The 144,179-nt window shown below is 30.4% G+C and overlaps 4 protein-coding genes across 15 annotated transcripts; 1 reads left to right on the forward strand and 3 right to left on the reverse strand.

Moving 5' to 3' along the window:
- Positions 1 to 1,884: 1,884 nt before the first annotated feature.
- LOC129957434 (uncharacterized) lies at positions 1,885 to 22,141 on the reverse strand. 5 transcript variants are annotated; one of them, XM_056069751.1, is made up of 6 exons: positions 22,004 to 22,141; positions 17,608 to 17,659; positions 15,526 to 15,642; positions 11,508 to 11,567; positions 4,293 to 4,320; positions 1,885 to 2,193 (listed from the first exon to the last, which is right to left on the reverse strand). In XM_056069751.1, the coding sequence occupies exons 1-6, from the start codon at positions 22,043 to 22,045 to the stop codon at positions 1,971 to 1,973; spliced, it is 522 nt and encodes a 173-aa protein (XP_055925726.1). In that variant the 5' UTR covers positions 22,046 to 22,141; the 3' UTR covers positions 1,885 to 1,970. The 5 variants fall into 5 exon arrangements, with proteins under 5 accessions (XP_055925726.1, XP_055925722.1, XP_055925723.1 ...); XM_056069747.1 differs by having other exon boundaries at positions 4,126 to 4,320; XM_056069748.1 differs by lacking the exon at positions 22,004 to 22,141 and adding an exon at positions 21,795 to 21,895 and having other exon boundaries at positions 4,126 to 4,320.
- A 7,390-nt stretch (positions 22,142 to 29,531) lies between these two features.
- LOC129957448 (uncharacterized) lies at positions 29,532 to 40,518 on the reverse strand. Its single transcript, XM_056069765.1, has 6 exons — positions 40,384 to 40,518; positions 37,962 to 38,013; positions 36,180 to 36,296; positions 34,300 to 34,356; positions 32,265 to 32,447; positions 29,532 to 29,770 (listed from the first exon to the last, which is right to left on the reverse strand). The coding sequence occupies exons 1-6, from the start codon at positions 40,414 to 40,416 to the stop codon at positions 29,640 to 29,642; spliced, it is 573 nt and encodes a 190-aa protein (XP_055925740.1). The 5' UTR covers positions 40,417 to 40,518; the 3' UTR covers positions 29,532 to 29,639.
- Positions 40,519 to 59,405: 18,887 nt separating this feature from the next.
- On the forward strand, positions 59,406 to 75,914 carry LOC129957295 (uncharacterized). Of its 3 annotated transcripts, none has more exons than XM_056069561.1 (6): positions 59,406 to 59,576; positions 63,095 to 63,255; positions 66,134 to 66,268; positions 68,608 to 68,742; positions 71,636 to 71,794; positions 73,358 to 75,914. In XM_056069561.1, exons 2-6 carry the CDS (start codon positions 63,108 to 63,110, stop codon positions 73,375 to 73,377), a joined length of 597 nt encoding a protein of 198 aa, XP_055925536.1. In that variant the 5' UTR covers positions 59,406 to 59,576; positions 63,095 to 63,107; the 3' UTR covers positions 73,378 to 75,914. The 3 variants fall into 3 exon arrangements, with proteins under 3 accessions (XP_055925536.1, XP_055925535.1, XP_055925534.1); XM_056069560.1 differs by having other exon boundaries at positions 63,098 to 63,255; positions 71,636 to 71,809; XM_056069559.1 differs by having other exon boundaries at positions 59,408 to 59,576; positions 71,636 to 71,809.
- A 5,296-nt stretch (positions 75,915 to 81,210) lies between these two features.
- LOC129957005 (transcriptional enhancer factor TEF-1-like) lies at positions 81,211 to 113,807 on the reverse strand. 6 transcript variants are annotated; one of them, XM_056069109.1, is made up of 11 exons: positions 113,674 to 113,807; positions 93,477 to 93,604; positions 90,737 to 90,865; positions 90,578 to 90,618; positions 89,794 to 89,983; positions 88,433 to 88,495; positions 87,621 to 87,728; positions 87,150 to 87,208; positions 86,668 to 86,749; positions 85,181 to 85,333; positions 81,211 to 83,577 (listed from the first exon to the last, which is right to left on the reverse strand). In XM_056069109.1, exons 1-11 carry the CDS (start codon positions 113,678 to 113,680, stop codon positions 83,464 to 83,466), a joined length of 1,074 nt encoding a protein of 357 aa, XP_055925084.1. In that variant the 5' UTR covers positions 113,681 to 113,807; the 3' UTR covers positions 81,211 to 83,463. The 6 variants fall into 6 exon arrangements, with proteins under 6 accessions (XP_055925084.1, XP_055925083.1, XP_055925085.1 ...); XM_056069108.1 differs by having other exon boundaries at positions 93,471 to 93,604; XM_056069110.1 differs by having other exon boundaries at positions 81,212 to 83,577; positions 89,800 to 89,983.
- Between the last annotated feature and the right edge of the window lie 30,372 nt (positions 113,808 to 144,179).

The raw sequence follows: 144,179 nt of genomic DNA on the forward strand, positions 1-144,179 counted from the left end.
AGTATTAGAATTATTTGAAAAAAATCCATCACTTTCAAGAGGAGTATATTTGAATGAAGCGAGCAAACTATTTTTCTAGAATGTCATTGTGATAGTGCTGCATGTTTCTCTTTCTCTTAAGCATTCCACCCGTGAGACCTCTAGGATGTAGTTTATTATGTATACTGTAATTTCATTCTACTAGAAGGCGCTTTGCTTTCTTTCGATAATAGCTACGTAGTTGCGAGAGTTAATTCAGACTGGATTAAATTAATTAAAGGTTAGACTGGAGCTCGAAACGCAATAATCCTCTGAAAAAAACCGCAAGTAGTATTCTTGCGTTAAAGAATTCCTCTTCAAATGTCCACAATGGTAACACGCGTAGGTGGAAAAGATCATTTTGAATAACATCGCATGTCTTTCATTGAATTTTCTCTTGCAAAAATCATCACAGTCATTTTTGTTAATCAAGAAATAAAATGATTAAATTATCCAAATGAACTGATGCTTTAAAATCCCTCACACCCACGTGTATAATACTCAAAATGCTGTGTGATCTTCAATTATTGCTCTATTTATGTAATCGGTGTGCTATCTAAAAGAACCATAATGAAAGCTTTTTTTCAAACCAGTAGTACTGATTTAGTCATATCGACCAACTTTAATGAAATACCATTTATGACACTATAAAACTTTATTTAAAATGTCACTTGCGCCGTAATCAGTATTTCCAATAATCAGCTACATTTGCGAAGCGGAAAATTGGCTGATGAATAAAACTGACGAAATATTGAGAGGAGTTGAAGTCAGGGCTAGCTAAATATTTTATTAGTTATTTCTCAACTGGGGAAAGGTGTGCATTAAAGATATATATAAAAGCCATAAGATTTCTTATAAAAAACAAATTGCATAGGTTCAGTGGTTAGAACTGATAGACTGGTTCTTTGTTTTTGCTATTTTTAATATATCGATTTAAAGAAATCGCAGATTTGATCAATTTCTCATATTTTCTATAATTCAAAATACCGTTAATTGAAGATCTTATCATTTCGAAAACTAAATTTTAGCAGAAAAAAAAGGATCAAAACTTCAGGAATTAAAACAAATATTTATTTACGTCAATTAAAAACAATAAAAAGTTCCGCTTTTAAAAATTATTGCTAATAATGTCATTGTTATTGTTTCATTTCATAAATCTTCGCATTTAGAAGACTAAATTTTAACAGAAAATGAAAGAAGTCAAAAGTTTAGGGGGAAAAAAATTTATTTACGTCACTTAAAAATAATAAAAAGGTCCACTTTTAAAAATTATTAATAATATCTTTGTTATTGTTTCGTTTCATTCTATTATTATTTCGTTCCATTCCATTCCATTATTATTTCGTTCCATTCCATTCCATTATTATTTCGTTCCATTCCATTCCATTATTATTTCGTTCCATTCCATTCCATTATTATTTCGTTCCATTCCATTCCATTATTATTTCGTTCCATTCCATTCCATTATTATTTCGTTCCATTCCATTCCATTATTATTTCGTTCCATTCCATTCCATTATTATTTCGTTCCATTCCATTCCATTATTATTTCGTTCCATTCCATTCCATTATTATTTCGTTCCATTCCATTCCATTATTGTTTCGTTCCATTCCATTCCATTATTGTTTCGTTCCATTCCATTATTGTTTCGTTCCATTCCATTCCATTATTATTTCGTTCCCTTATTACTGTTTCATTTCCTTCCATTATTGTTTCGTTTCATTATCACCGTTTCATTTCATTCCATTATTGTTTCTTTCATTATCACCGTTACATTCTCGTTTCATTGTTGCTTCATTTCATTATTTCATATATCTTCCCATTTGGAAGACAGAATTTTAACAGGGAAAAAAGAAGTCAAATGCTCAGGAATAAAAACAAATATTTATTTACGTCATTTAAATACAATAAAAAGTTCCACTTTTACAAGTGAGTGTCATTAATATAATTGTTATTGTTCCGTAGCATGCCCACCCTTTGTTGAAACTCCAGAGTGTCTCTTGGGGTTGGTAGATAAACTGGTCTTTCGGGAATGAAGATCAATAAAAGAATTCCTGTAGCTGCTAAGAAGATTGTAAATGCATTCCAGAAAATACCATAGGCATAAAGTACCACATTGCAATATTCTGCCGATGCAGGATCGAATGAAACTGGTATGAAGTATTGAACCGTTTCTGAAAATATAAAAATAGAGTTATCTGTGCAGTTTTGATCAAAACTTTAAATATTTGAGTGCAAAATTTATATAATAGTTTTAAGTCGGGTTTAATTTATGAAAAAATCAATTTTGAGAATATAAAAATTTGGCTTAATTCGGGGAACGTTTATGTGAATACATTACAGAAATTATTCTACACGCAAAATTTGACTGCTTTGCTGTAGAGGGATGGTGACACTGTCAATCGATCTCAATAGCAAATAACGACGTTTATTCACTGCAACCCTTGCAACATTTTTTTTGGATCATCCCTATTTAAATTATGCAAAAAACATCGAGAACATTTATTACAACCTAATGATTACACACAGAAGCATTCATTTGTTTAGCGACATATGCAGACGAGTACCTTTCTCTCACATCTGTTTTATTCACAGGCGAGGAATTTCATTGGGGTAGATTGTTAAAGTACTCTATTACATTTTCGAAACCTTTTATACTATTATTGAGAATGGATGTTTCCTGAGGATTTTCAATGCTATTACATTAAATTGTTATATAATATCAATTAACTTTTGAATGTCTATAGATAACAGAAAGGCATACATGATGTAGTAAATCGTCCTCAACATGTGGTACAAAAAAAGATGATCTTGGGTCGATAAAAAATTCTGTTCCGATGTAAAATTCTCCACTTGCCACTCCATTAATTCATCAAGACTACCTCGCAACAAGCATGATTGACCTTTCATAAATTAACATTTTTTCATTACACGGCATGGCCATGATATCATCTGCAAAGGAGGAACACAACCTTCTCTGGCTAGATGATACTTGAAGCTCGATCTTTTCTTCTATCCTACATGTTTCTTGTAACATTAACTTATCACGTATCTTGTATAGAATTCGACTAGGTTCGAAATGAAAGAATTTCTTCTGTTGAATATATTAAATAATTCATGTTCAATTTTCAGATACTTAGTCAACTTTTGGTATAATAATAGTGGTCTGTATAAATTATCTCTCTGAATATCATAGCATCCGACGAACTGATGTTCTTGCGTAGTTGATCGATCGAAATTGAATCCATTTCAATCAAAGGTGTATATTCATTTAATGCTTATTAATAAAAGAAATTGGATCAATTTTCTCAATGCATTTTTATTACTACGTTCTTCAGCCAAATTTCGAAAACATGTTACAGAGTCGCATTTTAAATCCTTTTTATTTGCAAATGGCCACTGTTCCTTTTCTTCAATTTTTCCCTAAAATATGTTTTTGAACATTTCTCCCCATTTTCCCCAGCATTTCTCCTGTTTTTCCCTAAAATTTCCCTTATTTTTCCTTAAAATTTTCAGATTTTTCCATTTTTACACTAAAATTGCCACTATTTCTCTCTAATATTTCCTCTATGTTTCTGAACATTTATCCCCATTATATTACTTTTCTTGCTCATAACACACTAACCAGACTCCTTCACCCAAATCAAACAGTTTTAAATTCGATTCTGTTATCGGAATGTTCGAGCCCTGTTAACTTAAAAAGACTTTAAACTAAGAAAAGAAGGTTGATATAACTCGGTTGTAGACAAAATCAACCGTAAAATTCAGCATTAATTCAAAGAACGTTTTAATTTGAAATGCACCAGTAAATTCATCTGATAAGAAAATTGAGAAAAAAAATGAATAAATCAACCAGAAAAACACTTTGCAAAATGAATATTCAGATGTGACTTATATGCGAGAAATGCATTGTCCTTAATCCTATGCGATTTTAAATTTATATTTATGGTTTTAAAGCATTAATTTTGTTGGAGTTTCAAAAGTTTTAATTCAAATTTGATAAATTCTAATAGAATAATATTAGCGGAAGATTTAAAAAGTGTTTCGAGCAGCTGATTTCAGCTTATAATATTAAAGACAGAATAATTTATGAAAACGATACATGCCTGGTATCCAAAAAATCATGCAAGTGATACAAAATGCTTTAATGCGTTTTCGTGCCTTCCCTTTTAAACCATAAGAATTCTCTTCGCCAAAATTAAACAAAACGTAGATCATAAAAACTATACCAATAACTCCCATGATTATTAGGATTAATGGTAAAATCTGTAACCTGGGGCACTGGTTGTAATAATTTGAACCTAAAAATAAGAAATTTTATTAATAAGTAATCAGAAGATAAAAACAAATAGAATGCAAAATTTTAAACTAGGTATAATTAGGTAATTGATATAAAGCTAAGCATTAGGCAGTTGATATTGTTACGGATTACTTGAATTCCACTACTAAGTCCGTAAAGTCACCGGGTTCGTTTGTAGTGGGTATATAGTGTAAAAACAATCAGCAGGCCTTAGTAGAAAACAACGACGACGTTTATTAAACACGAAGACACTAACACAAAGACGACGAATACACAGACGACAAATATACACAGGCGAGACGAACACAGGAGACGCACAATACACAGTAGCCCACAAGTTGTAATCGGTAGCAATAACGATCAAAACACACAAAGCGGCCAGACAGAATTCAGCAGGAGAGGGAAGTAACTTCACTCTACGGTCTCTCTAAAACGTCTGCAACTCTCCACTGTCACCAGTTGCCTACACACGACATGATGCTGTTTCCACAGTAAACGCCAGGACTCGGCACACATCCCAGTTCAGCAATCGCTTGAGCTGCTCCACACATCGCTTGTTTTTCGTTATCCTCTCGACGATTCGATATTTGTCTACAACTCCAATACACGACAGCTTAAGACTGCCGGCATTTTATAGGCGGGAGGAGAAGGTTCGGGACCAATCAGGAGTATCTCGATTATTATTGGCTGAATAACTAAAATTTTCGAAGTTTCCAGTAATGTCTTGTCACCAAAGCCGCCAGTTGGTCTCCAAGCTCTGCGATCACTGACGTGGCACCAGATCAGTACCCAACAGAGCTGATCGTAAAACGATCTTTCCATTAATCGAACTAAGCGTGCTGAAAAGCAGCATTACAGATATGTAAAAATATTAAACAGCAAGCTTTCCCCGATACTGCTTGTAGATGCGATTTTTATGCTATTAAAACCACGTTTTAGGGACTTACGCTGACAATGGCATTCAATTCATATTTCGATGATTTGAAATTATGCTATGCCTACTGGCATTAAGTGAATTGAACCCCATTGGATTTTGTTAATTTAATCCTTAATCACAAACTATTCGAAGTCCTATTGAGCAGATAAAATCATCTCATTAATAAATCAGTATTTCATTGCTTTAAAACTACTCAAAAGCGCTTTCAAGAAGAAATAACTTATATTAGAGCCTTCATAACTTTTATAACAGCACGGAACACTATTGCAAAATATTTTCAGGAATTTCATTATTTCAAAATTTAAGATTGTGGTGGGGTGAATATCATCACGATCCGTGCAGCGGAAGCAAGAGGACGTATGTTTTCGGGAACATTTCCTTAATGATCACATTTCACACAAACACGAAAGCCAAGACAAGACAGTAACGCGCGCACCTCTTAAAGAACAGCATCTCATCTCTCATTATTTACAATTGCAATGCACTATGGGATGTGGACTTAAGCGTTGCCATCTATTATCCAAAAGAGAAAATAGAATGCAACTGCTACAAGATGCAAAATAAATCAAACATTTTACTTAACCCCCTTGACCCAAGACTTTTTATAACCTATTAATTAGATGGCATCTTATTTGGGACACTTACTGTTACACTTCAATCGCTATTGAACATGAAGGGTATTCGAGACATTGAAGCGCTTCCAAATGACAATTTTAAATTAATACCTTCGGTTACTTGCAGATTTAGATACTAAATATGCAGTTATTTGATGCACGTGTTTTTACATGCTATTTCAAGTGCAGGGTTAAACCATGATATTCAAATTTTTTCTTATAAAGGAAATAGATAATAAGATTAATGGCATTCTTCTTTCAGCTAACAAACAAGGGTTTTTTTTAGCAAGATTTTTTAAATGGAACACGTTGCGCTGAAAATTAAAACCATACACCAGAGCATCAAAAAACTAACAGAATGGTAATTCCAAGTTAACAAGCTGCAATATTAAAATGATATAATGAATTCTTTGTCAAAGGATTCGCAATCTGAATTAATCTTCTAACTGATGCGCCCTCTATATCAACAAGAAATATCGCGATTGTATTCTACTCTATTATAATATATTCTTATGCCGGGTTTACACTCGATCAGTTATAAAATGACCAGTAGGCAGCGCATGCGCAGAAAGGGACTGATTTATGTTTGCTATAATTTCATAAGGCATTCCATGCTTGGCTATAAATTACCGTTTTGGTCTCCCCGAATTTATATTTTTCCCTGCGTATCGTATTAAAATGGATATTTACACAAACAAACATGGCAAAATAAAAAGATAACATACCTAAATTTGGAAAACTATAGGAAAAAAATAACAAATGAAATGAAAAAACAACAACAACAACCTCGCATCAGAAAGAACAGAGAAAAAATGTCGAAATTTATGATAAGGGATCAATTTTTTTAATGCCAAAAAAACCCAAACTCTACAAATGCACACGCAGTAAGAAAATGCAATACAGAGGCATGTTGATGTCCCTTTAGGACTAGAACAGCATTTTCTAGTCCTTGTACGCATGCACTGCCTACTGGCCGTCTTATAACTGGCAGAGTATAAAGCAGGCATTAACATTAATTATTAAAATTAGGTTGTAAATAAGTAAAGTTTAAGACAGTTATTTGAAACAATATTTTTAAAGGAATGAAAACAACGCAATCAAACAAAATATCTGAATGGCGGGAAAATAAATGAATGTGCCAATATCCCAATTGAAATATTCGTATTTATAGTATTGCCGAGTTTACACTCGACAGTTATAAGACGACCAGTAGGCAGCACATGCGCAGAAAGGGATTGATTTGTGTTTGGCACGATTTCATAAAGTAGATTCAGGCATCCCATGCTAGGCTATAAATTGTTGTTTTGGCGTCTCCGAATTTCTTTTCCATTGCGTATTGTATTAAAATGATGGATATTTACGCAAACAAACATGACGAAAAAAAAAGGCCAACATATCTAAATTTGGAAAAGTATAGAAAAGAAATGGTAAAAAAGAGAAGAATAAAAAAACAACAATATCGCCTCAAAAAGAAGATAAAAAAATGTCGGAGTTAATCTATGATAAATTATCAATTTTTTTCACTCCAAATTCTACAAGCGCATGCGCAGTAAGAAAAAAAAATGTAAGACAGTGTCATGTTGTTATCCCTTAGGGACAATTACTTGCCATCGATAGAATAGCATTTTTCCGCATGCGCTACCTACTAGCCGTCTTATAACTGTCCGAGTGTAAAACCGGCATATGGTAATTTGGAAATAAGTAACTGAAATTTATAAATAAAAATCAGGAAATCAGTTTCATTTTTACTTCATTTACACCGTTGCTATCTCCACAAGGTATACTTAGATTGGTCTGAATAAATTTCTGATGAATCCGGCAACTAAACCTCTCAATTTTAGTGTGCTAGTAATTGACAGATTTGCGTCTTTTAAACATAATGACCAGTTCTCATTTTCTTTAGTACATTTAGTTTTAACTTGCTTTGCAAAGAGTACGAATGTGTACATTAAGCTTACTGCACCTAACAGCGTTTGCCAGTTGTTGGAAGAAAGTACCCACAAGTCTTTTTTTATTATTTTTCGAATGAATCATGTAATTGCTAGTTGTAATTGCATTGTCTTAGAAAAATAATTGTTTTGGAACCAACAAAATATACATAAAAACTTACATCTACAAGAGCACTCATTTCTGAAATACAAATATCTATTAACGCCTCAAATTTTAAACGTTGACTCATAGTTTGTTTAAAAAAAACTGCAAGAATAGTCAATATAATTTCTTAGCATTCTATGGTAAAAAGATCAAACGAAATTCTCTAGCGTATCTCACATAAAGCAAGTGAGTGCTAGTCACATTGCCTTAACTGGAATATTCTTGCCTTGACTCTCAAACTTAAAAGAGAGTCAAGACTCTCAAACTTAAAAGAGAGTCAAGACTCTCAAACTTAAAAGAGAGTCAAGACTCTCAAACTTAAAAGAGAGTCAAGACTCTCAAACTTAAAAGAGAGTCAAGACTCTCAAACTTAAAAGAGAGTCAAGACTCTCAAACTTAAAAGAGAGTCAAGACTCTCAAACTTAAAAGAGAGTCAAGACTCTCAAACTTAAAAGAGAGTCAAGACTCTCAAACTTAAAAGAGAGTCAAGACTCTCAAACTTAAAAGAGAGTCAAGACTCTCAAACTTAAAAGAGAGTCAAGACTCTCAAACTTAAAAGAGAGTCAAGACTCTCAAACTTAAAAGAGAGTCAAGACTCTCAAACTTAAAAGAGAGTCAAGACTCTCAAACTTAAAAGAGAGTCAAGACTCTCAAACTTAAAAGAGAGTCAAGACTCTCAAACTTAAAAGAGAGTCAAGACTCTCAAACTTAAAAGAGAGTCAAGACTCTCAAACTTAAAAGAGAGTCAAGACTCTCAAACTTAAAAGAGAGTCAAGACTCTCAAACTTAAAAGAGAGTCAAGACTCTCAAACTTAAAAGAGAGTCAAGACTCTCAAACTTAAAAGAGAGTCAAGACTCTCAAACTTAAAAGAGAGTCAAGACTCTCAAACTTAAAAGAGAGTCAAGACTCTCAAACTTAAAAGAGAGTCAAGACTCTCAAACTTAAAAGAGAGTCAAGACTCTCAAACTTAAAAGAGAGTCAAGACTCTCAAACTTAAAAGAGAGTCAAGACTCTCAAACTTAAAAGAGAGTCAAGACTCTCAAACTTAAAAGAGAGTCAAGACTCTCAAACTTAAAAGAGAGTCAAGACTCTCAAACTTAAAAGAGAGTCAAGACTCTCAAACTTAAAAGAGAGTCAAGACTCTCAAACTTAAAAGAGAGTCAAGACTCTCAAACTTAAAAGAGAGTCAAGACTCTCAAACTTAAAAGAGAGTCAAGACTCTCAAACTTAAAAGAGAGTCAAGACTCTCAAACTTAAAAGAGAGTCAAGACTCTCAAACTTAAAAGAGAGTCAAGACTCTCAAACTTAAAAGAGAGTCAAGACTCTCAAACTTAAAAGAGAGTCAAGACTCTCAAACTTAAAAGAGAGTCAAGACTCTCAAACTTAAAAGAGAGTCAAGACTCTCAAACTTAAAAGAGAGTCAAGACTCTCAAACTTAAAAGAGAGTCAAGACTCTCAAACTTAAAAGAGAGTCAAGACTCTCAAACTTAAAAGAGAGTCAAGACTCTCAAACTTAAAAGAGAGTCAAGACTCTCAAACTTAAAAGAGAGTCAAGACTCTCAAACTTAAAAGAGAGTCAAGACTCTCAAACTTAAAAGAGAGTCAAGACTCTCAAACTTAAAAGAGAGTCAAGACTCTCAAACTTAAAAGAGAGTCAAGACTCTCAAACTTAAAAGAGAGTCAAGACTCTCAAACTTAAAAGAGAGTCAAGACTCTCAAACTTAAAAGAGAGTCAAGACTCTCAAACTTAAAAGAGAGTCAAGACTCTCAAACTTAAAAGAGAGTCAAGACTCTCAAACTTAAAAGAGAGTCAAGACTCTCAAACTTAAAAGAGAGTCAAGACTCTCAAACTTAAAAGAGAGTCAAGACTCTCAAACTTAAAAGAGAGTCAAGACTCTCAAACTTAAAAGAGAGTCAAGACTCTCAAACTTAAAAGAGAGTCAAGACTCTCAAACTTAAAAGAGAGTCAAGACTCTCAAACTTAAAAGAGAGTCAAGACTCTCAAACTTAAAAGAGAGTCAAGACTCTCAAACTTAAAAGAGAGTCAAGACTCTCAAACTTAAAAGAGAGTTAAGACTCTCAAACTTAAAAGAGAGTTAAGACTCTCAAACTTAAAAGAGAGTTAAGACTCTCAAACTTAAAAGAGAGTTAAGACTCTCAAACTTAAAAGAGAGTTAAGACTCTCAAACTTAAAAGAGAGTTAAGACTCTCAAACTTAAAAGAGAGTTAAGACTCTCAAACTTAAAAGAGAGTTAAGACTCTCAAACTTAAAAGAGAGTTAAGACTCTCAAACTTAAAAGAGAGTTAAGACTCTCAAACTTAACATCTCGTTTCTTGCTTCGTAGTGCATTCAAGAAAACCTAATGTATATTTTGGACAACTTCTGACAAACCAGATGAAAAGAAATGCACTTGCTAAATTGTAACTAATTTGCTGCATTTGAGTTGATGCATTCACAAACGTGGGAATATACAGACAAATAAATGGCCTACTATTTAACAGATTTTGACTCATTTGGCAGATCTATAAATTGAAACATAAATCAAGCTAACTCAAGCTTTTATTTTGTTAGTCTGCAAGCTCATGGTGAGATATCCTATGATCCAACTTCCAAATTTAACCGAAATTGCAGATTTCTCTCAAAGTCCAGATAATATATGTTAATCATGCATGTGGTAGCATTTGAGATGCACTTTTACATAATAGTTGGAAGAAACACCGTTTTTACATTAGTATCCGCCACATTAGTATCCAAGAAATTTGTTTCTAGGCAAACAAATTTCTTGCAAATTCAATGCAAGATTTCCTATTAGGAAGACTATGCAACTGCCTACAGTCACCAGAAGTGCAAGTAACGCGGCTAAAGAAAAAATTGTTATTAATTTGTTTGCCTAGAAAATTTATGAGCTACTAGTAATACTTTGCTAATTGTAATTGGTCCACTTCCTCTTTTCCTCCTTTCGGTCACTTAGCTATTTCAATATTTATAAAATACCGAACATCTTATTAAATAATATTGGATACTAATGTGGACATAAGAAATCTTGAGGCATAATAAAATTTAAAAGTAGATTTAAATGTTTTTACAAAGTTTTACCGAAACAAAAGAAATATTCTTAAATAAGCATTTTAAATAAGAAAATTTGGAATTAAATTGATCAAACAAGAAGTGTCACATAATATGTACTGTCTAGGGAAACAAAATGTCTAAATCTGCATAAATCTTTACAAAAACTAAAAATTTGAAAACTAATAAACCAGGCAACGAGTATAATTCAACAACAACAAAAATCGTATAGCTCCAACCAAGGGAGCCAAATCCTGTCTCCTAGCAAATTCAATGCAAGAAATTTGTAAAAGTGTAAATCGCGTTTGCATTACTCATTATCGCCGTCTAACAACTACAGTGGTAGAACTCTTGACACAAAAATATGAAATTCTATCGTGCTGTATTTCAGCTGTATCAAGCCTATATAAATTTTCTCCATTCTTCAGAAGTGCATTTAGTACTGATAAAATATTTTAAAGACAAGATATATTACCCATCAACACAGAAGATGTTTGTATCATCATCACAGGAAGCCACACAGCCATTTCAACCACTGAAAAAAATTGGAAATAATTTATCAAAAGTAATGCTATACGTAGTTTAATTTTTACAGTAGAATTGATTTAAATTCATGTGAAACTACAACCATTACTACTATTACAAACGAACTGTAAAGGAAAATATCAAAATACGGTATAAATACAGTACACTCCCGAGTATCCTCCCCAATGTGGTGGAAAGGCAGATCAGATAGACTGCAGTTCTATGAACTCATTTCTTTGCTCACCAATACCAGAAGACAAAGTTTTTATACCAAAACTCACTGCTATAAAACTTATGTTCTCACTTCTCATTGAGTTCCAAGACCTCCATTTACCTCAAATCACTTAGAATGTGAACGCGAAAGTAAAGTGTCGAGTAAAAGTAAGTCTTTGTACTGGTAGTTTATATATGTTTATATACAGCACTGCATTTCAAGAAATTAAATTTTTTTTAATTATTACTCTTTCTCTCTTATTTTTGTGGCATGAACACACTTAAAGCTTTCTCAACCTCTTTACTTGCACTTGAAAAATAGTGTACTTATGCAACACATTACTTTTCAATTTCTATTCGATTCGATTCAATTCCTAACTCCGAAGCTGTATTTTTTTGCTGTTACACCCAAGTCGAATCGTTGTATAACGCGTAACTTCTCCATATTCACTACAGCTGTTTTTCGTTCAATCTTCACTGTGATATACTTTAAAAAAAAAAAAAAGAAAGAACCCAGGCACACTTTCTTAGTAGCCACAAAAGCAATTAACGAATAATATACGTACTGTGCAATTATAATCTGGAAGAGCGGCAACAATTGACATTTACGAAACAACGAAACACGAGCAAAATGCTGATATTTTCCTGTCACAACTTGTATTTTGTACACGATAGGAATACGGTAGCAAACGCCCACTTCCAATGCCTTGTCAATGCTGTCAATGCAACGTTTTGCTTCCCTCATTTAATTACGATAAAAGAAAACTAGGCCGGATAGTCACGAACCGGATAATCGAGAGTGTACAATAACTACAGTCCAGTACGTACAGTCTAAGCTGCGGAGTAAACTGTCCAAAACAGGTCTCTAAGCTTGCCTCCAATATGTCACCAGATAAAAAAAGGGGCAAGTGTGGACACACTGATTTTTTGCTTTCAAATAGCAATTTATTAATCTGAGGAAGAAAAGATATACATAAACTGAATATACTGATTTTCATGATAGCTCAATTAAATCGGAAATAAATTTAAAATGTGGAAATTTGATAAATTAGGCATAATTTTAGAAATTAAAATTAAGTATATGTTACATAAAAGGGAATAATTGACAAAAATGTCAGATCTATACCTGCATTAGTTTTTGAAAAATTCAAATTTATTGGAAAAAGTTCGTTGAAAAATCTGTTTCAAAGAAGAAAGAATCCTATTCTAAAAGTGCATCATACAGGTTATTGTATATAACTATTCAGAAGTGATCATTACTAAAATGGTTGTAGAGATTAAAAGTCTATGTAGAGCAAGTAAGGGGATAATTTGTGGAATCAATTGCATCAAACGTTTGAGAAGCCGATGAAATGAATTCAACTATTGTCTCTTGGATAAAGGTAATGAATGTGTAATGTTTCAATATGAAGTCAATTTCGAGGTTAACGACTACAACCCAAATTAGTATATATAAACTTGCTTCAAAGAAAAGGCATAGGAGTTGACTAAACTAAATCAAGATTCTGCTCAAAATGATATCCGAAAGAGACAAATGGTGAATTTCTATTCTAAAATTGAAATGCATTTGTATTTTGCTATTCTGTTTGAGGTGATCGATTCAGAAGGTATTTAATAAGAAATTGATTTAGCCACTGCAAAATATGTTCGAGAATCCAATTGCTATTATCTGTGCCGTAGACTTAATGAATTAGCAATGTAGTTTCTAAATGCAAGCCAAAAAAAATAGTTCATATTTATTAACAACCAAATTGAATGCATTATTTATGAAAACGAAATCTGTGATAAGTCCAGGTTACTATATTTTTAGTCATCACTTGGATTTCCCAATAAAATAGTATTTATATAACAAATTTAAGATTTCTGAAGACAAAAAAAAGGTGGAAATGCTAAATTTCTCAGCTATTTCCTTTCACTTAGAATGATAGATATGGAATCTTTGCTTTCTGATCAAATTACATTTTTTGATTTGTGTAAGAGGTCAAGCCTAATTGCCTTTGAGTTCAAGGTTTTTTTTTTTTTTTTTTTAATTCTTATATGGCCGCTTCTTTTTGGACGGATTCTTACAGAATTACTACCTATTGCAAAGATTCTCATGACAAGACTGCGGAAAAATTTCTTCAATTCTTCCGCTATCATGGTTTTCAGAACCAAAAGTCACCTTCCGTTCAAAAGTTTACATAATAAAACATATGCGTAGAACTCTTTGTCCACGTTATCTTGTAAAAAGAATAAGCAGAATAACTTTGTTTGGATTTTAATTGGTTTGGAATATGTTGTATAAAATTAAAAAACCTCGGATGAGTTCGTAGATGGGCCATCTAGCTCAAAAGAGGTGGAAATGATGTGGGGGGGGGAGTGAAATTTTCATTTCATTATAACTTTCTTAATATTGAAGATAGAAAAATAAATTCAATTCGCCACCTCATTAAAACCAAAAATTTTTGTATTTAAAGTTTTTTGATAACTGCAATATCTTAGAAGTTTGGGGCTGAAAAATAATTTTCAAGCCCTAACTTTCACCGTTTCTAACGACAATGATTTATGTTGCCAAATAGTAACTTGGATGTAAAGAAATCTACCTTTACCTTCCAGCTTGCTAAGAGGAATTTTTTCAGTTTCTTGTATGTAATTTACTTCCCGTTTTTGGCAATTATAGCCAACTTCCTGGATATATCTTATTAGCTTTAGGCCAACTAGTCAATCCAGCAGTTCATCAATAATGATTTTAATTTCTATAGAAAGTTTTCAAATGTAGTTTCTGTTGGAGATTTTCTATCTGAATTGATTTAATTTGCACATATATATTCATATGCCTCAAGATGGAAATTCAGACTACGACAACTTCATCCACCAAAGGTAGCCACAAGTTCGGAAATCACCAAGGCATTGACGCTCATCTTTTATGCCAGCCTGGATCTATATACTCAGGGTCATTCCCTAAATAATTACCATCTTTAAAGTCAAACTCAAGGAAGTAGTAGTATCACCATCCTTTACAAACCAGTCATTGTGATGGCTAACTATCAGAAATCATGCATCGGGCACCACAATGTAGTACCATTCTGTTGGGTCATGACGCATTGCCAATATAAGATGTTTTTAAGATGTCCATGAGAAACAATGAGCAAAGAGGTTGGCAACATCTCATGAAAAGCCCCCCCTATTACACAAAGGGCTTATGGTGAGAAATCAAAAATCAATCGTATAGGGCCAGCAATGAAGCTGGAGTAAGTTTTTGTTTTATAACTCAAAAGTCACTTTTGACTAAGCTGCGCCACACTCGTAGTATTAAAATATCTGTATCAATTTATAATAAAAGCGATACATTAGATGTCTGTAAAATATAAGCGTCTAAAAGTATGGAAGTGTATCAGTCATGAAAAACGTGCAATAATGACTTAAGGGAAGGGTTATTTATAATCACATATAAAGAAATTTTTTTTTAAAAGCTAAAAAGTTAACATGCGGAGTTTGATCAGTCAAAAGTGATTACATCTCTAGGATACTCGGGATCGTATATCTAAAGACGCGTTCCTTGACAGCAAAGTGGAATTGAAACTGTTCGAATTAACCGAATTCCATTGTTTTGAATCCCGTATTCAAACCCTGCAGAAGGCTCATTACATTTCATTCTTCTATACTTCATTAATAAATTTTTCTGAAAATAGAAAGTTGTTTATAGTACGTTATTTAAAATTAAAAAAAAAGTTTCAAAAGAAATTTTTGCGAATTTGGCCGAACGTTTCACTTACCGCATCTTACGGAGCACTTGGGGCGCACACGATGTTCTTCCGAACCAATACGGCCTTCCTCCATTCTTCGTTGGGCAGAATACCAATGAACAGCTCCTGTTCCATTATCTATATCCTCTAAAAAAGACAAAACTTTAAGCTTCAGTGGCTTAGCAGAGCATATATGAAGTATTTATATTGGGATCGTTTACAATTGATCAATTTCATTTTTTCCGGTCTGTATTAGAGTTATAGACCACTGTAATTCAAAGCAATATTAAAATTTGAAGTCTTTATTGAGTACCAAATCATTAATTTTATTCCAACTTAACTGAAAGCGAATTATTTTTAATGGTTCACTAAAATTGAGTTAAAAATATTTTGAATATAGCAAACAATGATTTTTGCATTATCAAGCCAAAAGCTGAATTGTATGCCAATATTAAAACAAGCAATTCAAAAGGCCGTCCAATAAAATCCTCACCAATGTCTAAATGTATTTGTTTTCATCTCCAATTTCTTTTCCTCAGATAAGAAGTCACTTGCTCAGATTGTCTGACCTTCAAAGTCGATTAAAGAGCATGCCTCCTCTAGAAATTCATCTGCGCATGGGCGCAAATGAATTTCTAGAGCGCAAAAAACCACAGTGCCCGGTTACTATTTATGGAAACTTGGAAATTCAAATTTACCAAAAAGCTATAATTTGAGTACTAAACTAATTCCTAGCTGATTTGCAACCCCTGCAGGTTATGGATGGTGTTTGTAGTGCATTTTTACGTAAGTATATCATGTGGTTGACGATACTCACCGTGTACAGATAACTATTCATTCGCGAATTAGAAAACCCTCCGTGCTTTTGCGCTTGCGTCAAGATGCTTTTATTTAGTCAAAGTAGGGATTAGACGAAAGATGAAAAAAAGAATACGTTTGCATTTACCTATAACGTGTACTCTGAGTATTCGTATATTTAGAAAGCGAAAAAATTGCGGATAATTTGTAATAAAAACTATTAATTCACAATAAATTATTTTAGAAAAACTTATTTACTGTAAGGAGCCTAAACAATAATTCCAGGGGAATATGTGTGCTTTGTTGTGACTTATGGCACTTTACAAGCCCGTTGACAGTTATCTGTCAGCGATTTAAGCCGAGTGAGCGTCACTTGTTTTTTTCCAGTAGCGCCAACTAGGGCCAAGAGTACGACTTAGCTACTTCATGCATTACATTCGCTAGCACAGTCCCTTTTTACAGGGGGGCACATTCACCCTCCCAGATAGAACACAGAAGTACAACCACCCCTGTACCGGGACTCGAACCCGGGAGCTCCAGATCACGGGGAAGGCGCACTACCCCTATGCCAGGACGCCGGCAGGGGGAGGGGAGATATAGCAAAGATATCTGTTCTTAAAATTTGATTATTCACTTTTTTTTACAAAATATTTTTTTATATTAAAACACTTTGTTATTGAATTTTTTGATAACTTTATGAAACTAACAACGGTAGTAAATCTCGGTCACATTTAATGATATTATATAAAATATTCTTAGCGCCACTCCGGAAAGCTTTCTTTTTGCTTCTTGAACTAGCCATACAAGTAATCTATATGTAATTTTGAGTGAAAACAATGCGGTCAGAAACGACACGACATTCATATATACGTGGAAAAAATTAATAAAAATGTGTCTAATGGGGCCGAAATCAAAGTCAAAGAATGACTAATAATTCCTCAAATGTGCTCATCTTTCTGCGTCTCGCCACTTACCACGGTAAAATTGTTGAAAAGTGGTAAGATACTGAAATGAACAGTATTTCGTTTACAGATTCAAATTAATGTGCATGTTTAGGATTACTAGTCTTAAGTTAGTCAAATAAATGCCCAAGAGAGGAAGAATAGGAGAATAAATTAGGTTCTAGTGTCTCATCAGAAAACTAAATCCAGTACCTTTACGACATGTGAAACGACAATTTTTTCAAACATCTAAGCCTAAAAACAATTGGGAAAAAAAAAAACATTTTTGGATGCAAATTGCATTACAGCCATGGAAAAATTTATAGTTTACATTAAATACATTTTTATGCATCTAATAAAAAGCACGACTTACGAAGAAGTGCTGCTGCAGCCATCTGGTCATTCTGATGTCGCTCTGGTGGTCTCTGAAAATACAGAAGAAATATTTGAATATTCTACGCAACAATGAACAAAATGATTTGAAATTGCACTATTAGATAACCTTGAAAAAAATCTTACAAAAATTGATTTTATTAATGCATTACTGTTTTCTTGCGATGTTTCGAACCTAATGCATACAGATTTCATAATAACCATAATGATTGTACTGATAATTCTTTAACCAGAATCCATATCCATTTACATCGATATTTCCGGTCTGTAAATCATTCATTTGAAACAAACTGCTTAAAAACTACCTAAACCAGTTGACCCAAAATTTTTAAACATCATTATCCACATTTTAGGGATTCTATAGCGACTTGCCTCGTTCTCCATAACCTTGAATCCTTACTGATATTAACACTCATTCTTTCCGCGATATTTTATGAACTAAAGAAAATTTTCAGAAGAAAAAAACATTAAATATAATTTCATAAAAAATATTCCTAATGTGTTGATAAATGAAGATTTTAAGTTCCCTTCATTTATATAAATTTTGGAAAGAACCGTACAATAAATATCTTGTCACGATCCACCAAAAATTGACTTGGTACTCATCTTGGTTATGATTCCCAGTATAGGAGTTTGTGTTTTGTGGCACAAAAGCCATCTTTGGCTAAGCTACGCCACACTTATGTTATTCAAATATTACTATCATTTTATATTAAAATCGGAACGTCTATGAAATCCAAATGTGTGAAAGTGCGAGTCATGAAAAAGCGCAATAATGATGCAAATTATGGTGCAGTACTAAAATGTACCATAATGCCTGGTGCATTTATACTGATATTAACCTTATGCCTTGATATAAGACTTGACCTTAAGCCTTATGCTTGATATTAATTACTGATATTAACCATTATGCCTGGTGCCATAATGCCTGGCTAATGCTTATACATGATTATAAAAACGAATATTTTTTTTAGAATGTTGAAAATGGAATTATACGAGAATGAATAAAGCACATATAGGACTGTTACAAATTGAACAAAATGGTGTTGGTTTCCCTATTCAATAAATGTCGATGGGTGAATCGAGTGTGACAAGTGACAAAATTTCAAACATATTAAAATGGGCTTAAGTTTTCTGCTGAGTAATGTGGGCCAGAAATCGATCGTATGCTTATTTGTATGGAGCTTACTACGAAACTGTGCGTCCCAATCACTTTACCATTGGGAAATCAAAATTCGACATATACATTTCTTGTTATTCATATGACAGATTTGTGCCGACAAGAAAGTAGTAGTCAGTTTAGCTGCTATGTCAGCCTTTTCATTTCCCGAAATCCAAACATATGCATGGATCCAACATAAAATAATTGGAAAACCCTTCCAGATACGTTTGTCATACAAATCTAAAATATTGAAAAGCACAAGAGGACTGTGAGCACGTATAGTCCTGAGTTTAGGGGTCTGTAGTGATCGTAGCGCCATCTTTCATTCATGACATTCTGAAGAGCTCTCTATTTACTTTCCCTAAAACAATCTATGTTTTATACTTCGCCCGGGGAAATCCCCGTTGTATGTATCCCCGCATGTGTTAAGTAATTATGTTCCAATGGTTGTTAGTGAAATAAAGAGTTCATTTTTTTAATAGCGATGAAATTCTTTATACAACACTCTACATGAGCCTCACTACAAGTCCTTGCAATTAACTCCGAGGAATCTTTTTAATAAAAAAATTCTTCAACTTTATTGAGGGTGGTCTTTTACCTTGTCCATTTACATATCCCAAGACATGCGAGAAGAGTAATTATGTTTAAGAGAGAAGGCAAGAATGGACAGTACTTCGTTCAGCCTAAACTGCCAATTGCTTTTTCCCAACTCAGTCGATCACAACAAATCTTGTCAAAACTGCTTTCTTTCAGTGGTGGCGGGGTGGTCGGTTGGACATAAGAAGCTCTTTTCTGATGACATGGGGAGAACCTGGAATGTGGTTCTACCTTCAGATAATCGTCAATTGCATAACTTTTAGAATGGCACTAAGAAAAATTTCAGTCTATTCTCTGCATATGAGGAAACGTATCGGAAAAATTTTATACAATGCATACCCAATTTATTTTAGAATTTTGTACGTATGCGTTTTTCTAAATTTTGCTAATTCTGAGAGTTAAAATTCAATATATCACTCCAATTCTAAAATTTCATTGCATTCCAAAATAAATAATTTACAAACTAATTTTTCTGTGTATTATTTAATACACAATGTATTTAATACAAATGTATTTCCATGATGGGTAGTAGGGAACAACAATTTTCAGGACGGAAAAAAAAGAATGTTACATATGCTAAACTAATGAAATCAAAATTGAGTAAAATGTTAAAGAGAGTACATTACTGAAAAATAATTCGAATTTCAAGTTTCTTTGAGAACATCATATAAAGATTTAGTAACATTTTTTCATCCCTTAACATCAATCAATTTATTTGCATACACACACTAGATAGGTAGTGAGAAACCGATATTGTCTGAAGAATAGGAGTTATGAAACATTGCATAATGTTATGAATGAAATTTGTAATTGCAGGAAACATTCTTGAAATAAGGTTATGTAGTCGCAAATTTAACGGTACATACAATCGCCAACTACTTACAGATGCAAATAAATAATGCGCTATCAAGATATTCAGACACGAAAACGTTTTGCACGAGTTTGACGAGGAGTTTAGGATTTGGAGGATCCAAGATCATGATAGGTTTTAATTAAATAGATCGATACATTATTTCAATTTGTTTTACAACGTAGAATAATCTTTTGCAGATAATTTCAGTTTTTTTTTCTTGACAAAGAGATATATAGAATACTTTGAGAAGCGTATAAATTTAGGCACATTAAACAAAACAATAAAAAGTACTATGATAAAATGCTGTTAAAATATTTTAGTAAATTCTTTGACATCAGAAACGCATGGTGCAAAAACAACTTATTAAACATTATTTTTACCTTTATAATATTTTAAGGCATAAATTTGTATGAAACGATTTTGAGGCAATAATATGTTATGAAATAAATGAAGAAACACGTTTATTTTAATTCATTTTTAATTAAAACACTTAAATTTAGATTTTCGAAAACTAAGTGAGCCAATCAGATTCAAGAAGCAAATATCAAATTTGATAGTTCCAGATCCACGGTCGCCTCTGAAGAGTTTCGAATAATTTTTCCGCCTTGCATTTTATATTTTATTAATAACGAAGAATTATAAAAAGTTTTATAAGCTATATAAGCATCAAATAGATGTTTATATGCTATATAAACATTATCGCGTACAATCGTATAGAACCCACAATATGTAGTAATACGCGGCTATATGATCCAATCAAACCTCTCAGACAAATAACTCAGATACAGAGCTGTGATGCAAATGGTTTAGCTAATATAAAACGGTTATAATTTTTGTTTGTTCGTATTTTATGTACTGCCGTACTTTTCATCCGATTGCGATAAAACTTTGCCAGCATTTTGTTTGAACTTTCTCGAAGATTATATAGACATAGTACAATTATTATATCTAATATATAAAAATGAATTTCTGTTTGGTCATATTTTATGCGCTGCCGTACCATTTATCCAATGGAGGTAAAACATTGCCAACTTATTGCCTTCAACCTAGAAAATCCATGTTCATCATACGGTCTGTGGTAGGTTGGATGCTCACGAGTCGGACAACCAAGAAATTTGTTTTTGCTGAAGGCGGAAAAACAAAAAATATTGTCTACCCTAAAGTATACTTGAATAATAAATTTTTAAAAAAATAGAATAAATATTATTTATACTTCTCCTTCATACATCATTCAATTTAAATGTATGTATTTATTATCGATAAGAAAATAAATATCATTATTTCTATCATTCCCAATTAAACAAGATAGCCATTTCAAACGATGTTTCTAAAATTATTTCTTCTGCGGCAGCAATGCGCTGGGTACTAGCTAGTAAACTATAATAATAGATATTGTCACCCAACATTTAAAGCTTGATGAAAGGTATCAAACTGCCTTCAAAAGATTTTTTCATTAAGAAGTTTAAAAAATTTTATTAACAAAATCATAGAAAAACACATTTGAACAAGCGTTGTTACGCGAGACAGTTTTAAAATAAATTACAGTGCGTTTTACCGATGAAATTCCTTCATGAAATAAATATGAGTGGGTCGGTTTCGCTTTAACATGAAGCTAAATAAAAAAGGAATGAAGATGTGTTCTCCGGCGTATACTCCAGAACCGTTGTTCTTAGCTTTTACCGGATTAACAATAATCAAAATTCACGAATTCCACAAAATATAGCTAAATAAACTTTAAAAGGATTGAATCATAATAATAAATACCCGAACAGCTGGAGTGTTTCGGTGGATAAATGCTTGCTCCATAACAAATAAAAAGAAAGCTCAAGTCTTCTTGCAGATTATATGATAAAAATTCATTAAAACACAAGTGTTACCCTAAACAAGAATTTTATTGCTTTTAGGGTGTATAAATGTTGAAGCTAATAATTTTTTTATTGATTGTTTGATTGATTAATCAAACAAATACTTACTTCTGAACTATATTGCAGTCATTTGGTAAGAGCAAAACGTTAGTTGCCTGGCTTCAAATTGAGAACATGTCATGACCATACATACTTAAGGATTATTGAACCTGACACCGTTAAACTCTCTGTGGATAAACGTTTTTTAAGGTAATTCCATACAAACTTTTGTTTCATGTAACAAAGAATTTAGTGAGGCAAAAAAAGTGAATCTTTTCCCGTATTTTTATCAGACTATTTTTCCTTTTCCTCAACTTAAATAATTGAAATTCAAAGAAGAGCTTAACTAATCATATCGCCACAAGTTTCAATCTTCTTAAAGATATAATTTCCTGTATATAATAAATTTTCATTAAAGCTGTGCCTTAAATTCACATGAAGCAATTGGAATTGAAAGAAAACCTAAACGTAATTATATGCGTTAGAATCCTTAAAATTGTTAGCTATGGTAGATCTCAGCGCCTTAAATCCATGATCTTAAAGCAGATGGCTCACTTGGCAACTGTGGCTCCCAACATTCATCTAAGATTAAATGTTTCTTAAGATCTGGTCTGAATATCTAAATCATCTTGCTATGTATCTTATAGAAATCGAATTACCGCTCCTGAAATTAAATGATTAAAGGCTTCTAGAATTCGATACAAAAATTCCACATAATCCACAAGTGTCTCAGGTATTCTAAAGAGTCTAGCCCCCAACAAAAATGTCCTCGAATCTTCAAAAGCGAGCAACTTATAGTGTATTATGAATTCAAGTGCAAGAGACGGAGCAAACAAGATTCAATCTGATAATCCCAAAAAAGAAAAAAATCATTCTGATAATATTTTATACCTTCATAGCGTTTGTATTTTTGTAGTACTTTTATTTCCACATATGGAGTTTGTACATTTTGCTGTTACATTTGAAATTAAATCTCCCATTCAATCAGTATTTAGCTATTTATTGTTCGTTTCATTATCCTGAAATGACCACATTTCAACGATTCTGACTCAACTAAGGGGTTAGATGCGGAAAGATGTGGTATTTCCAGAATTTATTGCTAAATATAAATATCTCCTCCTTTCAACTTTCCCCTCACTCCTATTTCGTCGAAGTAAACCTAACCTAACGTATACCCAAAAGGGCGGAGGGTTTTAGAATCTGTTGACGAACAATACATAGAATTTACTAAATTTTTGAATTGAAAACAAATTTTCATTTTGCTCAAGAAAAAAATTTAATGAAATCAACAATTACATTTTTAGGCATAAGTGAAAAATATAATATATATTCATAAAAACTTGAATTGTTTTTTATTTTTATTTATTTATTTGTAGTGTCAGTAAACCTGTTTACTAAATACAAAACAAGATTTCAAAGTCAAATATAACTGTAGGTCAAGAAATGCTTGCTCAATGAAGTAAATGATAAAATAAAATCTGATAAATTCATATGCGAAGAAATATGTTATTTGAAACTAATGCGTGAGTAAAAGAAAAAATTTTATTATGAAATAATGCAGAATATAAATTTTTGTTTGTGAAAGGACAACTTTTTTTGCGGTGTATTTTCATATGAAATTTTTGATATTATACTTCATACCATGTCAGTATTTATTTTTAAGCAGCTATATGCGTGACCGTAATTTTAAATAAGTAAGTATAACAAACAATACCTAGAAACATCCATGCTGTATTTTGAAAATATATAATTTGGTGTTTTCATTTCAATTACAAAGACGTTGTACTCCAACTTAAAAATCAAATAGCTTTTAAATTTTGGAACGCTATTCCAAAAAAAAATATTAAGTTTTTGCAATTTTTATAATACATTATTATATTTTTAAAACGTACCCGATCTTATACTTAAAAATGATTGAATCTGTTTTTATACGGTGTTTTTATATATTATTTCTTTTATGCGGTGCATGAATTCCAAACGGTGTTTGCATGATAAGACTTGTAATATTTTCTATCAGTGTACATATGTATATGGCATAATGATATGATTATATGGTACACAATATATCATACATTGTTTCAACAAATTCCTATGTTCCAAAATAAATAATATATTCCAAAAATAAATCAACTCTGATATCTTGATTTGACGAAAGCGATTTTAAGCCGGTTCATCACAAAAAAAAAAGTGTTTTGGTTGGTTGGGTTATATTAACGTCCCGTTTGAAGCAACACTAGGGCTATTTTGGGACGGACCTCGTCATTTTGAACCGCGGTCAGATGACGAGGACGATATCTGAGCTGGCACCCCCCCCCCCTCTCCACACCACACCACACAAGCGGGAGGACGTTTGGTCATGACGGATTTAACGTGTAACAGACCCCCTTACACGACGGCTCTTCGGTGGAATCGGGTCACGAACCCGAAACCCTCTGATTCCGAAGCCGAGACTTACCACCAGGCCACCGCGGCCCTAAAGTCTTTTGGATTATGACGAGTAGTATTGAATCATATGCATTTAAAAAATTGTCCATGTTTAAAATTAAAAAATTTTTATAAACGTTTCCATGTGTAATTTAATTATGTTGTTACTTGTGGCACTTGCCATAGACAAGATATAAGGCGAGTTTGTGCAGTAGCTTCTGAGGGTAAAGGTCCCTGAGCACCGAAGAGCAGAAGTCCTACTTCTAGCTCATATGAAGATGACATTCACACACTCTTTTATACAATCTCTTTTTGCAGGGTACTCTTTCACACATAGAACACAGGGTAAAGAACAAGCCTGCCAGAACCCGGGACGTCCAGATCACGAGGAAGAAGAGGTACCCCTAGGCCAGAACGCCGGCTTAACTTATTTAATAATTTTGTTTAGAAAGTACTCTCTGTCTATTGCGTAAATTTTTGACTTTTTTCTAGGTGAGACTTTTTTTATGTGGCCCATCTCCACCATATAATTTTTTTTAATATGTTGTAAAAATTATTTGTAATAGCTATTGGTAAGTTCCTGAATATTTCTTTTGTGCACTTTTTCTTATGCAGTCCCTTTCTACTACTCAAAAACAGGTTTGTCTGTAATTTTTTTTAAAATTTAAATAAATTTAATCATTTTTAAAATTTTATTTAAATTTACATGTTGAATTGTTTTATACGTAAGCTATAGCATGATTAAAAGTTTTGTTATTGCACTGTGCCAAAACTTTCTATGTAAAACTGCATAAATAGAGAAAATTAATTTAATTAATGGAAGTTAGGAAAGAGAAATGGCATCACCCATGTTTTGCATTGCCTCAACATTCTTAGAAAGTTTAATCCGGTCTTGGGCTGTGAGATGCTACATAAGACTTACTTTAGAAAAAATTATTCACTTAGTATTCTATTTTGTTGGATAGTTTTGGTTGATTTTCATCTTAAGGAAGGCATTTTACACTTCTTAGATGAATGGCTGAATTATATTTTGAAATTTTAAACTTATTTTCTTCTATAGAGGGACGAGATTCTTTATAACTTCATTATGAAATAACAGATGAGTTTCAGGAGCAGTTATTTAACTAATATTCTAAGTTCCACATTTGACAAGACAACACAAAACGGACACGAAAAACCACGACACTCGCTAGAATACTATCTAATAATGACCCCCAAGAGGATCATGGGAAATATACCTTGATGTTAATACAGTTGCGTCATCTGTAATATTAAAAGAGACAGTAGTCAAGTTATATGTGACCGCTACACTTTTTTTCCCATTAATACTTCCATGTAGTTTGAAAAAATATATAAAGCTATTACTGGAATACTTTTGATAGTCTTATGTTTGTGAGTTGAATAACCTATTTTTTTGTACATTTAAGATTGCTTTCATTCTTATCTGAAGTTAGTATTTTTTTAAATGTATGTAACTAAAATTTTCACTAAAAAATATCTTACTTTTTTTTTTTCTTGTTAAATTGATTCTTTCAAATTTCACACTAAAAGTCTGTGAAAAAGAAGATATTTGAAATTCAGTAAGTTAACAACAATATGAACTAACACAAATGAACATTGAAAATTTTATCATATAAAAGCGCATTTCAGATAAAGAAAACATTTGTAAAAATCTTTTATTATATAAATTAACTTTGAAATATTTTTTTCGCATATAAACCAAAAAGGGATTGCGAATTTGTATACTTTTGGAGAGTTTAATATCTGGAAAGATGTTATCCAGGTCAAAAATGACTGGTCAGCTTCCAAAGATAGAAATTTGAGACCTGATTCCACATTGCCCAGCCGTATATGCGAATCTTTTGTAAACTTAAACACATAGGAAGTTAGAAAATTTGGATAGGAGTGAATCGTCCTCGTCATCTCATCATGAATCGGATATAAGCTCTGAAACAGTTCTTGTGTTCGTGTTTTTAAAACGAGACATTCATCTAATTAAATTTATTATTAACGAATCCTTTTGAAACTACCATCAAAGAAATTGAGACTATGCGAGATGACCATTACATTTGTAAACTGAAGCGAATTAAAACAATCGAAAGGTATCTTGATGTGTGACATTTTTGATTTCTGTAAGAAACTTATAGCGAGAGAACGGTCATGTAATGTTAACAGATTTCAAAATTTTCTGAACAAGATTGTGTTCCTGCGCATGCTCATATTTAACCGGAGAAAACAAGTAATATTGATCTCGTCGCTTAGTAACATATCAGAAAATATGAACGGAAATTCTAGTTAAGGTTATTATCATAGGGGAAACAATTTTCATGTTAGGGAATTGTCGATAGAAGATATGGTAAATTTCTTAAAACTTTGCAATAGGATTCTAGGAATTTTACTAGTTTTTAAAGGAAAAAAAAAATAGATAATTAGCTTAAACAATTTGGACACACCAAATTCTGTTCTGAGCACGATAGTTCATATGAAATATTTGCGTTAAACGCGTTGCTCATCTTCACCTGATGATTTCATAATTCGAATTTATAAACACATTTTGAACGATTAGCACGTTTTTAAAAAGAAATCTAAGCATATTATAAGCGCAATGGAACTAATCACGTTTTATAATATTTCATAATCCCTTTACACTTTCCACTGACTCATCGCAAAATGATCACCAGAAAGTTCTCGATTAGAAGTGCCTGGTGAATACTTTTCACCGATTCTGTATAGAATAACAAATATGTCATCGATTAGAGCTGTCGGGTGATTATTTCCTTCTAAATATTCTTCTAATTCGCTATGATCGTTTTCTCGCTATCCGCTTCTAATTCTATAATCAGAAATAGATGCGATTTTTTGCATCAGACGATTGTATAAGTATAGTCTTGTGAAAAACAAATATATGTCGCAGATGATTAACGAAAGATTTGATTCATGTTTATTATCTTTCAAATCCTTCGCTATGTTTCAAGTGTAGTTCATAATAAAATAATCGTCTTCATTTTCTTAATCTGTTGTATTCGGATGTATTATGTATGCTTTGGAGTTGTCGACATGTGTAGAAGAGAAATATATGTCCTATTTGTAAATTAACTTTTTGTCTCTCGGTCAACATTCAATCATTTTGTCTTATTTATTTTTTGTTAAAAATACCTACAGAATGGTAAAAAGACAGGTCAATTTTTCGTTGAAATTCAACTTAAAAGCTATATTATATATATATAGGAACAATAATCAAGCTGTTGTATTAAGTTAATAATTATGCATCGAATTACTTTTCCGAGTGCCAAGGATTAAAATAATTGGTTTAAAAATCGTTTTTGAATTTCAGTTTGGCATACGGGTAACAACTTTTTCTGTCCTAATCATAAAATGAAACTGAAATCGAGAACTTCAAAATTGAAGGAAAGGCTTTTAGTCCATTTAAGTACTAAACCTTCACAAGAATGTGTAAAATCTTAAGAATCTGAACACAAAAAAAATACTCAAAATATTTGTTGCCATTATTATAATTATTACTGCGAAGAATTATATAAATTACTACGAAAACCTGATACGCTGCTAAGAATTCTCGAAATAAATTGGAATTTCATTCTACGTTGAAATATATTTCGATTTCTACTCAACATTAAAAAATATTTCCTGCTATTATTTATTATTGTGGCTGGCTACATCTTATCTTTATCAAAGTATCACAATTTTACGTTCGTGTCGCCTTCTCTAGAATTTTGATAAAGTTAGTAAAAATGAAATATTAAAATATCATTTTACCATCTTTCAGTTTTTAAGTCATTAAAGGATCAAGATCTACTTCAATTGTCGTAATTGAACGCACATAAACAAATGCATCAAGATTTCTCTAGCCAGTTTCAAATAAATGTGTTGTGCAACAGCGCCATCTACTGACTACATTAATTCACAACAGTCATTGAAAATGCTTGTTTTTGACTATCAATTAATTCATATCAAATTTTCGTTATATTTCATTATAATTAAACCTGTTATACATAAAGAAATCATGAATATCAATTTAACAAAGTATTTTTAAAGATTAAATTTTGGCAGAAACTATTACGTTTAATAGCTTTAAATCAGTTCTATTTAATGTATAAATAGCCTTTTATAATGATGTCATTTTTCGTTATTTCATATTTCTATAAGGATATGGTAATTTGTAACAGTAGATATAATGACAACATGGGCAATGATTTTCAAACTGCACTTATTCCTTCGTAGATTGGAAACATTTTACCGTTCATCCTGTAAACTTTACTGATAATCAAAAAGTTTCTCCCTTAGCTTTCAAGAAAGATGTCGCGATTGAATATTTGACGAAATAATAAATTCACTTTGAATGTCATTGCAAGGATCCATAGTTCAAAATTACGCACAAACATTAAAATTTTAAAATTCAAGAAAGCATTGCACGACAATTGAATTATGTTATCCAGTTTTGTATCTTTCTCCAGTTCCAAATAAATGTCTGGTGCAACAGCGCCACCTGTCGATTACATTCACTCACAAGAGTTATTATTGAAGAGTGATTAATATTGGATTGAGAGAAAATCTTTAAAATCTCTTAATTTTTCATTAATTATTATTTTTTTAAAATTGACATGAACATTTTTGCCATCCAAATTATATAGGAACCGAATTTGAGATTTTCCCGTTCGAAATTCTGTCCCTTAGAGCGCCAATATACATTATTAATAATTCAGATAAAGGAATATAGAATCATTTTTCTTCTCAATTTCATTATTAGATTACACCATTCTTGCAAAAAAATTTGACAGTTAAGTTTGGAAAGTAGTATAGAATGCATTACTTCAGAATAGCAGAAATTTAACAAAATTCCATCATTCGCTTCTACACGAGAATGTGGATAATATTTTATAATTGATATTTCACTCAAAGATTTATAAAGTCAATTTAAATTGAAAAGTGAAAAAAACACAGACAAGGTTATTAAAAATTAATTTCTTTAATCATGTCTTAAAAACAAATAAAATTTCAATATTAAAAATTATCCTTAACAATTCGTGACTTAAAATACTGCAATATATTAGCAATTATAATGTAAATAATTTCAGTAGCATAAATACATTGAAAAAGACAACATAGAAATAAAATATGCTGTTGCAATAATTTTCAGACGTCGAGTCATTTGTTGAAAAGAAAGCTGAAAAACAGCACATGATTTCTGAAAAAAGAAAAAAAAAAATGAATTTTTAATGATAAAATTGCTCTCTGGAATCAATGAATTATTCATTCTTAGCGATTTCTATGACTATTAAAGTTAGTTATCAGCTAGATTAACTAATGAAACCCTTCGTAATATGAAATTATGGAAAATAGAGAGGAAATTTAAATTTGTTATCAACTAGCGAGCATAAAAATCAAGTAGTAACTAAATAGTGAATATTCTTCCTTTTACTCTCTCGTATACGTTTACAATGCGAGATTTTTTTATAAATTACTAAGCTTCTTGGAATAATTAGGGGAAGTATGTTTTATAACTTGTCTGGTGGAAATGTAATACAACTGTGCGTGTAAAATTTGACATTGATAAATTGTGTATCTGCCACGAGGACTTACTACCAAATATCTTCATTTAAAGCTATCGTTATGGTCGTAGGTTATTGTACAAAGATTCATTTTCGTACAGGTAATCAATAAAGTTTCTTATATCGGCACGATTAGCGCCAAATTGGCTACATGCGGTATTATTCCATTCCGTTTTTGAAAACAAATTATTTTGAACACTCGAAATCTTAGAATATCGGGTATTTTTACCCTGCGTACAGGAAATGTAACTCAAATCAAATACAAAAACGAAATAGTTAATTGCATGCCTCACCGATTGCACAATAAAACGAAAGAAATAGTGTAAAATTAGGATGAATTCATACCAAAAAATTACTAATTGTACTCAACTCAAAAAATCCATTTAGTGAAAAAACATCAAAATATCTGAAATATGCGTAGATTAACAAATACAGTTGAGCATAAAAATAGTGTATATTTAATCTAAAATATTTCATAATTTCTGTAAAGGTTTTTTTGATATTCTAATAATCGAAATATTCATTATTAAATATGCATGGAACCTATCCGAAATCTATATTTACTTTCCCTGAAATATACATTTTTTTAAATACAAAATTAATAATTACCGTGGGAATTTTTTTTTATAACCAAATTTAATTTGTAACTTAAGTTCAATGTAAACGTAAATAACTTCGTGAAATTTGTAAAAATAATCAGATTTTTTAAGTAATTCAACTGCATATTCAGGCGATTGCCTAGTAGGCTCTGGGCATAGACGGAGAGACCAAATGAAATAAAACATTTTAAATATTGTTTTAAATTATTTCTATATAATGTTAAATATTGCTTTAATAATTTCTATGTAAAGATATAAAAGGTTTTAAATATTATTCCAGATAATATTTTACCAGGTTTAAAAATATTACAAACATTCTCATAAACTCATTTCAAATAGAGTGAAAAATGACTTTCCTTTTCAATAAATATCAATCTTCATTATAGAATATAACAATACAGGAGAGGCCTTCGGAGCAAAATACTGCAATGTTATCATAATTTTGTGTGCTTGAGGTTTTAAAGACCCTTTTTCTTAAATTGAGAGGATAGTTTTTAAAAGCGTCAAGGTTTAAGAAATAAAATTAATAAATAGCCAAATGCAATTAAATTTTTGGACAGGAAGTTTAATAAAATTTAATAGAAGCAGGGTATGCAATTATAAAGAAATCTACAACCGCGGCAAAAGAGACAAGACGAATGATTAACAGCTCTTTTAACGCCTCAAACTGACGCCAAAAATAAAATAAACCCAAGACCTCCTACTGATTTTTCCTACCTGAAATGCATCTTCCTTGTCAATACCCGCTTCTACAATCAACATCAACCTAGACACTTGGAGGCAAGAATTCTCGTGGCAGACAGAGCTACATTATATATCAAGTATAAGGGGTGTTCAAATGAAAAGGTACGAAACGTCGTCACAACGTAGCCGTTAACAAATTTGCCTATGCCGCTATGGGAGAACGTAGCGATACATCTAGGGAGGCGATTGGAGTATCCGGCGTAGATCGGAACATGCGCAGGATAGAACAGTTTTTATAAAGAGCTCCGTCCAATTGATTTATCAGTGCATGTGAAGATTTTACAGAAGAACCAATAACTCCGATATATACTGTGAGACACCCTGAAGACCATGCAGGTCCAAAATACCGGGCTACACCCGAAAGCTGTCGTTCTGCTCCATGATAACGCGCGTCCCCACGTCTCCTTGGTCACACATGCGGAACTGGCCAAGTGGGAGCAACTGGACTATCCACCCTACAGTCCGGACATGTCACCCTGTGATTTTCATGTGTTTGGTCCCCTGAAAAAACATATGTAAAAGAAGCGCTTCAAGTCGAACGGCGAACTCAAGGACGCTGTGAAGCACTGGGTCTCGTCACGACCACAGGAATTCTGGGAACAAGGAATCCTTCGGCTCGTTAATCAGTGGGATCGTTGTACTCGGACCTATGGTGTATACTTTGAATAAAGTCTTCATTTATACCCACAGTGTCGTTTCGTACCTTTTCATTTGAACACCCTTTATATACAAGTTTAAAAAGTTAAAGTGATTGCAAATCAGTTCTAAAAAAAAAAAAGGTACTCACCAATTAATAGTAGAATCTCAAGAATGCGATAATGCCATATCCAGATATTTTGGTTAATTGGATAATTTTCATCATTCATCTTTACCCAAATGTAAATCAAGACAATGAGAGTCTCTGCTCCCATTAAGAGTATAAGCCAAGGAAGAAACCAAAAAACGGGGCAATGGCCAATGTATGTTATACCTGCAAATAATATCCATCAATAGCTTACAATCAGAACATATCGTAATTTACAAAGTAGAACTTGATAATTGAAGTGTTTAAAATTCAACTTTTCATTTCTTTCATCCCTTAATTAGCGTTCATATAATGTTAAAATATCTTATTTAATTCGAAATTATTACGGCGCTTTCAAAGTCAAAATTAAAATATAAGATAAATATAAAATCATTAAATTAGTCATGTCATCCAACCTTGATGAACTGATTTTCTTACCAAATTAAATTCATACGTTCAATTTTAAATTATACTGCCACAATAAAGAGAAATTCTTACTGGATAACTATGCTTGAAATGTAGCGAAATAAACTGACGACATCGGTCCAGTTTCTAAGACTGTGATGTGTGTTAAATTTTCATTAGGTGACATCTCTCGAAAATGAGTTCGAAACCCAATTTCACGGAAGAATTGTGTAAGCGGGTCTGGTGCATGTTAAATCCGTTGGAGCTGAAAGTCCTAACGCTGGTGTGGTGTGGGTGGGTGCTAGCTCAGGTGTCGTCCTCGTCATCCTACAGCGGATCAAAATTACGACGTCCGTCCCAAAATAGTTGCTTTAAAACGGGACGTTAATATAACTAAACAAACTCGAGAATTAAAAAGGTAAAGGATAGGCAACTATTGATGACACATCCAGATGTTATGAACTTTCAAAAGAAATAGAAATGGGCAAATACTGTGCAGATATTTGTGACTAGGAGTCAATTATTTAAAATATAGACATAGTACAGTATATTATATTATAAATGGAATATGGTATTGACTTGTTATTTATTGGAAACAAAGATGGCATTCAGAACTAATTACTGTTAATTTATTTCAATGACATACTGGTCAGTATCATGCGAGAACATGGTGTTTTGGTTTGAGATTTTTGAATCCACAAAATGTATGGGTATAAAATTCGCGGTTTATCGCTTTTTAGGCATCAATTTTTGAAGAATCACAGAGAAGAAAATGAGAATGAACGCGAAACAGCAAGAAAGTATCGAAAGTTAGAATTTTTTTTTCCCCTTCAATTTTTCTACCTAGCAAAAAAGTTTTGAAGCTCGAATGATTTCGAGATGGGGGAAAAACCATTGTTTTCTAAATATCGACACTGCGTAATCTGATAGTCACGTGATTTTATTAAACCGGTTTTTCACGAAAAAAATTCTAACCTCAAGAGAGAAAAAATTGAGACAATTGATTTTGAGATGGTTAAAAACCATCGCTTTCCTAAATGTTGATTGCGAAATATGAGTCATGCGAGAGCATGATGTTTCTGTCGGGTTGATATCATGACACAAAATAATGTTCTCGCACAACTTAAAATGTGTGAAAGTAGATTTCATTTTTTTAATATAAATTGAGATTTATTATCCAATTTAAAAATTTAAAAGAAAAAAAAAGGTATTTTGCCCGACTTTTAAACTTTAGCGTTTCCAACTTCTCTCATTTTCAGCATTTTATAAGTTATTTTTGGGCAAATTGAATTTTTACTATGAGAATTTTTTTCTAGAAAGGCCAAATATTGTTAGATTCAAATGCTCCAAAACCATCTGCATTTTTAAAAAAATAATGAATGCTTTTATCTTTTTAGCAAAAATAATATCCAACGCTTTAATAAAATTGTATAAAATATTTTACAAATAAATGTAATCTCAACAGATTTTGTTATTGCTGTTTATTCTCCTTTCGAACAAGAACAAATGTCTTACACGCCGATTTTATAAATACCACAATTAAAAAAAGTTGAATCAAGATTATTCAAAATAGGTAGACAAATTTGGCGAGGACACACGGGTTGAAATAAGAGTTCTGTAAAGGCTAACTTACCCATAGCAAGAGCGGATAAAGGTAAAATAACATCTGCAAATTCCATAACAGCGCATACTAAAAAGAAACGAAAATATTACATTAAAAACAAATCAGATTATAATGAATGGCGTGTTTTCAACAACGCGATAAATTAGAATTTTATTGTTGTTGTTTTTTTTTTTTTTTTTTTTTTTTTTACAGTAAATTCTGGAATATAAACCGTACACTTCGAAATTTCGACGAGGAGAGTGAATAGATGAATGCATTTGGTTTTAATGGTGCTTGTTTGTTATGTGAAGATTACAGCTAGCAACAAAAAAAAAAAATCAATTCTGAACGACTGAAGACAGGCATGAGTCTGTCAATACAAGAATTTGTGAATCGCCAATATTGAATGCAAAATGATTCAGCTTTTTTCACTCGAATAAACTAAATACATTTAATTATAAAGTGTTTTTAAAAACTTTGATGTATAAATCAGCAGAATTTGTTTTAATTACCTTCTGCTTTTTAACACGAAAATTTACCGTTTCTGGAAGTCATTAAGCTGTAAGCACTAATCAAAATTTTATTAACCCTTTGCGCTCGGATAGTGACTCACTCGCCATTCAAGACGGTGCATCATTTTGACGTTTTATATATTTAATCTTGACCATTAAAAATACCATCCGAGTAGTAAGAAAATGCAAATTAATTAAACGGGAGAATGCAACTTAAAACAATTATATATTTATTTTTCGGAGCAATAAATAAGTCTTTGAATTAGGTGAATAAATATCCATCGAATTACTTTTAAGAGTGCAAAGAATTAAATTAATGACTGTTAATTAACCACTGAAAAAATTAAATTAGGGAATTATCGAGAATATACAAAATAACTTCAATCCTCTAACACAGAGGTTCCCAAACTTTTTTTCTCGTAGACCACTTTCAAAGTTTTACTATTTTCGGTAGACCCCCTGCTGCTACATTTCTACTGTATTCCCAAAACTCCTAAAAATATCACCCTAAATTGAGGGTGTTAAGTAGAAAAAGTAGCACATTTTCTTGTGTCCTATTTATTAAAATACTTGTGGTTATACAAAATTATAAACATTTATTATTACAAACACTTACAACTTGTAAACCCCTGTTTTCTTTTCATGTCTACGTGGACCCCCGTGTGGTCTCCTATGGACCCCTGGGGGTCCACCTGGGCCACTTTGGGAACCTATGCTCTAACACATAAGAAAGGACTTCCTGATATTTGATATTTATCGAAGTTGTCATTTTAGTTTCAATTACTTTAAGTGCAAAATTTTATTCAACAAGTATAGAGTGTTAAGAATTCAGTCAACCACGTGATCTTCCTGGGCGGATCTAGCTGCCAATCATGTATCACGTGGTCTCCCTGTTTAGTATATTTTTTCCATCAGAAGCGAACTATACCCCTGTACTAGGGGGGGGGGGTGATCTCGGCTCTCTCTCCCCAGGAAATTTTATGTGTAGTTCTCTAGGCCTACTATACTATGGGCGTACTCATGTGCCTTTTATTGATGTTACCAATAAACCCCATAAAAGACAACCTGCGTCTTCAAGTCATTTCATCCAGACCACAATCTTAACCATCAAATAAATTGTGTAATCATGAAAAGCAACGATAATTTTACATAGAGATTTGAAGCCTAAATTTCTCTGTATTCTTAGTAATTATGCTCATCGGATATTTGTTTTGATAATAAAAATATAATTGTGTATTTCTTATTAAAGAATACTTATTTTTTGGAAAAAAATAGTTTCATATTTTTTCTTGCATTTCAAACTGGTATTTTTTAAAAGCACATTTTTTTTCTAATACAATACATTTACAAATACAGAATGATAATGCTTATTGATAATTTAAAATAAATTTCACTTACGGTATGTTTTTAGATAAAATAGGATGACGTGTTCAAACTTTTTAGGTATGCATGAACTGTCTCCCTGTTCTTTTGCAACAGAAATGCGATGCAAAAGATTCATCAGTTCATCTTCATCTAAAATTAAGAAGATAAGTGCAAAAGTATTGATTTTTTTATGAGAATGAAATAATTACACTGGTGGGCAAAACTTAAGCAACAGGTGCTTTTTTTTACCATAACTTCACAGAAAATCATCTGTAAGCCATGAAACATTCCTACATGAGAGACAGCATTTTGTACTTAAACGGTGACAATAGCATAGATGCCTAAAAATGAATAAAATGCATACAGTATGCAGATGATACTTTGTATGGGATATGCCCTCCCCTTACTGCAATGGTTGCTTCGCACGGTCTTTTCATATTCAGCATCAGATTGTCCAATAGTTCTTGAGGCAAGAGTGTCCCTTCCTCAACCAGCATCTATTTCAGTTGTTGGGTAATTAACCGGAGGATCCAATCGTGCCGCAAGGCGTCTCAAGCATCCCACACATGTTCTATGAGATTTAAATCAGGAGAGAATGCTGCGCAATCCATTCGAGTGATATCTTCATTTTCCAGTAGCTGCTGAACATCAGCAGTCCGGTTTGGCCGTGCATTGCCATCCATAAAAACGAAATTGCTCCAATATCATCTCGGAACAGACGCACATGGGGAAGGATCACCTCCCTACAATAGCGATCTCCAGTTACTGAACATCTGTTGAGAACGTGGAAATCAATACGCCTGTTCAGCATAATGCCTCCCCAATGACAACTCCAGGACTACCGTAACGGTCTTTTTCTATGATGATACTGGGATGAAACCGTGTCCGGACCTCTCTAAATCCACTGTCGTTGAGAATAACTTGTGGCAATGAAACGGCTCTCATCCGTAAAGAGGACATGACTCCATTGAAGAGATGTTCAGTTTGTGTTCCTTACACCCCTCTAAACGGTGCCACCGATGCTCAACTTTCAAAGAGATGCAGCATTTAGGACGGCGGGAGAATAGGCCACCTTTGCCAAGGCTTCTGGCCACAGTAAACCGCGACTTTTGTCGACTTGTTGCTATACAGTTGCTGAGCAGTGGCGTTTGCTTATTGGTAAAGAGCTCCTTCCACCTCCAGGATGAAATAGCAGTCATCCACTACAGTTTTCCCTAGGGCGGCCACCACCAACCTTTCTAACAACTGTACCTATGGTTTGGAAGGCTTTCCAAGTTCGGGAAACGACACTTTTGTTGATTCCGAACTCTCCAGCTACACTGGTCAAAGTGCTCCTCTCCTCTAGCGTTACGATCATTCTTCCACGTGTTAAGTCGTCCAGGTGAATTATGCTAACCATATTTTATGAAAGAACTCACTTGTAGCGAATGTTTTTAATTTCGCCTCAGTTCTTTCCTTGTAGTCTTGAGCTGCACGCGCCGACTTTACACGTTTTGCGTACACTCACGTCGCCTAATACGTTTTGTTCCTTACATGTGCATCCGCATCTCCTTTCTACTGAATTGCGAGTTCATTGTACTGATCGCAATAACCCCTTTTCTGCAATTTCATGGCTACCTGCTTGAAATCTACATAGTTGCTTAAGTTTTGTACACCAGTGTATATATTACACAAGAAATTTCCTCTCTAAAAATATCAACATGAATTTTTAAAAATATTCATACTTATTCGCTAAAAGAAATAATTAGCTTATTAGCTACCTAATTATTTTAACATAATTAATATTTCTTTTATAGTACGAACCACATTACTCACCACTATTTCCACCATCAATAGTTTGATCATTTTCACTCGTCTCTGAATTTCTCTAAGAAAAATATATATAAATTAATACATTGCATACCATGAACAAGCGAGTAAAATGAACAAGCGAGTAAAAGGGCGCTACAAGTTTCTTTCTGCTTCACATTCAATCGATATAAATATACAATTGACGATTTGGTAAGATTGTTTTACATTTATCAGATTTAGCTCAGTTTAACGTCCCTCACACACGAGAGCTGGGGCCCTCATTTATTTTACTACTTTACATCTACGAAAACTATGCTTAAGAGATGCTTCGCTACAACAAAGACATCAGACACCCATGCAAAATGCATTGTAGTGTCGTTCAGTACAATGCAATGTGGCTAAGAAGGTGAAACTATTGCCATTGCGCTTTTAAGCGAGAAATGATACGAAATATATTTAACATCTATAGCAGGGGTGGGCTTTAAGTCGATCGCGATCGACCGGTGGACTGCAAAGACATTTTGGGTTGACCCCCTTTACTAAGACCCAAGACAAGTATACTAAAAGAAACATTTATGGTACATTGTATTCTGTTTTTCTCTTGAGGAAAACGAGTTTCTTCCTTCCAAATGACACATTTTCAAAGCCCGTTGTTCAGAACCTAAGAATAACTTTTGGAATCTAATGGGCGTAGCCTAGTTTTAAAAAAGTTGCATATCATTTAACATCGTTCTTTGGCTCTACCTATCTGTGGGAGATTGCATTTTCAACGATGAATATAATTAAGACAGCATATCGTTTCCGTCTTATAGACGGTAACTTAGAATCCAGTACAAGATTATGGACCGAGTAATTACCGAGATATTGACGGATAGTATGTAGTCGAAGTCTTCTACTAACTATAATTACTAGAACTAAATTTAGCTAAAAATGGTTTTTTTTAATGTATTTTAAATTTTGATATTAAATGCATCACTTGATATACTGCGTGGCTATTATTATGTTTGTAGTTGCGTAGATAAATACATATTGCGTATTTATTATTAAATTATAATAAATATTGTAAACCTACGCCCCTGAGTGGATTGCAACACCTTGAAAAAATCTGCCTACTACTGCTATCTACCCCTGATCTCCAGTACTCATTTTTGTTGCATGAATCAAATGCTTATCAATTCTAATCTAAAATAACATATCAAACTATTCACAGTTATTTATGATAATCATATGGTTAGAGATTATGTTATAACGGCATTACGATTAAAATGAGATGAATGTTAGATTGCTTACCACTGATCATCGTCTTCTATCACTTTGAAATTTGGATGCGGTAAATAAAGCTTCGCGTTGTTGATACCATAGTATCTTTCGTCTACATCTCATTATTACGATAGCAAATTGCAACCAGAAAGAAAAGTCCACGCCAACCACGAAAAGCAATGGTTTATATCTGCAAACTCACCGCCACTACAAGAGAATGCTTCTGATTAGAAGCAGGAGCTTCTTCAACACCAAAAGAACTATTACAACAGCTACTAGAAATATCTTTCAAAAGTGTTAATTTTGTTATCAGAGTTCCGCAAAATGAATAAAAACAAAAATGTTAATATTTCTCTACGATTATAGTAAGTTAAAGGTGCCAGTTAATTAGATAGTTGTTAATTTAATGATCTTATTGTTAATATAGCAGTCTTGTATCTTTCAACGTACTATAAATCTTCTTTCTCTAACGGTGACTAAGAAATTATGCTATAAACCGAGCATCTGAGTTATTCTTGCAAATATAGTTCATGGAAGCATAAATCCCAGATACCTTTATTATTATTTATTCTTATTGAAGATAGTATAAAAAAGATATTATGAAAAAGACAAGAATCATTATGGATTTAAAATATGAATCTACCCTATAACCTTCATTGCTGAGCAACGCCACATTTATTTATTTTTTTAAACTCTCAACAGCGCCATCTGGAAGAGAATAATATTCAACACGTAGATACCGATTTTTTTTCCCCCATATGTGTAATGCAAATTAGCTAAAAGCAAACTTTTAACAAACATTGCCAATAGCACAGAAAACATCGACACCCGAACATTACATGTGTTTTGTTGTCCACTCATCTTCACAAGAATTGTGCAATAGAAATACATACAAAAAGAACAAGCAAAAACTGAAATAAGCCGTAGCAATTATTATTAAAATAAGATTGTGACGACTTTTAAAATCCTATTGAGTGTAACTTAAAAATCAAATTAGGCTTTTGAAATACAACTATGTGTAACAATTTTTAACCTAATTTTATTGCATTAAAAAGGCGTCATATTCCGAAGTCTGAAACCTTAACTGAAAAATTTGTTTATTTCGCTAAAGAATACATATGGGCAATAATTATCTTTTTTTCTAAATAAAAATAAATAAATATAAAAAAATATTTTTAAAAAATACCCATGGAAATGCGCTGGGGATTAGCTTTTTCATTTTTCAGAAATTCAAGATGAACACAATGCAGGTAAAATTGCCGTTTAACAGGAATTTGCAGCACAAAATTGAGTTATTCAAGGATTTTATATGACAGGGTGAATACCACTAATTTATGATTGATTGATTGGTTTGTAATACCTTACTTTTGAACTGAAATGATGGAATTGGCTTGTAAATTTAAATAATATTAATTATTCGATCCAATTGCATGAAATCATATGAATTGAATCATAACATTTCAGATTTCATGACAGTTGATCCAAATAAGATTTTGTAGGTTTCAGTCTTTTGTTCCAAGAATTGTTTAATGAAGTTTACACAACAATATTCTGATCATGAAGTTATGATTGATAACAAGCAGCTAGAATTTTTGCGACTATCTGTTATTGTAAATTTCTGTTAGATTGTTGATATCATAAATAGAGATCTATGATATCAACAAAAGTAATAAAAGTGCTGCCAAATTCAGTGCACTAGAGTTTTAAACCAAATGTATTATCGTATTCAACAGTAACTTTAGTCGCATGACGAGGGTAGCTCGTCATCATGCTCAGGGACAACCATCCGGGGGGGTGCGGCGGGTGCTATGCATCCGGACCCCGTGACTGAGGAGGCCTCTCCGTGATTAAGAATTAATATAGTGTTCTGAACAATAATAGCGTTTACACGTACTGAAAGTATACAAGTTTGTTTCCACGTGGCTGGCTGAGCTTCGACTGACGCCGTTATTACGTAATGATCGCAGTGATACCTATAAAAGGAGGGGGGGGGGGGGAGTTGATTAAAGAAAGTCCCTTCAGACATGTTAAGACAGAGCGACGCGACTTATGGGCGCTAGCGGTGGCCAGAATTCGAGGCTGAGGCTAGGTTCAAATGGACTAGTGAATCACCCACTATCTACTTCTTTTCTACATCTAATGTAATATATTTTATGTGTGCATCTGTGCATATTTGTTTATATTAAGTTGTTGAAACAAAAAGTAAAACGAAGATAAATTAACTTCTAGCAATTCACACTGCATTACTTCTTCACCGGCCTCGACCTGAATAAGAAGAATTAAGGAAGAAGTTTAAATGGAGCAGTCGACAAATTTAGAAATATACGAAGTTTACAGTATATATTATAGCCTAGTACAAGTGTGAAAATATTATTAATATAAGGTAAGTGGATTTACAGTCACTTATTTCACTTTCTAGGTAATTGCGTTTAGTATTGCATATATTAATTTGATAATTCATTCTATAAACTGCTTAATACTGTTAGATATAGCCATGTTCATGCCAATGAAATATCGCTGTGGGTGTCAAAGAAGAAAATTATCAGGAAAGAAAAAAGAAGAAAAGCTAAACTTCACAAGAAGTCACAAGTAGATCACTTTTCTTGGCTTCGAAATAATTCTGGAAAAGAAATTGCTTCAACTTCGGAAATTACAATTAAAACTTCAACTGGGGAAGAAATTTCTACTCCAACTACACAGTTTTGCAATGAAATGGTGAAATTTGTTGCAGAACTGCGTGTTTATACAAATATGACCGAATCTGAAAATAATGACAGAAATGAAAATAACAAATACGATGAAGAGAGTATAAATGATCCTGATTTATGGCCAAGTATTATAACTGATACATTTAGAATGTTTTGTGTTAAAGCAGACCTGTACAATACAAGAGATTTTTTGCTCAAAATGCTGAAGGTAGATCATTTTCCACTACTTTACTACTTTAAGTATTTTACTACGTACATGAAAGGGAAATATAAAGGTGTACAGTCTAGAATACTTTCTCTAAATCCGAATGTTATTTATGTTTCTTGTCCATCACATTTCTTTAATTTAGTAATTTGTGATGCCGATTCCAGCAGTATATATAGTAAAAAATTTTGGAGTATTATAACGTTTATATTGCTTATTTTCTGCATTTAAAAAAAGATAGGAAATTCAACGAAAGCATTTAAATATTACTTTTAAACCATTATGTGACACTCGTTGGGAAGAGAAAATAGATTAGGCGAAAGCAGTGTATATACAGTTTGAACAAACTTGTGATGCCCTAGAAGAATTTATTGATGTTTAAATGATGTAAGTAAGAAAATATAGCGGTATCCTAAGCTAAAAGTTTATTAGGTGGCAGAAATGTCATTTATTTTATGTTTAATTGTATTGTTTGCAATATTAACACTATCAATAAACTATTTCAAGCAGAAACAATTGTTCTTTACTCGGCTTTCAATTTAGTCAATAAAATTAAAACTGAAATCCAAAATTTAAAAACAAACTTTAACGCATTTTTCGACGAGGCAAAAGTGCCAGCACATAATTTGAACATTTTCCTGTTAAACGAATTCGAGAAAGGAAAAGATTATGTTCCGAAGTTACAAAAAAATCTGATAGAGGAATTTAGATATTTTTTGACACTGTAATTGATACTGTTATTGGGCAAATAGAAGAGGAGTTTAAAAGTATACCAAATAGTATTTCTGATTTCAAATTAATCATTGATATAACAACTTTAGAAAAATATGAATTACGGAAATGTTCCAAAAACTTTGTAAAGTTTTATAACACTGATGTAGATGAAAACCTAATCCAAGAAATTTGTTTGTTACAGGATTTGATTTTGAATGAAAGAGATGTAAATAACGCACAAGACATATTGCAATGCATACTAAATAATAATTATAATGAATTACTTCTAAATGTATTAACTGTGTTAAAACTTTTCTTTATGTTGCCAGTTAGTACAAGTGCTTTCAGAAAATAAAAAAAAGAATTAGCTTCGGCCAAGCATGTATTCAGAACGCTTAAACGCACTTGCTGTATTAAGCATCAAAAAAAAATTGCAAAAATTTGTGATTTTTCTGAAATAATTGATGTATTAGCAAAAAAAAAAAAAAATCACGCATTAAATATATATGCATTAATAATATATCTTCAAATTTGTATTTTTTTTTTTTTTTTTGCCTACAAAAAAATTAGGACCCTAAATGACTTCTTGCACCCAAGCCCCTTTGAAGAGAAGGCCGGATCTGACCATAAGCCTTTAATCTACTTTGTCATAACTGGCTATAAATATATGGCGACGAATTATGTTACGAATTTGTAAATTTTTGTCACTATGATTTTTCAAATTCAAGTCATTATAAGATTCCTCCATCAGATTTATGATTGTCAAAGCTACTAATTTTCTGTATGTGCGAGTTCTATAACAACTCTTTGTCAAATACTTATTTTAAATTCTTTTTTATTTTTTAAGATAAAAAATATGATTCTTATGTATATCTAAAAAACATTGTAGTTGTTGCTACCATAAATACAAGTTCTGCATGTTCTGAATTTGATGCTTGTAATGAAATTTTGGGCATTAAAACGCGAAATCAAAAATTAGATGTGTAGTTTTGTCAAACTAAATAAAAAGTTCATTATTTGTTTCAGATTTGAGTAGCCTCTTAGCCGATGCAGTTCCAAAGAACTGCACCGTTGCCCAGGGAACACCACGTGGAGGTGGGCTACTTTTGTTCCCCGCCCACCCACCCTCCATCGCTGCATCCGAAGACAGTTCTGATCTGAAAACTGCATCGGGCAGCCGACGACAGTTTTGATGTTAAACTGCGTCCTTCTGCGACCGGTATCTCACTGGAATGTCCAAAGCTAAGCAGAACTGGTAGATCTCGAAAGATTCTACCACTGGCACTCCAATAGGAGCCATCCGTGCAGGCAAACCCAAAGCAGAACACAGCTTGTAGACCATATAGGATTCTACAACAGTGATATCTGACTTCTGGGTAGCAGATGGAGCCAGTTTCGCTGGAAGTTCTAAAGCCTGGCAAATCCTAAATACCATGTATGAGCGAACCACTGGGATGGATTCCACTCTAGTCGCAGGTGGATCAGGTGATGTATAAACATCCTGATCCAAATCGGGATCGAAAAACAGATCTCCGATTGAGGGTAAGTGAGGGAACATGTAATATTTCAACAGTTCCAAGATCGTCCATAGGACGATCCATCCAATGATGGCCGTAGCCTCATTGAAATGTTCAAAAAACGCACTAAGCATAGCTCAGCAAAAAAATCACACAACGATCAGTTGCAAAAAGAGAAATGATTCTTAACAGAGCAGCAGAAGGTGGATTCATTGTTTCATCTATTATATTGTTTGTATTTTGTGCCTTTGTTTAACATTAAACAGTAATATTTCTGCTAACAACAATAATAAGAGTGATTGTTGAAACGTTCTGCATCCAATAACAACTGAAATATAACTAATGATTACTACTAAGTTAACAGTGGAATAAATCCACTAATCAAGCATAGAATACTGAAGAGGGGCAAAGAGGGGAGTTAATATTTAATTAAATTATGTGGGCTTTAATTTATATATTTTTTCGAATATTAACAAAATTTTTCATAAGGTATTTAAAACGAATACTATCGATCGAGATTGAAATTGATTAAAAGTGGTAAAAAATGTATTGTGTAAAATTTGAGAACAAATTTCCTTTTTACTTAATATGTTAAGAAATAAGTTTCTGCCCTGTTCGTATTTGAGGTAAATTGCCATCTCATATTAGTGTAGTAATTAGCGAAACAAAGGAAGTGGAAGGTGAAAGAAAAAGAGAAGAAACGCGCAAAAATATGCTGAAAGATAAAATTCCCGTGAAACTAATACGGGGGAAAACATCAATTCAAGAAGCTCAAATTTTCAAAATCCCTTACATGAGCGTTTAGTGCTTCGTAGAATAATGAAGAAAACCAAATATGCATTTTGGACGCTGATTTGTCAACCAAATGAAACTCAAAACTCCATACCAAACTATTTTAATGATAAGATCAATCATCTGATTAAGTCGCTGGTTACTACGTTTACACGCTTGTGAACGAACAGATCGACAGACGGTAAATCCAAATTTGAAATACTTCAGATGTTAAATCACCGGCATGCTGGCCAAGGGGTAGCGCGTCTTCCCCAGGATCTGGGCGTCCCGGAGTCGAGTCCTGGATCGGGCATGGTTGTTCTTCCTTGTGTTCTATCTGTGAGGTGTGTGAAAAAGTCCCCCTGTAAAAAGGGGGATTGTGCAAGCTCGTGTGTGAGTGTCATCTTTATATGACAGACTTCTACCCTCGGGTGTTCAGGAGTCTTTGCCCTCAGAAGCTACCTCAGAAACCCATTCTTATTTGATTGACTGTTGACAAGTTTTCAGAAAGTTGGCACGATTTTGTCATGTTTTACAAGTAACTGGACATTAATCTGAAGTCTTACTGCACCTTTAATTACTGTGCTTTACTATAAAAAGTATCCAGAAAAATGAATTGAAGCTTCAAGTGGCACAAATAATGCTCAAAACCTGAAAGTGAAATGCAATCATTCATTTTGTTAAAATTTAATAATATGGAATTTATTAAATATAATTAGTATTTTGTAGCTTTTTTCATTTTCTATTAAACTCATCTTTAATTAGGAATCAGTTTTATACATGAAAAAAATTAATATTTTGAAAAATGATGATATAAATAATTTATATATCTTCTTCCTACATTTAGCCTTTAATCTTTATACATGATTTCAGTCTTAAACCTTTAGAAACCACAAACACGCCAGAAAAATTGAAATTTATTCTGAGAGATTAAGAGCTATTGAAGTTGTTTGCGTAGCTGTCATCAGGCTTTGTCACAAGACACAAAATATGAATTAGAGAAATGTTCCAAAAACTTTGTAAAGTTTTATAACACAGATGTAGATAAAATCCTAATCCAAGAAATTTGTTTGTAACGGGATTTGATTTTGAATGAAAGAGATGTAAATAAGGCACAAGACGTATTGCAATGTAAACTAAATAATAATTATAAGGAGTTACTTCTAAATGTATTAACTGTGTTAAAACTTTTCTTTACGTTGCCAGTTACTACAGCAAGTGCTGAGCGCTCTTTCAGCAAATTAAAATTAAAAAAGAATTATCTTCGGTCGAGCATGTGTTCAGAACGCTTAATGCACTTGCTGTATTAAGCATCGAAAAAGAAATTGAAAAAAATTGTAATTTTTCTGAAGTAATTGATGTATTAGCAAAATAAATAAATAAATAAAATCACGCATTAAATAAATATACATTGATATTATATGTTCAGATTTTTTTTCCCTTGCTTTACAGAAAAATTAGGTCCCTAAATGACTTCTTGCATCCGGGCACCTTTGAAGAAAAGGCCGGCTCTGATCATGCTGTATGGCATGAAAATTCAATGACGAGCTGTACATGTCATTTTAAGGAAAGGGGTTCATGTTATGAGCATTAAAATCTTCACCAAAGAAGCGGTACATCTCTAGCCTACTTAAGAATTTCAAGGTCCATTGTGAATTACGGTGCATCAGAGGATGAGGGGATATAAGTACAGATAAAAATTAATAGATCTTTATTTTTTAATTAAGAAATATAGTTTGTGGCTTCAAGATAATAAATTGAAGGGATGTTATATGATAGAGGGGGATATTTTTAACTGGTAAGTTTAAAACTTAGTCATATTCAAATTTAAAATACGTCTGGAAATCAAAGTATGTTGAAAAATTCAAACCCATTTTGTTGATGACAAAAGTGGATTCAAAACCGCCAGATAGCGCAACAGTGACCTCGTGAAACTTACGGTTGCTTACATTGCGATAAATTCGAGCTCTGTTTTTCTGAATTATTGTAATTTTTAAATAATACGGGCAAAATTTTTGAAACGTTTATTTGGAAAAGAAAAGCACCAAAACAACAATAATAGGTTATTCATTTATGTATAAAGTTTGACATGGAAGATAAGATGAGACAAAGAACCACAGAGGGTGTCGCTTTTAATTCGCATTTGGATTCATGAAACAATTCTATATAAACGTTTGTGAACTGTCACCCCTAGTATACATAGTTTTGTAAGAATTCAGGTTTAACTTTGATCAGAAACAGTAGAATTGTGCAGTTTCCGAACTTTTTGCTAATATATTTACCTGTTTAAAAGATGAGTTACAATTGTATGTAAAAAGTCCGTGTATAAAATGAAAATTTTGCTCAATGAAATAAAACGTATAATAAAGATCTATCACAAACAATATAAACTAGTTGCAAAAAGCATCAACGTCAAATAAGTGATCGAAATGTACATGATATATAAAATAAACAAAATAAAAAAAATCCTATTTAATTTGATAATTTATGACCCATTTTTCAAAGATCCACGAGAACCATATTCTCCTCACCGAATTCCATTATTCATTTAGTACCCATTATAACCAACACTTTCTACTTTTATTTTATTTATTTATTCAAATATTTTCCTATTTTTTCCTGTCGTTATTTCTCTTGTAGATATTAAACGTGTAAAATTTTAAAAAAATGGCAACATTTATCGAAGGTATATCAAAACTCTTCGTTAACCAGAAATGATATGAAGAAATAACGACACCATTTCTATACTCTTTGTAACAAACCAAAGCAATTAGTAATTCATCTTGAAATGTATTAAAATAAAAACTTGTGAATGTTATCGAGCTTCTGCAGATTGTCATGATTCAAAAATGGCGAGTACGAAATGCCTAATAAAGTCAATTATGAAGACAACGATGCTTTTTACATTACATACAACATTATTTAGAATAGGCGGGGTTACAAATACAAAGTTGGTTAATCACCAAAATTTCCACCATTCACTGATCATTGGCAAGAAAATAACTGCAGACCGAAGAACGATAACATTTTAGCCACAAAACAATGCTGTGATCTCTTTCATAAAATTTTCAATGTATTTAATCTGACTGTTGAAGGAGTAACACTTAAAGAGAGAATTCCCTTAACAGTGAATTAATGTACAAAAACATGTAGTATATGTAAAAAAAATTAATTAATTAATAAAAAAGCATTACCTCACATTATTTAAAATAATCAGCTTTTAATTCAAAAATATAAAAATACGAATTTCAAATCAATCATATGCAAATTGGAAAAAAGTCACAACTGTGACAATTACTGAAAATCTGGTATTATTAATTTAAAAATTCAGAATTAGTATGTAACATTCTTTTATGCATAAAATATCGCAGCTATATTTTTCTCAATGATTCTATTTAAATATTTTTCAAAAATTAATTAATGAAACAAAAAAAAAATTCAATTTTCTGTAGTAACTGGGAATGAATATTTTAATTATAATTTTAAAAAAGTAGTGGTAAATATATTAAAATTCCTAGTTCTCGAGTGAAATAAAGGAATAATTCTTGTTTATAATTTTCTTATATATTTTAAATATACAAATTCATAAATCTTACTTTTCCATTGGTGAGCCCAATCTCAAGAAATTTAAATTTATTTAAATCTCTCGTTTTATAATAAATATCATAAAACAGCTCTTAAATTTTAAAAATAAATAAATTAATTATTAGCATCAATAAATAAAAGTAAATTTTATAAATACTTATTTACCAAGTTGTAAAATTCTTCAAATCAACATTTATATATATGTTCTTATACACTTCAGATTTATACAGTCATTCATGGTTTGTTGTGGCATTTCAGAACCTTATTCAATAACAGATTCAACATTGCTTATAGTTCGCCTGGAATACATGTTTGGGAATGATGAAAACGAATAAAATTATTAACATTAGGTTTACTATGAGTTGGCATATACCTGTTTCTACCAAAGGGCTCAAAATGACCCCTTTCAATATTTAATTAGAAAAAATATAAATTGACCTATCTATTATGAAGTTAAAGTACAAAAAAATGTTATATTTTCAATATATTTGTTGAGGTGTGTTGCGATGAAAAGACAGTTACTCTGTATTTATTTAATAAAAAAAGTGTTTATTTTCTAATCTAGGTCTTCAAGACCATCTATTCTTCTATCATCTCTACCAAAACATTGACTCACACGTCTTCTTACTAACAACCTATAATAGCTTCTATCGGACTGACTTTCGGCTTCGTCTTCGTCTTCTTGCTTCTTATATATACACATTTTACTAACACATACTTATTTCTATACTTATACCTATATCTATGTGCGTCCCTATCAAGCCGTTACGTATTTATATACAAATGTATGTATTCTCAACAATATTTATTCGAATGGGCAAAAGGACTCCTTCGGTAAAAGTAGTTATCTGTATACATTTCTAAACTAAAAGAAGATAAAGATAATATTTGCGATTATATGTCTTATAAATGTAAGTAAAAGTTAATTAAAATATTCTCATAAAATACGGCAATAATTTTCTTGAAGAAAATGAACGAAAAGTTTCCTCAGAGGGGTCAAAATGGCACCTTGGAAAACCTAGTGTTAAAGCAGCTAATACTGACGGAGAGAAGGTGGCATTTATGACTAAAATCATATTACACAAGAAACCAGAGCTTTTATTATTATTTTCTCAGCTGAGAGGAAAGAAGAAGGAGCAACTTTTCTTAAACTTTAAATGAACCCCCCGAAAAGAAAATGGCATATCAAAAAACCAATCGCCAACCTAACATGGTAAATAGCTCCACCTATATATTTTCACTATCGCATTTGAAAGATGTTTTGACCAATAATAATACATTCATATACACTTGGGGGGAACATGAATCTCAAAGCGCTCAAATTAAATTGCTTCAATTTCAACATTTCAAGACATCGACTCCGCAAGTATTACAGTTCTCAGATGTATGGCTATTGAATATCAAGGCTAAAACAAAAATACCTTGCCGCAATTTTGGTTGGCAAGCATTTTCCGAAACAATTTAGAGACAGAGCATTTTACCCCTTTTAAGTTGTTCTAATTTCATTATTACCGTGTCCTTCTGTGAACTCAGTAATCCTCAAGAAATTCTTTGGAAAAATGAAACGGTGTTCATACTTAGGGTAGAGAATCTTGATTATTATTGTGTGGAATCCAGCAAAACTTTTATGGAACAATCTGCATAGCAAAAATTCGATTTGGAAAAATACATTTTATAACAAAACAGAACAATAAAATGTTGATATAAAGATAACCAAGTAAAAGAGAAAAATTGATTGAAAACAGAAGGAAAAATATATTGTTGTTGTTGCTTATCCCCCTTGGATTGAACTCCAATTCAAACCAAGTAAGAGATTGGGGAAAGAGGGGTGCAGTAGCTGTTGATGGTAAGGACCCCTGAACACCCGAGGGCAGAAGTCTGACTCTAGCTTATATGAAGATGACACTAACATACTCGCTTGCACACAGGGGGGGGGGGGGGGGCTCTTTTACATACCTCACAGATAGAACACAGAGTAGAGAACAACGATTCCTGAACAAGGACTCAAAACCGGGAAGCCCAGATCACGGGAAGAAGCTCTACTTCTAGGCCAGAAAGCCGGCAGGAAAAATATAATGACCAGAAAGGCTAACGTCGTGTTTAAGACTTAATTAAAACTTCGTTATGCACAAAAATTTCTGATAAAGCGTTTCTGATCGAAATTGAGCAGTGTTTGCAAACTATTTTTTTTATAAAAACATTTTACTAGCAATACCTCAAGGACAGGGGGAAAAAATCCAGCGAAAAGCGCGGCCAATATTTTGTACCCTGGGAAAGACATGGCCTGCTGAATCAGATTTTTAAAATGTTTCGATCTACTTTACTTTTTTTTTGGTAAAAGACACCTCCTCATTTCAAACATTATTGTAGTTTCCATTTTCTGCACAATATTTATTTAGATTTCCAATTGCTACCAAGTTGGCCACAGCCAAAACAAACTGCAATCTCCAGAATAAAATGTGAAATAACTATTCTTGTTTATGCTTCTTTGACAAAATTTCCATTCTGAAACACACTGCTCAAACACTTCAAAAGCCAAGTAATGTTTCTTTCTTCCTTTTGCTTCTGGTAGCTAGGAAAGAAATCAATTCCCGACAATTTTCTGTATTTCAGTTGCAATTGCCCGACCCCTATATGAGAGTATATTTGTAAATTAAAGATATATGGAATACTTCAGGATATTAACTGAGGAAATCCGACTGAGCCACAGAAATTTGACAAATACGTAATTTGCCTTGTTGATTTCATTACCACTACACCTCAGAGAAGTATAAAAACGCCCAATTCAGCAGTTCATCATTCCAAACAAAGATGGCACTACCGTCTACATGGGATAGAATGAATAAAGAACTCCGATATACGTCTACGAGAATGACAATTACGTTTCTCCTATAATGGAACTAGCACCTTGAGAAGGGCTTTACTGAATATAGTAAGATAGAATCATTTCAATTTGTATAATAAAAAAGCAGTTTTAAAATTATATATAAACAAACATTATTTAAAAGCAGTGGTAATTTAAACAAACATTTTAAATAGCCCTTAATAATGCTTCTTTATTTTTTAGATTTATTACTAACCATTCTGCCAAATTTTATACAAGTACTTCTATATACGAAATAGTGATAGAAAGTAGTCAAAATTAATCAAAATAATGGTAAAAAGAAAATTTCAAGTAGCGCTTTATTATTATTATTTTACTTCTTAGTTTTGTTTCATATTTTATCACCTCCGATCTGTTCATGCATTCAGATGCAATTTAATGTCTCATTTTATTATTTTATATCTTGCGTTCATTGAATAAGATTTTATTACAGTACACAAGGCTGTTAGCTCTTATTGTATTATTATATATTTTTAACGTGTCCCTTCAAAGTCAGATATTTAAAATCTCTCAATGAGCATTTACTTTGTATATTTATAACAACAGATTTTCCTTAACTTCGTATTATATAGAATTCAAATATCCGTCCTCTACAAACCGTTATTATCATATCATTAGGGTTCTAATTCCTAATCCTGGATTCTTACTGTTTGTTTCGCACAATATTACATAATATTTACAACATGTATCGCGAAGTCTCGTTTATTATTACATAAAATTAAGAACATAATAAAAAATAAAGGCGATATAGAACATAAAATACAAATTAGAATGATACAGTCACGATCAGTAATTCTGCTAGAAAAATTAATGAAGTTGAAAACAAAACTTCTGTCTTAAACTTTATTTCTGCTTTTTCTAAGAGCAAAATCTCTTAGTCTACACGATTCGGGATCATTTAACAATGATGAGTTGGGAGCTCTTATCATTTACGGACAATGTTTAGTACTTGATTATTAATAAAGACAATGATAAAGTAGCACTTTGTCAAAAATAATTAGCCAAGTCATTATATATATCATTACATCAACTTTGTTATTGTAATATTTCTAAATAACGAATACTTCTCTAATAATAGTGAGTACAAATACAGGCGACACGCAATCATGAATTTTCTCTATACTAATAATAAAGATGATAGTGCCTTTGTGCAAATATATGAGTGTGTGAGTGCTTGCGCTCTATAAGCCAAATTTATATCTAACTAATTTGACACATGTGTATCTTGGAGGGTGCACGTTGGAGTGGAAAAAATTTCAAAATATCTAATCAAATAATTCACTTCATGTTCAGTTATGATTTTTAAAAATTGCTTTATACTTTTAATTAGATAATATATTCAAAGTGACCATTTAAATAAGTTTCAGCTTCTTTTATTAACTTTTAATTGCTTCAAATCCAACTAGTAGGTTAGCCTATTTGTCAATGAAATTTTTTTACAGTATTTTCTTTGGATTAGTTATTTCTTTTTTGTATAATGACTAATTTAGTCATAATAATGGAACCTAATATTTGAGCGGTGTTTTTATTAAAAATAGATTTGCTGTATAAAATGTTTACTACAAAATTTTAAAATTTCTTTAAATATTTAGGCACCCGATTGCAATTACCTTGAATTTACATGTAAGCAGCCAATATTATAGAGAACAAAAGAATTTAAACTACAAAATTTATTTGGAAAATTTAAAATTCCGGTTTCTTTTTTGCATCGGTTAACTCAAGGACAAAAATGAAGAAGAAAAGAAAATAGAATTATGTACCGTGACAAAGGACAGTTTTCATATTTCATTCCGTAAAGAAATGATTGCGTGCATTGAAGGGCTTCTTAGATCAAAAACAAGAAAAAGAAAGATTGTTGCAGTCTGTAAATGATTGAATCCTAACTTTCCCCATCGAAGAACCGTCGTGTAAACAATTTTTGGGGCATGTCGAAATCGTCGGGTCCAAATGTCCTCCCGCTGCTGTGATATGAAAGTTTAGAGAGGGGGTACCAGCTCAAGTGATCATCACCTCGTCATCTGATCATGGTTCAAAACCGTCGTACCAAAATAACCCTAGTGTTGCTTTAAAACGGAATATTAAGATAACAACATTAAACTAATCTGAATGGATTTCGATCAAAACTAGAAAGAATTCTAACAATTGGGTTATGAATCTACATACCAAATTTCATATCTCTATCTCACAACATTATCGTGCTCCTATTTTGAGAGACGAAATTCCAAAAATGTGTTTCTCTAACTCAGGGATGTCTAAAGCACGGAAATTCATCAAAGTCTGGATTTCAAATTTTTGACGATTGCAATACTATTTTTATACGAGAAAGATTTAGATTTTCGTAAACGAGAAATTAAAAACGCAATTTCTTGATAAATATTTCTTGCTGTACTGCTACTTTCTAGAATACACGCCGCCGTTGTGTCTGTAACTTCAGAATGTTAGGTATGTTATTTATTTAATATCTGAAGAAGCAGTGGAATTTTTCAGCTTTCACTTCTGTTACAGAAGCACGAGTGTGTATATAAACATTCAGCGGAATTTTTCAGCGGTTCTACTTATCAATAAACTGCGGAATCTCATTTTGGAGAGTTTCTCTCTGTTGATGTTAAATGAATGTTTTTCGTCTTCTTTCTTTGGCCTTGGGAATCCTGGCTGCAATTGAGATATTCGGAATATTTTTCATGAAAAAAGATTAGATAGCTGAGACACTTAACACGATTTCTTAAAATGTGTACTATAAGAAATTCATTGAAGTGACCGATTATGTTGTAGAGAGGGTTTTTCTAGAAAAATTTGAAATTTTTTTTATGATTTGAAAATAACAGCAAATTCTGTAGATACTGAAACAGACTGTATGTAAAATAAAACTATAAGTAAATTAATTTCTATAATAGATAACTAATAAAAATGAAATTGAAAATAGTGGTATTTGTAACCGAAAATAAGTGATTTATTTTATTTTTGCCGTAAAATTCTCCATAATAATATTTGATATATTTATATTAACTCTCTACCATCTCAGCCTTAGGTATTTCTGTTAAAAAAGCGTGGATACATTTGTTTTCAACGCATTAGCATGAACAAATTACTAATTCTATACGCATTTGAATAAACTAATTCAAACGTATTTTCTGAAGAATGAATGTTTCATGGAAAACATGATATCTCAAAATTAATAAAATAAAATCTCAAATTTAATAAAATTTCATGAAATTTGGTATGCATGTATCCATAACCTGTGAGGGTGTGATAGACAACGGAATTTAAGATGGCTGCATTTAGACATGTTTTACAGACACTTTAAGTTCAAAACATAGACAAATTTTGACAAAAAAAAAATCATTAATGGCAACTTCAAATGCTCATAAAATTTTTATTTATTAAAATAATTTTTATCTTGTAGTCTGTTACATTTTATGTAGTTTGAGCTCAATACAGGTGAAATAAAAATTAAATTCTTCAATTATCTTTAACCTATTCTGTTTTTCCTAACATTGAAAACTTTGCTTAATTTTCATTAAATACGCAGTATTTTTCAAAAACTAAAGGCAATGAGTGTATTTTTTCCTTCTAATAGTGACTTTTCAAGTCTGTTTTAGATATTTGGTACACTAAAAAAAATATTTATGCATCATTTTTTAAAATTTTGTCTCCGAACCTAGTCGAATACCTTAAGCTGTTGATTTGATTTTTCCCTCGATTTTATCACATACTTATATAACATAGCACTTTATTTTCGGTTCTCTTTAGAAGCGAATTTTAATCCTTGGTAGGAAATCCGCCGAAAATTATTCGTTCCTGTGAAAATACGAAATCTCAAAACTATTAAGAACTCCACGAAGGAAATTTGGTAAATGTCATTGCTATTTCACAAAATTTTGAATCAAATCCGTCATTGGATGACTGACTACCTATGTCAATATAGAAAAATACGATAGTTAAGAAAAGCAGCAAGCTAGAAAGGAGAATTCAATATGTAACTATATTATACATCAATATTGAGTTTTGACTTAAATCAGTCCATAAATTGTTTATATATTTGTCTATCTATAGAAATGAAATAACTCCTATTCATAAAAAGCAAGATAAATGAAATGTAGCATATGAGCTAGAGACCAGACCGGTTAACATTGTGCCAAATTTAACATGTCAGCAGTAATTCAGTTTAGTTATATTTACCTCACATTTTGAAATAACGCGGAAGCTATTTTAGTACGACTTTCATATTTTTGAATAGTGATCAGATAACGATAGACGAACCGTCAAAGTGAAAACCATTTATCAGTATGAGGTCACGATAAATCAAAACTGCCAATAGCTAGATCGACGAAATTCGGCATATTGGTCTTTTTTACAAGAATCATTGATCTGTAAAAATTTGCTTTTAAACCCATTGTGATGGACTGGAATGAGCGAGGATAAAACCTGGGACCTTGTGGTTCGCAGCCCAGTAACATGACCACAATACAAAAGCAATTGCTCGTGCAGCGTAGCTCTTAACTGGCTTATAAGCTTTTCACTACTCCATCATCTATTGACTATCAGTCTAGGCATTTCTATTTATGTGGACACGATAATTAAAAAAAATGTAACAAGCCAGTAAAGAGAATTTTAATACAAAATCGTTAAAATGAAACTGTAAAACGTGCGGAAAGTTGCAGTCACAATTTTGTTCGTGCCTGGCCAAAAGTATTAATAATATTTATATCGAATTTGAAAAACAATAAAACAGAAGGAGTCTTACCAAAACTTCCTCACATACTCTTCAATAAATGCGCATTGCTAATGGCATACTAACTAGCAATTAATATTTACGAAAGAACCTATTAGAATGTAATCTTCGGTATTTATCGCTGCTCTGTGGTTAATTCATGAAAATGTGGTGAAAGCTTATAAGCCAGTTAACAACTACGCTACCTAAGCAATTGCTTTTGTATCGTGGTCATGTTACTGGGCTGCGAACCACAAGGTCCCAGGCTCTATTCTCGCTCATCGCAAACTCGCTACAAAAACCAAATACATACTTTCGACGCTTTATTTATTGACAGATAGAAATCAAATATGACTTCGAACTACAATTATAGTCAGAGGTTCACATATTAATTTCTAATTATTTAAATCATTATACTTTTGAGCTATCGCGTTTAAATAATGAGAAAAGAGAGACGGCCAACGATTTGACAGATTTTTATTTTAAAATTTGGTACGAAACTACATTTTTGACACTGAAAATGCAAACTAAAGTTTATCCATCTAGCTTTTTTTTTTACATTTTTTGGTTATCCAGTTCACTTATATTCGAAAATCCGAGAAGACTTTCACCTAATGGATTTCGTTCAAAATTTGACAGCAATTTCCAAATTTGAAATTAAGTCCATATTCTAAATCTCATCCGCCTAACACAAAGCATTTTTGAGTATCATGTTCATAGACATGCATAGTTTCAAAAGTGTGTTTTTCAGCTTTGGAGTGATTTGATATGTGGAGTTTCATCAAAACTTTGAGTTCGAAATCTTTTTATTTTATTACAATATTTTCTTTCGGTATACTTTGTATGCGATGTAAATCAGTCAAAAATCCACCAAATAGTATTAAGTTAATGGAGACTTTTTTTACTATGGAGACTTTATGTGGATGGAAGTTTAAGAGATATTATAATATTTCTTAACTTTCAAAAAGTATTAATTAACGAATCTAAAGATGCAGAGAAAAAAAAAGTTAGGAATCACCATTCTTAAGAATTCGAGAGAAATGGCATTTTTTAAACCAACTTCTTTAATTTGCCGGCGTCCTGGCATAGGGGTAGCGCGTCTTCCCCGTGATCTGGGCGTCCCGGTTTGGGCATGGTTGTTCTTCTGTTGTTCTATCTGTGAGATGTGTGAATGTGCCCTCCTGTAAAAAGGGGTTGTGCAAGCGAATGAATGATGCGTGAGTGGCAAAGTCGTACTCTTGGCCCTAGTTGGCGCTGCTATAAAAAATAAGAGACTTTCCCCCTCAGGCTTAAATCGCTGTCTTCGTAACAGCGGGCTTGTCAGTGGCAAGTGCCATAAGAAGCAAACAAACAAACTTCTTTAATTTAAAAAAATAAATAAATAAAAACACTTAACATTTATTAAAATATGTAACTGGAGAATATGTAATTGTAATTCTACATTTGGCGAGAAGATTGTCATTTAAAAAAGTAATATTTGTAAATAATAAACAAAACGCAGCAGCTCCTAAATTTCCCCGTGTCTGTGAAATGCCTTTTGCTATTACACAAGGATCTTCATTTTGATAAAAATTTTCGTTAGTTTCCTTCACTTATCCCATTTCAATGCAACAAAATTAATCAATGAAAGTGAAAAATGTATCCATGCTTTGATGAAATTATTATGGAAGGAATCCTTACTATTAGAGAAAACGAAACTATGTTTAAAAATTTTTAATAATATAAAGTTATCACTCAGTATTTTTTATTATATAAGTATTTCGTTTGTATTGTTAAAATTTCCAAGGTTTTTTTTTTTTAATTTAGTTTTAGCTATATCGTATTTTGAAGCAATACAAAAGCTACTTCGGGACGGAACTCCTAATTTCGAAGTGTGGTCAGGTAACGAGGACACTACCTGAACCTGCATTCCTTTCTAATATCCGTACCTCACAGCTAAGCATCTTTTGGCTCAGCGAATTCGGTGTGCATCACCAGATTTGCTTCTACGGAATTCCTTTGGGGAAACCGAGTTTTGAATTTAAAACCCTTAAAAAACCGATGCCAAAACCTTACCATCAGACCACAGCAGCGCTTCAAAAGGATAGAAAAAGAATTAAATCATTTCATTTTAAAGTATCTATTCGCATATTGATATGCGCACATTTTTTTGTTCTGTTTATTTGTTTCAGTATGAATAAACACAAGAAAAATTAACTATTTTTTTTTCTTTTGTCTACATGACTTTTAGCTTCATAACAATAAATTTCATTAAAAGTATCATGTGCTATAGGGACACGCATTTCGAAATATGATATAAAATTAGCATTATGCGCATTTTTTTTTTTCTGATTTCTTTATTATATACATCGGGGATCTTAAAAGTACAGTGCAACGCCGACTTGAAACAACATTCAAAGGTTGTTGATTTTTTTAATTACAATCAACTTTTGGATGATAAAATGACGAGTAAATAGGCAAAAATTCTTATCGATAAACAAGTGCTAACATTCCATTTTTTTCCCTTTCATTTTGTATCTATTCTGATTGTTCTTTTTTGAAATATTAAGTTTGAAATAAGCATTTTAGGGAAGATGAAATAGAAAAGTTAATTCTGAACTTAAAGAAACTATTTTGAACCGTTCGATTCATCGATTTAAAAAAAAATTTACAAATTACAAAAATTTAGTGCTTTATAAAAAAAAAAAAAAGAACATTAATTTAGTATCAATGAAAAATAATTTTAGGTTTATATTTATCAGTTGCTGAAATGGAAACTGAAACCTCTGCTGCACCTTTCTTTTTGCGATCAGCCATGTTTAAATTTCTCCTGTTAATTAGTCCCTAGATTTATCTTTTGGGATCGATTTAATACTAACTTTTAAAACCTTTATATCATGTTATTGCAACAGAAATATGATTTCAATCCGATAAACGCTAAGAATGCAACTTCTTTTATTATCATAAGATCAACCTTGATCCCAAAATTCCAAAAATTTAGAGCAGAATGGTCAAAAATGTGCCTCAGAAACGTCTTCTAATCAGAGCGTCCTCTTTCGTCATATTCTGTAAATTCCACATCACTTTGTTTACACTGAATAGCAGATCGAATTGTCTGGTCATTACACTTTGTAGGTCAACGATTTCTGCTCTGGTTTAAACCAGCTGGCACCGGTTCTTGTTCACTATCACTTCTACTTTTTGTTGTGGTAAATATTTCTGTCCGCATTATTATCTGCGTCCCCTGCATTTCTCCCTTCGTTTGTTAACTAGAACCTTTACTTTTCATTACGGTGCCGCATCTTGTAAGTATTCTTGCAAATTTGCATTGAAAAAACCGTTAGCTTTCTATGTGAATAATGGCTGCCCATTGTAAATGTATAGATTTTAATTTGATTTTGTGCATTTTTGCTGAACACTTTTTTGTCGGTATCGATTTTCTGAACAGTTGCACATGTCATATGAATTGAAATATTGCTGTAATTTATATTAATGCTCTTATCTGGAACTGAATATGATTGTGCACTTGTAGTTTATCTGCATTGAGATTATGAAAATTCTTCATCTATATTAATTGATCATTTAAAAGTCAGTTTTATTTTATTTATGAATTTCTCTTATTACCATATATTGATGAAAAGATGACGTGTTCCTCGTAAAAATATGAAAACTTACTTAAAAATTTTGATTTTATAAAAGCATTTTTCTTATTTGGAAAGCAAATAATTTGTACTATTTGAATAGCGAGCGCATTTCCCAAATTTTTTGTTTTTAATTTGGAAAGGATATACATAATCAAATAAAAAAAGAACTAAATTTTGCATAAAAACTAGAAGGGAAGACTGATTAAAGAAATATTTATCTGCCAAAAAACTTTATCTATTTCAACTATATATGTGTTAATTTTATTTGTGCTGTTGAAGAAAAAAATCGGTATGAGTATAATTTTCTCTCAATTTTTGTCAGTCACGCCTGTTGTCAGTAGAAATGGAGGGAATTTATCTGCATTTGGATGGGAAGATGGAGAATATCTTTTCTAGCTAATTAATTGCATCTCAAAATTAATCAATGCAAGATTCGATTTATACAGTTGAAATGTGATGGTGTTATAAAAAGTTTATAAATAAATTGTCAAATAGGAATTCTCAGTCTTTGAAAACCACTGTTTAATATATGGGTGTCATCTTTTTATCTCATTTTTTTAAAACTATCCTTTTTCCAGTAAATTTTGAACCTTTAAATAAGTTAAATTGTCATTTGTGTTCTTTTATGTATTTAATCTTAATTTTATGTATTTATCTATTTTTGCATTATTAAATGATAAAAAAATTTTTTGATTTGTTTTATGTCCTGAAAAAGGTGTGCTCTCATATTAAAGATCTATCATCATATGATTTTTTTGTTATAAACAAATTCTTTTAAGTTAAGGACCCTGATTGTTTATTTTTTATATCTATCTTTTGCCTGTAAACATTTTTTTTCTTTTAATTTTAGTATGTTTGCTGGTAGAAATTGTCTCAGCTATACATTATTATCTTTGTTTAATTTAAGTTCCACTTTTAAAATTATATAATCTTTTGGCTGGGATGAGCAAAGTGTAAAAAAAAAATTAAAAAAAAAAAAAACTTTTTAACTTTGCTGCCTTGATAAAAATTGTAATAAGAAATTGAAATGTTAATAAAATAATAAGAAGTTTAGTCATTTCTAAATTATTCAGAAAATAGCGAAATCTTAGACAGATTCATTCCTTATAACTAATTATTTTTCAAATCATATGTTCGATAATTTTCCAGCTTATTCAGTCATTGTAATTATAAAACCTAAATACTTCTATTATATATAATATGGTCTCAAAAATGTGCATCCCATAATATATGTATTTTTTAAAAAAACATTCAGTGTTTGGATTTGAAAATTGCCATACTAGCATTTATCTTCTCTTTAATTGACAGTAGATATAATTTTTTCTAACACAGTGGTTTATTAGGATGTTTGTTTAAATGCATATGTTATTTATAATTGTGGACATTTTGAAAAAAGTATAAATCTTGAGTTAATATACCTCAAACCTTGCATTTCTCTCAAGTATTATCTAATAAATAAAGATATAGATTATAAAACCTCTTAATAAATAAATTTATTCCATTAAAACATAAAAAATTGAATACCATGCTAAATGCACACTTAAAAAAACACTTAATTTCTTAAAATTATATTGCTTATATACTTTTTATATTCTTTATTCTATGAAAATAAAGAGACATTTGTATTCATAAAATAGCTATTAATAAAATCATTAACATATAATTTTTGATATATTTATATATTTCTTATTGGTGATCATTGCAAAAAACAGACCCCAACACATTCTCTTGAACTGATAAATGCCTCATCAATTTCATTATATATATATATAATATAATTATCGGCGTTTTTCTTAAGCATTGGGGTCTGTTTTTCGCAATGATCACCAAGAAAATTGATTAATTTATATCAGTTGTTTTAAAAGTGTGCAAGTAAAAAAAATGTTTCTAGTATATAAATCATTGGCACATTTGATTTCATGGTTCTTTTATTGATAAGTATCATTAGTAATTCCTGTACATTCCACATTTTTTTTTCATTGATTAGTAAATTCCTCATTTTTAGTTGATAACTTTAAAATTCTCATGGTAGACTAAATTGAAACCTTGTATGATCATTAAACATTTAAATCTATATTTTAGTTTTATATATTTAAAATATATTTAAATAATTAATAAAATTAATAATAATTTATTTATATAATTAATAATAATTTAAATTAAATATTTATATATAAATGTGTATAAATTAAATAAAAGGAGGGAGAGGCTAGCAAGAATTCTGAAATAGTTAACTTTCTGAAAATATATGTTCAACATTGAGAAATTTCTGACTAAACAGCTGCTGAGCTGAGGGGACTATTAAAAAATGTTATTAGTCTAATTCCAAATAAATTATTAAAACATAAAGTTCTATGAAATAAAAAATATTAGAACCAGAATGTGCATTTACAATTAATTATTAAAATCATTATTAAATAAACTAAAGTATAATTGATTATTTATAATAATTGGAATGTAGAGCATTCATTTGATTAACAGTATTATATTCCACTTTTTTAGATCTTGGGAAATAATAATTTTTAATGTTATATATATATTTGAGTTTATTATTTCTTTATAATCTTAATAATTTTGCTTCATAGCATAAATTCTTTTGTTTATAAAAAAAAATCATTATCGAATAATTATGGTTAATTTATAAGAAGTTATATTTTTTTATTTTTTCCATATTTATATATTTTTAATAAATATAAGAAATAATTTATAAATGAGTAAAAACATTATGAAATTAAAATTTTTGAAATGTGAAATTAAATTAGTTAATTATTTTTTTTAAAAAAGGACTTGCTAAAGGTGTGCTGCTTAAGCTACAAAATGCATTAGTCTGCTAATGGATGATTTTTTTAAATGTAATTATTACTTCTACTAAATTATGAAATATTAAAAATATTACCCTTTCTCTTTATAATTATGTTAACTCCATGAGAATTTTTAGCATTTGCTGGAGGAGAATAATTAGAATGTAATATTTTGCAATGAGGTTATCTTTACATGTTTAACCATTTTGGGGAGGATTTGAACTAGCTAAATAAATAGATAATAGTATGATAGAAATTTTTTTCAGAATAACTACAAAAATGTTCATGCTGCAATGTCCAAAAATTTTTGAAATGTCATTTAAAGAATAATTAAACTAAAATTGCTATTAAGTTTTGAAAAATAATTTTTTTTTTCAGTAGTACCAAGAAAATGAAAGTTTATTTAGTTGCATGCTTTCTGCTGTCCACATTCATACTGATTGAAGCTGTCAGTCATCTTCAAGAAGATGTATTTCATGATTCAGATGATCAAGAGGTAGTATATAGAGTATCTCGTGGAATACACAGCAAGAAAAAGGGTACATTTCTTGAATTTTTATTATGATTTTGAACTTTATTGTATTTATTAGTTATTGTAGATTATTTATATTATTCCTTCCATTTGCCAATAAAATACAATAGACATATTAAACAGTAATTCTAATTTCATGATGTGATGTTTTGTTTATAGGAGGACTCCCCCCCCCCTCTTAATTTTAAAATTAAAAATGATTCAATTTTATTTATTTTTCATTAATTTTTTATTGAACATGCTGTTATTATTTTTAAATAATTGATGCAAGTGACTGATATAAAATAATGGTAATGTTTCTTTGGATAAACTAAGCTATGGCTCTGGATGCATACAAATCTCTGAAGTATAGAAAGAAAGAAAATATTAATTTCATTTATAAAATTTAACAGTATTATCTCACGCTGGCACTTCCTTTGTTCCATGCTTGGGGAGAGTTTTAAAATATATAGTCCTACTGCCCATTTTATATTTTTAAACATGCTATTGAAATATTTTATTTCCCATATGAAAGGCATCTAGTAATAAAAAGTATTCCCATTTAATCATATTGTTCGATTTCTTTTGTCAAATTATGAATGTTCAACATATGCCGTTTTATATAATTAGGTGAATATTTTCTAGATTGAATTCTATTAAATTTTAATTTTAGAGCTAAATTAATTATTAAATTTAGAAGCAACATTGATTCCATTAAATAACTTTGCCGATGTTAATAAAACCATAATTAACCATTTAAATTAACTTGTTTCAAACTAATGTATTGAAATTTCTTAAATAAATTTAGGCTTCTTGCTTACTTTTTAAAAAATCATTAAAAATAATATATGCATTTTTCTTATATATATAAATATGTAACTAATATAATATGTAATATTACTTTCAGTATTCTTTTAAAAACTAAAACTATATCTAAAATTTTACCGATTTGTAACTTTTTTTTGGACAGATATATATTGCTATTAATTATCTGTAAGCATCTTCATTAATAACTGACATTCATCAAAGTACATTTTTGCAATAATATTACATTTTTAAACATGCTAAAAGTTATAATTTAGATTTCCTGTGTTGGTTTTTTTGTATTATAAATGAAATTTATGTTCACTATATTGCTTTCTTAGTTTGTTTATTATTATTATTGGATTCTCAGATATAAACATATCAATCTTAACTATATCTTTTGTGGATGTCTCTTAATGTTTAATGTTAATATAAATGGAATGCATGACCTCTATTAACAGAAAAGTACTGCTTTCTTATTTTCTGCTTTAGTGTTATTTCTGTTTATATTTCTCCTTGCAATAGCTTTAATTAAGTAGCATATTTTATTTAAAAGAACAGAGGATGATTTTATCTGAATTGTCTAATTGTTAATCATCAAATTGAAGTGGGAAGCATGTATGGTTTTGATATTTGTCAGATCTTGAATGCCTTCATTGGAAGAAGAAACAAAACTAATAAAAAAATTATCTCTAGTGAATAGTTTTTATAACTTTTCATTTGCATATGGGTAAAATATTTTGTATTCAACATTTTTTGTATGATTTAGTTATAACATTTTAAAATTTAAGTCAAATTTTGGATTTTTTTTTTTTTTGCATATTGAGCACTAACTTATTCATGCTGCTGCTGACTCTTGTATTCTTATTCTGTTAGAAAGTTTTTACTTTAAAGACCACTCTTCATAATTTTTTCAGATAACTTTATTTTTTGTTATGAAAATTTTGGTGCTTTCTTTATGTCTATTTAAAATTTATTAGATTTTATTAATTTAATTTAAACAGCATTCAGATTTTATGTACGTAAAGTATAGCTATTCTGTTGTTTCTTTAAACTTTCAATATGATACATATTTAATCCTCTAAGTAGTCAAATTGACTTTTGTTTTTAGGAGTATTTGAAAAGGTGATTTATGTGTCTGTGTGTATATAATGATATTTCTTAACTTAATTTGAATCCCAATTAATTCGTTGATTTTTATTTTAAATTTCCCCATATTATTTCCTGATCCAAATCTGACTTTTTAAGTAATTTTTAATATATGCTCTGAAAAGTTTAGACTTAATAATTAAATAATTTTTGATATACTTTTCTGAGTTTAGACTTCTTATACCCTAAGGTGAAGTGATAGAAACCCCCTAACACCCACAGCATAGCCTTCAAAGATATCCAACACCCCTTTCCTAAATCGTTACATGTCAAGAAATCTGTAAAAGAATCTTAGTAGAAACTCTAGGGGAAAATTTCTTGCATATTGCTCTTGTGTCACAATATAAACACACATATCATTGCTTCTCCTTGTGTGCAAATTATGCTCTCCCATGGAAAAATAAATTTAAATTTTCTATTCTAAAAGTTGTTTTTTTTCCCGCACATTTGGAAAACTAGGTTTATAAATAAAGAAATATAAATTGTTTGCTTGCATTAAAAAATTTTGTTCTTAATATGATGCCATCAAACAACTGATTTTTCGATTTATTAAATGTATTTGATCAAAATAATTGTTTAGAGCATTAACTTTAGTTTATGGATAATATAGTAACATAATGCAATCTGGACTCTCTAAATCTTTTAATTGCTTCATTAATTGTTTTTATTTGTTTTGAAGTTAAAAATTTTTACTCTTCCTTTATATCCTTTATTAATAAATGAACCATATGATTATTATATTGATATTGAAAGTAGAATAACTAGACATGATCATTTATTTTATTTATTTATTTTTTTATTATTATTTATTTTTCCTTATATATAAAAAAAATATTCTCGGTCTAGACTATTTAAAACCAATTATTTTTTTTATAAATGCCTTCTGAAATTATCTTTTTGTGTAATAGTTTTATATTCATAAATACATTTCATTTTCTCATTTTTACTTGTAGATGGAGAATGCCGTTACAAAAAAGGACCATGGAGTGAATGCGATTCTTCAAACATGCAGAAAAAAACACTTACTTTGAAAAAGGGTGATTCTTCATGTGAACAAACAAAAGTGATCTCAAGAAAATGCAAGAAAGGTAAGGAAAAAATATATATTTTTAATATCATTAAGAACTTACTGAAATTCATCCTCTTCCTTCATATCCATGAAAAAATTTGTGCTAGAGAGTAAAATATTTTTTAATATTGTACATAAAACTTGTATTAGTAAATGTAAATAAAACTTGTATTAGTACAGTTTTAGACAAAGTCAGAATTTAAATTTTCATTTTCTTAACATTAAAATATGATGCAATGGCATTGTTTATGATTATTCTTATTAAATCAGAAATAAAAATTTCATGAATTATTATGGAGTGTTACAATTATGCTAACTAAAAAGTTAGTGTTTTCGGCATTGGGCAATTTTTACAATTATTTCAACTTAAAGAAATCAAATAATTTTTTTAAATATTTTGCCCTTTTAGCATATTTTGCTAAATCAAAAAGTACTTAATTGAAACTTTTTTAAATAAAAAAATTTCAAGACAAGTAACATTTTAAAATTTTTATTGTTTGTGCTCACAATAATAAAGATTTGCATTTTCCTTTTGTATAACATTTTAACATGTAGCAAGAAAAAGCTTTTGATTTAATCCATATATTTCAAAAATATGTTAGCATCCTTCTTTCATTTTTCTCTAACAGATGGAAAAATTCTATTGTATCTTTAATCCAATCCATTTCATGCTTGGCATTCCTAAAAAAAAAATCTCTTATTACCTCTTTTAATTTATTAAAAAATTAAGAAAACTTCAAAAATTTAAATTGAATTGCAGAAATTTAAAAGAAAATGTAGGACCCAAATATACATACACATATTAAATACTGTAGTATGTTTGTTTTTTAAATTAATGGTAATAGGGTTAATTTAAGCAATTTTCAATTTTGAATGTAATTTTAAAAAATCAAAGTCAAAATATTATGCCATCATGAAATTTCTTCTTTGCTTTTAATTAATGAGTTTAAGATTCTGTGGAATTATTTTATTTATTTAGTAATTAGAAAGTTATGTTTATCATTCCATTAAGGGGAATGAATAGAAAAAAACTCTTCTTTCTCTTTTTAGTTTTTGCTTTGCTTGGTTAATAGCAATATGTAAAATTTATAATTAATGTTTAAAACATATATTTTTATCACTAGCTGTATTAAGAATAACATATAAACTTCTAAAATATATTAGATGAAAAAACTTATTCAGTATGTTATCAACATTGCATTTAAAAATTAGCATGATTTTAAATCTGGTAATTATAGCAATAATGGCATGGAAAGTGTTCTAAGAACATTTTATGTATTGATAAATGTCTCTTTATCTTTAAAAAAAAAAATGTTCGTTTGGTGTTTTAAATAAAATAAACACCAACATAATTATAAATTTGGGATTAAACAGTTGCCCAATTCAGTGGCAAGGTTTTAAATTGAATGAAAGTCTCCAATTTGTAATAATTTGATATTTCTCATAATGGAAGTGAGAGGCAAAATTGATATGGACTTTTTTATTTTATAAATTATGGCAAAATGTAATTTAGTAGCTATATGAAAATGAAACACTTTTGCATATTAACTTTTTGACATCTAGAGAAATCTTCATTTTGGTTTGCAATTTTAGGATAATACCAATACTTGCAACATAATGGTTTGTTATATGTACAGGTGTTTCATTTATACTTTGTTTGTACATAACTGTTCCTTGCTTAGATGAATTTATATTAAATGACCTTGAGTGTATATATACTATCTTGATATTTGTTAAGTAGCATTTCCTTGTCAGAAACGATTGATTGAAATAGCATATCACTGTTATTTTGTATATTGAATTAATCACCAAGATAAATCTTGGGCACTGCATGTTGTTTTGTAAAATTTTGCAAGTTTAATAAAAGGGAAATTAATCTTAGCATATTAGAAAATGGTATTAAACAATCAAGAGAAAGTCCAGTGATGAAATATGGATTGTAATTGAAGAGATAGCCACTAACTGTAAATCACTATAAATGTATTTATTTAATGATTGTTTACTTTGGATCATATTCTAATATTTTGCTATAACTTCACAATATATATGCAAAAAGGAAAATATATTAAAATTTATTTGCTTTTAAATCTTTATATACCATTTAATTATTTATTGCTTAATTGTTTCATAGTTTTGCATATTTTCAAAATATTGTCTACATACACACAACATTACCTAATTTTGTAATAGTATATAAAATTTTTGTTTTTATATTTTTGGCTTATCAAAATTTTTATGTCCTGTCAGCTTATCTTGTAAATGGAAAAAAAAAATGTATTATTAGTATAAATGAAATTTATAGAAATCTCACTTTTAGATTGCAATTTTGCTTTATTTATTTTGCTATTCTTTAACTAGCTTGTAAATATGACAAGGGAGACTGGAGTGACTGTGAAGTCAGTACTAACACCAGGGTGCGTACTGATAGCCTTAAACCTAAAAGTGATTCCTCTTGCGAACCTACTAGAACATTATCCAAGAAATGTAAAAAAGGTAAATATTTTATTTGCTTTGTGTAGTAACATAGGCCAAAAATTTTGGAATGTCGTTTAATTTTAAGTAAATCAGCTTGCAGAAATGAGATTAGTGAAATAGCATCAATCACAAAAAATGAAATTTGAAAAAATCTATAGCTGATGGGGAAAAAAACCATCATCCACACATTTTTCAGAATTTTTTATTATTATTATTATTGTTTTTAATGATGGGAAACAGGTTATTTAATAAAATTATCTTGAAGTAAAATATATTGTTATAAGATTTTTAAATTAATTTCTGAAGAAAACGGCTATAATGCATACAAAATATAGAAAGAAGTAATATAAGTAAATAAATAATTTTGTACAAGATTTTCTTAGTATCAAAACTAAGACAAAGAATTAACTAGCTTTCTCAAGAAGAATGGCTAGTATGCTATATAAATATTCCTGGATTTGAAGTTTATGTATTCATTTATTTTCTGCCATTGATCATGATCTATCTTGGTGATGGCTATTTTTTCTTGTAAGGAAATCTTAAAATGTACTACATAATGATAAGGCTCTGACTTCAATTCCAGTATTTCTTTCAGTAATTTTTAAAGAATGATTTTTAAAAAACTTCTGATTTTCTCCTCTATTAAATATCAAGAATTTAAATAGCAAATTTGTGGAGATTTTAAAATTTCAACTTTTTTATTAAAGAACAAAGCAGAGATACAAAACTGTTCTGAATTTTGGGATAGTTTATCTGAAAAGCAACTTCAGATGAGAACAGAACAGTCTGTGAGGAAAAATTTAAATCCAAAAAGTGTAATTTGGCAGAACTCAGCGGATAAAAAAAATAAACAAAAACCCTTTATTGTCCTTGCTTGTAAAGTTAAGGTTAATGAAAAAATTTGTTAAAACTTTGGGTAAAATGGATGATGGATTACTTTAGATAATTTAATTGGTTTCTTTTGACAAAGATTATGAAGAAGTTAAAATCAAAGACGGTGTGTTCATCGGCCTAGATATAAGATGGTTAATGCTGTATCAAAACTTTGAGATGAAAAACGAGACGGATCAAGAAAAAAGCATAGGTTAGTTCCAAAAGCATCTTAGAAATTTATGGCGAATAAAAAAAATCTTGTAAAATAATAAGAAGGAAAATGCTGCAAAACTGCAAAGAACTGGATTTGATGCAAGGGTTTTTGCAATCCCATCTTTTCTATTTTTTTATAAACTTTGATATAGTGAGCATGAGAGATTTTCTGATATATATACATAAAATTCATGAAAACACAATATGAATGGCTCTGAAATGTAAAAAAGTATGCTAAACTGGGGAAAGTGGGGGGGGGGACTTATCAGAAATCGCTTTAAAATCTGAGAAATGCAAGCATTCCTTAGAATGAAAATAAAAATGTAACTTTTATAATCTCATTTCTTTTAGACATATATCTAATTTATTATTAATTACCTTATTTTATCAAATATTATTCAAAAATTATGTAATCGAATGCTTTCAAAAACACCTCCAATTTAAAATTTTTACTTTTAAATAGTAAAAAAAAAAAAAAAGTGCCTAAATAATACAGAAAAAAATATAGTATTTTTGGAATTGGCATAAAAATATCATGAATTTCATAAATTTGGATAAACCCTCAGACAAAGAATTGGATTATATAGGCCTGTGTAATTTATAAAAGAATAGATTCATTTCATGAGGGCTTGTTAAATTAAGCTATGACCCTAAATAAATGTTAGAATAAAACCATATTGAAATATTGAAAGCTTTTAATGTGAACTCTTCTGTTGCACCTTGCTTTATAATCAAAAATAATTTCAAAGATGAAGATTTCATTTAAATGAATTAAAGGACTAATTTTCTTTTCATATACAGTACACTCCCGATTATCCGCGGAATTGGGTGGCGCGGCCGCCGCGGATAACAAAAATCGCGGATAATCCGAAAAAAGCTAAAAACGGGTATAGCAAAAGAGAAAACAGTCATTCCAACTTTGATAAATCGTTTTATGTACAATAAAACGTAAAATAAACAGCAGGAAATGTTTAACTAACGCTTAATATTTTAGTATATCACTCAAAACTAACCTAAAATGCATTTTGTTAATGAAAACAGAAAAGTGCTTAGCACTAACAAGAGGCGTCAAGGATACACAGAAAAATGAATACATATGTACTGTTTTAATACTGTAATGTATTATGTAATTACAAAAGCATAGCTGTAAAACTACACCTTTTTGAAGAAATCAGTCATTTCTGTTTGCTTGGCAGAATGAATGGCAGAAGTCTGAAGGACTTTTCATTGTCTTTTCTAGGCTACTTTTTCAGCTGTAGTTATTAGTTGTTGGAATTTATAGAGCTCATATTGCATATGAAGAATTCTTTTCAATAATAAAAATAATATATCAGATGGTCAGATGTCTATATAAATTTACTTGTAAAATGCAGAATTGATTTGAAAATTTAAAATCATACTTTCAGGCAAAAATTCATAAAATTTTGTAAATGGCTCTATTTTCTATAATAAATTCTTATAGATAATATAAATAAGAAATTTTATGTAATAGATAAATTATTATTATTTGAAAATAAGAACTTGTACTTTTGTAAAAATCTGCTCATTATTTTAAATGTTTTGTAGCATGCATCCTATAAATTATTTTAGAGTTCATATTTCTTCATATGGTAATTTATATAAAACATTTCATGCTGTAAAATTTATTAAAATAAAAAAATCATTTTTTTTCAGCCAAAATACAATTGTGATTCCAAAAGTTTATAATTGCTGATCAAAATGAGATTATTTGAGCTAAATTTTCTGAATTCAGTATTTTTAGTTTTCTTAAAAATTAAACTTAAATATTTATCTTTTCTTTTTTTTTTCCCCCTACTTTGTACAGTTTGCAAATACAATAAACAAGGTGCATGGAGCGAATGTGACTCTGCCACTGGTCGCAAGACTAAGGTTCTGGTCCTAAAGAGTGGAAGTCCACAGACATGTGAAGCCAACAAGAAAATCACTAAACCTTGCCACAAAGGTTCTAATCATAAGAATAGTGGTAAGGGTAGACAAGGTACTTAAAATTATAAAAGAAAATAACCCATTGATCATTTATATTAACATATTCATATAAATAATCTATATATTTATTAAATAATGGTGGATGATGATCGCAAAGACTATTATGTGCCTTTGGTTTCTCTAAGCAGAATTCTTTTAAGGACTCTTGCATAGGTACTTGGAGAGTTTTTTTTTTTTTTTTTTCTCCTCATACATTTTCTTAAAAATTGTTGAGAGAAAAATATTTATAAATTCAGAATTATTTTTGATGATATTTCAAAAGAGTTCAAAAATATACTGGCTCTTTTATTTGCTTCGTTATCAGATTCGCAAATTCCAATTTCAGTTTTGGCATCAAGCAAATCAGGCATTTATTTTTTTAAATTCAATATAACTGATTTATTATGTGAATAAAGCTAAATATGAATAAAAATTAGTTTGGCAAATGAAATTGTAAACTTTTATGCTGAATTGTAACAAATGTCAATGAATTGAAGTCTTCAAATTTTATTTCGTATTCTGAATCATCCTGTTCTCCTCTAGATGACCAGTTAGAGTTATTACTAATACTTTCTTTGAACATTTTATTTAATTTCTTATTTTACATTGCATTTTTTTTTCTGTTAGTGAATCATTGTTTCATTCCATTTTTAATTATTATTTTTTATTTGAGTATTTATGTAGTATTTTAGTTTATAAAATTCTGAGTCTTTATTGTTTGCTTTTAAGGTTACTATATATTTACTTATAATTTTTTTCTTAAGCACTGCAAATTTGCCTTTATGATTATAACAATTTTCATCAGTTTATCTGTGACAATCAGATCTCAGATATTGCTAGCAGGATAATTGCCTGTTTTGACATCACATTTTCAAGAAGCAAATTAATTAATTATTTAGGAGACATATATTTTGTTATGTACTAACCTAAATGAATTATTTAATGTTCAAAATTGAATTGGAAAATGGTAATTAAAGATATTTATTTAGGTTTATGTATTAAATTTCATTTATTCTATTTGGGAAAATAAACAAAAATTCTAAAAAGGATTTTTTTTTCCCAGTTTCTTGAATTATTTACAATAAAAATTAATAATCCTGGCTAGACAAAATAAGAAATAAAATTGAAAAATTTCTTTTCATGAAGTATTATTTTTTACTACAGATTATAAGTTTTTGTTTAATGAACAAATTGTTCAAAAAAAAAAGTTTGCATGTAAAATCTGGATTAAATTAGATTTTCTGGTATATTCAAATGGGTTTTAATTTCTTTTCTATTGTATAGAAGTAAAACTAGATGCATTTAAGGTGCATAATTTTGATGATGTATCAGTTCATGTATGTAATTATTATTTTTTTTATTTTTAAATTATTCTTTTAGATCAGTTTAAAAAAATTCATTGAGTTAATATTTCTTCATATTTCCCATTCTTTCATTTCTAACATAAATCATGCATTGTTGTTCGTGTATTTAAATTGTTATCAAATTAATGTAAATATTTTTATATCTCTATCTCTTTTATGTTTTGTTATAGTTCTCATTCTTTTACTTTCTATCCTAGATTATGATGAAGACGAGTAAAGGTTCCAGGATTCTTCCTATCAGCATTTTGTTCTTTCCTCCCAAAAGCTCATTTTTATATCATTCAAGCATTATAAGTATTAATTTTTTCTCTTCTTTTTCACTGTAAATCTTTTTACTAGCTAGGTTGAATCTACCTAAACTTGTAGTGATCTTAGATGTACCATTTCTTCTAGACTCTATAGAGATGTTGTCTTTTTGTAAAATCATTGTTTTTCAGTGTGGTTTTTGTGTGCATAAATGTTGATTTTTTTTTTTCAAAATATATTTGTATTTTTGCTAATTTTATTCTAAGTTTTGCATAACTTAGAAAATAGTTTTGTTTCACATATTGGTGTGCTTATTACCAATGCAGTTCAATGCAGTCTTCGTCATTTGTTTCTTGTCTTTTTTTTTTAATTTAAATTTTTGCATTTAGATTTTTTTTAATGCAGTGTTCAAAAACTTTAGAAAATTTTCTGTGTTGCTGATTAAATGTGGAGAAAATTCCAAAGAGGCCGGTAATGAAATTATGTATGAAACAAAGTTCTAATATTTTAATTATTTGATTGGTAGGAGAAATTTTTTTTTAAATAAATTGTGTGTAGAAATTAAAATTGCTGATTTTTTTAATTGCTATTTTGATCAAGATGTGTTAGCAAATCTCCTTTATGTATTCGTGATAAACAATTATTCTGTGTGATGATTAAATATACATATGCTACTGAGATTTCCAGTTTTCTGATTTGATTTAAAATTCCTGCATGCATAGTAGTAAATGGAAATGACATGTTTTATGCTTTATACTGGTTTGCAATATATTCAAATATTATTTACAATTGTTGGATTTTAACTATACAATAAAAATTGAATGAATAGAATATTGATTGGCTATTCAGCATTATTATCTTAATTTTTTTTTTATTTCATTATACAGTATTTGTTCATAGTCTTTATTTCTCATTTGGCTGTTTGTTTTCTCGTGTCATTTATTTCTGTACCAAATGTTAACGTAAAAAAAAAGTCTTATCAATCATTTTGATCTTAAAACTCTTTTCATGCTATCTTTTTTTGGTTAAAAAAAATCATGAAATCAGCATTCATAAAAAAAAAAACAATTATAAAAAAATTTTAAGGGCTTTTCTTGTTTCAATATTCAACACTTGTTGAAAATTTTCGATTCTTGTTCAAGCTTAAAATTTAATTTCACTAAAATCATATTGCTACTGAGTGCATGGGTTTTCACTGGACCTTTTCTTATTGTTGCTTAATATGTGCTATAACTTCTGTGATAATTGGCTGTTTTGAACAATTTTACATTTTTTTTTTTTCAGTTTTATATGATTTTCATTTTTTATACCAACTTTTTATTCTCTTTTGAAGATAATTTTTTTCCTTATAGTTTTCTCTTTTGCTTTTATCTTTCTGGAATATGTTCCATTTTTTCCTTAATGCTGTGGACTTTGTGAATGATAAAGACGTGATCATATGATTCCATATTATAGAGAACAATGTGCAGAATTCTGCAAATTTTCATGTTAATTTCTGTTTGTGCATATTTGCTTTTGATGTCACAAAGTACAATTAGACTTGAATTAGGAAGCCACACTTATAAATTAAAAGTGTATTCAAATGAAAATCTACATTTTTAGATGTAATTCATGCTTTCTTTCAAAGTATGCCATTATTTCAGATGCTGTAATAGTTTTATTGAATATATGTGGAAATTATACATAATTTCTGAAATACTTCCTAATAGGTAATAGTAATTTGTCAAATACTGTTTGATGAATAAAATAAATTTGTCTTCAAACTTATTAATACTTAAAAAAAAAAAAAGAAAAAAAAGATGCAAGATATGATTTTAAAAAAATATCATTCTTGTTATAAAATGACAATATTTCTCTGGAAGATTATGTTAAATGATGCATTTTTTGAACAACTTACTCCTCATATTTTGATTTGTAAAGATTGGTTGGATTTAAATTATTGGCATTTCTTTAACCAATGGGCAACATTCAGTTTGAATAAACCCAGGGTAGTTGATTTTTTTTTTAGACTTGTTCAAGGCAGTATGAATAGTTACCAGCTCTCTTATTACAAATTCTGCTGTAACAAAATTTGCTAGATTACAAATTTCATATGATGTGCTAAAAGACAGTCTTGTATGTTGTACTACTTAAACATGTATGTAGCTTTTTACAGTTGTCTATGATTTGTTTGTGTATCTTTTTTTACACATCTATGAATGTTTGTGTTTTATAAGTGTACAGTTTTTAAATGTGGCTGATTTTGACTAAAATTTGCATTTTTAGAATTAATCATTACATATAAAAGCAGTTTTGAATGTAAAATGAGTTTCAAGTATTTTATTCTATTTGAATCCTTCCTTTTAATCATTGCTTATGATTCAAAAGTATTGTGCCAAATATTTTTATTGGGATACTTGAGTGCCAAATTTAATGCTTAAGAAAAGTGTTTTCTGATTACCTCATATGATTGTACTTCGACTGCTTCTATCTTTTTTAAATGTTGAATAAAATTTTTGGTTACTTTCATATGTGCTGTCTTTAATGCAAATTTCTTACTTTGTGTAACAATCAAAGCAGCATTCACCTTGACCAAACCTTAACCTCAAACTTTCCAAATTAAAACAACCCATTTTTAGTATTCCTAATAATTATAAAGAGTGATGATTTAAATACAGATACAATTATTTTCTCAAATAATTTGTATTGAATACAAAGAACTGCCATTCAATAAATTTCCATTTAACAGAGTTTTCTACTGGACTTGAGCAATTTACATATTATTTATTCTTCAAATTATGACAAATAATCTCTGTATTATAAGTTTTCCTGACATGTTTTTGCCATAGTTCTAACAAAATCAACCAAAGTGGCTACCCAAAAAAGAAGAAAACATTTCGGTAAGATGGGAGTTATTGAAGTTAAGAACCATCTAATTTTCATTGATATGAAGTTGTTACAGGATATATAGCTATCATTGTAACTTCTAAATACCCTACACAGCATGATATAGTGCAAATGCTTATAAAATGTAATGATTATACTGCATTGTATATCTGAAATTAAAAATAACATTTGATACATTTTGAAAATAGTGTCCAAGAAACATTATGGTTTATGTGACTTGGTCTTTGCTAAAGTTTTTTTTTAAAATAAACTTGTATAATGCAGGAATGCATCTAACTTTTGGTATAAAATGAATAGATAAATTTCGACCTTTTTCTTGTATTTAAACAAATTTTCTTTATAGCAAAGTTTTTATGTGGAACAATGTTAAACAGACTTAAGTGTGTATATATATTCTGTGTACATATATGCAACAAAACCTTCTTATTATGTTTAAAATGCTTGAATTCAATTCAATTTTTGTCTTGTCTACCACCTTAAAAGCAAACTCTGTTTGCTGATTTTGATTTTTTTTTTAATACTTCCTACTTATTGGAGATAAAATGTTTTCCATAGTGTTTTCAGCTGAATCTTCACCTTTATTTTCATATCTGCAATAGTTGCAAACATGGCATGCTATTCTTTTTTAAATATTTGGTAAAGGTTTTTCTGCCAAGAGTGCTGATAATCAAAGTCTCATTGAAATGTTATACTGTTAATATATTTTTGAGAAAAAGTACCAAAAACATCATGAGGCAAAGAGTCTAGAATTTTGATCAGAGTGAAATCTTGCATTCTTTATTTATTTGTTGAAATAAAATAATGTGACTGATATATTTAATATGTTAGGTAATTCATTAAATAAAAAGTATTAACTAACCACATTGTTATGGAACCTATTTAAATAATATATTTTATTCATAATAGAAAGCCTGAAGCGTGCCAAGTGGTGTGGAATATGTGAATGATTTCTTTATTGCTCAGATTAAATTCTCATCTTATATTTTAAAAAAAGAAATTGTCTATAGCTATTCTTAAAGATGAAATAATGTAGCACAACTACTCTGACTGTAACATAAAATGTGATTGTTTCTTATCAGTTTTTGATTTAAAAGAAACTTCTGAAATCGTTTGCAAAAAGCTTCATTGAAAAAAATTTAGAATTAAAAAGATAATTTTATTACAAATTAGGCAATATTCAACATTAATTTAAATGATGGAGTTTTTGTTTCTTTTAAGAACTCATAGTGCAAGCATTTGGATATAAATTAAATCTATATTTATTAACTTTTTTTTGACTGAGAAATTAAATTTTAATGTTAATCAGTTTTCAAAAATCAATTTTTAGTATTATCACTCAATACTTAAAATTATACATCAGCATATTTGATTAGAAAAAAGAATTATACATTTAATAAAACAAAAAACATTCGAATGCTTTTATTGTGTAAAACTTCTCATCCTTGATGTGAAACATTATTTTGTAAAAGAAAAATATCTAATTCTAAATTTGTTTGATATGAAAGAAAATCAGCATGTGTGTCTAATTTTCATTAAAGTTTTTCTTTTATAGATTATTCAAGTTTCTATAGTATAATGCCTTTCATTTATCTTCAGTAAAATACTTTTACAATAAAAAGTTTTCATCTATCATTGAAAATTTTATAAAATAGGTGTGCTACAAATTCTGATTAAAGAAATTACCATTTTAAATTTTTGTTTCAGAACAAATATGTTATTTAGAGATAATTAAATCAGTGATAGAATATTGAATAAATTTTATTTTTTAAATTCTTTTCGCAATTCAGTTAAAGATATTAGAGATTCATTTTTAACTATTCACTTCCTGCTAGTAGTTCCTCATCTCGTTCATTTATATATTTTAATTCTTTAAGTATTAAATTTGAATCTAAGTCATAAAATATCAAAATGTCTTTTTATACTGTATGCTCAGTTACTAGCTAAAAAATATATATATATAAATGCAATAATCTCAAATTTATTTCCTCTCCTAAATATATATATAAAGTGAAAAAGATTATTGAATTATGCAATGAAGCATTAAGAAATTGCAATAAATTAAACTTTTTACCTGGAAAATATTTTAAACTTGTGTAATGCATCTGATTTTTATATTATAGAAAAATTAAGGACTTCAAAAATAAGGCCACAATCAACTCAAGACTAGTAAAGAAGTTCATAATGATTGTTATCTTGCATAAAACCACAAAAAAAAAAAAAAAAAAATTAAAGATGACTGATTGAAATTTGCAAATAAATAACTTTCTTGGAAAACATAGTTAATGCTTCATGAAGAATTTTTATTTGGTGAAAAATTGTTCACTTTTTCTTTTATACAAGTTTTATTTGTACATGTAAAATATTCATTGACAAAATAAAAATTTAACAATGTCCAAATGCAGAATTCTTAAAGAATAGATTTTCTATTAAAGGTATCAATTCAAATGCAATTTTTAAATGCTTGGCAACCCTTTACATATCTGTTATATACAAGCACGCAGATTTTTGACCATAAAAACATTTAATCAATGCACATTTTATCCTTTACCAATAAAAGCATACATGAAGTAATTTTTGAAAAGCAAAGTATTAACTTTTCAATTTATAATAAACAACAAGCAAATGTTAGCAGGTCTGCAATACAAAAGGTTAAACACAAGACATAATACGTGAACAAACTAGAAAGAATTTCTTCGATTACCTCACATTCTAAATGCATTCATTTGTTACAGAATAGGTACATAATTCAATTAGCAGTATCTTAACATTGTTGGAACATGTTTCCCATTGGACAATTTTGATGTTTATTTCAAATGTAGAATTGACTAATTTCTGCTTAATCCAGATATTTTAATTTTATTTAAAAAAAAATTCAAAACTGACACATTTTTACGCATTCCTCTTAATTAATATGTTTTGTTGTTAAATACTTATATATTTCACAGTTATTAAAGCTATAAATGAGAATTTTAGCTTCCAGATGTTATTTTAATCCCATAGATCTAAGGAGTATGATTTAGTTTTTGTTAAATCTGGTCCTAAGCAAGTCCCTTCATTCATAAAAGCTTGGGACTGAGATACATGTCTCAGATGTAGTCTCAAATATTTGATAGAAATGAATTTTATAGTTTGGAACTATTAAGAGCACATATCATAGCTTTAAAAGGAAATTTGCTAATAAATTGATTAAAATGGAAGCTGTCAAGTCATGCAATTCAAAACAATAGTATTTATAATGTAAATCAATTTGCAATATTATCTACTGAAATAACTGTATGAAAAAACTAATTTGCTTGAAAATAAAAAGGGAGAAGAGTTTAAAGTTCAAAAATGTCCGATTTTAAATGAAAGCTATATTATAAAAAGAAATTCATTATTTTAAATATTTTTATACTCTGACAGAAAATCTGTTCTACAAAATTTTCCTCTTTCTGTAAAGAAACACAGAATTTTTTAAAAATATGAATAAGATATCTATCTATTAAATAGTACTTATGTGCTTTTTTTTAAGTGTGTTAACTAAAAGTACATAATGAATTTTGTTTTAACAAATTTAAAAAGAATTGAATTATTTTTAATAAACCTCGGTTTAATTGCAAATAAATAAAAATATCTTGCATAATTATCTTTAAAAAATGATTCAAAATAAAAACATGATAGTAAAAAAAAAAAAAAAAAAAAAGAAGATAATATCTGAAATTTTTGAAGAAAAAAGCCATCTATTCTATTTTTTTTTTTTAAAAAGGAATATTAAATTAATGTGCATTCCTTTTAAAACATGTTACATAAAATATTTCAATTAATTTGAAAATTCAGCAAAATGAAGCATTTTTTATTGACCAAATACACTTAAATATGAAACCTATTTTAAGATTTATCTTTAACTCCAGATGTTGAGATCTAATTTTGAAATAATATTTTTTATATCAATTAAAGAAACTATATTAAATAACTTGCAGTGATTTAGACAATTGTGTTATCATTACAAATTAGAAAGAAAATTGATAAAAATATAAATAGTGAAGCATTCAGAATTTATGTGTTGCCTACACAAATCCTAGATTTCCAATACAAAACATTTTAAAACAGGTGGTCTATTATCCCTCTTGTTTAATTTATTCATATAAAGAAACTATATTTCTTTTCAAAGAATATTATTTTTTTTAAAAAAAAGATATTAGCTGTAATTGAGAGCAAGTTGATAATTTGATTTGAAAAAAATATTAGCTGAAAGTAATAAAGAGAACTTTATTTATCCAGAACATACTGATTGAGAAACAATGAAAGCTGTCATATTTTTAACCATTTTACAAAAGGTAGTTAATAATATTCCTAAAAAAAATGCATATTAATACTTGCTTTTATTTTAGAAAGAAAGAAAAAAGCATTTGAAGGGTTTTTTTTTTTTTTTTTTTTTTTTTTTTCCAATAGAATTAGTTATTCTTAGAATTTTTCTCTATATACCATGTAAATGAAAATATATTTTTAAAAAATTATTTTATCCATGTCTGCTTCTGCAGCATTTAAAAAAGCATAAATAAAATTTAGTATATTACTTTGTTTTGTTTTTTTATTTTATTTTAATTTTTGGAATGAAGTTGTAATTTTAGGATACAAACTAACTACAAAAATTCACACTTTTCTCTTTATTCAGTTATCTTACATAAATTGAAAATAATTTTCAAAATAACAGATAGATTTTATTTATTTCAATCTTTTGTCAAATAAATACATAATAATTTAATACCGGTTCAACACTTGAACAAATTTTTATATACTTGTAATGAATTAAAAAAGAAATGCCAATATTTAAATTTCATTTTTATTCACTAATAAAACAATCTGGCTTATTATCCCAAAATAGAAAAAAATCATTTTTTTACTACATGTTTAATGAATGTTCAATTTAGTAATAAGCTCCAATGTTCGATTTTTTTTTTAAATTAATGATTAGAAAAATAAATTTAGAACTATCAATAATCACAGAAATTGCTATTATTTGTTTATTTTTTTGGTGAAAAATTATTACAACAGATTTTTGATAATGAAGACAAATAAAAGCAAAAATATGTGCTCATATTTTTCATGTCCATTCCCAAATCTCATTCATTCACAGATAAAAAAATAAATATAATGGATAGTAAAACTGATTTAAATTACAACAAAACTCACTATATAATAGTTATAATAACAGATGATAATAGATGAATTATGAAAAAATATACAATACAATGGGCACCACTGAATTGAGTATATAAAAAAAGTTTATTTGCAAATATCTGGACATTTTATGGCAATATATTGTAGTTTTGGCTGTTCTATAAAATCAATGTTTCGTAGAAACATTGAATCAAAAACAATATTTTTTTTTTTTTTACACACATAAAAAGCTGGAAGCAAACACAATTCTGAAGATTAATTATCCACAAAATTCTGAGTTCGATTCGTAGCTCTGGTTTATTTTGTGCTCCTTCAGTATAAAACTTGACACTTTTGTTATTTAAGATCTTATTTTTGTGAATATTGGGTGGTTGTGGAATATGATACTGCAAGAACAATTTTATTTAAAGTTAAACTGATACACATTTTGATTTATTTTCAAATGATAAAAATGAAAGTGGTCCAAGACTCTAAAACCATGAAGCTTCTCATTACATGTCTTTAAAAGTTAATCGAAATAAAAGCAAATAATTTTGCTTTCATCTTAAAAATGAAACAAATTTTTCAAAACCTCAATGTTTTCAACTGATTTCTCCTTCAAATACATTAATGTTAGAAATATTCTGCAACTATTCTTTAAAAAATGCTGTTTCTTTCCTCAAAAGTACAACATTTTTGGCTGCTTATTTTATATCATGAGCTTTATATAACTAAAACGCAGAATATTTCATGCTATTTATACAATATCATGAGTCTTATATAACTAAAACACAGAATATTTCATGCTATTTATATAAGGAAAAATAAATGAAAGCATGGAAATATTCAAACAAAATTAGGTTCATAATAATTCAATTGGGGAAAGCATTAAAACAATGTTTTAGTAAACTTAACTATTAAAAACATAGATTATATAACTTTTACAAATTTTAAAATGCATTGCTGTTTCATGTCATATTTATGTCTAAACTTTATGATTAAAATTTTCTAATATTTAATTTAACAATAATTTACTTTATTAAAAAAATAATCAAGGAATAAAAATAAATGTAATTCCACACATTTTAAATAATCTTGATTAAACATACATTATTTTAAAATTGGAAATGTTTCAATTTAAAAACGAATTTAACAAAATGCACAACTAATCAATAACAATTAATAAATATCGCACATACTTACAGACTACTGCCAATATGTAAAGCCTGACTGTATTTTTTAAACAATAAGTAAATTTCATTCATCAAAAATCAATTAATGAATTTTTACTCATCAATTTTGATATCAACTTTCCAACTGCATATTAATTCTCCAATTAAAAAGGCTAATACTATAACAATTAATACAGAGCATATTCATAGTTTACTTTTAACCAGTACAGCCCTGGACCTCTTTAAAAAATTAATCTATTTGATTTTTAAAAAATTTAAAAACAATTTTGCTATTCTTCAATTTTGACATCAATTTTCCAAAGAGGAAAAAAATATTCATCTTTTAACAAAAGGGTTGCATTTCATCTGGTTATAACCACAAACACCCTTAAATAAAACATATTAAAATATCAATAAATGACCATTGAACATGGCCCAGCAAATGAGAAATTTTTATAATTTATAAAAATCATTACATTCACCGAAATAGCTGCCACAAATTCAATTTTTGATACGTGGGAGAATTTTTTTTTTTTTTTTTTTTTTTTTTTTCAAATTCTGACCAAGCAGCCTAAAAAAATGTTGAAGTAAAAAAATCTAATATAAAAATATGTACACGTTCAACAGTCAAAAATCATGAATGACTGAACAGCTGAAATACAGCTGCCAGCAGAAGGAGAAACAAATGAGACATAGTCATAAAAACACAGATGTCCTAAACATGTAAAAATAAGCGTTCCTATGTCTGTCTTTAGAAATGGATGATTTTTTTTATGTACACGGCCATGAGCCAATTGGTTAGGCACTCGAGGGAAATGACAGTGGACGAAATGAAATACTGAGTTCTGTTTTTGTTTTATTCAGTCTTTGACAAGTCGATAGATGTGATGTTGTGCCCCATGTTCACTTGTTGAAACTTCAAATACATAGGCAATACATAGAAGGGTTTCTTGTGTATCCCTATTCGTCACCACCTAGGAAAGATAAGCAGATGAATATTCAAACAATTGAACCATGAAACAAACTCCTTGACCAGTATTTTAAAAGAAAATACATCAATCTAATGTCTCCTAAATATGTTAAAACTCAGGTTGAAAACATGAGAAACACAATATGTTGTTCCATTAAACCATGTTGCTGTTAAAATATTAATGACTAAAGCCCTTTTAAATATTGATAATCAATATCTTTTCTAAGGAAACCAAATTCAAAATTTGAGTTCGATTTTTAATTTAAAGCCAAGTTGGTGAAACCCATTTAATTTTTTGAAACTAACTAATTGAACTTTCTAATCAAAATACTTACAAAATGACTTCTAATATTATTCATAAAAAAATGTGATGCATACAAGTTTTTTCATACACTATCAACTCGATATGTCATTGATTAACAAGATATCTTTCTTGACATTAAATTCAAATTCATAACTCAATGTAAATATGCAAGGGAATTATTTCATTTAAAAGTAAGTCATTTAAAATCTTTAGACTCAAGATTTTAAAACAAGAAACAACATTAGTAAATATACAACTGAATGTATAGATAAATACAAATTTAACTAAAATTGATATTAGATCTTGAGAGGTTTATTTTATAGAAAAAAATTAGAATTTTTTTAAATTTTACACAAATAAACAAATTATACAAAAAGTCATAAATATTTCATTAACTTCATTTTCAAAAATCAAAATTTTTAAATGTTACAAATTAATTTTAATAAGTAAAATTTAATGCTGAATTTCCCAAAGGAATAATTGAAGTGAAATAAAAATTGATATAAACTGATTAGAATATAATTACAAAATGCTGACTGCATTGCATATTAAAATTTCAGTTAAATCTAATTATCAGGTTAATAATTTATAAGTACTTAAAACCATTATTTATAAATCCCTTTTAATGTCATTTAAAGTACCTTGCAATTAATTAAATAACAATTAATTAAAATAAAATAATGAACAAAAGCCAATTATCCACACTTTATAACATTTGAGAGGACATTATTTTTATTAACATCATTTAGCTTGCTAATTCACAGATAGAGAGGTAAGCTTAAGGTATTATAGAAATAGTAGTACATTTTATTCCTAAAAGATACAACAATATCATAAGGTGTCAATACAGGAATGCACTCCCCTACCCACCTTCTTTAGTCTTTGCATTTACATTTTAAAAGTCTCCTATTTTCCCTTTGTTTTTCAAACAATAAAAAGAATTGTTATAAAATATATTTAAAAATATTTATAAAAATTGCAAGAATTAAATTAATATGAATGAAAAGATAATTTTCTGCATTTTAAAATCTATATTGTTTTACCATTTTTGGAAGTTATCTGGGAAAAAAAGATAAAATTTCACCATTAGTTAATTAATTAAAATTCAAAAAAAAATCTTTTTAATTGGTCTAATCTGCACATTCTTATACTCCCAAAATAAGCTGTATCAAATTTGATAGTTCTAGGTTCAGTGCTAGTCTAAAAACTTCATTTTATGCAATCTTACATTTAAAAAAAAATGAAATTTTAGTAAATCAACTGAGGAAATGCATAGAAATATTCATCAAAAGCAATAATATACCTGTAATATTGTGAAATTTTCTAGCACGCTATTCATCATGTACTTCTCTGGCAAGTGTTTTAGCTTATGGATAAAGTTTATCATGTACTCACACATGGGTGATCTATGGATTCGATAGACAAACCTGCCATTCTCAAAACGAGCATACTCTGTCTAAAGAGGGATGAAAGAAAATATGTTTAATATAAGTTACAACACCCAAATTTAAAATGTTATACAACATTCCTAAGAGCATCAACAAAATAAATTTTTTTTAAAAATGCAAATATTAATGCATTTCAAAGAAACAAAACAAAAAAAACCAATGCATATAAGTTAATAATACTGAATAAATCTTTTTTTAAAATCAAATTATAAGAAATGCTCTTTCATTTAATTCAATAAATATTCAAAACTTAGTAATCAATTTGTCACAGAATTTACAAAAAAAACTTCTTGATGTCTGCAATAATTACATGATATAAATCAACTAATTATCAAACATTATCCAGTAATGTTTGTGATATTCTGTTTCAATTCATGTCATTTAAATTATCACTTCACAATCAGAAGAAAAGAAATCCAACAACAGATTATATAGAATAAGAATAAAGAGATAGCATTCAGCAACAAATTAAACTGATTGATAAATTAGAATACATTAGTTAGAATGTTTCATTCATTTCCTCTCCAGAATTATTCTAAAAGGTGCAATTTTCAATTTATTTACAAAAAACATTTCTAAATATACATATTTAAACTCAAGAAATAACTGAAAGTTTATGGTCAAGATTTTGCATTTTTACCAAATCAAAAATATAGTTTACATTATAATGAATATGAATGATAAATATAAAATATGGTGAGAGTACAGAGTTAATATTATAAATGAATACCTATTTGAAATATAATTTGCATAGCATAGCAGTAATTCAAAAAGACATTTAACACTACAGAATATCATTATAATTCTAAAGATGGTCCTTCTTGAAACTGAATCTGATTATTAACCAAAACAAATACAAGATACCTTTTAATATTCATGTATGCTGGAAACTTATTCCTGTGACATATTAACAATATATTTTAAATACTTTAAAATTGGAGTTTCTTAGTCTTAACCAATGAAATAAAAAAGTTGAAATTGGACTTATTATTATTTACATTGAGAATACATTTTATAAATAGGTTAAGACAAAGGAACTTTGTAATGAAGTTTAAACTGTTTATTAGAAATGAAATTTTAAATCCTGTACACTGAAATACAATACAGATAAGCAATTATTATTCTTTATAGTTAAGGAAAAATTAAAATATTTTGGTATAAATTGACAACAACAAAAAAAGCATATTTTTCATTCTATAGAAACAAAATCTCCAATGCAAAATATTAACAGCAATAGCAGACAGTAAATTTTTTAAAATTTCATTTTAAAAACTTTGTTCTAATCTAAAATTGCAATAAAATTGGTTGAAAAGTACACAACAAACGGCAATGAAATTCTTACTTCAACTTTTTCTACAACTTGTTTTCCAAATGAACAAACTTTTGTCGAACATGTAATAGTCATATTTTCATTACTTTCATACCTACATAGAAAAAAATTAAATCAATTGCAAAATAAAAGAAGTTATTCACTTAAAGAAATATATGAAATGATAAAAATATAATAGCCATATGATGAAATATAGTAGAAATAGAAAATATAATGGTAATAGAATTTCTAGACACTAAAAATAAGATTATATAACAATACAATCCTTCATTTTTCATTAACTTTTAATCATAACTTGTCTACATCACAAAATTGTAATTAGGGGACACAAAAATAAATAAGAATATTAAAGAAATTTTAAATTTATTTCTTAATACAAATTGTACTGTTATTTAATATAAATATTTCAATATAATCTCAAGTGATTCAGAGCATTTTCATTCAATAAATATGAAATCTGTTAAGAAAATTTAAAAATCAAAATAGATACTAACTGGCTAGTGACTCCATAAAATGCCCCAGCCTCATCCTGGATATTTGTATTAAGGTCAGCCTATAAAAAATGCCTTTGTTATAATAAAGAATTGTGCATATATTCCTATTTATATAACAAAACTATGAAACAGTAGTGAAATAAGTTATTTCTTTTCATTGAATTTAAAAAATTAACACATTTAGATGTTATATCAGTTAACATAATGTATACAAAATAAAAGGAAAAAGATAAGACATTTCAACTTATTTTTGCCATTTCTACTCCTTAATGGCATTAATACAATTTATTAATTAATAAATTTAATAATTAAAAATAGGAACAAAAATAAAAAGATTTAAGACATCATTTTTAAAAACAATTCCAAGAAATAGTTTATTTTTCAATAACAACTGAACCATCTTTAATAGGGCCATAAAAAGTAAGTGGCAATTCAAATATTAAAGAAAGTTAAAGAGTTATGGAAACTTACCCAAAATTTGATTAAGAAGAAAGCATTTTGAGGACCTTTGTCATACAACTCCTTCAGGCCTCCTTTCTTTTCAGGAAATTTGTCGTAGATTTGCCTAATATCTACAGCCTAAATGATAGAAGAGTACTGAGTTAAAAGATCAATTCATAACTGATACTTAATAATGTATAGAATTTATCAGACATATAAGAAAGAAAATATTTAAAAATAAAATTAATAAAGATATTGTTCAAACTTTATTGCTAATATTAGCTGTCCCCTTTAATATTCAAAAATAAAATTCTTAAAAATAAAAATTATCTAAAAAAAATATTGTTATTTTTGTATGCCTAACAATAGTCATGAGGTATTTTAAAGCTTTCCTTGCAAATAATATATTAGTTGATATATTAATAAAATGTGATGATTTCATATCCTCTAGCAAATTACTGCATCTCTCTAATAATCATTTGATAATTTGTTTTACTCCTCTATGTTCTGAGCTGATTAATTATTATTAAAAATAAACAAAAAGTCCATGTCAAAATATATCACAAACAGTAAAGCTATATCTTTTTTTTTTTTTTTTTTTGTCAAAATTTCTGATGACAATGTTTTATTTATGATAATGTTTGAGACATACTCCAGATAATAATTTTAATATTAATGGAATGATATCAGCCATTCTTGAAATGTGACTTAAACAGAGACACACTTAAACAGAAACACAGAGCAGATTTGCTGTGTTTTTAAAGTTATAATAAACATCACTCTGAATTAATTTGGCATGGAAGCAAAGTTTAAATATTATATAACAGAAAAAAGCAACTCACCTCCAGCAGAGGGTCTGTATAACTGGGCAAACCTCCTATATGTACAAATAAATGTTTGTGATACTGCAAGGAAAATAAAAGAAAATTAAAATGTGAGAAAGTTATCGAGGAAAGAAATTTTAATACATAACATTTATTAAATTTATATACATTTAAATAATTTTTATAAAATATGCTCTAGGAAATAAAAATATAGTAATTAGTATTCAAAAAAAATTTATTTAATAGAATTTTAAATACTGAATTCCCTTATATAATTAATATAACAAATTAATAGTTTTCACATAATTTTATTTTTGTCCAGAAAAAAACACTCTTTTATAAAATAATGAATTGGTCAATTTGTTTTGAAATCTTTAATAAGGCAAGTAATGCTTGCAATAACCCAAGAGGGTAAAATTTTTAAAAAGAAACAGGATTAACTTATGAGGACAATTTTCAAAAGTTATAATCCTGTCAAAAATTGAAATAATGCAACTAATAATATTTATATAGCAAAAATGTTGGAACATCAGTGTTGAAAACAGGAAAAAGCAGTAATGGAAAGAGGAATGGCATTAAACCACCTGTTGTGTTTTTGTTACACCTTCTTTTGATTTTAACTCAGCTGTGTATCATTATTGTAGAACATATATGACATTCATTTATAAGAATTGATGTTTAAAAATTATGAATATTTTGAGGAAAATGCCATAATGGGAAATCACAAAACCCTTCACTAAGAATATTTCTACATACTTTGTTAAATAAATTATTCAGAGGACTATAGGCATTTTACACTATATAACATTATTACAAAACATTATTCAGAAAATTCTTCAGTGTGAAAACTCATGCTTGAAAATTTTTTAACACATTTATCCCTTTTAGTCTTCAATTTATTAAAATATCTTCCATTAAAATATCTTTTTTTCCAAAAAGAAGTTTAATAGTGAAAAAAAATAGTTTATCTTATTTCCAATGAGTTTGCCTTTAATATAATCAGTGATTAGAATTACCAAAATGATTAAAATCACTTATGTATCATTATGTCCAATTAAATTAACCAAAAGAAATCCAATTTTAACACCATTTATATGTATTATGTAATATGATATTCTGATTTGAAAATGGAGGCTTTTCAATTTTATGAAATTCTTAATGCAGGTTTAGAACAATGAGAATTATTAAATTTATGCTTATACAAGCAGCTCAGTTTCACATTTTTTTGGAGGGGATTTAATTAATTTGTATTATCACTGACTATAGAGTGCTTCATTTTTACCAGCTTCAAATAAAAAGAAAATATAAAAAAAAGCTAAAAAAACAAGAAGATTAAGAAATTCCTAATGAAGAGATAAGAATTATCTTATGGTATTTGCCTTTACATTTTCTGGATCACGTTGTTGCTCCATGAAGGCAGACAGTTCAACCAGCCGCAGCTTGTGGGTAGCGATTGCCCGTCCCTCAAATGAAGGAAGTGACGGCGTGTTCAACAAGTCGACCCCAGAGACAGGAACAGCAGGAGGCTTCGGTCCCATTCCATAGGGCTGACTCACAAATGGCTTGATACTGAAAAGAATAAAAAAAGTCAGAAGCTGCAAGATCTTTTAATTTTTACAATTAAAAATATTTTTAAATTCTTCAAAGCGACCAATCATTATTGTGTTGTTAAATTTAAGAGCTGCAAGATCTTTTAATTTTTACAATTAAAAATATTTTTAAATTCTTCAAAGCGACCAATCATTATTGTGTTGTTAAATTTAAGATTTCAGTGAATTACACTGAAAATAATTTTAAAAACTTGAGCATTCAATCATTTATTTTTGTGATTTATAATGACTGAAAATAATGAACAAAATAATTTTATAATGCTTTCAATCAATGTTTATGTTCCTTGCAATTATACTAATAAAAATTAGAAGCATGTTCAAAATTAAAATCATAAAATAATTAATTGAGTTGGATAAAATATGTTTGAAACCATAAAGAAATCAATAAAAAAAATATTTATTAACACAATTTTATTTTAAGTAGGAATGAAACAACATCAGAAAGAAGTATCTCAAGTTAATCTAAATGTATGATTTACAATAAAATTTACAAAAAAAAAAAAAAAAAAAAAAAAAAGGAATTAACACATTAAATCAGTCATTGAATACTCACTCCTCAGATGTCCCTGGTTGTGTGATACCTGGTTGCCAGAACTGAAAATGAAAAATCAGAACAAAATTATTTTTATGCTACTATGTAAAATTAAATATATGGAAAATCTTAAATAATATTTATTTTCCATACATTAAAAAAAATAATAATAAAACTCACAGGTGTTCCGGCATAATTGACGGGTTGTACGAGGGACGCAAGAGAGGCAGCCTTGTTGTGGATGGCAGAGGCAGACACAATCTGGGCCGAAGTGAGGGAGTGCAGCGCTTTCTCCTTGGCAGCCTGATCCTGGGAGTAAAACAAAGAGACGATCTGAGCGGACGACATGGAGGACATCGACTGCAGGGCGGCTTCCTTCGAAGTCTGATCCTGCTGTAAAAGAGATGACAGCAACCATTGGATGGGGCCATCATCCGCACCATTGCCCGGATCCTCAAGTTGGACCTCTCCAGTACAACAAAACCTCCACCACAGTTAAATATTTGGATAAAAAATAGTGGCAATATTACTCAGATGTGATATATATGCATGCCCCCTTGAACCAATAGCAGATATTTAAATAAAGACATACAATAATCATTATATTTCATTCAATTGTATTGTGCAGAGGTTAGCAATACGGTAGGAAAAAGCAATTGCACCAACACAACACATAACAATATATGAAAGCATTGCTGTTTCTGAGTTACTACGTTATTATAAAGAAGCAAAAGAGATTAAAATATTTTGTGCAGAAAGAAGTCACTTCAGGCTCGGCATCACTTTAAATGCCAAATAATCCAATTTAACTTGTAAATTTGATGAAGGTTGGAAGTTAATTATGTATGATTGGCTATGATCTTTCAGCCAAAATGATAAACTCAGAGAGTTTTTTCATTAGATCAACAGAAAAGAGATTATCTAAACTATAAAATAACTGCTATGGAACATTATGATAAATGATTAGTCTAAATAGAAATAATGCCTTCCAGCATTACTTCTAATTAAATTAATCATTGGCAGAAGGTGTTAGGCATATAACATGTTTTTACAGAGGGATTGCAAGTATTTAAATCTATGGCCTTTATGTAATTGCATAACTATTGGTATGTTGCCACTAAATTTTATCCAAATTTAACTACCTTTACAGGCTTTGAAGACGGAATTAATAATTTAAAAACATTTATGCCGAACAAGATTTGAAGGATAACACAGAAATTTTAAAATATATATCTTGATTAACAAATAACATTATTCAATAACTGAAAGTTCTGAAATTTCAACAAAAAATTATAGCAAAATATATCATAGCCATAAATTAAAATTTTTAAATAAATTTCAGCTCATTCCTTATGGATATAATGATATTTGAACAAGATCTAATGAAATTGCTCTAATCCTAAAGCATTAAAAGGTTCATTTACTTTATGAGGTTAATTATATTCTTTCATTTAATTCTATATAAATGATGCACATATTCACTAAATTGAAGAGATATAAGAACAAGCTGTTTCATAATTTCACATCCTGATAATTTTGTATAAATAAATAGCTTGAGAAGGAGAACATAATTTCTCGCTTTTTCATCAAAATCCCAATAAAATATCCACGATTCTGCCTAGCTCATGATCTTGTGATAAATAGTGGCTAGTAAATCTATCATTCTGCCGCTGTCCCTCAAGAAGTTAAAAATTGGAAAATTAAAAGTTATGCAGCTATAGTTTGAATAGACTATGTCTTCCACTTGACGGATAGGAGAAATGTATAAAAAAGAAATGCATCAATGAGATTAAACCCTTTATTATAATTCCAGATTTATTTATATTCACATTAAATAAATTATACAATATCAATTGTTCAATTCAGGTAATTATTTTATAGTTTTCTAATCGGAGACCATGCTATTTTATATGAAAATTACATAGATATTAATAAAGCTTATTTTTGTTTACTTATTTATTTATTTATTATTAAGAGTAATTAACAAGAACATTAATTTCTTTATATAATTTACCTTTTCTCAAATTTTTATTAATTTATTTACTTTTAGGCCAAACTTTTTAAAATCATTTTTAAACAAACTATTCAATGATACATTAATTGCATGCAGATATTTAATCCTTCAGCAAGCACAATTATTACACTAATGAAATAAATGGTCAACTTTATTTACCATTTTAGAAGAAAACACACAGTTTATAAGCTAATCAATAAATATAATAGACAAAAAATAGTATAGAAAATTAAATATTATTTGATAGTGCACGACCAATTATGGGGACTATTTTTTTTTTTTCCTAAATTCAAAAATTTTGAAAGTACAATCTTTTAAAACTTAAATTATTTGAAATTTGGGAAGATAAGAGAGAAGATAGTGACCAATTACAGTGAAATTAGAAAAGATTTCAGTTTTGGCTACCAATAATTCTCTCCTGGCCAAGGTTAAAAGATCCAATTTCTATACTTTTTAGTCCCGACACAGGATAAAATTTACTATTAAATGTGACATTCCATTAATTTAATATTGAAATTAAAATGAAAATATAATTTTTTATTTACATTTATGTAATGACAATATAAAATTAATTTTTATTTAATGACATCATAAAAAAAGAGATTATGATCTTATGAAAATCAATCAATGAAACAATCTCCAATGAGAAAAAGGAATCGAATGGCATCATACCCAGGTTAAGCAACATGAAATTAAGCATTTGCAAGAGAATCGATTAAGTAATATAAATCCAGATGTCTGGTGATAGGCATCCTTTATCGAGCATTCCTTTAAACTGATAAATTACTATCATTATTCCCTGATTAAAAAGAACTTCAGAAATCGTGCACTATCAAATAGAAGAATTGGAGGAAAAAAAGAAAGACTTATGTGGCTAGGAACAAGCGAAAATTTCCTTACATTCACCTTTAGTTTCGTCTGTATCTCCCTGGCCTTTCTCCTGGCGAGAACTTGGATGTGACTAGAGACTTGTTTGCGGGTGCGCGTCTTGCCCGTACGGAGCTTGATGTAGCGGGCGATCAGCTCATTTCGCCCTAAAAACAAAATATAAATTGTAATTGATGCATTTTTTATTTTCTAATTATTAATTAAAATGGATTTCTTCTTTAAAAAAAAAAGAAAACTTATTTCAAACGAAAAATTCGTTTTTATTTTTATATTAATTATATTACTAATTTAGAGAAATTTTCAAAATAAAAATAAGCAAAGTAGAAAAAGGTACTATTCAGTTTTAACGACGGCCAAAAAGTGCCAAGAAAAAAGTTTGCCAAATTATAAAAGTATACTCAAGTACAATATTATTTATTATGAAAAATTTAGAACAGGCGGATCACATGCCCTATAGGTTGACGACTGAAATCGCCAAATTGGCGAAATTTTTTATGGGCTCTTTTTGGTCACCATTACAACCGACAAGATGTGACGGGTAAATAAAATACCCTCCATTTTAATGAATGACCTCAATCTGACTTCTTAAACATTAAAAACTAATGATAAATTCTGAAGTCCCAATAGCACATCGGAAGGATAAAATTACCCAAAAGTAGGCCATGACCCAAAAATATCAGAGAAAATTTTTAGAACTTTCTGCCACTCAATATCTTTCAAAATTTGGTAAAAGAGGGGGGGGGGGGGAAGTCTTAAAAAAGAAAAACTCTAATGGAGAATTTTACCAAAAATCGCTACATGTTTCAAACTTTTATTGACATTAACTTTCATAATTATAATTTTCGGGATTAAAGACAAATTTTCGGAGAAAAACTGAATCGCAATTGAAGAAAATATCACAAGCCGATAAGTCATGGCATTTCTACTCAAAAATTAAAAAATATGTGTTTCGAAGAAATACAAACTGAAACAAAATAGTTTGGTCTAAAACAGATATTTATTTATTTTAAAAAAAAAAAAAAAACGAAAGAAATAAAATAATGCTGCAATATAAAATATTTTGTTTCCGGAAGATAATGCTACAAATTTTTGTCAATAACTTTCTGGTGCGTGGCAATCAGAACAATTGTGTATTCTGTTTTTCGGATGTCTTATAAAATGCTAAAATTCGTTTTTATCCTAAAACGTGTTTTCCAATTAATCCCAAGGTTTTGAATATGCTGTCATATTTTCGAATTCATTCACAAATATGACAGAAAATCGGCCATTAAAGATTCGAATTCAAACATTTTTGATTATGAAACTATTAATTATGGCAATTGAGAATGATAATTCTGCAAGTAATATAAAAATATGGTTCATTGAAGAAAGATAAAGCAATCCAAAACTGATTCATGCTATTTAACGACGTAACAACTGATAAATGCTTCTGTAAAAAAAATCTATTTCCGTAATATAACTCTTAATTTATTTTAAAAATAAAAAGAATTATGCAAAAAAAATATGGATAAAATCAGAAAACCATTATATCTTTAAAACAGCTAACATAGTGAACTCGAACTATCATAGTAAAATTATGCAATATATTTTTATTTACCTAAGATTTTTAAAAAATGAAATGGGAGGAGGATATTAAACAATATAATTTTGGAGAAATCATTTTAACAAGTTCATTCATGAAAACATTAAAAAAAAAAATATTCCAGAAAATGTTAAAGAATAATAATAATTACATACATTAATTTGTGCATGAATGGTGCTGTTAAGAATAATTCTTCCTAATTCTAGACTCAGAATGTCTAAAATAAATTACAATTGCGACATCAATTTTTTTTTCTTATTATTCGCTATAAATACATATTTATAAACCTAAAAATGCAAACGATTTCATATAAAATATTTTTCTTATATTATCGTCTGCTACTGACACATTACAATTAATGAAATGAAAGCATTGTTCGTATGCTGACAATTAATAAAGGGTTTATTGAAAATAAATTCATGAAATCCTTTCACTGGATAAAGCTGGTTGAACTATTTAGATTTCAAAACTAAACCTAAAAATGCAAACGATTTCATATAAAATATTTTTCTCATATTATCGTCTGCTACTGACATATTACAATTAATGAAATGAAAGCATTGTTCGTATGCTGACAATTAATAAAGGGTTTATCGAAAATAAATTCATGAAATCCTTTCACTGGATAAAGCTGGTTAATCTATTTAGATTTAAAAACTAATACAGAATTCTACATTTGCCAACTTGAACATTAAATTCTTAATTGCAACTTAACCTTAACTTTACTACAACTACAGGTTTAAGGGAAAACACACAACTATTTTGTACCGCCCAAACTATTTCTATAAGAAACTCAATAGATTCTTCGGGCGTCACTACTTTGAAGGGGTGTATAGACATTTTCATTAGTTTAAAGTTGCTATGCACGAGAAAATAATATTTGCGTACTTGCCTAGGGCGCTGAAATTTCTAATTATACCATTTTTTTTTTTTTTCCTCGCGTGGTTAAATTAAACAGGGTAATAGTACTGGCCATTTTTAAGAAAATTATATGAAATTTTACAAATAACTATAAAATGTTGAATACGTTTTGATTATGCCTTTTTTCAAAACTATTATTTTTTTAAATAACAAATCATATATCTATTTCTCCTATTAATAGTTGAATTTATGCCTTTTGTCCAACAAAACAAGCGCTACAATTCATCTTTAATTTGATATGAATGAAGCGTAAAGTATATATTGATATGTGAAGCTTATAGCTTCGCATTCTTTCCTAAAGAAACAACAAAAGAAAGACCTCGACTTGTAATTATCGTGGTGTTATCTCCGCCTATTACGACATTTTTCCAATATATTTCGAATATCTCAGTAAATGATATGGTTTTTGTCGGATGCGATACAGCAGTTACAAAACAATTGGCGAAAAATTGATGTTTGCAATTATTAATACTAAAACAAAAATGGTTTTCATCATCTCGCGCGATAATTAGAAATATTTGGAAAGCTGCGATTGTTTGCAACGCGTCTCATATTTAATTATTAATACCAAATTATTTAGAGGATTGTGCAAAATGAATTTTATTTTGTAAATCACATCTTTGTTTAATGGCTTTTTCTTATATCAAAAGAAAAAAAAAATCTTGCATTGTTCACATTTGATTCACTAGCCTTTCTACACAGGTTTTACCATCTTTCGTTTGAGTTTTTTTTACAAGTAATGTTATTTAGATTTTTACATTCACAAAAACTATTAAAACACTGGACTAGAAACTATACAGGCTTTACCATTTTTTTGTTCGATTTTTTTACCAGTTACGTTATTTAGATTTTTACACTAAAAATATTACATGTTCTTGATGCTTAAAATGTTTGCCAATTGTTATGGCCCATTTTTAAGATTTAAAACTACAAAATAGAACTTTAGTATTGCCAATATAGAGTTTGTTGGCTTAAAATGAAACTTAACATCTTACTTTTGATTTCTCAATATAAAATGCGCCCTCATTCTCAATTCTATAAAAGCCCTCCCTTAAGGATAAATATCTTTAGAATTTTATTACATAAGGTACGTACATTAGACATTATTAGGTATACGTCAGGTATTATTAAAGATACATATGTTTTATAATTTTATTACATAAGGTACATGTGTTAAGTATTATTAAAGGCACATACGTTTTAATTTTATTACATTAGGCGCATATGGCGTTAGATATATGTTAAGTATTATTAAAGGTACATATGTTTATAACTTTATTATATAAAGCACAGATATTAGGAATATGCAGGTATTATTAAAAATACACATGTTTATAACTTTATTGTGGAAAATAAATAAAATCTTAAAAGGCAGTTTATTTATTTTATTTCTTCATTAAATTTCACAAATGTAATGCACAAAAGCTTTTTACGAACGAACTAAAAAAAAACCCAACAACAACGAAGAAAGGGAAAACATTTCAATAGAAGTATTATAAACACGAATTATATAAATTCTTGAGCCAGGAAATACTTCGTTAAACAGCACGTGCTAGAAGACTAGAAATTTAAAAAATCAAAAAAGTCTGCTATAGTACGAAGTGGAACAACTAACTCATCGGAAAAAACATTCTGTTGAAACAACTATGCCTTACAACCTCTAATAACAAACTACTTCAAACAACCTTGATTTGAAAAGCAGCACACCAGTCTCTTAAAATTGTCAAAATCATTTAAAAACGTAAATTATTTCAATAAAATGGCACTGAGAAACTATTATCGTAAGTACGGTTACGTTAAGAAATTCTGACGTAAAGTTATCATAGTAGATTTAACAGCAAAATAAATTAAACGACAAATTAATATGCAACTCTTAATCAAACCATGGATTAAATCAAGAATTTACTTGGAACATTCAATTGGAAAAGACCTAATGAATAATCATATGTTAATCTTTAATTCATGAAGGATCAATGCCTTCATAGATTGAATTCAATGCTTAGAACATTTACCCAAGAAAAATTTTCCATGCTTAAAGTGACTTTCAAATTTGTCGATAAAACGTATACATGTTAATCATCAAGAACTTTTATAATTACACTATAACAGCAGCCTCATACCACTGACAATTTTGTTTACCAACAACCATTCACTGAAAAATTATTGGAAATGGAAAATTTCAAGCAATTCCAAAGAATCTGCTAATTACCTCAAGACCCTTTAGCATGAGATAATATATTGAACTAATAACTTTTTGTAAAAAAATACTTTTTAAAGACTTATTCTGTAATGCATGCCAATTCTCAATTTTCCTGTACAAGCAATCGTCTATGGTTCCCAAATAAAACTGCTTATAAAATGGATTAATTTCTTGCGCAGTATCGGAAAATCAACTGATTCACAAAGGAACTGTTAAGCTAAGACATTAGTGGTATAACAAATTCGGGGACAAAACTTATAATCGCCATTCTTTAAAGAATCAAACTATCCATATTCTTCATTATGATAAGACGGACATAACCATCTAATTTAATAACTATGTGCAATACATTGGAGTTAAATGGATTTTAACCATTATGTTCATATCTTGAACTCATGACTAATAAGTTTATTAAAATATTATCCAGAATCAGCAATTACCCATCAACTCCGGAATGAAATTCGTTTTACATAACCATTTATTGAAAAAAGAGAGCGGAGCTATCCTTGCAAGTGACTTGTTATGGATTGAATTAAATAGATAGTACTTGGTGGAGCTTTTACCTTAAAAAGGATTTCCCTCTTAAGCAGCCTATCAGTTTCCCCGCCAAAAAGCACGGCCGATTGCCTGTCCTCATCAATTGACTACCAAGAAACAAGTCAATACATTTTCCAACAAGGAATGAGGATGGCAGTCTTTTCTATACACAACAGAACAACCACCACCCCAAGATTAACTTCTAAACTTAGAGAGAGGCAAATATTTCTCGCGTTCCATTCTCATACTGAAGCACGCCCCGCCCCTTCCCTTAGTCCCACCCCCGCTACCAGAAGATTCGATGGATGCGGGCCCATCAGCTTGCACCCCCAACCACCACAGCTACCCCCCCCCCGGAATTATCGATCGCCTCCGCTTTTCATATAAGCAAGGATCAAGAAGGGGGGAGGGAGAGAGAGATGAGAGAAGAAGTGAACTGAAGCGCGTACACCTACCAACCGACGTCAGGCAACGCCATCCCATTGGAATGTCTGGAATGTCGCCTTCCAATTTCTCGCATCCCCCCTCCCCTATTGTCCACCCCTCTCCGTTGGCGATGCGCGGTAGCGATTGCGCAACGCAGAGATTATCGTCAAGACCCTGACGACCTCCCCCCCCCCCACACACACGTTCTCGTTTTGGGGACACAGGAAGAGTTGTGAGGATGCTGCTGATGTGCCTCCCCCCCCTTCACTAACGTACGGTTGGAGGGGTTGAGATATTAAAAGTTACAGGGGAGGGAAGAAAGGGGTCCGCTTGATAGCTTGTCAAAATAAATATCTTTTCCACCAACAGGGAGGGGGGGGGGCATAGCAATCCGCTGCTCTTTTCTGTTTTTAAGGACCGTGCAGAATGGTTTTGAGCAAGAACAAAAGAAAATCGACAGATTTTTATGCAATTTTTGTTTTACCTTGCCAGAGTTCTTGTAGTCAAGTCTTTTTCTGTCTTTGTTGTAAGCAGTTCCTTTTTTTTCCCGGTAAGTTTGTTTTTACCTATTTGCATTCGAGAACTGATCTAGAAAATGGCTCGGGAAGTTGCTGCTTTTAATCGCCTGTTTTGATTCCTTTCTTAAATAGAATAAAAAACTTTGTCGTTTACGCTTACATTGCTTCTGGATCTTAATCAGTTCCTGCTGCCATTATTTCTTCTATGATTTTTTTTAAATAAGTAAACAAAATTCTTTGGCAATTTTAAAGGATAAGATATGCGTATAAAGTAACCATTTAGTAGATTTAAGTTGAATTTAGAGAAACAATCAAAGCATAGAGGTTGATCAGCAGAGTTTTATGGCTGGAAACCACTAATAAACTATAAACCTATTTGCAACTAATACCTAAATCGCCTATTTAAATCTATCAGCAGAGACTTTCGGAAATGGAAAACGGTGGCAGCAAATTCAGGTTTTCAAATGTGAACATGAATTTTCTTCATCTTAATATGACCACAAAGATGATTTACCAAGTTTTGCATATCCATTTCACAAATTTAAAAATTCGCCTAAAATGAAATTCACGATTAAGTGATAAACATACAAGTAAAATTTGTTTATCAGACATCATCTACGAATCACAATCAAAGACTATGAAGAATAGTTCTTTTTACCAGCTCTTTCCATTCGAGAAGTATATCTTTATGTCACTTGACACATTTCATCGTGGGATACTCCCAAAATCACCAGCATTCAAATTTCTTTGTATACAATCTATATATTTTTGATAATATTTTATTGTTCATATTATTACGACTGCTTTTTAATAAAAGTATATTACGATGTCAAAATTAGTAAAAGTAAAATAAGTAAATGTTGCCTTCTATTCTGATTCAAAATGTCTACTTGGCAGACATTCCAATGTTCTACAAATATGAAGACATTACTTCTTTTTTTTTTAATTAATGCTCAAAAATGTTTATTGCCGCCACTGATCACGCACCTAACATAATAACAATTACAAATAATCATTTTCTAAACAAAAAAGAGAAATTTGCAACAATCATTTTCCGTCACTAATTATAACCTCACAAATCGATAAAATATTTCATTATTATCGAAATCAGTTTTCACCTCTAATTTGCAATAAAGTATTGAGAATATAGGAAACATATTGAAACTAATTTCTTCTTAAAAAAAAAAAAATAATTCTAGAGTGAGGTTTCGACAACATTATAAATTTTCCTTACTTTAAAATAAATTAAATTGATGCAAGTCGTAAAGGGGACAAAACAATTTCCTGGCAACAGTTGATAAAGAAATAAAAAGCAAAAAGGTGAGAAAGAAATCGATAATTTTTTTTTTTTTTTTTTTTTTTTTTGTAGAAGTTCCATAAAAATTTTTTTTAAAAAAAGTGCAGAAAATTAATGAAATCGGAACGAATATTGGAAAAGCTTAGCTCGAAAATTGTCCCTCCCTATGAATCTGAATAAATTCGAATTAAGGAAGTTCGGAAATTTGAATTCGCAATTTCGTTATAAAAGAGGTTCCCAACTTTTTTTTTCTTTTACTGCCACCCCCAACACTCTATATTCCATAGTAGTTAATCTATCAAATATTAAAATATTGCCACTTCTGGATTCGCGGATGAACCATACAAGGTTCCACAGTCCATTGAAGGGGGGGGGGGGTAACACCTCTGTTGGGAACTATATGTTATACGATTACAATAAAGAATTTCTGAAATAAAAGCGAATCCAGAGAAACGTATCCATTTATTACATTCTTGATTTATCAAGGGAATGTGACAATACAAATATTACAACAATGTCTATAAAAGTGGCATCAAATTTTTTTTATTACTTTGGGTAAATACTATTAATTACAAAGCTAATTTGCCATGCTTAGGAGATATCCAATCTCAACTAATAATAAAGTGTGTGTATGTGTGCATGTGTTCGAGCGCCACAGACCAGATCGTTTGGCCTACAACTACGAAATTCGGCACATATATACATACCTTGGAGGGTAAAAATATGAGCCAGAGAGCGATTTTTTAAAAAAAAAATTTGGCGTTTTTTCGTTATAACTTCAGCAAATATTATTGCATAAAATCAATTTTATATTATTCTAAAATATAAAAAATTGTATTTTATATGATACCGTTTTAACAACTGCGATATTTTTTTTATTTTTTTTGAATTATGGCATTTTTTCCCCCACCCTTATTTACAACGACAAATTCCATTATTGCCTTGAAATTCAAACTAGTTTCATTATTTCATCAAATATTTAACCGCAATGATTTTCCTCTATTATTGAAAGAGCTACGGATGACAGATTCTGTTTAAAATCTCTGTAGTTTTTAAAACAAATTTTTAAAAATGAAATTACAACACCGCGAAATTTAGTAGATGAACAGAATATTTTCTTTTGTCAATAGCGCCATGATGAAATGGGATTATCCCTATTAAAAACAGTCCATGTACACAATAGACGGAACGTAAGTAAGCCGATTAAAATAACGCAGCTTTAATGTCAATCCATTTGCTGGAATTCATGGTCATCATCTATACGATGCATCTAAAAACAAATATAATCAATATTCTTGAAGAACCAGCTGGTCGCCAGTGGCGACTAGTAAATAATAAAGGAAACACAAAATACTTTAAAGAGCTGATTATTATTAATAAAATACACCATCAAAAAACTGAATGCTTTCATTTATCATACTTCACAATCAAAGAGCACATCTTCATCTCAAGTTTCGATTTATTGATCAAATACAAAAAAAGTCGCCCATGATATGTCTAACTGACATAATTTTAACTTGCTAAGTAAAAGAAATGTTCTGTAATGCAATTTTGAATAAGAAACTGCGCTTTTATTGAAAACGCAGCAATGCGAGATTGTTAAAAACATTCCCTTACTGCTTATAATAAAATGAATTTGTATTCCATTCACCCATTATCAATTGGGTTTTTGTTATCCGCCAATCAGATAGATCTCTTAGAAAATAAATATTAAATGTTATCAAAATAAACAAATGACTAAATTTTTAAAAATGCAACGCTCTTTTTTCCTACGATTTTCACTTAAGTTATTTCAACTAACTCACGTGCATACAAAGAAACGAATTTTGTATTTCCTCTGTCATACGAAAATAAACCCAATTACTAAAAATATGTGATATTTTTTGAGCGTGGATGGCAACATGCAATCAAATAAATGAACAGATTAAAAAATGCATTTAATATTTTTCTTAAATACGCATGGCAACCAGCATTAAAAAAAATTCTTTGTATTTGAATAGGTTTTATTTTGTATAATTTAAAGCATGTGATGAAATTATCATGTAAGACAAATAATAAAATTATGGTATAAAGGCCGTATAATTATTAAATTTAATTTTTGTTCGTAAATTATTGCGTTCATATTCAAAAGAACACACATTATTTTAAAAGTATGAGCATGATATCACCCTCCCTCCGACTCTGGGTCCAGACAGATCCAATAAATCAAAATGTATCAAAATGGGGAGGTGATGTTATGGCGATTAAAATGCGTTTCTTTAAGCATTTTTCATCTGCGAAAAAGTTAAATGTAGTGAAATGTTTTTCTTTCAATAATTTTAAGAAGAAATCTATTAAGATTGAAAGGAATTTGATGTGACCAAAAAACAGACACGACAAAAAGAAAAAAAGTATAATCTAATTTTTTTTTAAAAAGAGAGGATAAATTAAATTGATTAAATGTCAGACTTCAGGAAATCAAATTTTCAACGGCTATCGAATTTTTTTGTTCCAAATCCTGAAAATAACCAAAACCAATTCATGTATCTGTCAAATGCCAAGTAATTCTTATAACATATCAATACGAAATCGACAAGATAATTAATATATAGATTTTAACAAGCTAATTTATATTTGTAATAGAAATAGAAAGCGATAATACGGAAAGAAGTTAAAAAATAGAATTAAATTTAAAAAAAAAAATTAAATTTCAATTGATAAAAAATAATTAAAAACAAATAAGAGACAGCATATAAGTAGCTAGTCAGAAATCTCTAGAGTTGCACATGACACTAAAGAAATAAAAAATTAAAACTATTAGCAGATTCTAGAATCAATTAAAGAAAAATTTCTGAAGTATCAAACTAGGTGAAAAACAAGATACCAAACGATTTTTGGTTTGATTCAACAAATGGTCTAAAAACACAGATTTACTTAATCAAGTCGTCCGTTCGACCATTTACAATTGTATAAGGGGAAACTGAAACCAAAATCCTAACAAGAAATGGAGGCAATTCATGCATCATTGGAAGCGAAAACATGGGTAAGTTTTGCTTTTCAACTATAATATCAACACAATCTTTTTGCTCACACCTAATGACTTGGCCATCAAGAAAATTACTTTCCTGAAAAAATGTTCTTATTCTTGAAGAAGTTTATTTTATTTGGGCATTTTGACAACTGAAATGCCCAACCTGAGTACTAACGCGATACAGTTCCAACTCTTGACCATTGTATAATAATGCCCTTTGTCAGAAAACAATTCAATAGATTAGATAAGATAAGAAAATTCTGAAATCTCATTTAACCGATATTATAAATGCATAATGTCGAACCCTATTTCATATTTAAAGAATGCCTTGGTCCCTTGAGTTTAATTAATTAGATATGTTTTATTTTTTGAAGCATTCACTTAAGACCACGACTCAAATAGCACTAAGTATGAAATATTTGTTAATAAATGTCTGAAGTAAACTAATTCCTTTAAAGACATTTAATATCCATCAATGACTTAATTAAACGAAATTATAGTTTTAAATACTCCAATAATAACTGATTAAGATACATATTTATCTAGTAAAAATCACGGGACAAATGCCAAAGCATCTTTTATATCCTTTATGTTAGAGATTCTTACTGGCACCTCAGTTAAGGCAAAGCGCTTGGACAAGCAAATCTCTTAAATGTTCAACGGGAGTTTGGTCCATCGGAATGGCCTTCGGGAATGCCGCCGAAGCCCTCCTGCGGGCGGTATTGTCGACCGAAGCGAGGGGCGGAACGGTCGGCCCCGGTGACGCCCTCTCCCGGCCACGATGGGGCGTTCACCGTAGGGCTTTCTTCGCCGAACATCTGTACAATGCAGTTATTAGGCTTAAATAAGCAAATGTGTGAGGCACAGATCAACCTAGATGCTTTGTGTGAAGAACGTGCTTGGGATTGATTGTTGATTGTCTTGAGAAGGGATTTTCTGTGCTTCAAATGGTGAAAAATTAATTATTGAGATAAGTATGGCGTTTGTTATAAACGATAAACAACATACATGGGGAGCAGATTATTTGTTATTCGATGTATATCAATTACAGTGCATCAATTATTTTTTCAATTATGTGTTTTGATCTCAAAAGGGATTGCATAAAATGATTTTAGGGACATAGAAATTATGCAAAATAAGGATTTATGTGATTTTGCTGAATTAGTCATCAAAAAATAATTATGTAACCCTTCTTTAGCAGAATTTTTTTCCATTGAAACTGATAATATGATTGTATTTAGTTGCTTTTTCTTCGATAAACACCAATTATTGGTTTAATTGGATAATATTTTTTTGTATAAATATATAAAAGATTTAGTCAAAGGGTCTTTTTTTTTTTTTTTTTTTTTTTTCTTTTTCTTTTCCTTTTCCTTATGAAAAGGGACGCAAGTGTATGGAGGTCCCCCGAGGGTTCCACCCACACAACACTGAATGACTTTTGCCTCACAATGGAATTTTTTTTTTTTTTTTTTAATTTCCATTTGCAACTTTTAGGGTCGAAAAAAGAATCACGACTAAAAAATAAAGTACTTTAGTTGGGAATCAAATACAGATAAACATTTGGAAAATTTACTAAATTACAATTATTTGCAAAACTTCAATGCAATGACTCGAATATATATAACAACCTGAATTATTTTTACTTAATATTAACTAAAAAATTATACAAATAGAAAGAAAAATAAAAAAAAATCAAATAAATTAAGGTAAATTTAAAATTTTGATAATTTTAAGCATGCTTTTAAAACTGAATTTATAACTGATATGCATACTATACATAGGGTTGCCATTCAAAAATTAAAAAAAAATCCCTGTGTGTATGTAGATGCAATATAAGAGAAAAAGTGCGAGCAGCACCCATGTGTGAGTTATAATGAAATAACCATACACCATAGTTTTAATGAGTTAAAAAAGCAATATGGAATAAATTCGACCGTAGCACAAAGCCCGATGGCTACGATCTTTTATTCTTCCAATATTTAAAAATCGACATTTTTTTCAAACTTAAAAAAAAAAAAAAAAAAAAAAATGTGAAACTTAAAATTTCTTGTATTTTTGGGCTCTTATGGAAATTTCAAATTTCCTTATATTCTCCCAATTTTTTTAATGATTTTTAAATTTTCTGTATTTTTTCGTTGCCGAGGCAATTCTGTGTACATTAAAAAACAACAACAATATCAGATACTGTAAAAAAAAATTATTGATATTTCAAAATTTACTATCCACTAAACAAGCCTATCTAAAATAATAGTAATTAGATCTATATGGTATATTCATCGGTTAAGTTTTTCTGTTGTATTAAAAAAAAGAGGGAGGAACGATTCTGTTATCTTTATACTGACTTCACCGCATGACAAGCACACGAGTACAAAAATCATAAACATTTTTTTTTTTTTAAATCTTACAAGCTTTTATACTTGAGAATTATCCCCGCTATGTAAAATTAATTGAACAGTTTGAATTTTAGAGCCATATTTAAGGGTGGAGCACTTGTATACAGCCAATATCATTATTTCGTTTACGATAGCTTTTTAAAGATGAAAGGCAAGATTTAGTTTCCATAAACATGATTCTCGCGCAAAGAGTAATTTATATATATATATATATATATATATATATATATATATATATATATATATATATATATATATATATATATATATATATATATATATATATTTACCTCATCCCTTTAGGATGGAGAGAGAGATTAAATAATAAAAATAAATTGGACAAACCCCGATATTTATTCCATATATTTATTTTTACCAAGCTTACTTAATAGGGAGATTCATCTGTCAGTAAAGAAACAGTTAGACTATACCGAATTATTCATCTCGCAGTTTAACAGAAGTAAAACACGATCCAATCTACTCCATCCTGTCTCGAAAGAGCCGGACAAAGCGAACATGTGGCGGCAAGTTCAAAGAAACAAAAAAAGAAATTACGGATGCACGCGTGGAGTTCGCAGGGTCATGTAAACTCCAAACAAATGATTCCAAGTTCCGCGTGTTTCATAAACGGAAAGCAAAATACATAGAGCGAAAACGTTAGTTTGGAATCATGCAGAAAAAACATATCATGGGGGAAAAAGCGCCATTCATCTATAATACAAAAAAGTATTGCAAATTTAAAATGGACTTTTATATAACGTTATTAGATATTAACTATCTTCTGATTTACAGATAAGAGTTTTATTTAAAAATGGAGGAAAGTAAATGGCTTAGAATTTTGTAAATAACTAGAAACCCATAATTAAAAATAAATTCAATACAATAAAAAGTCTTAAAACAATCTCAACGAAAAAATTCAAATACATTCCAATGAAGTAGTGATTGTATGGTTTAGCTTGATCGATGAGAGCAATGCGCCAAGTTGAAGCTAAACTATTAAGCACATTTTTTTAAAGGTAGATTCCTAAGGGAACACTACCTATTGCAATAGTTCTCATGATAAGACTTCGTGAAAACTTCTTCGGTTCTTTACCGATCGTAGTCCCAAGAACACAAAACCACCCTTCGTTCAAATGTTTATATTATATGTTGTTGTTGTCGTGTCTATGCATACAGTGCTAGTGCAAAAGATTAGAGTCCTCCAAAAGCCTTGGTGACAAGATCTGCAAGTTCTGGAGCCCGATGGCTATGGTGGATTTCGATTGGGGGTGCTCCAAGTTGAAAGAGGGAACCGATAATGGCCTGGCAGTCAAAAACATGATCTGGTTTTAGTTGCGAATGGGGACAGTACTTGCAGGTGGGATAGGATTTTATATTGGTTTATATTATATGAGTAACGCATATAACGCTTTGCCCATGTTATCTTATGAACAGAACAACTACAGTAATTTTGTTTGGACCTAAACTGGCTTGGAATATGCCGTTAGAAATGTCTAAAAGACGAGGTAATAAATGCCCCATCTAGCTCAAAGGGGAGCTCAAATTGTTAGGGGAGAGGTCGAAATTTTGCTTTTTCTATAACTTCCTAAACATTGAAGATGGAAAAATAAATAAAATCAGCGCTTCGTTAAGACGGACAACTTTCGTATTTAAAGTTTTTCGATAACTGCAATATCTTAGAAGTTAGAAGCTGAAAAGTGATTTTCAAGCCCTAATATTGGCTGCTTCTAACATCAACCATTTATATTGCCAGATAGTAACTTGGACATAAAGGAATCCGCCTTTGCCATCTAGCTTGCCGAAAAGAATTTTCTTTTCTTTTTAATTTATTAGCAAATAAAAAAATAAAATAAAAATTTTAAATTTAATTGAAATTTTTTTTAAAAAAAATGTTATTTTAGGAATCAGTATAGCATACAAATTCACATATAAAATTAAGTACAGGAGCAGCATATTAGAAATATAATATAATTTCCTATTACAACTGTGCATTTCAGTGACAGTTCAGTTTAGGGATGTTCTCTTTCAATACAGCTGTTCTGAACCAGTTAAAAATTAATGATTCCGATGAAAAAGAAAGAAATGGACAAAGACTATGATATATTAAGAAAGAAATCTGAATATTTCTAGTCTCTTTGAGCTTCAAATAAGAGAGAGTGAGATGAAAAATTTATTCATCTTAATTAGAAATTACGGCTGAATAACAATATTTTTTGCAAAAAAATAATATGGTCATAATAAGAAAAATATATTAGAAAGGAAATAATTTGTCCACTAATTTTTTAAGGGGGAAAAAAAGGCACAAATATTCAGGGCGTTAAACAAATAATCTGTAAAAAATTTAACTTTTATTAATGTTATTATTATTATAATGTATCAAGTAAAAACTTCAGTTTCGCAAAATTCTTGGTTTTCTAATGGAATTCTGGAAAATACATTATATAGAGAAATGCAAAGATTTAGTGTCCATACAATCAGATAAAAAATATCAAAAAAGATTTTACAAAAATAAAATATGTAGTATAATACCCAGAAACAGATACCTAATCTTATAATAATCTACCTAATCTTAACTGACAGAATCATAAGCGTAAAAGCCATTTCTATCACAATCTGTGATTAGGTCTGTTTGTTATGAGTTCTATGTTTATGAAAAAAGATCAGATGAAGGGGAAATAGCGGAATAACTATTGCTGGTGAACCTGTTGCTGATTCGCTGTGCAGTTCTTCCTAATTGCACTGGTTAGAAATGAAAAATACATCCAATATCAATGCAAATACGACTATCAACAAATGATTGATAAAAGAAACGCTTTCGGCTGAATTTAATTACTGGACCTATTTGTTTTTTAACTCATTTTTAATGAAGGATCCGTTTATTGAGGTTAAATGAAACGCCCATCATTATATTATAAAAATATTATGTTGCAATGAATAAGATATGAAGATAAGACAGCAGAACCAATTTCGTTTAACCGGATATTCCCTCTGTTATCCGGTCAACAAGCCCTCCACTATAAGCATTCCCCATCCTTACTGAAGGAAAAAAAAAGAAAGAAAAAAAGCTTTATTAATATTATTTCCTCATCCAACAGACCCATTGTACGGTCCTTTTCCAGATCGCTTTCATTCCCCTTATCCCTACCCCTCCCAAAAGAGAACCGATCGAAATCAACATCACTCCCTCCCTCTCCTCCCTTTGCCCGCCAAAAGAGAAAACAGCGCTCTTCCCCCCTCTCACGAAATCCACCCCCACTTTCAGCAGAAGCGGCTCCCCCGTGTGTACGTGCGTTTGTGTCCGAGCTATAATTGCACATTCCTCGCATTCCTCGAACGTGGGGGGTGGAGTACGGCGGCGCACTGGATGGGGGTGGAAAACCATTTTTCGCCAAAAGTCGTCACTTTGTCTGCATCAGGTCTGAATGAAACGTTCTCTCTCCCCCTCTCCCTCGAAGGGTGTGTGACGTCCATCTAAAACCCCTTCAGGATGGGGGTGAGAAGAGAGGGGGATGGAATTGTACGATTTGGAGCAGACGATTTCCCAAAACCGAAACTATACGCGACAAAGGGGGTGTTTGACGGGAGAATGCATTTGGAGCAGGAAAGAGAAGGGAAAGGGCTATTACTCAAGCACACCATTCGAATTAGTAAGTCAACTTGCAACGTCTTCGGACTTGACATGAGGTGATAGTTCCAGCAGCAGAATTATTATTTAAAAATGCATTTTCTTCAATACTAAACGTCACCTTCAAATACATATATAAATAAGTACTTCAATAACCACTTATCATCATTATATAATTTGCATGGTATTGTGAATACATTATCAAATTTTGAACTAAATCTATCTAGGGGGTTGACTCTCTGTTGGTTCATACTTTTATAAACATGTAAACACGATAATTTTAAAAACATGAAAACTGGTATGTGATTTTGTGACTAAAATTACAGTTCTTTGAGAAATTTTGTTATGACTCGATATTACAGAAGCAGAAGTCCAAAATATTCGATGATCTGGTGGTTATGTAAAAACCGCATACCAGCAATTAATCGTCGAACATCGCATGCTAATATGCTCTTTCGTAACATTTATTCATCAATGGGACGCGGTTAATAATAGTCACGGATATTTATCAGAGAGTATGCAAGAAAGTTTTGTGAAAACCATTCCTTCTAGTCTTTCATTTTCTTATTCCAGATGTTAACCCTGTGTACTAAATTATATTTACCTATCGCTTTTGATTGTATTGAATAGCTTATAAGCCAGTTAACAGCTACGCTACCCGAGCAATTGCTTTTGTATCGTGGTCATGTTACTGGACTGCGAACCACAAGGTCCCAGGTTTTATCCTCGCCGCATCTCAAACCGCCACAGAGTCTTGTAGTTATTTAGCTCAATTGTATTCGAACCGCCAAACTTTTTGTGAGTGGATTTCGTTTAAAATGTAAATAGAAATAAACAAATTCGATCGTTCCATATTTCAGCCATCTCGCTCAAAGCATTTATGAGTTAACATGTTCACAGACACATACAGACATAATGCCAAAGATGTGTTTTTCGGTCTCGGGGTGGGGATTCGTCAATATCTCGAGTTAGAATTTTCAAATGATTACAATAGTTTTCTCTTTGTGGTATATTACTTTTTCATAAAACATGAAAATTATATTGATTTTGAAAAAAAAAAATTATGGCAATATATCTCCTGATGATGACGAGTCCGCGTTACCACGGAAAGGGGGTGCAGTAGCTTCTGAGGGTAAATACCCCTGAGTACCCGAGGGCAGAAGTCTGACTTCTAGCTCATATGTAGACGAAACTCACACACATTCGCTTGCACAACCCCTTTTTACGGGGGCGCACATTCACACACCTCACAGATAGAACACAGATGAAGAACAACCATGCCCGAGCCGTTATTCGAACCCGGGACGCGCAGATCACGGGGAAGATGCGCTAACCTTATGCCAGGACGCCGGCAATATATCTCCTAGTGAAAAAATAAAAATCGAAGGAAAAACAACAAAGTAAAGACACGCCTGCAATGAAATTAGAATGTCTGCTAGAAAAAATGATATTTGAATGTAATTTATGTAAAATAATTTTAAGGACTCTCGATTTCCTCCTAATTTGGCTTTTCGCCTAATCAATGAAGAAGTAAAACTTCGGCGGATAAGCTTAGAAATTATTAAAAGTATTAAATAAAAAAATTTCTGTATTAAATTTTAAAATTCGGGCTTCGTGTTGCATTATGACTAACTACATGTGTGCCAAATATCACAGCTGGAAAGACGACAGATTTCTCTGGGCATCGCGCACGCACACACGCGCACTCACACTTTAAAAGTACAGAAGAAGAAAATGACCTAATAGGAATGCATCATCATTAACGGTATTCCTGTTAGATCATTTTCATCTTCTGTAATAATACCGTTAATGGCCTAACAGGAATGCTGTTACATTAGTAGACGAAATAGCATTGTACCAAAAATAATTCTATAATTTATCATTATGAAAACATGTACTCCTATGGATTCTAATTGAAATTGCTAGAGCCAAGATTTTACAAGATACAACCATACAATTTTATATCCAGCATAGATGCAGTTACTTTTCTCGTAACAACTGCAAACACAATAATATATATATATTTTTTTTTAATAACACGAGTCTAAGTAAACTGTAAATGGCAAAGCTAAATATCCATAATGAATGGGATTCACCCGTCATACAAGTATACATTCTAACAGACTTTCTAAGCTATATAATGTCGATATAAAAATTCGATCATTTTCCCACCACCTAAAGGGGAGGGGGGGTCGCTATTGGGTAAAACCAATTCATTTAACTATAATTTCAGCAATCATGAACAGTGACCCCTTGGGGATGGGAGAAGAGGATAAGCGTCAAAAAGTATTGAACAATTATTGTAATAACAGGGAAGGCGTGCCCCCCTAACCGGAAGCAGAAATAAAAGGATTAATACCGGTGTCGGGGAGATGTAAAAGGCGGTTAATGGAAAATATTAGCAGGGCTAAAGAATCGAAGGGAAAAAATCGCACACAATAAAAGGGTAAAATAGGATTGGATTTTTGTCTAAAAAATAACCAAGATACCTATGAAGCAGTATTAACTTCCTCACAATGTTTATTAAAATATCACACACGGTTGTTTTCAAGTAAATCTTTTTAGGTATCTATTTAATAATCAATGTCTAATTCATATATATTTCGCGACCATCATTAGTGGTTCAGAAAGGGCAAATGGCGCCAAATGCATGCCACTTTTTCGCCACCTCAAAATATGTTACTTAGTGACAAATTCAATATATGTTTTCTCATAGATCCTTTCCCAAAAAACTGTTGCTCAAGAATTATCTGTAGTTTGCCAATTCTCTTAAACGCTATAGCATAAGAACACCTCCGAAAAAGTTTTCCAATGTACATGGGGGGGGGCATAACAGATTGCCTTCCTGCAATGCTTTCAGAGAAAATTGTCTAATACTTATGCCTCAAGTTTAGTAAACCCATGAGAGCAACCCAATCTTAAACAACACTTCGGTTTACCGATATTTGAATATTACTCAATATTGACATTTGATGGTCAAGAAAAAAGTCAGAGGATTGAATCATAAGTGACTAATCCGAACCGCACTGAAACACACAGAAAAATCTGAATGACAGGAAAGCCGCAACATCATTGGGGCAAATTATGGGTTCTAAAGCAGTGTTCACAAGAGTGTAACCAATTGCCTGCAATAGAAGGTCACACCACCTCAGAAAGATCACGTGACCCCAAGGAGGCAATGGCAAATAGTTGCCGCAATAAGAGTAAATAGGCAACAGTTGACCTCGTGCGAACGCTGCTAAAAGCTCTGTTCCGACGGCCCGTGCGCGTCTTGAGACAGTCACATTTTGCCCTCATTCCATTCTCTAGTGGTTTCCCGGGCTTCATTTTACGGAAAATTTGCGGAAGCTCCTGATAGACGTCCACAGGCGGGGATAGCCTTGTAAAGAGTAAGATGGCAGATTTACGATCATATTCGTAAAGGAACGGGGTTTAAGGGCCATCGCCGATCATTGTACAATACCTCTCGGAGGAGGAGCGCCCTGTCATCGGTAAGGGATAGCCGATCCCACACCCTTTCTTTATTCAACAAGAAAGCGAGAACAAACCAGCTTCTCATCCCTATATCTGATATGACCCTCCGTGAGGGGATATACGTTTTATTTCACAGATACCTTCCTCTGGTTCGTATGTCTCAACCAAGAGTGCCTTAACATACTAAATCCACTAGAAAGCCGAAATTTGAATATAATCGTTTTTTACTCACCGTACATCTTGCCCTCGTCCGAAAGGATGATCTTTCTTCTGCCACATGGTGGGTATATAGCGAGGGCCTCCTGGAAGCTCTGCTCAATATCGGGGCTCCAGACACCCTCTGCATCTGAAGACGACAGGTCATTCTTGCCCCCTCCGCTAGAGTCTTTGGAGTCGCTGTCCTCGGACCCGTTCAGGTCCGGGGGTGGGGCCACGGGGAGAGGGCCCGTGGTGGGCACCGCAGAGATCCACGGGGAGCTAATCTTGGCAGCGGGTGGGGCCTGCAAGAAAAAGTAGAACTTAGTTAAATCTTTCTTTTAAAGAAATACTAGTACTACTCTATAAAGCATTTTGTATATCATTCAGTAATTAAAATAAACAAGAAATCTCCCTAAAATTATATCGCAAACTCTTTTGTAAACTTGTACGCCAGATATTTAGACCTAAAAATGCTGAATTTCGGGCATATTAACTTCGAAACATGGGAATACACATCCCTAACCATATTTTTGAAATTTCAACAGATTTCTTAAATTAATTATAAACTTTGAATGTAACTGGTGTGTAATAGATACGAAATATTAACTCTCAGCGCGAATTTAACATTTTTATTGAGTCTATCATGTGATCTTTGGCGATTAATCCCTGACATGCATTAATAGCATCTGAAAATCGATTTTTTTTTCAATCGATTGAAATAAAGATTTGACACAAAAGTATACTTGTAGTCACAAAATTCCGAGCTTAATTTGATAAATTTAAGTCACTGCGTTTTTGAATTATAGCGTTCGCATGTTTCTGAAAGTACAAACCGACTAACAGTCAACATGTTGTTTGTTTTAAACTTTGACAGATGTATCTCTACACTATAGATGTTACATCTATGTACCGAATTCTACTGATCGCTCTCTTATTTTTGTAGGCAATCGTGTTAAATTGATATACGAACAGCCGAGTGGATTTTACTGAAAATTTGATTGATAGCAGCAAATTGATATAAAGACCCATGTTATCTTTTCACAAACAAACAGACAGGCATTTTCCAAATATGTGTTTTTCTAACTCAAGGGGTTTTAAAACGTGGAGATGCGTCAAAATCTCTAGTTCGAATTTTTTTTAACGATTACAATGCTTTCTCTATACTATGTATACGAGAAAGTAGAAATAATTCAACAGCCACTGATTATCGGATCCCAAAAAATATGTTTTTTCTTATTTTTTCTTCAGAAACTATTCTGCAATATGTCATAATTTAACCTATAAAAACAAATATCGAGATATCATACGTTTTAAAATGAAGTCAAAGAAAGATATGATTTCCTGACTTCACAAATCTCTAAAAATGGAGAGCTGTAAAATCTAGAATTCCGACTTGCCGACCGCAAGCATCTCTGGATAACTACTTCACGCAACAATGCAATCTACCATAACAAATAAACTCAATATATTTCAAAAAGGGAACAACAACACACACACAGAGAGGGCAAAAAAAAGGGGGGGAAGAGAACGAAAGCACAAGCGGATCTAATTAAAATTTTCCTAACCGCGATCGGTATAGACAAGCTAAATTCCTCGCAGTTATTAGACGCCGTTTATTTAATTATTGAGCGAGCCATTCACTAAACTTTTCCGATTAAAAAAATAATAATGAGCAACGGAAGGCGGGTTTCGCTTGTCGTTTCTAATTTTCACCGCAATCAGTCGCCCTCAACCGGTTGGGGGTTGCGCATCCGATAATTCGCGAATAATCGTTAGCGATACTCAAAGCATAATTGCGAGAGGGAATTATGCTTTAGTCGAACCTTTAAAACTGACTGTGAGAATTTTTTTCCCCTTTCTTTCCAGCAATTCTTAAAACATATTTGATCAGTAGGTCTATTCTAAGTGTATGAAGTCGAGTAACGCACTTCATAGATGCGTCTTTCTTAATAAAATGAACACAAAAGGTTTTATCTGCAATTCAATTTCAAATAAAACAGTACAAAGGGCACATTAATTCATCAAGGGATAAAATTAATAGGGTCTTCAAAAAGAATTATAGCATTTCCTGCAAATAGAATCGAACAATTAAAAGAAAGGTTATCATCTTAACTTCAAATGTTATAGTAAATCAATGTGGAAAGAGAAAAAACAACGAAATCATGAGATGCAAAATAAATAATTTAAAACAAAAGAGTATAATTCACCAAAGTAAATCAAAAACGGAAATATATAGGAGATAAATAATAAATAAATGTATATCATAAAGGAGAAAGAACATTATGAAGGCATACTACTTTTTCCGCACGGGCGAAGATCAGGTGTTTACGATGTATCAAGTAACGAGAGTTAGGCGTGTTTCTGTGTTTTATCAAATATTAATTATTTAGACATTAACGACATTATTTAATAACCTTTGACTCACCTTTCTGGTTTCTTAACAAAGCTTTAAAAAATATTAGTCACGTTCATCTTAATCATGTTAAAAAATAATTGCAACGTTAATTTTTTATAGGGATAATTTCTGATAAAATCTGCGTTTATAATTCTGCATTAAGTTATTGTACGATATTTCCACGATGCTATTCGATACATTCCAGACGCTGTACAATATAATTAAGATATCAAAACAATACTATATTGATTATTTTATGCAAAAGGGATTTGTACTGCTACAGTATGAAGTCGGTGAGTCATTATTACGTTCATTTTAACCCTCCGGTTGCTTATCCCGCAATTTCCGCGGGTTGGCAATCAGTCCATTCTCTATTGCATCCCGCGTTTTCGTGTGTTTATTTTTACGTTTACAGATTTTTATATTATCATTAACATTTAGTATCAGTTCACTTTGCTTGATAAATAATAATAAATTGAACTTATATGCTAACATCTAAATAGCAAATAGTACAAATTTTTTTTAAAAATAATGCAGTCAGAGGATTAAAGCATATGATATGTTTTAATTCTTCAAGAATTACACTAGAGAACCCAGAGTCTGCATATCAACTGTATTGGTTAGCAAAGACTGTAGATAAAATGTGAAGAAATTTACTAAGCAATCTTACTGGTCAATCAATTATCCTTAAAACTTTTACAATGAGAATTTTGAATGTGAATTTATCATCTAAAAGATTCAAATCAACTTTTATTCCTTAAGAATAAAATAAATTTTAATATGAAAATAATATAAATACTATAAAAAAATTTGACCACTCATATGAATTTTATAAAAAAATGACAAAAAAAACAAACTATATATACAATCCCAGAATAATATATCTTTTTATACCTTTTTTTTTTTTTTTTTTAAAGACAATGAATACATATTCCATACAAATAATGAATACATATACAGAATTCTGGGTCCATATGGACCACAATGATTCGTGAATTTTTCATCTAATCGATGATGGCCCTTAATCACTGATACATTAGGACACGGATTTACTAACACCACAATGTTAGACTATAAGTCAGCAGATTTGTATGATTCCACAGATTTTAAAAATTACCTTTTGGCCATTTTTTACATATTTCTCTGTTCTAAAAGAATATCTCCCATCACTTCTTTTCCTCTCAATTTTTAGTAACATACAAATTTACAATTACAATCATGTTTCTCATTAAGTTTTGTTGAAGTAACTCGATACTCTTTTATTTCCGAACAGAGTAATGTAACTTTGTTTTTAGATAAATAAAGCAATAATTTTTTTTTTTTTTTAATAGAGCACAATTCATAACCATTACTTGTTGAAGTTTTGGTAACAGCACTGTTCGCTGAAACATTAGTCTAACAAAAAGGAGTCAAAAACCTTCATAAGAATGGATAGTAGTGGATTATGAATTCAACAGAAGTAGTTTAAAAAAGAAATGTTTATTTCAGATTATCACAGCTAGGGATTGCAATACCGGTATGCAGGGATACCGAATACCGGTATTTTGAGCCATTTGTACAATTTTGTAATACCGGTATTCACAAGTCTAAATACCGGTTTCTCGGTATTTACTAAAAAATTTTTAAATTGTCTCCACTATATGTTCCGGGATCGCAAACATAGCAAAATAGTATACGTTTTTGTTTTTATGTCTCCCTAACGGGCAAAATTTAGCTAAGTAATGGCTTAATTAATTGCTTAGTGAAACATGGATTATCCCCTATTGTATCCGTAAAAACTAATGGAGCAACAGTTATGAAAAAAGCTGGAAAGTTGATTGGTGCAAATCAGCAATTGTGCTATGCTCATGGAATTCAATTATTGGGAGTAATAGATGTATTATACCAAAAAAAAAAACTAAACAGAAGCTAATCCAAATGCTGTGGATATAGAAACTTCGGATTCCGACATTGAAAAGAGTGAGTGTGATATTGACAATGAAGATAATGACAATGTAATTATTGAAGAAGATATTGCTAATGAGGAAGAAATATTAACCCATCAAGAATTGATTCCTATAATTTATAAAGTTCGAAAATTTGTTAAGATATTTAAACGTTCCCTTACAAAAAATGCCATATTACAAAAATATATACTAACTGAAAATAAAACAGAATATATGTTAATATTAGATTCTAAGACACGTTGGAACAGTTTACTCCTAATGATGGAACGATTTTTGAAATTTAGAAATCCAATCAAAAAAGCAATAATCGACTTAAACCTGTAAAATAATTTTTCAGCAAGTGAATTCGACTTAATATCCAGAACTATATCAGCTCTACTTCCAATAAAACTGAATATAGAGGCATTATGTCGGAGAGATTTTAATTCATTAACAGCTAATGCAACAATAAATTTCATGTTGCAGTCATGAAAAGAACAGCACACATCACTATCTGAAGAATTATATATTGCATTGAAAAATCGCACAGAAGAAAGGCATACCGAAATAGAAAACGTCTTATGGTATTTACATAATTATATTGATTTTAAAAATAAAAATGAAAAAGAAGAAAAGAAAAGAATCAATTCAAATCTGATTAAGTTTATAGTAAACTTTTAAAAAAATTTTTACCCACAAATCTATCCACATTCAGAAGAATTCGGTTCAGTTACCGAAGATTATGATGACACTACTGTCGATAGTGAAAAGGAATTGTCTCTTGAACAAAAATTAGAATTAGCGATAAATAAAAAAAAAATCAACGGACAAAAATACAATACAGAAATTAGCTATACCCAAAACCATTCGACGAGAAATTGATTTATTTGAAGATGAGGGATTTAGAGGTAAACATTTGGAAAAAGTATATCGCACATTGCTAACAGTATCACTAACTAGCGTAGATGCCGAAAGAGCGTTTTCGGTAATTTTTACACAAAATTACTTTTCAGGCTTGATGACAGTACAATTGATGCATTATGTTTTTTTAAGATCATATTTCAAAAATTTGTAATAGTACCACAGACTGAGTAGTGATATTTACACTTTTTTTGTGAAAAATAAGCAAGTTGTTCCTTTACTTTTTTGTGATTCTTTATATACTGTTGTAATTTATAATTACATTATTATTTTGTGCGATATTTACACTCTCTTTTAAAACTGGCAAATATAACAAAGAAACCCTTGTGTTTTCTTCCTTTTTCTAAAATTTCTAATACCGGTATTAAAACCGGTATCCCGGTATTAAGATCTAAAAAATACCGAATACCGGTATTGAAATTTTGGTCCGGTATTGCAATCCCTAGTCACAGCATACTTAAGAATAAATATTCATTTTTTTTCCCCCAATATAAAATGTAAGCCAGATTATATGTATACTAACCATAACACAAGATCGCACACTGACCTTAACAAAGCCAATTCGCGCTTAGATCAGGGATTCTATTATTTTCAAACATTACGACCCGCTTTAATCTCAGTGTAAGAAATTTTTTTCCCCAGAGACGAAATACTTAAATTTTAAAATTCCGTGAGATATTTAATGGGGCAGAAAATAAATTTTTATAAAAAAAAATATAATAAATAATAAAATGAAATCTACGATCGCAGATTTTAAGTTATCATGTGAGAACATTATCATTTTTAAGTCATTATTTGTCTTAATTAATGAAAGTCATTAACCAGTTTAAACAGGTTTGAAACAATCACGATACTTCTCTCTCTATATATATGATAATTTTTTATGATAATTTTTTAAACTTTTATTTTCAATTTTTCCAGCTGGCAAACAAAGTTTTGGAGGTCGACCGATTTTGAGACGAAATAACAACTATGATGTCATAGTTCTACGTCAACCTTTTAAAAACGCATCTGCTGTCAAAGAAGCATACATAATAATAATAATGCAATACTGGTAAAAGCAGGTAAAAAAATATATGCGATTAAAAGATGATGATGGAAATTGCCATTTATGTTACATTCACTGCCTACGCGATTTCGAGCATTAAAACTCCCTAACCAAAACAACATAATGTTCTCACATAATAAAATTTTTTTTAAAAATTTATATTATGATTTCATATTGTTTTTAAATTCACAATACATTTTTACAAACTGTGAAAAGATACATGTACATTTAAAATATTGCTGCTACCCAACAGGGGTAGCGATCCATAGCTTAAGAGCCCCTACTGTTAGAGGGCATGCGCAGATAAGTTTTTCACGTGACCGAGACATCACGTGAATAAGTTCTAATAAACTTTCTTTCTTTACTTCTTTTGATCTTCTTCCTTTAGTTTAAACCCATTTTTTTCACGTGCCAAAAGCATAAGAAAGAAAAAAAAAAAAAAAAGAGAGTGATAAGACGAGCGAGTTCTCGCCTACATTCAAGTGTCAATGCTTTTTGCGTGGGTGTACGGTTTCACGGAAAAATCCGTTAAGTTTTTATGCATCACATTTTTTTAAACACAGTAACAGATGTTTATTAAATATCTGTGCATTTCCAAAATGTAATTTATAAGGACTTTCAATAAAATCGTAATTATCTTTATTAGAAATTCTCAAGCTGTGCATATGTCTCTCCCAGAAGTTGCAAAAATGTGATGCGGGCTTAAAATCTTCACCGTTAAGCCAAACATTTTAAATACTATTTTTAAATAATATTTAATTATGAATTTTTCTCCCTTCACAAAAGTGCCAATTTGTTTCATAAAACCTCTTTCGAAAAGAATATGAGCTAAGGAAAAATGCGCCGAAGATCGCAATATATTCAGTTTCTAAAAAGTGGGTAGCAATGTTTAAAAGTTGAAAATCTCAGTTCTAGATCATTTATATTTAGCATCAGTCTAATTTGTGTCTGTTTCACATTTAATTTTACATTTGTTTCATATGCTGCTGCTATATAATTTGCTATATCAACTGCTATATAGTTTGTCTTTCATTCTTCTTAAGCTTGTTCCATTTGAGCTGAATTTCCCCAACCCCCAAAAGCGCTACATTAATAAGGTACCAGAAATCACTATGCAGTCCATATAACTTATTTGCATTTAGAAAATAATGCACATATAATGTTTGATGAAAAAGGATTTTTTTCTGACGTCAGAATACTAGTTAATTAATACAATTAATAAACATTTAATGCCAGAACTTCGGACTACGCAGAAAATGTGCTACCGTTATTGCAAGAAATTTGACAAGAAACAATAGATAGACTGAATTTTTTTTTTTAATTAAAAAAGTATTGTAACATTGGTTATTTTCAATCAATTGTGTTTCCTTATGAAAAATCAAAATTAAATTCAATCCGAAATCATTTTAATTCAGAACGATATAAATGTTTAAAATTCAATTTAGCAATATATTTTATTTGCAGAGTCAGTATCTGCTTAAAGGGATAAGGCCATAAACCAGCATCTAATATTAATATATTTTAATAATTACTATACAAATTGGAAATATAATTTGGCATTCTTTTCAATTTTATTTTAGAGACGAATCCGAGATACTCCTACGTCAGTCGTCGAGTTGATATAATTTGTCCATTTCTTTATCCCGGTCTTGTCAACAATATCATAAATAAAATATTCCTACGATAATTAAAATTTAATGCATTATAAAATTTCGGAGTTGATATAGTACATATATTGTATTATAATTTCACATGACCAATATCAAATGCGTATATTAAACTACAGTTTTATATTATCTGCAAGCAAAATAGTCCCTATACATTTACATAAACAATTTTATAATTATTTATGTCAAAATTAGTAATTAGAAGTGCTGTTGATAGTGATGCATTGATGATAGATAGGTCAAGGGAGACATGAGTTAAAAAAACTATTAAGAAACACTGCTTTATCATATAAAGAATAATTAATATTCAATTCATGTTTTTTTTTTTTTTTTTTTTTTTTATGAAGAAGAAGGATTAACAGTTTAAAAACTTATCGAATATCTAAATGAAAAAGTTTTAAATAGTTTTGAAAACTAACATTGAAAAATCGGATTAACGGCACCGCATCACTGATTTCATGACCTCCAAATTCATATTACAAGGACTCGAAGTAGCTAGTTAAAAACCTGATATACATCAAAATATGCATTTAACTCATAATGTGTTCATAAACCAGTGGAAGTGAGCTTATCAAAACTTCTTCGCATACTCTCTAATAAAGGTGTTAAGAATTCAGTTAACCAAGTGATCTTCCTGGGCGGAGCTAGCTGCCAATCATGTATCACGTGGTCTCCCTGTTGTTTATTTATTTATTTTGGTAGAAGCGAACTGGACTCCTGTATTAGGGGGAGTGTAATCTCGGCTGTCTCTCTCTCTCCCGAGAAATTTTATGTGTAGTTCTCTAGGTCTATTACACTTTGGCGTAATCATATGCCTTTTGTTGTTGATATTACCAATAAACCATATAAAAGACAACATGCGTCTTCAAGTCATTTCACTCAGACCACAATCTTCACTATCAAATGAATTATTGTGTAGTCAAAAAACGCAACGATAATTAAATTTATAAAAGGTGTTATCTCAAAGAACGCCTTGCATAACACTGGCATATAATAGTTACAAAATACTAACTTTTGGCGTGAAATTAGCATTTTTGCTGAATCTATCGTGCGATCCTTGGCGAGTTTTTTGTTTGACAGTCACTCTCTAGCATGCGGTTAATAGTATCCGAAAATCGAATCTGTGTCTCAAACAAATTTTTCCCTATCGATTGCAGCAAAAATTTTACCCAGAACTACATCTGGTAGCCGCAGAATCATATACCAAATTTGATATATTTAACCTTTAAAGGGCCATTTTTTTTCTAGTCATATTATGTTAAAATATTTTTAGGCTTGAATTTAGAATAAGAAAAGAGATTCATTTAGCTAATTAGCTAAATTTAATTTGATTAATTAATAATTAAGTAACAAATCAAGACACATCATTTTGTCTGAGATAAGGAACTGAAGCATCTATCTAAGTTTATGACTTACTAAAAAAATTTGTCACAACTCATGGCAACCTACATAATTTCATACAAAGATCGATAAATGTGGTGGGAAGCATACTTCCCACGGCCCTAGAAAGGATTAAGTCATTGAATTTTTGTATTATCGTGTTTATACGTTTCTGTAAGTACAGACCGACAGACAGACAACCCATTGTTGGATTTAACTCACATTTTGACAGATGTTTACACTATACATGTTAAATCTGTGTGCCGAATTGTATCAATCTCTCTTCGTTTTGTAATTTCTGGGTTAACTTTTATTCGGACAACCGGACACCGTCTGGACAAATTTTGCTCAAAATTTGATAGAAATGTACAAATCTGATCTGAAGACCGTATACCCAAATTAATATGTCTACTTCAAAGCGTTTTTGAGTTATCTTTGTCACAGACAGAACAGTGTTTTTTGAACTCAGGATGGTCTAAAAAGTGGAGACACATCAAAATCATGAGTCCGCATTTTTTGACGATTATTAAATTTCTATACTTAGTATACGAGAAAGTAAGAGATGCTCATTTTTTTAATAACATAAGGAAAATATAAGGATGAAATTTAGCTGAGAGATAGATTATAGTCTGGAATAGAACATAGGCTGCTATTTAATCTGTTTAATTGATTGGTTAATTGTTTATTAATTAAAAACTAATTTTCCCGCCAAAAATCGCCAAATGAGAAAAGCGTCAGGGTTTTTTTTCCCCCACGCCAATGAGATTAGACTTTAACATGATTTTGACAATTATTTCAAACGATTCTGTTTATTTTCTTAGTGTTCGATACATTTAAAATTAAACATTGTTAATGAATCGATCTTTCGGATTCATTTTGAAGTACTTTTGAATTAAAATAAAACAGAATAAAGGAAATTAAAAATTTATAATCTATATTGTGTTACCCCAACTGGCGTAGAAAATTCATACATTTGTGTTGCCCCAATTGGCGTTGAAAATTCACGCATGCGCAGGAGTAACAAAAGATAAAGCCATTGATGCTATAAATTTCAATCTATTTCCACACGTACGAAGTCGCGGGTAAAAGCTAGTAAGGTATTAGTATTTTTGCTAGTATTTTTTGAGCAGCACCCTAGTTCGTAATTAAGGATTCTCAAAATAAAGCGGATAAAACTTTTGACATGAGGAACCAAAACCAAACCATTCATTCAGTCCAGTCGGGGGAAACAAAATGAACGGAAACATCACATAAAGGAACTCCATTTATCCAGAACAGTGCGAAAAAAAAAAGCAAAACAAAAGAAACAGGCGATGATGAAGATGAATAACAATAATAATAAAAAAAGAAAAGAAAAAAAAAGAAAGAAAGCAAAGCGACAGAGAAAGCAGTGATTGTAGTCTGGATGACGCAAGAGGGAAGAAGCTCATTCAAGGTGAATGGGTTCCACGGCAGGTTCGGTGGCGCCAACAAAGAAAAAACTGGTTCAAATCTTCAGTGTCACCTGGCAGGCTGTTTTCTTCTGCGGCAAAGGTCATCGATCTCCCTGGTGACCACGGCAGCTTCTCAAAAAAACCCTTTCGCCCGGAGTTACCAATTCTGCAACAACACATCCGACGGCTTGCAATACGGGATCTGCGAACATGATCGCCCTTAGGTCTAATGGACTGATAAAGCCCAAACGACAGCTCATTAAAGTTGACGTTACCAACAGTTTTTCCAATGGCGCCATGAATGGCACATTGCCCAATGGGTAAAAGATGTCCATTCTTTTTTCCCCAGTTTAAAACGACTTATTGGGTAAAAATAACATTAAAGCGAACTCTAAAGTAGTTCTTAAGTCAATGGTTTGCGAAATATCAATTGGTAAATTATCAGTTTAAAGATATGTATAGTATTGCAGTCTAAATTCGTGGATAGAGAGCTGTAAATATTTGAAGTACACCAACAGTTTTTCAATGGCGCCATGAATGGCACATTGCCCAATGGGTAAAAGATGTCCAATTTTTTTTTTTTTTTTTTTTTTTCAGTTTAAAAAGATTTATTGGGTAAAAATGGCATAAAAGCGAAGGCTAAAGTAGTTCTTAAGTCAATGGTGTGCGAAATATCAATCGGCAAATAACCAATATAGTGGCTTGAATAGTATTGCAACCTAAGTTCGTGGATAGACAGCCGTAAATATTTCAAGTACACCTACAGTTTTTTCATTGGTACCATGAATGGCACATTGCCCAATGGGTAAAAGATGTCATATTTTTTTAGTTCAAAAAAATGTATCGGGTAAAATAAACACAAAGAGCGGGGTAAAATAGTTTTTAAGTCAATGATTTGCGAAATATCAATTGGTATATTACCAGTTTAGTAGCATGAATTTCATTATAGTTTAGGTTTGAGGACAGATAGCCATAAGTGATTCAAGTATACATTTGAGAGAGATGTGGTTCGCAGTTGTTAGTCATTCTTTCTCATAACGATGGAAACGTATAACAAAAATACCATTCTGTGGGAAGTAAATAGTACTGTCTCCAATATTTACGGAAATGGATAGCCACAGGTGTTTCAAACCAGCATTGGTGTGAGATTGTGCTTGGTGGTTGTTCGTCACCCCCCCCCCTCTTAACCGAGGAGACGTATAATAGAAGTACCTGTTCAGTAGTGGCAAAGAATATTGTATCCTAATCTTCCAGAAAGATAGCCATAAAAGTCCGAATCAAAAAAGGATGTGGTCCATGACTGTTCGTCATTCTTTCTCGTAGCAATCCAAAAGTATCAAAAAATACCATTCCATGGGAGATAAATAATACTGTGTCCAGTGTTTACGGATTTAGATAGCCACAGGTGTTTCAGGCCCACATCGCAGTAAAATTGTACTTCATGGCTATTCGTCCTTCCTTCTCACAATGAAGGAGACACACGAAAGAAGTACCTGTTCAGTGTTGGCAACGAGTATTATATCCTAAGTTTGCGGATGGAAAGCCTAAGAAATCCCCATCAAAATGAGTTGTGGTTCATGATTGTTCGCCTTTCTTTCTCATAAGAATATAGGCTCATTACAAAAGTTTAAGTATCGATATAGTGGCGCAAAGAGTATAGTATCCTAGATATGCAAATAGATAGCTATAGATGTTTCAAATCCTCATCAGAATGAGACCATTCTTTCTCATACCGATTAATGTATAACAGCACTAAAGTGCGAAATGTTGCATGTGGTTTTATATAACATATTTCCCCGCACAAATTCAACGCAATGTTCATTGAAAATTCCAGAAATAGCGTATAAACACCGTACGCTGCTTGTACTTACACTAAACGATTTGACAAAGGGTAAGAATCGATCTAAGGATGAGACATTTTACAAAGTGATGAAGAAAAGTGAAATCGAACATTTGTAGTGTTTTACTATTAGTGGTGATATTTGCCAACACATAATCCATCCTGATATAAAAGATACTTCTCAAATGCTGTTAATCCATCTAGCTTATAATGATTCGGAGATATGATCATAGAGACAGAGTGTTCTTTTATGACTCAGAAAAGTTAATGAAATATGCAGATGCTGACCATTTTTATTTATTTGTTTTTTGGCGATCATACAGTTTCCGTTTTATTCAAGAAAGTAAAAACTGCTATTCTTGCATTTAGGAAAAGGTGTTGTGTTATTCACATTTTAACATAATTCAATAACGGAGAGCCTAAAATGCATTCGTTCAATAACAAATTATTGCAAAGGTAAATCGATATGTGTTACATTATAAAATAGGTAAATAAATAAAGCTATGGAATAATGCAGATGCGTTCAATGGACGAGCCGCTACTCTTAGCTTTTTTATAATTGTATCGTAAGAACTGTTCAGTTATCTTACAAACATGATACTCTATTCATTAATCATTCATCTTGCTTGCATTCATTTTTTTTTTATTTTCAAAATCGGGACTAATAAAAATATGATGCTTAGCAACTAAATTATTGTATAGTCATCACTGTTTATACCAGAATAAAATATAACAAAGAATTTTTAATTTTTCTATTAAGATTCTAATCAACCATATTTTTTAGGACATGATTTTCATGTTCACGTAACCCATGCTTCTAGAAAATATTCATAATAATAAATTTTTTATTTGTAATGGCTGAGGTTACTATATTTTTTTTAATTCCAGAAACTTAGTTCCGTTCTCACTTTATAGATATTTAAATTGTGGACTAATTGATTTCATATCTTTCCAGGGTACAACAGCAGTAGAAGTTCAAATAGCACAGAGGCTACGTGCGAATTCGCCAGCAATATAAATGATTAGCGCGTTTGAAGAAACAATTAAAAATGATCCCTAAAATGCAGTAAATTTCATTTCAGATATAGTTTTGCTGCATGGAAAGCTGCTTACTGTGTTCAAAATGCAATTCAAATCGAAAATATATCAATAACTTAATTAATTTGCACACAGTGTGTGCAAACAATTTCCGAGCAAAAAAAAAAAAAAAAAGACGGGTATTATACAATGTGCAAAGAGACTGAATTGCAAATTTCAGTTTCTCATGAAAGTCTCTAAAAAAACTGCACAGTCTCGAACGAGTTAAACACTTTACAATAACAAACATAATCAGCGCTACCAGGCAAGTTCTAAAATCGGAACAATTGCAGCTAAACTGAGACATTTAGTAAGAACAGCTAAGAGAAATGTAAACGCTGGCCCTTCTACTAATACACGTGACTTCTAATCAATAAGATCATGCGAAGCAATATTTGGTAACAATAGGGGGTCGAACTTTCATACATTAGGAATAAAAATAATTGCATATTCTGTTTGAATGTAATCCAATAAATAACTTAGGATTCTTGAAAACAGAGTTATTTTAATTACGTATAGCAACTGGCAGATATGTAACCTTTTATCTCCATAAATACGCTAATTTATACATACAGGTTATTTTTATACTAGTAGTTATTTTTACCAATTTTTACCGATTATTTATCTTGTTACTTCGAGTATCTACCAATTCTGTGAAAACACACTCGATATCTTACAAAATAAAATTATAAAACAGATGTTTTTAAAGTTGAATAGGCTAACCGAACCAAACAAACACTTTTTCATGAATGCAGGTGATGAAAGAGCAATGGCGCTTTGTCCAGTAGTTCAAAGGGGTATTTGCCCAAGGGCACCAACCAATCACAAGACGCCGAAGAATCTTTCAATAGCAAGAATAATGTTCTGAACTTTGAAGAAAAATTACTCTAACGTAAGACTAGAATAATTTTGTGATATACAAGAAAAACCAGCTTAAACTTAATTTACTGAAGGTATCGTAACCTTAAAAACGAAATAAATAAAATAATTACATTTATCATCATGGTTAACGAACAGGAAAATTAGAAGAAAAATCGCAATTCACCAAACTAATATTTGTAATTATATTAAATAGAAAAATAACAGAATGTCAGACTATTCTACATCACATTAAATATATATATATATTATATATATATATATATATATATATATATATATATATATATATATATATAACTATTTTGTGCGTTAAAATCTACCGATCGCCTTCTTCATCCTCTCATTATTATCTATGAAAAACATGTAAACATAAGACGCTAACAAAAATCCAAAGAAAACAATGAAATTCATTAGAAAAAATTCTTTTTTTTCCTTCCAACTAAATAAATAACAAAATATTCCGTTGTTCGACTGTTACTAGAGCATGGCAAAATAAGTAAATAAACAAGAAGAATTAAAAGTATTCCACAAATTTCAGAATAAACTCTGTACGAATACGAACCGCCAAACGATTTTCAACATCTACTAATTATTTCAGCTTTTTTTCCCCAATAAAATTGGCATCGTTAATTGAATAATAAAAAAAAATGCATTTGTAAAAGAAAAAACTTCAAAGAGAAATGTTTTATTCATGCTTTTGCTGGAACTGATATTAAATTTTCAATCGATTAGATTTCAAATAGAAGCGAGACTAATGAGATTATTTTCCAAAATCAGGTAAATGTTAGAAATCCTAACTGAAATAAAGAATTAAATGAAGATAATTATATATAAACCGGTGGCATCATTATATTCCCTAAATAGCAGGCTTATTGTCCTTGTTGTCAAAGATCAAATTCAGAAACACTGATAGTTGTTTCATAAATAACAATTCTTTCATAACAAGCTTCAGTAAAAAGTACTTAAGGTTTAAAAAACTTTTGACTAATTATGATTATAACTCCATGTGTATTTCAAAATGTTTTATTAGATACTAAATGAAAATAGAACGGTATAAATCCCACAGCTTGTCTATTGTTTACAATCGCTGCCATTAATCAAAGTATTGGAAAGAAGATTAAATGACCATATCAATCTTTTTCACAAAATGTTTAATCTTTTCAATAGTATGCTACTTTAAAAATAAACATGTTTTCGAAACTTTTTTTTTCTTTTACAAAGCAATTTTACAATAAATAACAGGACATAAAAGTTGAAGACGAATTAACTAATTCTCAAGTACAACGAAACAAATCTTCAGAGAAACCAAACATGATGACTCATACAATCAAGCAATCCAACACTTACCTGTTGGAGACGTATCCCGGCGATTTTTATCCAAAGGGGTCTGGTCTACACACGGCACTTCCTTTCACTTCAACCGTTCCCACATTCTCGAAACCAAACGATAAAGATTCCTCGCGCACCAACCAACAAATCAAGGTCACCGACAACTCCGAAATGAGAAAAATGTCTGCTTTTGCACCAAAGGGACGACAGGTGGTGAGGCTTCTACCGGAAGTACTCCCCCCCGCAGAGGAGGGGGGCTGTAGAAGAATCGCGTTTTCTTCCTCAAATCGTTTGCTGGGACCCTCCTCACTACAAAGGAGGCAGGTCATTCTTCGTATTCCTTTCTCTGGCGTGGTTCACATAAGAATGTCAAAGGACAGGTGAGCTAAATGGAAGACCCCTCGGTCCTCCCCCTTGTATTGTGCAGAGAAGGAGCCGTCTCCGGTTTATATCGCTTGCAGTAGAATAGTTCGAAATGAAAGGGGAGACATAGTATGCTAATTTTGTTTGGCCTTTTCTTCAAAATCGAACGGCAAAGATTTCAAGGGAATATCTTTAAGGATGTTTGTTGACTGTTCGCTCAGCTTTATAGATCCAAATTATCAGTATGTCATTGCCTAGTTTATTATTAAGTCGGTCATTTTGAAGCTAATGGCATCACAATAAAAATTCAATTTATCCAAAGATTCGAATTGAGAAAAAAATATTTCTAAACAGCTATAAGTAATAAAACAAAAGAAATGATAACTTTTAAATCAAAAATGAGCACAACGATTTAATATTACTACTTAACGATTTTAATAAATGAAAAATAAGAAGCAAATAATTTCGCTAAATAAGGAAATAGTTATAATAAAAAATGCTAAAAAAATTAAGAGATTTATTTAAAAGTAAAAATTTCAGCAAAAACCTAAGCAATTTTAATCAATAAACAGTTCAATAAGCGTTAAATACTAGTTTGGAATAAAACTTCAAAATAAACAATGCAATTCATGGAAAATCAGCTTTTTTTTAATACGATTTTGATCCAATTTTTAGTACTTAAACTGTTGACAGATATGATAAGAGTGAAACATTTACAAATATTTCCACATTAAACAGCAAAAAATCAGGCTTCTATTGAATGTAACGATTATTCAAAAATATAAAGTATAATAAATATTCAAATGGTTGAATTGCCATGGCTAGATTAGTTTCAATAAACATCATTGTAAAAACATTTTCAAAGAAAAATTATAAAATTATACAAAATATTACTATAAAAATATAATCATTTAAATGAACGTTATAAATTTTAATATAAAAAAGATCCAAATGTAAGACGAATATAAAATTCTGCTACTAATTTTATATAAATTTGCTGAAATGACTCTGGGCAATCATTTCAACAAACTCAACAATTAATTCAGCCTATTTACCGGAAATCAGAATATAGAAGTGAAAATAAATCATGTATTTTATTAGCAATACAGCAGCAAAAATCGCATATTTCAAATCCGAAAGTTCAGTTCAAGATAAGTACTCAGCGAAGAACACTGTCTAGAACTCAAATGTTGGCCGCTAATTTTGAAAATAAGAATAAAACAAAAATCAAAACACACCTAAAAAATGGATTTCAAATTTAAGTTAAAAGAATTTCAAGCAATATAAAATTATATATCATCATTTCTTATTATATTTTGAGAATGATTAAAAATGAAAACATTCCTAAAGAAAGAAGAAGAAAAAAATTGTGACTCCTTTTACCAGATGTACAAATACAATGAAATAGAATCATAGGCAATATACTTTATTATTCCAAGAAAATGACATAAAATGATTGTTTCCCGCATTGTTTTGATTCTACGACATCAGGAAGAAATTCGTCATACATTTCATAATATCAACATGATTAAACATTTTTTTTAAAAAAACATCGTGATTTACACAGCGGATATATCGAACAATTTAGCTTTATTAATTGCAGAATCAGTAGATTTGTGATTTAAGAAGTTAAGATTCAATAATATTAATTTCATTGAAAAGAACAAGAAGATACAGATAAAATATTTATCATAGCGTCACGGAATGAAATCACAGTAACACAAACATCGCCGATAATAGATCAGTCAAATTAAATATAACTGCACTGGACTGTATATCCATTAAAAAACGCATTTATGTTTATTGTACAAAATATTGCAAATGTACAAATTTATATATTATATAATAAACAGTATGAAACCTTATTCTTTACATCATGCCGTGAGCGTTGAAATCCATGTGTAGTGATCTGTTTGCTTTTTAATATTTTCAGGCCACCATTCTTAAAATTCTGAACTCTACTCTTCTCATCACATTCCAAAAGAAGAAGAAAAAATCAAACAGACAAAAAGAATCGTAAGAAAGAAAGCAAAAGTTACACTTAATAAATAAGAATAATAAGTTATAATTAATCAATGACAATGCAGTAAATTAAGTTCACCATAATTATAAAGAGTAAATTATTTTTTGGTTACACTTATCAATTTGGGAACAAATCAGTTTTACAGAGAAAGTTCATTATTTGTCATTGTTTCCAGAATTTAAGATTAAAAAGTAAAAATATAATTCTTGAAGAATTCCGAAATACATGGTATTCGATTTAAATTATATTAAAAATAAGTGAAATTGATTGGCAACTCAGAATAAATTCAATGAAAGGTAATGAAAACGACAACTATGTTCAAACTTGCAACAGCATTAAAAAAAAAAAAAAAAATGCCAAATTTAATACATTTTATGCGTCATTTTTACATTCTGATGCTTATTTAATTTAATTTTTTTTTTACTGACATTCAAATCAATAACAATTCTCAAATTCAAATAATTATATTTTTAAATTAAAAAACAACAACGATTTCACTAAAAATATCTCAACAGAATGGCAAATCATCTTTCCACTATTAAAGAATCTATTAGTATGATCTATTACTTCAAAAACAACCATAAATTTAAAACTATTTCTTATAAACCATAACCAAACGACTCTAATCATATATATAAGCAGTTGCAAAAAGGCTATATATAAAACCAAAATAACCTACTCAATATCAATACAGACTTTAAAAAAGAAAAACTACAGACAACACACGACCCATGAAAATAATAATGCCATTTACCTCACAATAAACTCTTTTTCCTACATGTGTTAAAAAAACGTGCCCGATACAATGAAATGTTTTGCATCAGAGGGGGGGGAAAAAGTAACACTAACAAAATCAGCTATTTTATCCTATATTTAGAAAAAGAAAGGCAAAAACTACATAAAAAAAGACATCGACGAAATATTAACAACACACTGTTATCTGACCCTATGTCAGAACATCCAAGGAAAAAGAAAAAGAAACCACCGACAAAAACAAACTCGAATATCATCTAACTGAACTGGTATCGCCGCCACCTGCCCCATAACGATGTAAGCTTTTGCCAGATTTCCACGAATTTCCCATTTCGTTCATCACGAGCAAGCGAGTAGGTTGAATCGTGCGGTTCTGAAAGCGCGGGCTTTGTTCTGACACTAGACTGACGTCATGGCTGTCGCAACCAATAAAAAAAATGGTTATGTTCTTTCTACTTATTTAAAACCATCTGTTTCTTTAATATGAATATCATGATTTGTTTTTTTTTATTACATTAAACTACTTTTCTACTGAATGAGTTTAATCTTACGATTTTAATTATGAAAAATTAATTCACACTTTGATATAACAATTAGAATAAAATCGTTTGCACTTTAAAAATAAATACATATGAAGCAAAACCAATAACAAAAAATAAATATATTTATATCCTCTATCTATTTTAAATTGTTCGTATTTTTAGTTAAAAAAATTGTTTCGTGATATTTTTTTATTTTTTTTTTATTTTAATTGTAAAGAAATCTTTAATTGGTAAATTATTATTTGAGCATCTACTGAAGAAATATATTTCATATTATAAAAATATAAAAATTGTGGAATCCGATTCAATTTCTATCAGACGATAATAAAATAAGGAAATGGCATCGTGACTTTTTACCTCCAAAATGATTCAAGATGCAATGTGAAAAGAGATACTGTTTAGACAACTCTATGCAACAAGTCCGTATGGAAGCACCAAAAATAAAAAAGAGAGACAGAAATAGGATGATTGCTAACAGTTAATATACAATACAATTAACACATGCATACGCCATTACGGAATATGCCATCATCCCTCTCCCATTAAACCCCTCTTATATGTGGTTGGTGAAGCGTTAGGCGAGTGAAGGGAGGGAGGTTGTATTCTTCAGGGTCCCCCTTCTTCATCCACCACTATTTGCACAGACGATAGCTGGGGGACACATAGATCCGGTTGGATAGAAGTTGAATGGAATACTTATTCCCAAGGTATACACCCAGCTTTATAGTTAAAGTTAGGTGGCCAATGTTTTGGATTTTCTTCGAACTGTGATTGAAACATCATACGGGCTTCGAAAAATCAAGAACTGATTCTACAAAGTCTCTTTTATTTTATCCAACAACTTAAAAAAAAAAAATTCTATTTCGAAAAATTAATTATAAAAATCAATTTTATTTTGGCTTCCTCTTTTAGATATAAAAGAAATGACACCGAACTATGGTGAAACGTCACAAAACGTCAAGTGAACAGGATAAAAAAATTACGATTAATCAGTTATCACATATTTTTAAGATAATTTAATTGTTCAAGACCGAATAAAACCTCCGAGACATTTTTCAAAAACTTTTAATGATTCAAGACTGAATAAAGCCTCCGAGACAATTTTCAAGAACTTTTAATGGTTCAAGACTGAATAAAACCTCCGAGGCAGTTTTCAAGAATTTTTAAGATAATTTAATTGTTTAAAGCTGAATAAAACCTCCGAGACATTTTTCAAGAATTTTTAAGATAGTATAATTGTTAAAGATTGAATAAAGCCTTCGAGATATTTTTCAAGAACTTTTAAGATAATCTAAATGTTCAAGACTGAATAAAACATCCAAGGCAGTATTCAAGAACTGTTAATTTAGCATATTAAAGAGTCTGATATCCAAACAAATATAACGAATTCTAAACATTGTTAAGACATCTGAAAGAGGCATCGCTCTGGAAGAGCAATTTTGTTACAGCTTAATATGGTAAAGATTGCAATAAGAGTCTCACAGAAGAAATATTGTATATTTCCAAACAAATTAAACGTTTCGATAACACATCAAACATGAACATATCGCTTTGTCAGTGAACCTTAAACAATTCCCTAACGAAATCTCAAAGACAAAAAGAAATCATTCCACTTACCTGTTCAGTTAGCAGCAAATACTCCACGATTAGCCAATCCTTCAAATCAAAATTGATTACACAGAACACCCCCTGAAGGCACAAAATCCAAGCGATTTCCTATTACAATATATTTAAAAAAAAAAAGTCCACTAATCCAAATAACGCGACCTAACAACATAGAGATACGGTTGCTTTTTCTCGCAATCAGAAAGTGAAAGGCATATGAAAGAAAGAAAAAAAATCGTATCCAGAGGGCGAAATAGCGAGCGTCCATCGAATCGATGCAAATTCTCACGGATTGAGGAATTTCTGGGCCGGAACCAGCAGGGTGACAAAAGAAAACTGTCGCAGAGAGAAAAGAACCAGGCCAATGGAAAAAGGAGATCCCTTTTCAATGAAATGGATTCTTCAGGATGTCGGGTTCACTTTTGTTTGGGGTCAACTCGCGATTATTTTTCTTGATCCATCATCATCTTCTTCTACACACACAACAATGATCCGCCTTCCACTCCAGTTGATCGACCTTTCTATTAAAAGGTTATCAAAAGGTATACGCTGTGCTGACAGAGACCGTTAACTTGACATTAAAAGGTACATAGGAATTATTCTATCAGTATCTAGGGTTGAAAGATACGAAAATTACTCTTTCTTATTCAAATCTAAACAGCCTTCAGTAAAGCTACTAATTCTTACTTCGGTTATGTCATTGGTTCGCTATAACAACACAAATTTTTTATCTATTATAAGCCTTTAAGACCTCCATCTGTTCGACATCAAAATACTTACCATTTTACGTCAGAGAATTTTTGCATTCTTTTATTCAATTCCTTAAGATGTTTTAGAATTTTCAATCCTATTTTGAATAGCAGTTTATATATAAAATAATCCCTAATAAATAAATAAAGCATTATTATAAAATGCGTTTAAATTAATTTTGAAAAAATAGCTAAAATTAGAAAAACAGTTGATCAGAAATGAAATTTACATAACTAAAAAGGTAATTTTTCGAATTTTAAGATAGTCTAAAAATAATTTTTGTGTTATGGTATATTTCAAAGTTATGGCGGAAAAACTTAGAACTCTTCTGTCTCCATTTCATCTCTTTTAAGGTGTAGCAAAGTTTTAATAGCTCAATTAATCCCTTGTAGGCGTCAAACAGCATGTGTGCCTAATGTTGCTCAATTGCGTAAAGAAGTGTGGAAACATGTAAAGTTCAAACAAAACGGATATTCAATTTTATAAATAGATACTCCTCTCAGTGGTTTTTCCAACTTGGAGGACTATTCTAATAATAAAATTAATGAAATTGCAATTCCAACAGTTAATAAAAATTGTTAATATACTATAAATTAAGCATAGGTTCACAACATAGTAAACTTAAGTTTAAATCAAGTTTAGATCAAAGGAAAAACGTTTCAAGTGATTTCTTTGATAAAATATTCCAAATTCACAACAATTTTCTTCATTTTTCATATTTGTATACATACTGGGGATATCACATGATGTTTTATGATACTTTCTTATTAACTTTTTTTTTTTAAAATCACCGGCAAATCAATAAAAATTCTCTAAATAGCTAGGAACAAAATATATAGATTATCTTTAGAATCTATTTTTCAACATGCATCTTATTTTTAAGAGTTTAACAATAAATTAAAAACAATAGCAAAGCAGAATCAAATAACTACCCTTCTTCATGTCTCATTTCCAAACGTACTACGTTGTGCAGGATAGATATTCTACGTGAATTCGTTTTTCGCACCGAAATACTTAAACCAACTGTGAATCACTCCCCCCGACTTTGATACTAAATTCCAGACCTAATCTTCCCATCAACAGCCTTAATTACACCATAGCTTTCGAATGGCCCTTAGATCATGTAATTAATATACCAAAGGGAGACACCTCATATTTGGAGATGAGAAGCTGTGGTATATGCAAGCAAGTTCTCGCTTCCATGGTCAGTATATTAATGGTGTCGGGTTGAGTCACCAACAACGATGTGTCATAGCACTTTAGGAGTAAGTATGGATACATGGAGCTGCATCGTAAAGAGGTTCATTTTGCGTTCATCCCAGTTATCGGTTTATTTTAGTCGCGGCGGCTCGATAATTCGGATTACTCTGGATACTATGACAGCGCGGAGGTAATTCTTTTATGGGTAGATTAAAATCGGAAAATCGCTATATAACAAATTTTAATCGCTATATAATAAAAATTTCGTTCTTTTAAGGTTTTTTTATAAAATACTTTTTGTTTATCAAAAGTAAAACAATAACTACAATTTAAATTCAATATAATTGCAATGAAATGGCACAAGATTTGTCGATTCAAGTGAAATTTTATGATCTAAACAGCTTTTCAGGGGAAAAAAAAAATATATATTTGTTATTTTTGAAAGATACATTATAAGCCGTTTTGACATTTTTCTTTGCCACATATTTCCTCTAATTCCTAATTAGATGAATAAATCACTTATTTTAAATATAGCTAGCTTGTAATTGATTGATTACTTGAACTTTCACCGCAATCAAAACTTCTTCGAAAAAAATAAATATTAATAATAAATTAATATTTATATTACATATTTCCGATTTAAAAAGATTTGAATTTGATGTTCTTTTACTCAAAGGCTGACAGATTTAATCAACCAACAAAATACTTCCATGCAGCTAGAAATTTATACTTTTACAAAATAATTTTTGATTAAAAAATCTAAAAACATCGGCGAACTTGAATTAAATTACCTAAAACAAAATACAAAAAACGAGAATTTAGCAATTCCTCTATTTTATTTCCTGTTTCCTGAGATGCTCGGCGAGAAGTTAATTGGAGACAGTCGTGTGAACCCCGCAGGGGATCTTATGTCCTCAGGATAAGGATGTTACGACAGAGGACAAGGATTTCATTATCAGATGTTAGCAAATCACAATGCGCGATTTTGAGGCGCCAATTTTTCTACCGCAGTGAAACAAAAGTTAGAATTTATACAACAGACAGCACATACTTTAGAGAATTATCAAGAAATTTCTAAAAACTGACACGTATAAAAATAGTTTTTGGTACTAAATCAATATTTTATGTAAACAGATGATAACAATCCAACATATAATTTCAGGCAATTATGTCAGTAATTTTGAGAGCGTAAGCCTTACTTATCAAATCACTTTACTTGTATGGTTGAAGTATGGGTTACATAGCATGAAAAAGTGTTTCGCTTCTGAAGGTCAGACGGCGACAATCAATAAATGGCAAGCTTAAAGAAAAAGGAATGAAAAAAATATGATCAAATAATTTTTTTAATCAAAAGTCTTTGACGTTTAATAAAGGCTTCTAATAAAGAAAATTAAAGTAAATATTTGATACAAATACTTTTAATCCCCCCCCACCAAAGATATTATCCGATCTAAGCTAATTAACTTAATTCGACACTATTTAAATGAAATATCATCATCACTTATTCCTATTCCTTTCTTTTATGTGGTGTGAATTTAGAAGGGATGATGAGGTGGGGGACAGATTAGATGTCATGTCATCGGATTATGTTTCAAAAATTACAATGTTTCGAAACAGTCCAAGAGTAGCTACAAAAAACAATGTTAATTTAACCAAATGTAGTTAAATTACTTTTTTTAAGGAATTTTTCAAAACCCTATTTAATTCAAGACATTATTTCAGTGAAATAATAACAGTTTCACAGGTACGTTTATGTGTACGCGTTTAGAAATGGAAGGGGTACGAGATCAGGTATCGTCCATGCCATCTGATGATGGTTCAAAATTAGAATGTCTGTTCTGAAAAAGTCCAAGTGTAACTTGAAAAATGAATGTTAATTTAGCCAATTGTAGTTAAATTAGTTTCTCTTAAATGAAAATCTCAAAAATCATTTAATCCTTCCACATATAATATCGTATCTTATTCCCGTGTTGAATTAAAAAATCAATTGAAATGAGATATTTCAGGAATTCTTTATATTCTTAAACGGATAAATAATATATCCCAAATAAGAATTTTATATCTTATTAGCATTTTAAATAAATTAACAGTTTAGAACTTTTGATAATATCTAAATCAGACAAAACTCTTCATGTGCAGATAGATATACCACTAGCATTTAAAAATCGTTTGCCTCATTCTACATTTTGGTTTTCAAGCTATCTTTGATAAAAATTTGTTAGCCAAAATGCAACAGGTTTTCGCAACAAACTCTTTCTTTTTACAAGTATGCAACACGCCATAAGCAAAACAAAAATTATGATCTGCTGAAAAACAAATATAATGATCAGACGTGTTCATATGGCGTGAAATCCTTTATTTTTTATTTCAACTAATTCGCTACCCCCCCCCCCCCCAAGAACTTCCAGAAACGAGTTGGATCAGAGACCTTGATATAAAGGGTTCTCAGGGGTTGAACTGGTTGTTAAGATTGCTTTTAGATTGCGACGCAACATAGAATTGTGAGTCATACAAAATAAAATACAAATACTATAGAAGCAGATAGAAAGAATAAAATGTGACTAAAGCGATTCTAGTTTTAGGATTTTAGGTGCCATGAAATCATTATGCATTAATGGGGTAAATGTATGTATCGACACTGATTGTAAAATATTTTATAAAAATTTTGAAGGAAATTCATAATTAAATGCAACTACTTTCATTTGAAGAATTCATATTGGTCAAAGGCCGAAGGTCAAAGGAGGGGGGGGAGAGAAAAAGAAAACGATATCCTTAAAACGTAAAATAAACTTTCAATACTTAACAGGATGGTGGACTTCAAAATTTAAGAAAGACAGAAAATATTATTAAGAATTAAAAAGGAATTTTTATATCTAATAAAATAAATGTTTACACCATCTTAAAAACAAAAATTAATTTAACTAATTTCTTTTCCGCATATTTTTTTTTTCAAAATTGAAACTAATTTAATTATTTTATCAAACTATCCAATTGCATTAGTTTGCAAACGTTAAAATCACGATAAGAAATTGTTTTATCTGTATATGAATTCCGAAATAATATTTTCACACCAGACTTTATTTCTTAGTTAATTATTAAATCTGGATAATTAATCGCAATAATTAGTAGTAGACTGGTTAAATTAAATTCATATTTTTCAATCTTGTCTTATAACAAGGTAAAATTTTAAATAAATGTATGCCGTATTAATTTAACAAATCGGAAAGCCAATATTCCAGGCGAAAAAATTTATCATCAAAGGCAGCTAACTGAAATATTTAAGTCATATTAAAATCAGAGTAATAATACAGTGCTTAAATATTTGGTACAATCGATTTATACTAAATAAGTTTACACGTAATTAGCAGTTACCGCAAAAGAAACAACGATCTGTTTAGTTATATTACGTCCCGTCCAATTTGGAAGCAACGCGAGGGCTATTTCAAGACAGACCTCGTGATTATGAACCTTTCAATGCTTTTAAAAAGTTGAAATTTATAATGAACTGGATCAAGAACGGAAACTACTTACAATATCAACGGGTACAGTTTAGAAAACTATGAAAAATCAATATATTTAGTTATCGTTTAATTGTTTAATCTCAGCAGCCACAGTTTAGGAAACTGAAAAAAAAAATCCATACATTTCTGATGGAGAGCAATTGCTTAAATTGTTTTCCACGCTAACGTCTCGTAACGTTATATTTACGTCCCGTTTGGAAGCAACGAGGTCTAATTTAGGACGGACCACGTGATTATGAACCCTCCAACGATCATTTAAAAAGTCGACATTTATAACGAACTGGGTCAAAAGTGGACCAAGTACAGTTTAGGAAACTAAAAAAAATTCGAATATTTCTGGTAGAAAACAATTTTTATGAAGACTCTACCTGGTGCAATACATCCTTAAGGAAAGTGGGTCCCATCCCGAACCTGCACTAAAACGACTGAAGTAGACGCCTTTGTGGTAACCTTGGAGCAGATGTTCGGGGTGAAGACCCTTCCTTTCCCCCCACCCGGGGTCCACACTTGTCCCCTTCCTAGGAACACCTGCCGCCTGAGTGTCCGTTGGCAGGCTGGCGTGCGTGCTCTTTCCAACTGTTGCAAAAGAGCCTACGGCCAATCCCCACTGCACGCGCGTCTCAGGTAGGGACTACACGCATGGGCACACCTCCCCCCCCCACAACGATTCTCAATGAACTTGCCACAGAAAGCCACTTTCGACGGCAACATCTTTTGTTGTTGTCGTAGCAACCACTCGCTTTTTTCAGGTTTGGCTGGATCTTCGTTTGCTTTCATATCTCTCTTCTAGATTTCTGATTTCATTCATGGATGCTTACAATTTGGAAGCAGGTTTGAAATCGTTTGTTCCTCTGAGCGTAGTGCATGTGAAGTTTGTAGGAGTAGAAGGTATGGAAAGAGATAGGATACAAGCGAATAACTTTCAGTGAAGCTATGAACAATATATTTCAGGTTGTTTGAGTTCCATCTATAAAATTCTAATTTCCGTTTTTTTATAAGATAACTAGTCGCCTTTAGCGACCAATTTTTCACCCAGTATATTGGATTTTCTAGCAGTTCAACCTATTAATATGGAATACATTCATATAAAATTCCGCCTTGCAATGTGACATAACTGACAAATATGAATTCAAGCGAAACAGTTTACCATAAATTACAGTATGCGCAAATTTAAAAGTGGCTATATTATATATATTACGAAATAAATAGTGAAAGCGAAAATTCTACTTTGTAATTAATGCACAAAGAAGGCATTTATATAATATATACCTTAACACGCTGACTGTCACGCTAAATTTCTCACAATTTAATTCATATGGCTTATTGTACTCTGCACTTGTGTTTTTAAACTATAAAGTTTAGAAATATTGGAAGGCTAGATCTAATGGCGTTTTAGACAATCTCCAGGACATTTATAATAAGTAAAATAAATAAATTCATATGGCCCTGCTAGTCGCTAGTGACCTCCCCCCGGTAGTTCAATTGTTAATATTAGCATTGTTAGCACTGACATAAGTATGCAATTAAATGATCGGAGAGCAGTCGTAGAATTTACAATTTCCTTATTACGATAAAAAAATTGTTACAAAAACAGGATAAAATTAAAAAATTTTAATAAAAAAAGGTATAATAAGGAGAGAAAAAATTCGGAAATAGAATTTGGCATAATTAACTATAATTTTTTTTTTGTTTTGTTTTTTGTTTTTTTGTTTTGTTTTTTGTTTTTTTGTGAGATACTCTTAGAACAAATATCTGAAAAATACCCAGAACTTATAACATAGCCGAAAACACCGAAATTAAAACAAAATTTGATCAAAAATTAAGCAACTTTAGGTCATTGAAAAGTTGACATTGATTTTTCTCTTGCCTTGAAAAGCACATATGCCAAATTTCCTCCAAATTTCGATACGCGAGTTCTATAAATCTGAATCGAAGCTTCTGTTTACAAACAATTATTCAAGATTGATACTAATTTATAAATTATGAATTTCAAAACGAGTCGGCGAGTTTTACGCAAACTAAAATAGTGATGTAGTGATATTGAAAATCATGGCCATATACACTAATTAAAAAAAAAAAAAAAAAAAGATTTTCTCATAAATTCAATGCAAACGAAGTACGAAATCAATATTAAGTACTAATGTACAAACTAAAAGGAAGTGCGGAGGTTATAGACAGCTTGGGTACTAAACTTGAGGTGTACTGTTAAGACAAAATATTAATACGTTATTGTTTCATAACTTTAAATGTCATTTTACTGACACATATAAAACAAAGATTAGATAAATTTATTCGGAGTGTAATTGGACTGAACATCTGAGCTCAGGCAAGGAACATACCTATTTTACTGGGCATTCCTTCCATCGAAGCCATCTATTCTAATTGGAATTGGACTGGGGGTGGGGAGATATGTTTTGGGTTTTTATGCTGCAAGCACCGTGACGAGACCATCGATGGAACACCTATTGAGAGGGCTTGGCCTAGGATTCTACCATCACCAGTCCCTAGCTTATGCATTTAAAACTATACAACACAATACTTTTAAAACACTAATATAATGCATAGAAAGAGTGAATTATAAAAAAAGCGAAGAGAAGAAAAATAAATATGTAGCATTCATTGCTGCTTAATAAAATTTTATTAAGAAGGGGGGGGGGGGAGAGAAAAGAAAAAAGAATGGGTGATATAAGAATATACATACAAAATAAATTAGAATAATAGAGTAATTAAGGTTTAGTATTAATGAGATTTCCGTTTCTCTTTATTTCATAACGAATTAAAGAGTTCTATTATTTCCATAAACCATTTGGTAAAAAAAAAGTAATTCCCAAAATTTAAAAATTTCAATTTTTAAAGCTTACAAATATACTTTCTTCATTAAGTAGTTTAAAAACTGAACCACCACCATGCTTGAAAAAGTTAAGGAATCGTAGATTAATTTTTCAAAAACTTCATAAATTACAGTTTTTAACTATTCTAAATAAAATGAGGCTTAGTATTCAGTTACAAATTATAATACATCTTATAACTTTGCCAAATATTTTTTTAAGAAATTTTAATCAAAATGTCACCATTTTGCATATAAGTCCTCCCTTGCATATAAGTCCTTTTGCTCCACCTAGTCGTACTTAAGCAGGACTCTGCTTACAAACACATCCAAACGTAATTAAAATAATAATAAACTCGCTGATGGGTTCCCCCCCCCCATAAAATTATGTTCATGCCAAATTTTTCAAATCGGTTTACTCAGTTGATGCATGCTTCACTGACTGAAAGCTTTCATTACTCTATAGTCAAATGCTACCACACCCTTTTCTCTACCCCTCCTTTTCCGCCTCCACAAAAAAGCACGGCAGCACATGATTCATTAAAAACTGTGAATCATTTAAATCTTACCCCGCCAGGACGACTGCCGCTGCTTGGTAGCAATTTTATCCCAAACTTCTCTAAACACTGCAACAGAGTATAAAATAAACTCACTGTTTAAAAAAAAAATCGTCTGCAACACGTGAAGGGGGTGCGTGACAGGAAGCGCTCCCTCGCGTGCGAATCTTAACCGTCCAAACGATCCTAAAAATGTCACGGGGCACCCCTGCCTACCTGTTGACTGCAGACGACTCCAAAAGAGAGTAAGAGAAGGGGGAGAGGTCGTTTCCGTTTGACCCAGAAAACTGGTGTGAGAAAGCAGTTTTCAAAGGTCATTGCTGTACAAGAGTAAAAGCGAATTTTCACCTCTCCTCCTTTTATGGTATGTTAAAGGGTGCTGGAAGATTACCTCAACAGTGGCGTTTTTCCAGTGGTGCTAAGAAGGGTGGGGCATCATAGAAACTGACATAACGGATGTTTTGACTTATAAACCATGCTGATACATATATCAGTCAAGGTT

The sequence above is a fragment of the Argiope bruennichi genome, chromosome 11 (genome assembly GCF_947563725.1).
Source record: "Argiope bruennichi chromosome 11, qqArgBrue1.1, whole genome shotgun sequence".
Taxonomy (NCBI): domain Eukaryota; kingdom Metazoa; phylum Arthropoda; class Arachnida; order Araneae; family Araneidae; genus Argiope; species Argiope bruennichi.

Excerpts from the sequence above, each read along its gene's own strand:
- LOC129957434 (XM_056069747.1), bottom strand. The coding sequence starts at position 22,045 with ATGGAGCAAGCATTTATCCACCGAAACACTCCAGCTGTTCGG. Across the intron at positions 11,568-15,525 it reads CAAGTGCTCCGTAAGATGCG|TGGTTGAAATGGCTGTGTGG; the intron begins GTAAGTGAAACG and ends AATTTTTTTCAG. Across the intron at positions 2,194-4,125 it reads CATGATTTTTTGGATACCAG|AAACGGTTCAATACTTCATA; the intron begins GCATGTATCGTT and ends TTATATTTTCAG.
- LOC129957448 (XM_056069765.1), bottom strand. The coding sequence starts at position 40,416 with ATGAAAAAGCTAATCCCCAGCGCATTTCCATGG. Across the intron at positions 36,297-37,961 it reads TATTGATGGTGGAAATAGTG|ATGAAGATGAACTGATGAAT; the intron begins GTGAGTAATGTG and ends TCTTAATTTTAG. Across the intron at positions 32,448-34,299 it reads TTTATCCGCTCTTGCTATGG|GTATAACATACATTGGCCAT; the intron begins GTAAGTTAGCCT and ends TATTATTTGCAG.
- LOC129957295 (XM_056069560.1), top strand. The coding sequence starts at position 63,108 with ATGAAAGTTTATTTAGTTGCATGCTTTCTGCTGTCCACATTCATACTG. Across the intron at positions 63,256-66,133 it reads AATACACAGCAAGAAAAAGG|ATGGAGAATGCCGTTACAAA; the intron begins GTACATTTCTTG and ends TTTTACTTGTAG. Across the intron at positions 71,810-73,357 it reads TAGTGGTAAGGGTAGACAAG|ATTATGATGAAGACGAGTAA; the intron begins GTACTTAAAATT and ends TTTCTATCCTAG.
- LOC129957005 (XM_056069104.1), bottom strand. Across the intron at positions 90,619-90,736 it reads TCAATTATGCCGGAACACCT|TTCTGGCAACCAGGTATCAC; the intron begins GTGAGTTTTATT and ends TTTCATTTTCAG. Across the intron at positions 83,578-85,180 it reads AAAATTTCACAATATTACAG|GTGGTGACGAATAGGGATAC; the intron begins GTATATTATTGC and ends TATCTTTCCTAG.